We start from the raw sequence: 144179 nt of genomic DNA on the forward strand, positions 1-144179 counted from the left end.
ATCCATTGTAATGCTGTTAAATAAAATGGGAACAGAAAAAGGATGCAAAATCTGACTGACATGGTTGTCAGTTTATGGTTGCCATGGCAACCAGCAACATCAAATGTAGCTAAATAATATATCAAAATGTTTGCAATAAGATTTTAGGAAAAGTCACCAATTTTTTTTTTTTTTTTTGAAATCGGATAAAGGGTGAAGGAGTGGCAAATGAAAATCTGGTAGAGGGCACAATGTGCCCCCCCCCCCTTGGGCTTTATAGGGTTAAAGGGATTGTACAGTTTTGGTTGAGACCTAATTTCAGGTTTCTAACATTTTTTTTGGTGAGATAATGAGAAACCTCTTATGAAACATGAAAGAGCATGTAATTCCATGAGGAATTCAACGTTTATTTGATGAAAATTGGTTTTGAAATGGCTGAGATATCCAAAAAAAAAAAAAAAAGAGCCATTCCAATAAAGTGTGGGACCCACACTTTATTACGATCGATTTGTTTTACTTTGTTTTTGGATGTTTCAGTCATTCCAACCCCGATTTTCATCAATAGAAACTTTGAATTCCTCTTAAAATGGTATGCTCTGTACTATTTCATAAGTGTTTTCTTGGTATCTCACAAAAAGTTAAAAGCCCAATTCTCATCTCCACCAATACTGTACTATCCCTTTAAAGACAACCATGACAAATTGCACTTTTTTCCAAGTTTGCGTGTTATTGTGAAGGAACAATACATGTCTCACTGCATGGATGAGATGTGACAGTGAAAGTGCTCATATTATCAGGCCAGCCTCCACGACTGGAGATTCGTGTTTAGGGTTTCTTCTAACCTTTTATGGTTCATAACCTTCAACACGGCCACATTGTCGATAACTTGGTCCTTCTCATAAAGACTAAACCATTATCCATTTTTCTCTCTTCATATTCAAGACATGGTTTGCCACTGGGGGCTATGTGTTGAATATGAACAAAGAAAAGTGGACTGTGTGGGTTGGCCTTTGTGGGGGCGACCAAATTATTGGACAGATGGCCATGTTACAGGTTATGGACCATAAAATGTTAGAAAAAAACCCGAAACACAAACCGTGAACACAAACCTGCATTCGTACATGCTGGCCTACTTGACCACTTTCATTGACACATCTCATCCATGCAGTGAGACATGCACTGTTCCTTCACAATAACAATCAAACTTGGAAAAAAAAGTGCAATTTGCAAAGTTCATGTGCTCAGTCATGCATGACATTTGACGACATAATTAGGTATCAATAGAAAGAGGAAGAGTTCCACTTTCCATACAACCAACATGGAGTTCCCCAAAGCTGACATTTATGAAATAGTAGCCATCCAAAGTTGGATTACCTTCTTTTTTGTTGATACGCACTGCATATATACATGTATATACATATATACATTATATATATATATATATATATATATATATATATATATATATATATAATTCATGAATATTATTTGGTGCCGTGAGTCTGTTCTTTTGTCATGTGAGAGTAATGCGGTGCTTTCCTGGAAACAGAGAGGCTATTAAACTAATAGCTCACAACGACAAGGCCATGCTGTGGGGCGTGTAAATCATGAAAGCAGTCAGCCCCCTTTTCATGAGCAGATGAGCGCTAGTTTCCTCGACATCCGATCAGGACACACGTGTGGATAGCAAACCTGTGTGAGACAGTGAAGTTCTCGCAGCTGTCAGTAGTTCTCTATAGACATATACGTGTTAAACGTGGAAGAAAGACACACGGGAATGCTTCAATGTCTTTCGTAATCTATACTTCAGAAAACCAACGCGTTTCACGCCAGTCCTACAATCTGCAAGGGGTGGGGGGGGGGGGGGAGTCTGGTTAAATTCTGTGAAGAAGTCCTTGTGAAGCCAGGGAGACTATGGTTTAACCCCTCAAAAGTTGTACGTGATTTCTGAATCTTCGCCAGTTTCCTCGACATCCGAAGGGATGCAACCACTCTCAATGTTAAGAAAGCATGTCCAGCCCCCAAATGTGGTGTAATTTGTAGAGGAAATTACCCCCCTAAACTTCAACTATATTAGTCTTATGAAAGTACAATGCTTCAACCTTGATGTAACTTTCTTAACGTTTCATTTTGGTATCTTTGGAGGCTACGGGGTAAGACCAATTTATTTACAAATGTGCCTGTGGGTAATTTACTTGACAATCGTTCTTGGTGCGTACTCGGGCGCCAGGGTGAAGCGAAAAGCGAAGGGTGAATTTGAATTAAGCTGTTCTTAAAGTAGTTAAGTGTAGTTATTTCTTCAGGAAGTGGGCTGATGTATTTTACACCAAATAGCATTTTATAAAGCGGAAAAGCACAAACAATGCACGTTTGGGAGGCATGTACATAAAAGTATGAACAGACGGGCGCTCATAAATGACTAAAAGGTCTGTGTGACATACTGTGTAAATGTGATGTGCATGTTATTGTTTCGTTAAATCAATCGTAGTCATTTCGATTTCAATGTGAAAATGTCAACAGAGTTTCATCACGATGAGTCTTTAACAACTGACATAAATTGTGGACGGTTTGAATGATTTCGTTGTAAGTGTTCGGCATTATTATATCTTTGGCTGAAAAAAAAATGATGTGGATTCTTTGTCTTTATCCTAGATTTCAAAAAAAAAAATGAATCTACGTAACTTAATCAAATACAATGTAGCTGCGAGGACTGAAAGCCAATCAAGCTTTGCTTTAGCCCTTCTCTTTGTTCAATGTATCGCTTCAGCTTATCTCGATTTATCATTGTACACAAAAGAGTCATGCCCCCTGCGATCACATGATAACTTGTATTTTGCTTCGTAATCATGGGGCCTAAATGTAATGATTTAGCAACCAAAAAATCAAATCAAATCGAAATTCGTTACGTGCCTCAAAATGAGGAATTCAATGCTAAATTAGGTATTGTTCCTCAATTTCGTACTTCACTGTGTTACCTTAAATTGTTTTTTGATAGATCGAGCGTGTGATGCCTTCTTGTTAGATTGCAAAATGTGATTGCAAAAATGTCGCAAAAAGCCTTATTCGAATAATTTGCAATATGAATCGTACTGTAGGCAACGAGCACTTAAGTGTCATATTTATCATGATGGTTAACACAAATCAATATCAACTGAATGAAAATCCAGTGGATGAAACTCACAGATTTTTGTTTGTTTGTTCGTTTGTTTGTTTCACGTGTAATGAAAGCCGTAAATAGAACATCAAACAAACAAAAGGATGCTGTAGGTGGCCACTATATTATAGTAACCACGAAAGAGACAGCGTCTTTGATGTTGAAGGTTAATCGTTTTGATGTGACGTGTGCTCATTTTATATCTGGAAGCATTCAGCATTAGTAAATCAGTAAACGCCAGCTTGTCAGTTATGTTCATCGACCTGCCATAATATATCTGAATCTTCTACTTGCGTTGTAGTTGCTGGGATTTTTTTAATGTGTATGCAGATCATAAACATTCTTATTTCGCTGCTTCCACTCATACACAGTTTATACACTGTATAGATGCCCCAGATCTAACTAAATAATACGCCTAATGTGTATGCAAATTGGACAGTATCAACAACAGTTCGTGTAACACGGAACTGAAGTGACGTGTTACGTAAGCATGAAGCCTTCGCTTGACATGTCACAATAATAATTCGGCAGTATACTGACTCAATCTTGTCACAGCAGAATAATACAAAGACGCGCTTCACTATTCACAGGTGCAAGAGAAATGGTGAAAACGCTAGGTTCTTAGATAGTTTGGTTCTAAAATGTGTCCTTATTAGTGTGTGCCAACGCTCACTTTAAAAAAACAACAACAAAAGACTAAAAAAGAGATACAATTCTATTCGACCTTTTTTTATGACAACAACATTACTTTTTGTTGTTATTTTGCTTTTTATCCATCGACATGCCTCTGCGTGCTTACACAGAGAAGTAAGTGCTACCCCTTCGATGTTTTATCAGTATTTAGCAGTGTAAATACAAATAAACTTTTGAGCCGTATTCAGAATGTCAAACGATACTCACTGATTTCATGATCATTATTTTTTATCTCCATGTGTGTTGGTCGCGTTTAAAGGTTTCATTCTTGGTACAAAATATAATGGTCTTTATCTAGACGCTATCACACTGTCGTAACAAATCATTGTATATTTGGCAAAAACAACAAAAACAGGAACACTTCTTATAATAATGATGATTATCACCCATACCAGCATCATCACATCCATAGCAAATAGTAGTGAAGATCACTATACAAAAACAAAAAAAAAGAAAAATAGAAGGGAAAAGGGAAAAGACAAGGACTCTTAAAACTGTTAACGAAGTGATGATGTTTTATATGAAAGGACAGTGAATACACAGGGGAAAAGTCACCTATTAAGAGATTTTGAGATTTTGAGATTTTGAGATTTTGAGATTTTCGTTTGAGATGGAGCTTCAGGTTTCCAACATTTTGATGATGATTTTTTTTTTTTTTTTTTAGATAATGAGAAACCGCGTATGAAATTATGAAATATGAAAGAGCAAATTATTCTAACAGAAATTCAAAGCTGATTTGACGAAATTTGGTTTGGAATGACTGAGATTCCCATAACAATGCAATCCTATAGTAAAAGGCGAAACCCATCTTTTATCAGGATCGCTTTGTTTTACTTTGTTTAGGGATATCTCGGCCATTTCGAAACCGATTTTCATCACGTAAACTTTGAATTCCTCGTAGAATTGTATGCTATTGAACATTTCATAAAGTGGTTTCCAAATATCTTACAAAGAGATAAAAGCTGAATCGTCATCTCAACCAATACTATACCATCCCTTTAACCCTATAAAGCCCAAGGGGGGGGGGCACATTGTGCTCCCTAACAGATTTTCATTTGCAACTCCTTCGCCGTTAATATATTCCTACAGAAACAACATAATCACACTCAAGAAATTTTTTTATCCATATCATACCAGATCTCACTGAGCTGCGGTGCAAAACAACATGAAAGTAAAGGGCTTATTTGCGCAATTTTCTTTTTTTTTTCAGCTGACCCTAAAGCATGTCTGAGAAATAATCGGTGATTATTCAATGTATGACTATTGCTAAGGGGAAAAGAATAACCAGCTCCACTTGAGGCGGGTTTCGGATGAAAGCGGAGTCCAAATACGTCTTAATCTGATGCTGATTGGTGATTTTTTTTTTCTTTTAGTACATCACAGTTCAATCAACACGACAGTGTGTGATTCAAAACATTCGCCATGTTTCTGTTGTTGTTGTTTGTATGTGTGTGTGTGTGTGTGTGTGTGTGTGCGCGGGGGGGGGGGAGGGGGTACTTATGTTGCGTATGATTGGGTGAAGGATTAATGCCTCCCCCGTCCCCTTTCCCTCTCCCCGGGAAGAACCACAGAGCAGAACCCTCAGAAAGTTACGTGTTTTCTGGTGATTTTTCCCCGATTCCACCCCCACCCCCATGACATTCTATCATCCTGTGTTTTTTAAGAGCCAAAAGTACAGGTACATAATAACATGCAATCTACAACAAAACTTAAGCCGGTTGACTTTCGGGCAAGCCCTGTCTGTTATTACCTCTGCACGGGTCCTGAGCTGTCGTTGCCCAGGGCAACGCGATGCAGACGGAGTGAAGTTGATGAGCAGCGGCGGACTGAACGCCACTGAGGGCGGTGCAGGTTCGTCACAGCGTGAGGCTCCGGGTGATGCAGACGTCATCCGCTGGCGTGAGTCGGCCTGGCAATCCTCGTGGTCATTAACCAACGGAGCGTGTGTCTATCCTGAACTTCTGGATCCCGTATGTGCCGGGCCGTGACTGATTGGAATCCAACCTGAACGGCTGCAAAAATTATTGATATCAATAACGGTTCTTTCTTTTAGCAATAATACTTTCACTCATCTTTATACACACACCCGTTTCCCAATTTTGTCACATTACACCCTATCATTTATCCTGTTTATCAATGGCTGACTTACAAAATTTGTACAGATTAACTTCACAGTTTAAACAAGAACAGAGGACATTAAAACCGCTGGCTTCACTGTATCCACACTTTCCTCATTTATTACTCTGAAGGTCACGCAGTCACGGCAAAATGGCATCTATTACTTTTGCATTTCCCCTGCCACATTTACTGGTATGCCCACCTCCCACTCAAATCTCACACCTAAGACAAAATGAGCCTCTCACACTCTCTTCCTCACATCACATGAATTCCCTGCTGGAAAGAACACAGTGTTCCATAGTGTGAGAAGCACAGTGTAAATACAGTGTGAACACATTGTGAACGCAGCGTATACACTGTAAAATTCGAGTATTTTAACAGTGTGAACATGATATAAGTCATCGGTTCACAGTGCGAAACAAGGAATTACTATGTGAACACTCTGTTAAAACCGCACCAGATTGTGAAACCATCCTCATACTGTTAAATTCGAGCGTTTTCACGTAGTCGACTATGTGAAGACACTGTGAACACACTGTGGGACACTGTGTTCTTTCCAGTAGGGAATTAGCTTCTTTTTCTTTTAAATATCCTTTAGTAGCAATACACGGGAAGAAAGGCGCGAACGAAATGAGAATAGTAAGACTTGTTTTGCTTTTGCAGTCAAAACGTACACAAATTGAAAGGTTCGGAATGCAGTGCACTCCGAACTCCGTGTGGCAGACGTTCCCTAGTTCATTCTAGGGGCGGATCCAGGAATTCTGTAAAGGGAGCGCAAACAATATAAGCCCTGGTGCTACTTCCGGGTTTCATTTCATTTTTACTTTTTATTTATTTTGTTTTAACAACAAATAAAGAGGGGCCGTGCGCTCGGTGCGCCCCCTCTGGATCCGCCACTGCATCTGCTCCCTATTGCATTTTGAGTGTAAATAGAAACAGACAGCAATTTACGAAACCACTGCAAAAAAGCAACATTTTATCCTGACACTGACTGATTCTGCGCTCGATTGGTCACAACATTCTTTGTACTTCAACTCAAGTTTCGCTGTTATGTCGCCACGTCCGTTTCCCTGCGCTGTGTGCTTGTAGCATAAGAACAGATTTGGTACTTCATGTTGTTATCAAGATAAAATTGGTTACAGCTTTTGAGGGGTTTTCCACGGTGTAAATGGGATTAGACACTCTGTAAATGCATGGACACGTTTTGCCTCACTGTAACAGATGCAGCAAGCGTGTATGTTCTTGACTGAATACCAAATTCACATTGCCTCCAGAGCTGAGTACAAAGCCTTTCTTTGTCTCTTTTCCCTACTTTTAATATTTTTTCTCTGTGGATCAGTGATTCAGCCAGAAAGTTCGCGTCATGCATAGTGGCTGCACGCGAATATGAAGTACTGATATAGAAATTATTTTTATCCTGCAACTCTCCCGGAAAGGACCATATTGTGATTTTTTTTTGACGGGCGTCACAAAAGGCTTCCGAGGTGGTATGCGCGCACGTTTGTCTGTGATTCAAAAGGGAATAATGCAGGTATAATAATGAAAAAATCGCTGGCGTGTAACAGCTCTGAAGTACAGTGAAATCTGTGTTACACTGCAATACTGTACCCCTTGCGTTGCGTCGTGTTGTCGTGGCGACGCACTTATAGTGCACTGCTATTGACGGCGGCGGCATAAACACGTTAGTACGATTGGCGATGGTTCATAGTTCTACCCGTAGAAATGTCAATATCTATCTCTGCCATTCTAACCAACTTTACACGCATTATTCGAACTTACAAACATTCTGTTTGCTGAATATTGTCTCGGAATGCACAGTTCTTGTCTGTCTGTCTGTCTGTCTGTCTGTCTCTTTGTGTCTCTTCCTGGGACATACTACTGCTACAGTACAGGTTATATCCACACGAAAACTTTCGACTTGCAGACAGGCCGTCGCTCTAGTTCTTGGATGAAACTGAAAATGATGATAACAAAGCAGCTATAGTGATGGCAATAAACACATAGAAGTGACACTGGTTTTGGCTAGTAAGTAGGCCTATATTATCACCTGTGGTGTTACTTTTATGAGATAATACGTCAGATCACCCAATCAGTTTCATATAGCTATTGTTGGTAAATTTCATTGCTATCATATTAAAGATCTTATTTACAGTGTCGAGAGGTACACTTATACTTTTCAGTCTTTTTACGGTCACAAATGCATTCGCCCCGTGTTGTTGTTTTTTTTTCTCCTATTTTTTAATAAGCTGAGTTTTTATTCATGGATATTTTCCACTTTTACATGTCATTAAAAAAAAAAAGGAAGGAGATAGAAATGAATAACATCTGAACACCACACTGGCAATTAGCTATTCGACGAGAGCAAACCATTGATAATCAAATATCTGCGCAACCTGCAAATGAGAATTAAAATTATCAATCCAGTTATCCCTATACTTTTAGTCCATTTAATTGCGTGCCGCTGTGTCGGTATCCCTAATGTACTTGCTTTTTTATACTACGTCCATGATGTTCACCTATTCGCAATGTTATAAGCACATTCCTGTGAGCAATATTACCGTACCAATCTGTCTTCTTAACTCTGTCATAACCGTCGGCATCACCACTATGTGCAAATTTCAAGATCGTGGCCCTGAAGGGATTAATCAAGACCAATGCGATTCCCGTCGCCTTCGGCCGCGGAACATTTTTTTTTTCCTTTTTCACACCGAGCCCGACAAAATGAACAGGCGGTGACCCTGAGCTATCCTATGTAATATTTATAGATCTCTAGGCGGATGGGGTGTGTGTATGTGTGTGTGTGTGTGGGGGGGGGGGGAATAAAGGATGGTGGGGGAGGGAGGCTATCGAATACTTTGCCTTTCATAATCATCTTCCGCAAATTAATTTTCTCCATTATTGTGCTGCTACCTTTGTTAAAGGGAAGTCCGAGCATTTCGAGTCAGACAATGTCAGAGATTGAATGGAAATATTCCTAGTATATGTATAGCCGCAATCATGGTTACCAGCCTTGCCAGATCTGAACAAATAAAGAAGGGGGAAAATAGCTCAGCATTCACCCCCTCCCTCTCTCTCTCTCTCTCTCTCTCTCTCTCTGTCCATCTATCTTTACATAATTATTATGAAGGGTTTGCTTCCAAAAGGTGCTAAATCCAATGAAAGATGATGGATTTACCGCCTTTTGGAAGCAAGCTCTTCATATATTTCTATATTCTAGGCCAACATGCATGATCTTATGTGAATTAAACATATCGCTAGATAAAATAGAGAGTGATGCATTCATGTATATATATTATATCATATTATATCATATTATATTATATTATATTATATTATACTATATTATATTATATTATATCATATCATATTATTTATATTATATCATATTATATCATATTATATTATATTATATTATATTATATCATATTATATTAAATTATATTATATTATATTATATTATATTATATTATATTATATTATACTATATTATATCATATTATATCATATCATATTATTTATATTATATCATATTATATCATATTATATTATATTATATCATATCATATTATATTATATCATATTATATTACATTATATTATATTCCATTATATTATATTACATTTATATAAACGTTTTTGAGCGCATGTCTGCACTTGTGTCTGGTATCTCTTTACCTTTTTGCGCGTGCTTGCAAAGGGTTGCATGTGGTAGAGTGGACTATATCCCTGGCCAATGAATACACTAATAATGATTAATGTTTATAATGATGATGAAGATGATATTAATAATTATAACAGTAATAGTAATTATAGTAATAATGATGATAATGATAATGATAATAATAATAATAATAATAATAATAATAATAATAATAATAATAATAATAATAATAATAATAACTATTTCTATTATCTTGCTTCATCTTAGCATTATCATTATTATTATCATTATTATTATTATTATTATTATTATTATTATCATGATTATCATTATTATCAATTATAATGATAATTTCTGCATTAACAGTATGAAAACCATGATAAAGGCAGCAATTAACATCATGACTGCCGGCGTCTTTCTGTCTACGGTTTCTTTGCTTTGAAAGGTAGTACATGGAATTTCTCACAAGGCACAGTGAACACAAACATCACCGGTTACAATCAGTACTGTAGGGCTCACACCTGTAAATAAAATGGGATATCCCAGACCCCTTCACAAATTCGTACCAAAGACACCAAAATAAATGAAGAAAAATATTAATTAAAAATCAATAATGCAGTTTCTGGCAAAAAACTGAATAGCTGCAGATATTGAGTATGAATTCCTCTACAAACTGCATTTTGGTTGGAAGATGAAAGCTTTTCTCATGGGATTTGAAGGGACTATATTTCATTGGGTGCATGTACAGAAAATAGGTGATATTTGGAGTGAAAAGAACTCGTAGTCTGGCTTTGCGGACCCTAGGACAGAGTTTGAGCTGAAGAACCCGCCTTGAAAATTTGATGGATGAAAGGGTATATCTCACTTATCCAGGTTAGTGAAGATGAAACACCTCATTTCTCCCAGCTATTTTACATAATATTTTGAATTTTGAATTTTGACACACGTCTCTATTATATGGGGAATTATTTACCCGTGTGAGCCCTATAGTTGTGCTGGGGTTCTGTTTTGTTTTTTTTTGTTTTTTTTTTGTTTTTTAATGCCAAAGGTGACGCCTCGGCCTAGTGATGGCGCTGTTTTAATAATGCTTTCTTGTGCAGACGGACTTTGTCAATTGAGTTTTGTTGTTGGAATGGCGGAACTGAAAGAAACATTTGCAAGATCGAAAAATGCAAGGTTATGTAGTTGGCGACGAGAGTTTCAATGCAGATTAATGCTCCAGTCACATAGACATCCCGGATGCGTATTTTTTATTTACACGCAAGCCTGTGGCTTTTCGCAATTTAATTCAATGAAACCGCTTGTGATGCGTCTATGCTTACTCCGCTCGGGTTGCGAAGAGTTCTGTGGGTTACTAAGTTGTACTTACCACAGAACTCTTAAGAGTTCTGTGGTGTACTTACTTGTACAGTGCCTCCGCTCGCGCCGATTCGATTCGTACACGTGCATCAGTGAGTGTTTGTACGCGCTGTGAAGTTTTGCTTGCCGTGGTAGCGGTAGACCTGCATCCAACAAGTCCATGTACGTACACTGTACTATGTAAACGAGTGAGAGTGCGAAAAACAACACAATACAAAACAAAAAATTTGAAAGTTATGGAATAGGCTGGTACATGTGCATGTACATGTATCAGAGAGTTGTGAAATAACATGATCGCATAATCTAATGACACCTGAATGGAATGAAATATTGGAAAATCATGCTTGCCATTTTTCTCATTTTAAAATTAATACATTGTATCAAAAGTAATGTATTTGTCTTTCAGACCCCCCTCACTCTCTTATTTCCAAAACGTCTCTCATCTCCCGTCTCTCCATACATCATAGTATTTGTTCCAAATACAAGCTCTCTCTATCTCTCTTGATTCCCTCTCATATCACACGATTTCTGTTTCTAAGACCCCCTCTATATATATACATTGTATGTACATGTATTAATGTTATTTCTCAGACCCCAACCCCCCTCTGTTATATCTGTTGCTATAATAAAGGCCCTACATCTATCTTCATACTGATGGTATATTATTTTGTTTCTCAAACCTGCCCCGCTCTTTTCTCCATACTAGTTTCAAAGACTCACTGCATATTCATTTTTCCGACCTCTCTCGACCCCTTCCTTTTTCAAATGCATAACTCGTGTATTCCTTGCTCGATCACTGCTTAAATTAGCCTATATACACTGTATATCATACAATTTATTTGTTTCTCATACTCTCTCTGTCCCTCCCCCTTCCCTCTTTCTGATTCTTAAACTTTACAATGTTTGTTTACAAGACCACTTTCTACTCTCTATATACATTGATCAGTTTGTCTATAAGAAACATGTACAGCCACAAGTCATGTACGTATGAAGGAAAATTACACCACTATTGCATGAAGTCATTATGCACTTTATTCACTTCTTTATATTCAAGCACTTTTTTTTTTTCATGAAGGTACAGATGTAATCTGATCCTCCAATATCCAAGAAGTACTGCAATACAAACTAGAAGTATCACCTAATGTGATTAATGATATACCCCCAACTAGACACTGAGGCAGTTAGTTCAACTAGCAATGATTACTTTGTATGCTTTTCCTGGAAAAAAAAATATAACATGACAATGTATTGTTCAACATTGAATAAAATTAACAGTACAGTAATGTGTTATTTTGCTCACTCACAATAATGTGCCATATCTCAAGTCAAGTGCTCAAAACCTGAGTGAGTAAAGTAAATAAATCAGCAATTTCTATGATTTTCATGAAAATAATGTTACCATGGCAACACAATGTTTGACTGATTGACAAATTGCCCTACATCGACGTAAATAATTGATCAGTGTTTAAGTAGTAGCCATGATAAAAAATCATGGGCGTACATACTCGAGCAGGATTTGAACCTACGACCTCCTGATCACCGGACAGGCGTCATCTCCACTATTATTTACGTCGATGTAGGGCAATTTGTCAATCAGTTGCAATAAAAACATCTCGACGGAAGAAAATCATGAATTTGAACAATGTTTGACATTAAGAAAAAATGAAGTTTGCAAAACTATAGCTGTCACATGTGCCAAATTTCAAGTCAGATGCTCAAAAGCTGAGGGAGTTAGGTGAATTCACAATATCAGTGTATGATTTTCTTTCAAAATATGCTGTCACCATGTTAGAGCTCACTAATGTCAACAATAATCGACCACTAATGTCATAACAACCACTAATGTGGTTGTCGCATCTTCACGCTATATGCTTATTTGACGACAGTCTTCTGAATTTACACTCCCAATACATGTGCCATAATTCAGTCAGATCATTTGATTTTCTTTATTCCGAGTGGTTCCCAATCGATGTGTTCTCTTAGTCTTTTCTTTAATTTGTACACGTATATCTCAGTTTTATATTCGGATGTACACACTGCATGTTCCATTGTCTTGTAAACAAAAAGAAATGACTGCATTTCATTTTTATAATATCATGATCGATGCAGAAAATTCTTCATAAATTCATTTGAATTTGGATCGTGCAATATCATAACAACCTCTGATGTCATAACACGTCGACGACAAAATGTCGTAATGACCACTAATGTCATAACATGTCGACGACAAAATGTCAAAATCGGATTATTATGTCATAACACGTCGACGACAATGTCAAATTCCCATTTTTGCTGCAAATGTCATAACACGTCGACCACAAATGTCAAAATGTTCAAATTTACTGCAAATGTCATAACGCGTCACAGGGGAGGATCAAGGAATTCCGTAAAGGGGAGGCGCCTTTACAAAAGTAACCCCTCCTTCATTTTCTTTCTCTTTCTTTTTTTTCTTTTAAACAAAAGAAATAAAACGAAAAAATAAGGGGGATGGGGTTGCGCCAGCCTTTTATTTTGAAAGGTGTCTCCCCTTTACGGAATTCCTGGATCCGCCCCTGAAATGCAAGCAATGAGTTTTGACATTTGTGGATGATGCAATCGCGAATCGAGAGGGAGCGCATCCCCCTCTGGTGCCCCTTTCTATTCTTGTTAAAACAACAGAAGTAAAAAAAAAAAAAAAAAAAAATGGGGGCGGGGGGGGGGGGTGCGCCAGCTTGTACTTTTGTAGAGGCGCGGCGCGGCGCCCCCCTCCGTCTCTTATATTTTTGTTATAACAAAAAGAAATAAAATGAAATAAAATGAAGCTGGTTGCGCCAGCTTTTGATTTTGTATAAGGCGCCTCCCCTTTATGGAATTCGTGGATCTTCCCCTGTGACACGTTATGACATTTGCAGTAAATTTGGAAATTTTGATATTTCTGGTCGAGGTGTTATGACATTTGTGGTTAATCCGATTTTGACATTTGTGGTTGACGCAATCGCAGATTGAGAGGGGGCGCTTCCCTCTCTTGTGCCCCCTCTCTATATTTTGTTAAAACAACAGAAATAAAAAGAAGAAAGAGGGGGGGGGGGGGTCACGCCAGTCTTTGATTCCTGGATCCTCCCCTATGACGCGTTATGACATTTGCAGTAAATTTGAAAAATTTGACATTTGTGGTCGACGCGTTATGACATTTTGTGATTAATTCGATTTTAAATTTTGTCGTCGACGTGTTATGACCTTTGTGGTTAATCCGATTTTGATAGTTGTCGTCGACGTGTTATGACATTAGTGTTATGGCCATTATGACATTTGTCGTCGACGTATTATGATGATATTATAGTGGTTGTTATGACATTACACGATCCATGCATCGATCATGATATTACAAAAATGAAATACAGTCATTTCTTTTTGTTTACAAGAGAATGAAACATGCAGTGTGTACATCCGAATCTAGTCTTGAATTTACTAAATGTGGCGTCCCTCAGGGTAGTATATTAGGACCTTTACTTTTCATCATTTATACATAAATGATTTTTGTAGATCATCCGACATAGTTTCTTTTATACTTTTTGCCGATGATTCAAATATTTTCTTCACCCACCAAAATCCAATCACTCTACTGTTAATTCCGAATAAAAAAAAAAGTGACTCAATGGATAAGAGCCAACAAATTATCACTGAATCTTCAGCAAACTAACTATGTGTTATTCAGTAAGTCTATAGAAGTTTTACCCACAGATATCATCTTTGATGACGTTCACTTAGAGCGTGTATCTCATACAAAGTTTCTCGGTATTACAGTGGACGATAAACTTTCGTGGAAGCCTCATATTATTAATATTAGTAAAATAGTTTCGCGTAATATTGGTATTATTAATAGACTTAAATCTCATATCCCATTGTCTTCTTTGCTGACCTTGTATTTTTCATTAATATTACCTTATTTAAATTATGGAATCTTAGCATGGGGTATAGTGCCCATCAAACTTTGTTAGATAGATTATTGTTATTACAAAAAAAAAAAGGCACTTCGTATTATTTGTGGCGTTTCTCCACGTTCCCATGCAGATCCATTTTGTTAGATATAAGATTTAAAAAATCAAAGATTTGTTTTTCTTACAGCTGGGTCAGTTTATGTTTAATTATAACACAAATGCACTTCCCAGCATTTTTGATTCAATGTTTCCCTGAAATCAATATTTTCATAATTATCCCACCAGGCGATCAAATGAGTTTCATTTACCCCTTCTGAGAACATTATTGGCTCAAAATACATTTATATACACTGGCCCTAGATTTTGGAATTCTTTAAGTTGTGATATGAAAAATTCTTTATCTTTTAATTCGTTTAAGCGGAAGTTAAAATATTTTTTGTTGAACTCATATTATGATATATACGATTCATTACTTAGCTGGTCTTTACAGCCTAAGGGTTCATCGTCAATCATTGATTTTATCATTGTGTATTTTTTACATTATCTTATTTGTATACACTTTGCTCGGCTGACTGAGCTGAAAAACCTCAATTCCCTCTTACGATCCCGATGTTCAGCGTGTTGGCCTTTCCTTTCATTTCCTTTTTCTTTCTCTCCTTCCTTTCCATTATTCTTTTGTGTTTTATTACTGTCATGGTATACCCTACTGTAAGTCATGTAATGTCGTTGTGTTTCTACTGTCTTGTTCTGTCCTGTCTTGTTCTCTCCTGTCTTTGTGAAATAATAATAATAATAATGTATTCACAAGAATCCTTTGAGTGGTTCACAATTTACAAGCATGCTTTTCAGTGAACCTCTCAGTTCTTTCTTTTTTCCCATCCAAACATAACTTTGTATTCTGCCGGTATGCATGTATAATTTCGTATTTGTTAACCATTATCTACCATGTAAAGTCGAATACATGCCTATGTTATATCTTCTGATTCATTTCGTGTTATATTTGACGAAAAAGAAAGAAGGAGTGAAATAAATGAATGAAATGAAAATGAAATGAAATGAATATAAAATTGAGATAAACGTGTATCGACAGATTAAAGAAAAGAGTATAATGAGAGAACGCGTCGATAGGGAACCACTCGGAAAAAAGAAAATCACTGACTGAATTAACGGAGTGTATATAAATGCAGAAGACTGTCGTCAAGTAAGATAGCTTGAAGATACGGCAGTCACATTAGTGGTTGTTATGACTCTACTGGTCGATTATTGTTGACATTAGTGGGCTCTACACATGGTGACAGCATGTTTTGGACGAAAATCTTCTGCAATGATATTGTGAATTCACCAAACTCCCTCGGATTTTGAGCATTTGACTTGAAATTTGGCACAGTGACAGCTATATGAGAGTTGTGCAAACTTCATTTTTTCTTAATGTCAAACATTGTGTTGACATGGTAACAGTAATCTTAATGAAAATCATAAAAATTGCTGATTTACTGACTTTACTCACTCAAGTTTTGAGCACTTGACTTGAGATATGGAACATGTAACTATCAGTGAGCAAGATAACACATTATTGTTAATTTTATTCAATGTTGAACAATACATTGTCATAGTATTTTTTTTTTTTTTAAGAAAAGCATATATACAAAGTGATCATTGCCTGTTGAGCTAACTGCCTCAGTGTTTAGTTTTGGGGATATTAATCACATTGAGTGATAGTTCTAGTTGGTATCACAATACTTCTTGGATATTGGAGGATCCGATTACATACCTTCATGAAAAAAAGTGCTTGAAAAGAAGTGAATAAAGTGCATAATGACTTCATGCAACAGTGATGTAATTTTCCTTCATACATGTGACTGTACATGTTTCTAGACAAACTGATCAATGTAGAGAGTAATAAGTGGTCTTGTAAACAAACATTGTAAAGTTTAAGAATCAGAAAGAGAGAAGGGGGAGGGACAGAGAGAGTATGAGAAACAAATAAATTGTATGATATACAGTGTATATAGGCTAATTTAAGCAGTGATCGAGCAAGGAATACACGAGTCATGTATTTGAAAAAGGAGGGGGTCCGAGAGAGGTCGGAAAATGAATATGCAGAGTGAGTCTTTGAAACTAGTATGAAGAAAAGAGGGACAGGTTTGAGAAGCAAAATAATTACCATCAGTATGAAGATAGATTTGGGGGCCTTTAGCAACAGATATAACAGGGGGTTGGGGTCTGAGAAATAAAGTTAATACATGTACATACAATGTACATGGGGTCTTAGAAACAGAAATCATGTGATATGAGAGGGAGTCAAGAGAGAAAGAGAGAGCTTGTATTTGGAACAAATACTTATGATGTATGGAGAGATGGGAGAAGAGAGACGTTTTGGAAATAAGAGAGTGAGGGGGGTCTGAAAGACAAATACATTACTTTTGATACAATGTATTAATTTTAAAATGAGAAAAGAGGCAAACATTTTCCAATGTATATATGATGTTTGTTCCATTCAGGTGTCATTAGATTTAAGCGATCATGTTATTTCACAACTCTCTGATACATGTACATGCATATGTACCAGCTATAGCCTATTCCATAACTTTCAACTACTCTCCCTTCAAGCTTTCCATCCATGCTCTTCTTCTTCTCCACTCCTTTTCCCTTCAATCTTTCCTGTCAATATCTAAATTATCAATCAACGGAGATGGAAAAAGTGTTACATTATATACTTACATTCTGTTAGATTACTCGTCATGTGTAGGCCTATTGTGTCGTTATGCGTTTCAATATTGGGGGGGGGGGGGGGCAGGATTGGCTTCACCTTCAGTCCCCCCCCCCCCAACATATCAGTAAGCGCAAACGTGTAGGCCTACAATTTACAAAGGCGAAAAATGACCATCTAAATGTAATTCTTTGGGAGTATGCTCAGCGCCCCTACCATCCCTTTAAAAATCACTCCAACCTGTATATATATATATATGAATATAAATATATATATATATATATATATATATATATATATATATATATATATATATATACATATATATATATATATATATATATATATATATATATATATATATATATATATATATATATATATATAATATTCGGTCAGTGTAGCCCATTATATACACCCCCATCATACACCAATAATTGGTCTTCCATGGAATGTACCCTCAATATATTGATCACTTTTGTGCAGGTTTGATGAGATATCACAGAATATTCATTGCTCTCTCTCCCCCTCTCCTCCTGGTCAGATTTTTTTTGTTTTGTATTGTTTTCTTTTTCGCACTCTCACTCGTTTACATACGTACATGTACTACTTGGATGCAGGTCTACCATCACGGCGAGCAAAACTTTCACAGCGCGTACACACACTCACTGATGAACGTGTGGAGGGTTCACTGCTCACAGAATTAACTCTTCGCAACCAACAACCCTAGTGGAGTAAGCATAGACGCATTACGAGCGGTTTCATTGAATTAGATTGCGAAAAGCCACAGGCTTGCGTGTAAATAAAAAATACGCATCCCGGATCACCCCGGAGACGCGTGTTGACGCCGGGAGGCCAACACGGCAACTTTTGGAGGTCAAAAACATCCGGCGTCATCCGGGGATTGCCGTGTTGGCAGAGGAATCCGGGGTGGTCCGTGTGGCTGCCGTGTTGACCCGTGTAGATGCCGTGTTTGTCCGTGTAGACGCCGCGCTCTTCCGGCCTTATCCGTGTAACTGCCGTGTTGATCCCGTGTGTACAGTCATGCCAAAATCCCGGATCTCCCCATATCCCCGGACGTCCCCGGATCACCGTGTAGATCCTTGAGCATCCGTGTTTATAATAACGTGATTGGGGCATTAGGGGCTGCATTAACAAAACAAGAGCTTTTCAAATCTGGATTTGAGTGAGATAATTTTCTTCTTTTTTTGTAGACAAGAAGTAGAAACATATCAACATTAAATTATTTTTTAGATTGTGTAAAAGTACACAGCTATTACTGCTACTGCTGTTGCTGCTATAACTAATTATGCTACTTCTACTACTACAATAAAAGCAATACTGCTGCAGTGTACTGCACGGTATTGTCGTCCTTTTTAATTTTATGGAGTTGTATTATATAGCTAGCTGTCTTTAAAGATCCCCACTCGGGTGCCAGGCTTCTCCAATCCTCTTGGGCGTCCTTTCCGTCCAAATAACACTTTAATCAAAACCACCCACGACATCAACGATCCTTATACCGGGTCAATTATGAAATTGCGGGTGTAGCATAGACATCTTGTTCAAACGTCATCCCTTGACTAGGAAATAAACAAGCAGACAAGGAAATAAACATGACATTTTTACGTCGATATGATTTGACAATTTGTTAATCAGTAGCAATAAAAACAACTCGAAGGAAGAATTTCATGAATTCGAATAAACATGACCTTTCTCACTGCTGGGGGAAACTTCACGTGCGATCGCCACAATATATGACTGACAGTCAGTACCTATTGCACAGGCCACACCACAACCTTTTCATTTCCTGACCTGTGTTTCAAACATTACAATGCATTTGTGATGTTAAAGTTTTCGCTTTGATTTCTTTGTTTCCCCGAATAGACAATAACTTAGCATCGATACCATCTCGTTCGATTTTGTTGTCTTATGTCTAAAGCGTCTTTTCCCCCTCTCTCCTCCATAATCTTTCTCCCTCTCCCATAGATTATTCTTATAGGCATGGACTTGCCAGTGAAATTTCTAACCAGCAAATCTTGTCATGACGCATGCGTAGATCTCAATGGTAGACATTTCGATAGTGCTATAACGCCCTCTAGTGCCTCCAAACATAAATTATTATAGCGAAATTTGAGCACTGCGTCTCGTGCGATAAAACTCGCCTTCAAAATTCTTTCGTGAGAAATGTCGATTTTACGCACAAACTTTGTCGTTAGACATCTGGGTCCCATTTCATAAAAAAAAAAGATGACATGATAGCAACTCTTGCTGGAATGACAATTGTCATAATACCGGCAATAATCTAGCTTCCTGGTTGGCTGTTGCTATTGGAAGTTGCCATTCCAGCAAGAGTTGCCATCCTGATATCTATTATGAAATGGCACCCTGGTTTTACATTTGAATTTTAACACTGACACATTGATGATTTGAAATTATCGGCAATGATATCGTGTTCTTATTTAACATGGGCTAGATAGTTTTAGTTTGAGAAACGAGCTATATTTTGCCGTGATTTCAAAAGGGTTTTTGCTCACAAGGATTCGTCATCTTCTTTCTTCTTCTAATTCTTCTCTTCCTTCCTAGTGTTCCTTTTTGCTTATCCAACTTCTTTATTTCTTCTTTCTTATACTTTTTCATTTCACATTCTTCATTTCTGTTTTCCTTCTTGTTCTACTCTTTTTTGTCTAATTCTTCTCTTTTCCCTTCTTTTTTCTTCCCTTCTTCTCCTCCGTCATCTTCCACTTCTGCATCTTTCTTATTCTCCTCCTCTTTCACCTTCTTCTTGGTTTGCATATTGCTTTGCTATTTTGCACACTCTCCGAAAAATGAAAAACAACACCTTCATGAAAAAGGTTTGAAAATGGCACCCCGGCTTTTGCGATCAAACTTCGATATTTAGTTTTGACTTCATCGTGTCGTTGCCATTTAAGAAGATGCTGAAAGTGTACAAATTCTTCCCCATCCCCCACCTCCCCTTCCTCAAACTCAAACATTGATGGGGTGAGTTTTGCAGCCAACCAAAGATGAAATGAAAAAAAAAAAACCAAAACATAATTCAATGTAGGTGTTGCTGAAAGAAGCGACAGGGCCATATCACTCTGAGTGTAGATGATGAACAATGGACTGAACGTGATATCAGCTTAACAGTTTCGGAACATTATTCTTCCATTATGTTCTTAGATGATATCTTCCATCGTTTTCTGTTTTGTAATCGCCAAATATGTTCCAAAACTGTTATGTCGAAACAACATCCAATTCAGTATGTTCATACCATTTCCTATAGCTTATTATTTAATGCCCTAGCTTATTATTTAATGTTATGTTCAATATTTTCACTACCCTTGCATACACCTAATCTTGTGGTTATTTTTTCATTACATTATATTTGCGTGTAGAAAATAATTCGAAAGCTGAAGAAGGCAAAGTGTCGAAAACTTCATCTAATCGAGCTGGTATCTTACAATGGGTTGATAAGTAGACATATTGACGTAAACATACTTATATACATATCCCCTGCTGTTCATAAATACAAAAAGCATTTCCCTCTTCTTTTTTTTTCTAGTCAAACCTGCCTACAATCACTACCACAGAGGGCACGATAAGTCAACATCAGTCAAAAGACATGTTTGATCTTAAACTTTTTCAAAAGATTTGCTCTTTTAAAACTTTTTTCCTTTAACCTTTTAACAATTTTCGCTTTTCCCTCTATTTACGGGCTTTACATCTCTGCGACTGACCTGCTCATCGTTCCTACGAAAGTAACTGCCGTAGACTCGGCGCCGGATGGTTTTGGTAGTGGAAATGAAAAATGAGAGCTAGAGTCGAGAGAACGCGCTACCTGCCTTACGTTACCATGGGGAGATGACCTGGCAATGGAATATCGGTACTGGGCGATCGCGTCGTAAGTCCGCAGTGGAGAATATGTTGCATCCGTTGCGCTGCGTTGTGCGTCTCGCGACTTTCCGCAATATTACTATGCTCAGAAGGCAAGTACAGTATTACGGAAAAAGCCAAACCAGCATGCTGATATAAACATGGAAAGAGGAAACTTACCTGCAAAACTTTCTCCCAAAGCGACTTACAGTACTGCTTTAACAGTATTGAGCGTGTGTGCATCGAGGAGGATGCCTCATTAAAATAAAAGCTTCAATTTCAGTGGGAAAACAGAAATGTGGTGCCGAATGCCTCGTCTTTGGACTTTCGTTCTGTTCGCAGGGTGCACTTTCGCTCTGCTATTGGTCGTGTGGTACAATGAAGATTGGGATTACGGTCATGCCTCGCTGAATCACTTAGAAGTTTTGAATATTCAGCAAAAAGTTTTGAAGCATCGTCTGCAGGCAAACGATAAAACGCGTCAAAATGGAGGTAAGAGTCGTCTGCTTAACATTTCACTTGTGGTTGACGTGATGTGGGATGCTATAAATCTTCGTTAAGTACGCCGAAAATATAGTTTTTACAAGTAAATACGTCTTGCTTCATTGTGTGCTAGCTCGAACCTTTCCGTGCGCGGCCACGTACTATACTCCCCATCACGCTGCCTTTCCCTCTCCGGCTGACGTTGTCGTGCCCACCCAGCTCAGCCTTCCTCTTCGACCCCAACATACCGCGGGTGTGGGGTCTTCGGCCAGCACTTGCTTATTTTTCTTCTAATTCCCCGAAAAAAAAAATGGTCGTGGACAGAAATGTTAGTTTTGTTCTCTAGAATTCTAGTGTGTTATGATTGATTGACATCTAGCTGGAAGACTGTGTATTTGAGAAAAGATTTCTTTACTTAATTAAATTGAAAAAAAAAAAGAGCAGAATATTAACCGATCTATGGCGTGTGTGTGTGTGTATTTATATATAATATATATACATGTATATATATATGTATATGTATATATCTACATGTATATATATATATATATATGTATATATATATATATACCATCTGTGTCTTATACTCATTGACTTGATGTGGACGCTGGAGAAAAATATGATGGTATTTAGCGCTATCAGAGTGAGGAATGAGAAATGATGTTACATTGCATGGATTGAATTTATATGCATAACAATAATTTGGTAGAAGAATATGTGTGACAATAAATTGAACATTTCGATAGAGTATATCAAAATCATGTTGTTGAAACTCAGTAGGTCTAGATTGTCTAGATGAATTTCAATTGGAAAGAAAAGATAAGGCAGAAATGCAGATTCTTTTTAATCGATGAAACTAATGCAATGCATTGTGTGTGTGTTTTTGTTGTTTTTTTTTCCATTTTGTGAACCTTCTATTTTTTTTCTATTCTCTTATGTCTTGTAAAGTGGATTTAAGGAGTTACTGATACAAACAATGTAGATTTATGCGTTAATATGAATGAATCATGCATTTTTTTTTTTTATTTATGGATTTGTGAAGGTAAGATATGAAAGATTTTGAGTTCAGCAGAGGGATCTCTGTTTGGTGTCTCATGGATGAGACCTACCAATTCCACAGATTCCATGATATAAAGTTTATGAAAATCACCTAAGAAATTCAGTCCTATCCAGATATGGGCGTGGAGGATAAAAAGACACAATTCTGTCTATCAAATCATATTGACACACACACACTTATTTAGAAGCAAAGAACGACAACAACTACTCAAGCTAGCTGACTCGTACCACTTTGTGCATTGTGAAAAAAAGTCACATTCATGTAGACAAACAAGTCATTGTCATATATTGAGCCATTCTGTGTTTGTAGTTATTGTTATTATCAGATCATTGGTATTGTTATGAAATTGCTGCATGGTTGCTTAGTTATTGTCCACTACGAATTTTGTGGCTTCATGATGTAGTTGTATTTTTTGTGTGACTTGTCTGCTGAAAAGTCATTGAGACACTACCTACATTTACATGAATATAAATGCTTCTTTACTGCTTCCATTCCAAAGATTGTGAAGGTACTTATCCCAGCTGCAAATGTTCTGTTTCCCAAACTGTACTTGTCTCGAATTTTGTCGTCCCTGGTACAGGTCTTGTGTTTGAAGCGAACAAGAGTGTGTCTAAACAAGAGAGGAAGGAGGATTCCTACTCTGCATCCTCCAGTAACTTCTCCGACGACGACCTGATCGAGCAGGCCAGCGATCTAACGGGCGACAATGCTGGGGAAGTCCGGGTTTCCTCCTCCGTGGGCAAGGAGCCTGATGGTTCCGACGACGATGGCGATGACAATGACGAGGGTGGCAACAATGGCGCTGATGTCGAGTGGAGAAAAGCGGAGAGGGGCAGACCCCGGGAAACGGGTCGTAGAGATAGGCTCCCCATGGAAGATAGGACTCAAAAGGAGAACATCGCCCTCGATGACACATACTGGGATAGTGATGAAGTAGATGTGGAAAGGACATCAAGAGGTAAAAAGTCTCAATTTCTGCAAAACTGGGATGAATATGACCCAAATGGATGGCAGAAGCTGCATATGCTGGGAAGTGTGAGAGAAGCTGAGGTACGTCTGCACTCACTGTTTCTTATATAAAAGAACATCAAATTTCAGGTAAAAATTAGTATCTAGGTTGACCTTTGACACACACAATTTGTTGTATATTACAGGCACATTGTTGTACAACTTTTTTTTTTCATAATCCATTTGATGACATTTCAGAAAAAAAAAATTGGTATTTTTTTTTTTTTACATATATGTTTTCATGGGTATGCTAAAAAAAGACCCCACAAACAACTGATGCATCCCCCACCCAGTCATCCAAAACAAAGAAATTTCATTCCTTCGTTTGCTTTCATAATATAATCAAATGAGCAAACTCTTATAGTATAAAGATTTGTACATTGGCAATGTTTTAGTCTTGAGGCAAGGAAGGGTGGGGAATAGTAAATGTTGCTTTCAACTTGCTGAAATCTAGGGGGTATTTCTATTTAACCTTCAAGTTGCCAAATTTTTCACACTACCTTTTAATGGTCGTGTTGGTGTAGCTTTACACAACCTGGTGGTGCCTTGATTTAAAACAACAATATGCTGCTGGTTCAGCAATGGTGATAATGCCAGATTAGCCTAGGTGCTAAAAATTTTGAATTTGTTTGAGGTTTGGCAATTAAAGCACAGCAGTAATATACATGTATGTATATATATATATATATATATATATATATATATATATATATATATATATATGTATGTATATATATATATATATATATATATATATATATATATACATTATGTATATATATTATATTAATATAAAGTACTTTGATTATTTTTTCTTTGTTTATTTTTCATTCTATACTAGTATTTTGCTTTGCTTTTGAACCGCAAATTAAGACAATTAAATTATGAATGTGATGTACTTTCGTGGGCAAGATTACATGTAATTATCTGTCGAGCTTATTTTATTCAATAATGTATAACTATGTACCGGTATAACAAAACACAAAGGGAATACATGTGAGAATGAATCCTGTACAGTGATAGCTTTCAGTTATAGAGCTTATTTTTAGTCTACAGCTAAGCCAATGATGCATCAGTAAATAGATAAAGTTGAAAATGCATTAAATGCTCAGTATAGTATAATATGAAATTTCATCTTTATTTGTTTATTCATTTATTCATTTGTTCATTCTTTATCACTTTGAATCTTACGACATTCCATGGTGTTATTCACCCGATATTTTTGTGTCACTTTCATTGCTGGTAATAAAGACATAAAGTTCATGGCGTGAGCTTTTGAAGGAGATACCATAATGTACAATCAAGGAAGCAGGTGTTTGAACCTCTGTAAAACTTGAGGGGAATTGAAGGTGCATAGTCCCAGTAGTTGCTGTTGATGATACTGCCGATTACCGTTAGCATTGATACGAAGATTACCGAAGTTGAGCTGTCATCAAGAGTAAAGTGCGTAGGTGTTGCTAAGTAACGTTGCCTTCGTTGTCTTCTCTGCGCATCGCGCAATCTGTAGTAATGCCAGGGTGCGTGCATACAAAAGTGTATGTACTTCTTGATTATGACATCACAAAAGAAGTTTGCTGAAGCTGTCATCCCCCTCAGCCGAATCATGAGCCGAACTGTGATCGGACCACTGACTACAGTGAATCGGACTTCTTCGGACTCGGGGAAGTGGGCCACAGCGTAAGCGCTAAAGAGGAGTCGATAGCGTAGGTCTCTATAGGAAACTTGCGCTGTGCGCCCGCGTACGCATTTGACTAAACCACCGGGACCATGCACCTTTAAAACCAAACATATTTGTGGATTGAAAGAATGCAAGACTTTTAGTTGAGCACATCAGTGAAGTTTGAGGAAAATAAGGCAATCCATTCGAAGTTTTGAGTTTTTGAAGTTTCTGTGCCGGCCGTGCCGCCAGTGCTGGATGAGTTTATTACAGTTTGTGATGTCCCTGCAGCACAATGATATAAAGAAAGCACAAATAGTATACTTTCCCTTGAAGTGTTGTTACTAAAACATATGCTAAGGCAGGGTACTTCATAACTTTATTTTACCACTTGCCCAGTCGGGCAAGAAGATTTTCAAATTTGCTGCAAAAAACTTCCCCAAACAGTCATTTTACTTGCCTGAAAAAAAAAATCCAAAATATAGAGAAAAAATAAAGAAAATTGTGTGTTAGTCAAGGGCTTAATAAAACATACCAGGTACTTTTTGGAATGAACAACACACCTTGATTTGCAATGGACTAGCAAACTCTGTCTGATTAAGTGTTGCCATTGTATTGCATTGGGGCTTCTTCACATATCATAAGTGTTGGAAGATTGCTGAAATGAATCATAAAATATGTTGCATCACTAAACATCCATCATCTTTGGGCTTCTGTGTGGTTGACTTTGTGGGATTGTCAGGGGAATAATTTAAAAATGGTGGCTTCAAAACTTTTTGCTTGCCCAATTCAGGCAAGCATTTGTTCTCATTGTTCAAAAATACATGCCCGAATTTGATTTTTCCCTTGCCCTGAGCAATTGGGCAAGTGCTTATGTAGCACCCTGCTTGGGGGTATATTGTATCATTATTCCCCAGCTACTTTCTGAAAGCTCTAGGTAAGTCAAGAGCTGTCTCATGTTGCTAGAAAAGTGAAGATATGATGATTTTCTGTTTCCATATTTTTTTTATCGTCCATGCGTGATGTCACAAAAGGTTATAATCTTCTCTTCTCATCCAGCCATGGCAGTGCACACCAAAACTTGATAAAATTCACAACTTTTCAATCTTGAGATTGTCTGATTGTCCTCAAACTTTCCTTTACGCTGAATTCACTCAATTGGGCGGTGAGTTGGCTCAGTCGGTAACGCGTCTGCCTCACGATCACGCGGCCCGGGTTCGAACCCGAGTCTGGACTGAGCAATGTTGTGTGTTTAAGCATACCGTCCCCTCTAGCAAGAGGCAAAACACTCTGTCCCTCGGATAGGACATAAAATGGAGGTCCCGTGTGTGAGAGAGTAACAACTCATGCACGTAAAAGATCCCGCTTCATTCATTCATCGCAAAGAGCAGGGCGTTTAACCCGGTTAAGTGGTCCCACCTCACATCCAACTGGACCCCATGGAAGACCAGCTTAATGCAGCTGAATATGGGCTATCCAGCCAACTTCTCAGATGGAAAATGAACAAACAAACAAACAAACAATTAATGTACACACTGTCCAAAGTCCCTGGTACAGAAAGGGTTAAATTGGGATGACAGTTATTGAGATGCAGCATGCTGGCAAAATTTTAAATTGATATGAAAATTCAGGTGTATGGTCATTTCACATTTTTGAGGTGTTATTCATGTTGGGGTATCTGCCTTTTAAACCATCACATCTTGAAACTGTGTCAGGTCTTGAAACCATAATATCACGTTGTGAAACCAACTGAAACTCCATTGAAATCTTCTTACTTAGTTTAAGGTGTTTCACAAGGCCATTGCTACAAATGATTTCTTATCCAAAATTTGGAGGTCTGATACTTCCTTATGCAGTGTATGCAATAGGGAAGAGGATTCTATTCAGCACTTTTTAGTTTTCTGTTCCCATCTGCTCCCATCTGGTCCAGATTAGAGAGATATTTAAGCTCCAATCTAAAAGAGACATTAATGTTATCAGATTTTGAAAGACTATTTGGAGTCAACCATTCTCAACCTCACTCCTCTTATATCAATTTCTTGTTGCTCTGCACAAAATTTTTCATAAAAATCGCTGTAAATTCCAAAAGGTTAAACCCTCTTTCCTTTCACTAGTAGAGCAGATAAGCCGAAAAATTGTGCAAAATTTGACTAAAGCATAAAACTTTCACCAGTGTTAGTACATCTTATAAGATTCATTTTAAGATCAGGAGGTAAGTCTGAATTGGCCTCTGATGTCCTCCAAAGTTCAATGACCTCAAAATTTGATGAAAATAGATATTTTGCGCCATTGATGAATGTTAAAATGGTAATGATGTACTAAAAACTAATTTTTAGTTACATTGGAATTGTCTTCATGTTCCATAGAACCATGCCAGGTTTCTCCCTTTAACCTCTGATGACCTCAAGAGGTCAATGACCTCAAAATATCAGAATATTGATATTTTGTCATTCATTACTTATAAACACGGCAATGATGTACTAAATCCATGTTTGTTTGTTTTGGTTGTTTGTTTGTTTGTTTGTTTGTTTGTTTGTTTTGGGGTTTTTTTTTACAGTGGAAGTGCCTCAATGTTCCACCGATCCTTGACAGGTTTCAAGGATGGGTGGAACATTGAGGCAATTCCACTGTAAAAAAAAAGAGATCAACAGAGGTCAATGACCTCAAAATATCAGAATATTGATATTTGACGTATATTCAATGGTTACCTGTATACCTGGTGTGCAATCACGCTTTATGCTATTAGCATTTATGCTTTGACATCTAAGGACAATGTGAGGTCAGAATTTTAGAATATCAAAATTTGTGTAGGATTACAATTATTGATGTTTGGCTTCATTGGTTTAATCCTAAAAGTTTAATCATTTACAAATCACGTCATGACGTTATAATCAAAGCATGTATGCATATTCCACAGAGCATTGGTTCATAGTAAAAGGTCTCAGGAATGTGAGCGGTCAATTACTTCAGAAATGAAGCTTACGTGTCTTCAGTGATGGCAGTGACCTCAAATATCGTATGTCCCCCCCCCCCCCCCCCCCCGAAAAAAATTACAACGGGACCCTCCGCAATGATATCTTTAAAAATATTGAATCAATCTAAATACAAACTAGACCCGGAATTTGTCAAGACTGACAAATTAGGTGATCCGATTTTTTTTTTAATCAATGATTCGAGTCCTGATCACAATAGGCATGACCATAAGGTTTCATCCTTGTTTAGAGACATTGGCCGTGTGATATTTGGATTCTCATTTAGAAAAGGGAGTGAGACCTGCCATCTTTGGTACCGAATTCCGTATACACTAACGGAAATACAGAATGAAGTATATTTGACCTTTGACCTCACTTTGCACACCCAAAATGGCGTCTAAGCAAAAAGTGATTATTTTTTGAAATGATTCTTGTAACATGGTCTTTGCGTGTGCAAAATATGGGAAAGATAGGACATGTATTCACCAAGATACTGGATGAAACATTTATGACCTTTGACCCTAATTTACATACCCAAGATGGTGTCCGATCAAGTAGTTGTTATTTTATGAAATAATGTACGTGACATGTATTAAACATGTGCAAAATATGGGATTGATAGCCATTGTTGTTGTTCATCTATTGCACAGAAAGTAGAAAGAAAGAAAAATAAAGAAAAATTGTTATTTTATAGAAATTTGAAGGAGAAGCATAAAAAAATCAGAAAAAGATAAAGTAAGGGAAGGGAGATTAAGATTAACTAAAGAAAAAGAAGAAAAAAGTGTTTAAAAAAATTTTAAAAAATATTGGCAGGGGTGAGCCTCGAACCAGGGACCTTAGGATTACGAGTCGGATGCGCTACGCAATGACCTATTTCATTCTCCATAGGCCCTGTGTATTAAGCAAAATGACGCTGCATCGAAGCCTCGTGCCATTTTCAACCAAGTTTTTCGACGTGATGCCGACATCGTATGAAAAAATGGAGGGCACATTTACGATAGCCCAAAGTCTCAGCTACAACATACTAAAATCTGGGAGAAATTCACCGAAGCATAAGTGAGCTAGTGCTCGAAAAAGAGAGTCATGTCAATTTTCACTGCCAGAAAAACTGCTCTCCCATAGAGATAACACGTAAACTGGTCAAATTTGACAATATTACTTTCAATCCATTTTTACGAGGTGATGCCGTCATCCAATCAAAATGTTGTAATTATATTAATGAAAGATCATATAATAAGCTACAACATACTGAAATCTGGGTGTAAATTGGCAAAGGATAAGTGAGATACGCTTGATTGAACTTGAAATTTGATGACGTCATTTTGAAAATTTACTTTTTTTACTTTATTAAGATATTTGATATCTTTTAGTCATTTTTCCAGCATAGCCAGCCCATGAAATGACATGTACAACTCATCAGCTTTCAGAATATGTAAAGAAAATGGGGGGTCACCGTCCATCCTGACGAGTAAAATCGGATTTAAAATTGGCGTTTTTTTGGCATCGTTGCACTGTATATCGCCATTGACGCGCGCGCGGAATTTCAACTTTGACGGGCCCGTATGACGTCATATTGAGTCAGATTGACTTGAAACTTGGTAGAAATATTTCTTGACAATTCAGGCATCCGATAAATGTAAAAAAACGGGAAATTTCCATTGCATATGAGCTGTGTGTGCGAATATGTGCGCGCGCGTACGCGTCCGTCCAATTTTTTCAATTTTTCAAAAAATGCTCCAAATGGTCTGAAACGTGTGCAAAAAAAATTTGAGCTCGATTTGAGCATACAAATATTTCAACGCGCGCGTACGCGCACGTTTTAAGAGAAAATATGAATTTTGAGAACATGAGTAGAATGCGCATAACTTGAATTATATGTGACGTAAATTTCATTGCAAAATTCCATTCCATTAATGAGATATGAATGAAAATGTGTTTTCATATAATGACGTCATAGTGACGTCACGGTCGACTGATCACTATGATTTTACTTGCGCTGTCGTCTTTAGGACATGATACATACATGGTATAATTTTGATATTGATAGGAAAAGGACTTTCTGAGCTAATCGATGCACAACTTTTGGGGAGAAATAAGAAAAAGAAGAAGAAGAAGAAAGAATCCGTACAGAAACAGAAGGTGATCCGAGAGGATACTCGGATCACCTAATTCAGGGTATGAAACTATAACTCATTGCCCACATCTTACAGGAAACCCCATTCGATTTCCTTCAGTGGTCAAAGAGAAATGAGGCATTTTTTGTAGAGGATGTCAGGAATCTCTTCCCTCCAAGTTCTGTCTATTGTATTCACACACAAGATCATCGAAGTGCTGAACTTGGAAGAATCAAACTCATGACACTCTTTAAACAATCCACATTTCTCTGTGACCGCTTAACCAAATCGAATGGGGTTTACTTCAAAATAGAGCTAAAATTTTATATTTCAAGACCCTGGAGTAGCATTTAGACAAGTTAATCATATTGGGTGTTATCAATTCGAAAATCTGATTGTAATTTGTACATACTGTATAATATTTATGTTTGGGTTAGTTATGCAGCCTAGCTTGCATGAAATTATGTGCAACGATATCAAATTTGCACTGGACAAAATTTGTACGCTTAAACATGGAAAGTGGGGAGAGGAGTACCATATTTTGGGTTGATGCTTAATAGTATGTGAACAGGTATATGGCAAAGTCCCTTGAACTGGATGAAAGGGTGAAAGATGCTAACCAGAAAACAACAGGCCCACCTCATCAGGTGTACGTCACAAGTCAAACAACTCAAGAGTAGTACTGCCCATGAGTTACGCATCTCACGAGTCGTACATCCTGTGACCTAAACACTAGATGAACACGGTCCATGAGCTCGACATCAAATATAATAGGCCCACAAGCTGTGCGGTCCGCGAGCTCGACACTCGAGGAAAACTTGGCACGCGTTACGAGATTGATATCAGAGAGCTTAATCTATTCAGTGTATAGGTCTTGTGGACCCCCCCCCCCCCCATGTGTCAGACTCTTATGGGCCTGGTTTGCCTAAACTTAGTGTCAAGCTCATGGGCAATGCTACCTATAGTTTCGAGCTCGTTGGCTGTAGGCCTATGGTTCCGATGAATGACTCATGGTCCTGGAGCATACAGTGACGTCATGGAACATCTGAACACCATATCAAGTATACGTGTGTAATGATTATGTGTAATGATATGGGAAAATGCATAGAGAAATCAATATATATATATGTACATGTTTATGTATTTAACGTGGAATCAGTTCCCGTCTGTTGTCTTCATCAATCTTGCAATGTTGTTGTTCATTATATTCCCTCTCCATCACAAGTATAATATGGAACGTGTTGATTATTTCACGTGAAGTTGGTTTGATGTCAGAAAATGCAAGGCTGTATTGCAGATGGCCTATTGCAGGTGGCCTTCAATTTGTTTTTCACATTATATTGACATGTTTAACAGACTGTAACTCACCAAGATGCCCCTTGAAATGTTTTGAAAAACTTCTGCTTGATTTCACACGAGCAGATGATAATGTCTTTCTGCTATCATCGTGTGTGAAACAAAGTATTGTTTCTCTTGAAAAGATAGCGTGCCAATTAATCTGCAATTACTGTTGGTGCTCTATTTAAGACACTCCAACCCACCTCCAGCCTAGACATCCGTAGGCGTTGTGGTGGAGAGCGGGATCTCAACATCTCTCATGAAGCGAGACTTTTCTTTTCTTTTCTTTTCTTTTCTTTTCTTTTCTTTTCTTTTCTTTTCTTTTCTTTTCTTTTCTTTTCTTTTCCCCACTAACAATGTGAAACAAAGTATTGTTTCTCTTCAAAAGATAACGTGCCAATTAATCTGTACTAAGGTTGGTGCTCTAAACAAGACATTCCAACCCACCTCCAGCTTAGATATCCATAGGTATTGTGATGTAGACATGGTAGAGCGAGACTTTTCTTTTCTTTTCTTCTCTTTTCCCCACTAACAACTAAGTTTAGCAGGATTCGCACGTACTGTTTACACTTCCCATCACATGCTTTGAACATCGGGATTTTCATGTACACATTTTCCCTGGAATTTTGCCAAGAACTTTTCAACACAATACATGTTCAAAAGAAACCATTTGGTTCATACATAATTTGATTAGAGGGGCCTACTTATCACTGTCCACGTACTCGAACAGTTTTCGCTAAAGATGCAAGTATGTTTACAAGACTGCAAACAGTAGAATGAATTGCCCCTTAACAAATCATACTACATCTCTTGAAATGTCTTCAAATGTAAATTAAAGTCATTCCTCTTGAACGATTTCTCTTATATGTATGTATATATATATATACATTGTATATGAAGACAACTTCATTAGTGTGTAAGTTCCCAAAAGCTCCTTACGACTTTCTCCAAGCCGGCGACCATATTATTGTACTTGACTTAGATACATAGATATTGGATTTGTCATCACATTTACAGCTTGCCACTCTAAACAAGAGATTTCTCGGCTCAAACATGTTTTTTTTTTTGAGTGATTTGCTAACAAACTTCCTTTCCCTAAAGCATTTCGTTGGCTCAATCTTATACTGGAGTGTGGTGTTCACTAGAAATGAATTCCTTATTGGTGGGGCCAAGACTCCCCTCCCCTTAGCCCCATCGTCGGTACGGGACCAAGCAAAAATTTGCAAGGGAAGTGTAAAAATCCCTTTAGAGGGATGAATTCTGGCAGGAGGGTGACCTTCCAGCTCAAAAGATCATTTATGTTTGGGGATCAGAGGGTAAAAACACGCCATCATGTCATTCCCCGTAATGTGGTGCGGGACTTTGGGGATGAAGTGCCATTTGAACTGACCACTAGCGGGGAAAGTAGCCAATGTCTAACTTATAAATTCCTATGACCATAGACTTTTTGTGGGAGAGGAGGTTTCGACAAAAAATAGCTGGAAGGAAGATAACGATTTCATAAACTCCAAGAAGGGGAAAATACTGAGCATATTGACGTCACTGGGTGACTAGGAAAACGAATGCAGTGTTCTGTTTTCTTTTACTCTCTATTCTATTCTATTCTATTCTATTTTATTCTTTTCTATTCTATTCTATTCTATTCTATTCTATTCTATTCTATTCTATTCTATTCTATTCTATTCTATTCTATTCTATTCTATAAAATCTATTCTTTAATTTCTGTGCTAGTAGCCATCTGGGCTACAATTGTAAAACAGATATGTTTGTTTTGTATATCCTCTAAAGATCACCAGAGGTCAATGGTAGAGCCCTGTCTGTGCTCTTTGGAATATGAAGATAATTTCATTGTAAAACAGATATGCTTGTTTTGTACATGTTAACCATGTTTATCATTAACTAATGACACCACAGATCAATATTATGATATTTTGAGGTCATAAAAACCTCTAAAGGTCACCAGAGGTCAGAGGTAGAAACCTGTCTTTGCTCTTTGGACTATGAAGACAATTTCATTGTAAAACAGATATGCTTGTTTTGCACATCTTAACCATGTTTATCATTAACTAATAACATCACAGATCAATGTTATGGTATTTTGAGGTCATTGACCTCTAAAGGTCATCAGAGGTCAAAGGTAGACACCTGCCAATGCCCTGTGGAAACGGAAGATTTGTAGTACAAATGCATATTAGTGCAGTACCCGCTGCAAAGCAGTACCTGCTGCATGCTATAAGGATTAGAACCAACACTTGCTTTCGGGCGAAAGCTCGGTGGTCTAGTGGAGATGACGCCTGTCCGGTGATCAGGAGGTCGTAGGTTCAAATCCTGCTCGAGTATGTACGCCCATGATTTTTTATCATGGCTACTACTAAAACACTGATCAATTCAGTGCTTATTTACGTCGATGTAGGGCAATTTGTCAATCAGTTGCAAAAAAAACAGAGTATTACATTGCCTTAAAAATTGTAATCTTGGCATCTACTTTAGTAAGTTCATGTTTAATGTGTAAAGCCTTGTTTGATTTTATCAAATTATAATGCATGTACTGTTTTGTTCTTGATTGTATGTCATGTTTTTTCTTCAATAAAAACATAAAAAACTGATGTGAATAGATGTTGCAATCAAAAGGCAGATGGATGGCCTTGTAGAGGGAGAAAACTATGCAGACAGCAAGGATTTGAAAGTCACTCTGAAATCAACAGACTATGTTTTGACATATTCCCATCTTTTGGTATGAATCATCATTGAAAATGCTATCAGGCTGTCTCTGTTGGGGGCTATCTAATGACTTGCCAGCAAAGCAAAGTTCTATCATTCTTATTTCGTTACATCTTTTGGTTGTCTGTTTGTCCCGCCATCCATCTGTCTGTCCATATCACATATTTTATTCATAAATTAAAGAGACTGTACAGTTCTGGTTGAGGTGAGGATTTAGCTTTTAACGTTTTGTGAGATATTCAGAAGTCACTCTATGAGATGTCAAAGAGCATGCAATTCTAAGGGGAATCAAAAGTTTATGTGCTGAAAATCGGTTTTGAAATGGCTGAGATATCCAAAAACAAGGTGAAACAAAGAGATCGTAATAAAAGGCTTATCACTTTTTTGGATATCTCAGCCATTTGAAAACCAATTTTCATCAAATAAACTTTGAATCCCTCTTAAAATTACATGTTCTTTCATATTTCATAAGAGGTTACTCATTATCTCACTTAGGAATGTTATAAACCTGAATCCTCACCTCAACCAGTACTGTACAGTCCCTTTAAAGGGGGAAAACTGCTTAAAGGGATGGTGTACCGTTTCGATGGAGATGGGGCTTCAAGTTTGCAATGATTTTTGATGATGAGTTCTTGAGACATGAAAAACCTCTGATGAAATATGGAAGAGCATACAATTCTATGAGGAACTCAAAGTTTATTTGATGAAAAAAAAAATTAATTCCTCTTAGAATTGTACGCTCTTAAACATTTCATAAAATGGTTACTAAGTATCTCACAAAAAGTTAAAAGCTGAATCCTCACCTTGGCCAATTAAATACCATGTACTATACCATCTCTTTAGTGGATTGTGTTGGTACTTGGCCTCAGAGGTAAATTACATGAATTATTATTATTTTTTTTTTTTTTGTTTGAAAAGATTTTATTTTCTGCATTTCATATTTTCTTTCAGAATAACAAAAATAACAAAGGCAGGTTCAATTACACAAATACAATTCTGAAAATTATTGACATATTACATAGTATGTCATATTTTGTATGTAAAGACAAATGAAACGTTAAATAACATACAAAATGTTTATATGGCCAATAATGACTTAATTCACAGTACAATATATAATATATACATATGATGCAGAGGGCCGCCGTTATAAGCCGTGCTTGAGCAGACGGACAGCCAGAGTTAAATTACCATTTTTTATTGTAGTACTTGAACACTAATACAGATGGGCCATGTTAAAGTGCGTGTAAATCCAGTTTTATACAATTACTTGGTAAACAGGAGTGGTGCCTGTGAGTGCGTGTGCAGGTGAGTGCGTGTGCAGGTACATGAATTATTGATTGTTTGCTGGTCACATTTTGGCTAGGATCCTGATTACTGCCATATATGTGTAATATTCAGCAGAAAGTGGCATTTTCCAGTGGAAATTTTCATCTAGGAATGTCCAGTAGGAATTTGCTTAGGTCAGAAGGATCTAGGAATTACATATTCAGGTAATTCCATGGAAACAAAGTGGTAAAAGGTCAAGGTAACAGTTTACTCTTCACTTTAAAAAAATATAAATTATATTTTCTGGCTGTAACTTCAAATAGGAATGTCAAAAGGTATTAAGTTACAAAGTCATTTTAAATGCATAAAATGACAGCAATAAAGGATCAGTGGCCTGAACGTTTAGTGAAATTTAGTTCAGATGTATTAAAGGACAAGTTCACTTTTATTAACATAAGGATTGAGAGAATGTAGCAATATTAGTAGAACACATCATTGAAAGTTTGAGGAAAATCAGACAATCCATTCAAAAGTTATGAATTTTTGAAGTTTTTGTGCAGTTACCACTGGATGAGAAGACTACTGCAGTGTATAATGTCACATGCGTACAACAATATAAGGAAAATATAAAGAGAATTTCACAAAATTTCATCTTTTGAAAAAAGTACACATTCCCTTGACTCATTACTGACATATGTTATGGGTAATATTATTCCCACTGCCTTTAGAAAGAGGCAAGTCAAGTGCTCTTTTATTATGCGAAAAAAGTGAATATATGTTGAATTTTCTTTACATTTTCTTTATACTGTTGTACTCATATGACATCACAAGCCTTAGTAGTCTCCTCATCCAGCGGTTCCAAGACAAAAATTTTAAAAATTCATAACTTTTGCATCGATTGTCCAATTTTCCTCAAACTTTCACTGATGTGTTCTACTAATATTGCTGCATTCTCTCAATCCTTATGTTTATGAAGGTGAACTTGTCCTTTAAATTTCTAGTCATGGAATGACTTTCAGGGGCGGCACAGCGGTGGGGGCCGTGGGGGCTCAGGCCCCCACACTTTATTCAGTTCAGTTCAGTTCAGTTTTTATTTCTGCATTTCAAAATCAATACAAATCCACAAATCAACAAAATACTTACATAGTCATTTACACAGCTAATATTCGTAACGTTTGGATCTTACATACATTTTTTTTTTTTTTTTTTCAAGAACGAATATCATGTATGAAAGGAAGCAATTGGAAATGATAAAAATGAAATGCAGGGGACCATCATCATAAGCTAAGCTTGACGAGGAAGATGGCCCCAGGTAAAGAGATACATAAAGAAAATCTTGCCACTCACTGAGTGGGGGGTAATTGTGCAAAGGGCACAACGAAGAGATACATAAAGAAAATCTTGCCACTCACTGAGTGGGAAGTAAATTGTGCGAAGGGCGTGCGGTGCAGTGCGGTGTGCATTGTGTTGGGATGAATCTTGGTTTGTACGTTGAGTGTTATTTTGTGTATCAGTGTGATGAGGTGAATATTACTTCAGTTATGGCCGTGAACTCATTGTTTAGGGTGTTTGTTGACCAGGTGGTATGAATATTTTTATGTGTCAGAAGTATACTGGATTATGAGGGTGTTTTTTAGTTCTCGTTTAAAAATGTTCAACGACGTACGTTGTTTTAAATTAGGGGGTAAAGAATTCCAAATATCTGGTCCATTGTGCTTTAAAGATTTTTGAGCTAAAATGATTCTGGGGTTTTCGAGATGGTAATCGGACGACTGACGTGTTGGATATGAATGAACGGTGAAATTTGGAGTGAAGAAGCCATCAAAAATTTTTGGAAGACAATTAAATGTATATTTATACATAAAAACAGCAGTTTGAAAGGTGTGAAGATCCTCAATTTTCAATGTTTTTAGTTGATGAAATAGGGGATTGGATGGGGATAAGTAACGGGAATTGGTAATCAAACGTACAGCACGTTTTTGGAGAGTAAGAATTGGATTAATTTTAGTTGAGCCACAGTTTCCCCAAACGATATTGCAGTATGTGATATGTGGTAAGATCAATGCATTGTATAGAATAGTCAGGGAATTTTGAGAAATGAAGTTTTTCAGTCGATATAAAATTCCTACAGTTCTTGAGACAGACGTGTGGATATTATGAATGTGATCGTTCCAAGTTAAACTCGAGTCAATTGTGATTCCTAAAAATTTAGTAGATCTTACTTCAGTTAAAGATAATCCATCAATATTGATATTATAACTGCTGTTAATGTTCTGTGAAGCAGTAGGTTTGAAACGTATAAAATTTGTTTTAGAGACATTAAGGGATAATTTATTACATATAAACCATCGGGAGACTTTGTCTATTTCCGTGTTCAGAGTATTAAACAGTGTTTCGAGGTTCTCATGGGAGTAAAAAATATTAGTATCATCCGCAAAAAGTATAAATTTAAGAGTTTTTGATGTATTTATTATATCATTAATATATACAAGGAACAGTAGGGGGCCAAGAATTGATCCCTGGGGAACACCACATACAATATTAGAATTCGGAGATTTAGATGACTTAAATAGTACATATTGCTTTCTGTTGGATAAATAATCAATAATCCAAGAAAGTGCTAAACCACGAATACCATATCTTTTTAATTTGTAAATTAATATATCATGATCTATGGTATCAAAAGCCTTTGATAAATCCATGAAAATTCCTATAAAATGTTTTTTATTTGCAAAAGATTCAGTAATCTTATCTAACAATTGAATTATAGCTAAATCGGTGGAATGGCCCTTTCTAAATCCAAACTGATTAGGTATAAGTAGGTCATTTACATGAAGAAAAATGTACAGGCGTTTATGAATAATTTTTTCCAGAATTTTAGAAATACTAGGTAATAACGATATTGGTCTATAATTTGTTAAAAGAGAAGGGTCGTCTTTTCTTTTGAAAATTGGAACTACTTTCGCAATCTTTAATGAGTTCGGGCATATTCCAGAAGACAGTGAAAGATTGAAAATGTAAGATAAAGGTGTGGTTATTTGTTTGATGATTTTCTTCAGTATATAAACACTTATTTCATCATGGCCACTAGATCTACTTGGCTTTAATCTGTTAACAATCTCCAGTATTTCTTCCTCATCTGTTGGGGTAAAGAAAAGGGATTTGTCGCAGTTTGGTGGAAGAAATTCAGTAAAGTTTGAATGAACATGTTTGTTTTTTATTTTTGAAGCTAATTGGGGGCCAATATTTACGAAGTATGAGTTAAAAGCATCAGATATTTCATCAGGGTTTATGAGTTCTTTGTTGTCATTATAAAAAACGGACGATGTTTCCTTATTATTTTTACCTGTTATTTCATATATAGTTTCCCATAAACCATTTACGTTATCCTTTTGATTATCAAACTTATCGGAATAATACATTTTACGAGAAATACGAATCAAATTACTGAGTATATTTCTATACTTTTTGTAATCTGTAAAATGTTTTGTATTGTGGGTAATAATCGCCAGTTTATACAATTTATTACGGGTTTTTATTGAATTGATGATTCCCTTTGTAATCCAGGGATGTTTGTTCTTTCTGCGTGTTTTTTTCTTAACTAAAGGAATGTTTTTTCGATAATAATATAAAAGTTTATCTAAGAAAATATCATAAGCTTTATCGGCGTTATTTTGAAGATACACTTCTTGCCATTCTTCCTTCACTAAATCAAGATTAAGTAATTCAATATTCTCGTCTGATTCTTTTCTGTACATTATCGGCCTGGGTTTTGAAATACTTTTGACGTTTTCAGAATAACGAAGAATAATAAATATCGGTAAATGATCAGATATATCATAATATAAGATACCATTAATGAATTTATTTACAGAAAAGTTATTAGAAAAAATATTATCCAACAAGGTTTTAGATGTTTGGGATATTCTTGTTGGGTTATCAATATGGGAATGGAAAGCATATGAAAAAAGAATAGTTTTTAATTTTACCGCTAAAGTATCTATTTTCGTCATGTCAATATTATAGTCGCCCATAATATAAATTTCCTTATTTTCTTGTGTAATCGTGTTGAGGCATTCATCAAAATTTTCTAAAAACATTTCAGTTTTATGATTTGGTGGCCTGTATATAACACCAATTATCTTATTTTTCATTTTATCATTAATGATTTCCACAAACAGGCTTTCACAACCTTCAATATCAATATCAGTTCTTATTTTTACTCGCAATTCGTTATATATATATAGGGCTACCCCTCCCCCTCTACCTCTCTTACGATCAGAGCGAAATATTTTATATCTATCAAGGCTAAACAAATTTGGAGACATGTGCCCTAGCCAAGTTTCAGTTATACCGATTGCGGAAAAGGGAAAATTTTGTAAAGAAAGAAGGAGTAATTCAAATGAATCAAAATTTTTGTTTAAGCTTCTAGCATTCCAGTGGAATAAGCTAAAATCTTTAATGGGGTTATAATTAGTGTCATCATTCCTATTTGTGGAATTGCTACAGGAATTATTAACATGACTTGCAGTGGAATCAAGTGAAGATTGGAACATATTATTGAAATCCGAAATAGTGTAGTATTTACTGTGATTACTTATGATACCCTGGTCAGGATGATCGTTGTTATGAGTCATGAGGATTTGAGTGCAAAGTTGAGAATGGTTGTTCTGGGGCCATGTATTTTGTGTAGTACGTTGCAATGTCTGTGCGTGAATGTAAATGTGAGTGTGTGCATGTGTGGGGGTGTGCAGTGCATGTGCGTTGATAATAACAATAATGATACTGATACATTTTTACGTTATACAATAGAACAAATATTACATCATATAGTCTCGCTAAATTTATGTCTACAAAAGTAAATGGAATCCTCCTACACTTAACGTTGGTGAGGTAAATTCGTATGCGTAATATGAAATAACAATGGTTATAAAAGAAGACAAGGCGCTTCTATGGTAATAACAGAAATATAATTACTCCAATAATAGCATACGAACGAGGTGTTCTAACAGTTAAGGTAAAAAAAAAAAATTAGATTGGTTGTTTAACAGAGTCATGCTGACAAGCCCCTTCGAACGTCTATGCATTTACGTAGAGATAGTTTGTGAAGGTGAGACATGAAAGAGGAATGTACATCTGGAGAAAAATTCTTGTGTCAAACTACAATGAAAGGGTTCACAAGTTTACAAGAGTGCAAACGGAACATTCTTGAGTGATTTATAACTGTGCACGGACACAGTCTTGACAAAAATAAAGAATTTTTATGTTATACAATAGAACAAATGTTACATCATGTAGTCTCGCTAAATTTATGTCTACAAAAGTAAATGGAATCCTCCTACACTTAACGTTGGTGAGGTAAATTCGTATGCGTAATATGAAATAACAGTGATTATAAAAGAAGACAAGGCGCTTATATGGTAATAACAAAAATAGAATTACTCCAATAATAGTATACGAACGAGGTGTTCTAACAGTTAAGGTAAAAAAATTAGATTGGTTGTTTAACAGAGTCATGCTGACAAGCCCCTTCGAACGTCTATGCATTTACGTAGAGATAGTTTGTGAAGGTGAGACATGAAGGAGGAATGTACATCTGGAGGAAAATTCTTGTGTCAAACTACAATGAAAGGGTTCACAAGTTTACAAGAGTGCAAACGGGACATTCTTGAGTGATTTATAACTGTGTACGGACACTGTCTTGACAAAAATATAAAAAAAAATTCATTCTGTATACATTATCTACTGGTAGTTTAGGAAAATCCAGACCAATTGAATTTGTCCCGATCGTCAAAAACATCAGCCGTTTGTTTATCTTATACAAAATTTTTAGAATCTGATTTAAATGTAAGCTGGTATGTTGTTTAATTCGTCAGAAGCGGAAATAAATGATACTCTGCTGATCAATAGTGCTCTACGGGGAAGAAGTTCAGTTTAAACAAAAAAAAAAAAAAAAAAAAAAAAAAAAAAAAAAAAAAAAAAAAAACCAAGATGTGGCCAACTGATGTCATTGTCAATATCAAGGTTGAAAGGTAAGTACAGTTTAGGTATAATCAGATATGCACGTAAATAGAAAGTCTTTCCGGTAATGCAGCGGCGCCGGCAGGGCCCGGCATTCGGACGAAAGGGTCATAACAAGATTAAAAAAAAGAATATCTCAGTTGCTATTACTGAGTCATGCTGCTTAACCCCTGCCAACGACTGTGCACTAACGGAGAGAAACTTTGTGCAAAGTTCATGCATTCTAAGTAGTAATATGACAATAATAAAATTATATTTCATTAAATCCAAATGGAATGATGTGGTGGGTGTAAATCCACGAAGACCTCTTTAAGAAAGAGAAAAGAAATGTGTTAATTTTGGTTTTGCCCCTTTGACTTTGATTTGTTTTACGGGGGGGGGGGGAAACAAAGCAACGATAAAAGAAAGCTCTTCCACATAATAAAGACATTCGTCGTGGATTTGTGCTCAAACATGCGACAAATGATATAAAACGTTGTTCGTTGTACATGATTTTCTGCGTATTTCGTTGGTATACTGTACTCCCTTTGGCTATGTCATTTTAATGGCATTCCAAGATATAAGTGCATAATGTATCTATATAAATGTACACAATAAGATTTGTATTATATTGGTACATTGTTGGAGAACACAGTAAGATTTGTTTATGTTTATATATTGCAGATGTATCAGCATGATTACAACGTCATACTGTGTTGGGGAGGTCAATAAATTAATGTATACGGCAATTTTGAGTGAATACCTCGTTTTTTAACAATATTGAGTACAGACATAATCATACAGTAATCTACAAGAGTAACAGGGAGTTCTGCCACAATAAAAAAAAAAAAGAAGCAGTATGCACGTTTTGACAAAATGGGTCCTATTGGGCAGGACAATAGCATCCTTTACAATAATATCATTGTCTATTAAGGTAAAGTTTATCACGTCAATTGACCAGATCATGCAGTACGATCTAATTTAAGGTCATTACAGCATTGATTTGTTTTACGGGGGGGGGGGGGGGGGGGGAAACAAAGCAACGATAAAAGAAAGCTCTTCCACATAATAAAGACATTCGTCGTGGATTTGTGCTCAAACATGCGACAAATGATATAAAACGTTGTTCGTTGTACATGATTTTCTGCGTATTTCGTTGGTATACTGTACTCCCTTTGGCTATGTCATTTTAATAGCATTCCAAGATATAAGTGCATAATGTATATAAATATACACAATAAGATTTGTATTATATTGGTACATTGCTGGAGAACACAGTAAGATTTGTTTATGTTTATATATTGCAGATGTATCAGCATGATTACTACGTCATACTGTGTTGGGGAGGTCAATAAATTAATGTATACGGCAATTTTGAGTGTATACCTCGCTTTTTAACAATATTGAGTACAGGCATAATCATACAGTAATCTACAAGAGTAACAGGGAGTTCTGCCACAATAAAAAAGAAGAAGAAAAAAAAAAAGCAGTATGCACGTTTTGACAAAATGGGTCCTATTGGGCAGGACAATAGCATCCTTTACAATAATATCATTGTCTATTAAGGTAAAGTTTATCACATCAATTGACCAGATCATGCAGTACGATCTAATTTAAGGTCATTACAGCATTTTGGTAACTATACACAATGATCTATACATATGTTGAGCTTTTTTATCGTAGTGAAATTGTACGGTGTGTTAGTTGTCTTATATAAATGCATATTTAAATAATAATTACGATTGTTTTCAGTCTTCGGTCTTATATCACGAAATTACATCGTAGTATAGGCATCTATAAATGTCACAAGTAAATGTATCAATTGCAGTATGTGCACCATACAAAGGAATACATAAGGTGTCATCACTTTGGGCCCCCACACTTTTTTTAACCCGGAAGTACGTAAGAGGCACTGCAATGGGAGGGGAGAGAATGAGCTGAGGACCCTTTTTTTTTTTTACTTCTCAGCTGTAGAAACCCGGAAGTGGACGGGGAGAGATGAGCTGAGGACCTTTTTTTTTTTTTTTTTTTTTTTTTTTGTTAGCTCATGAAACCCGGCAGTGGGCCCCCACACTTTTGAAAACAGTGCGCCGGCCCTGACTTTCACAGTATAATCCTTTGATGATATACTGTGACCGAGTACACTATCAAAGGATTATACTGCAGACCATTCCAAATGCAAACAAAATGCACTTCCTGTAAATCATGATATCAGTCCATGGCACCTTGCAGAATGTCGGAAACACTCTGAGATTACAATGACACAGTTGTCACTGCATATCTTATCTTGCCTGCGAGACACACACCAGTGCAAATGCTGATGCAGCTATGTACAGGACAGACATTTCCATTTTAAAACTACGGAGGTATCTTTCTACCTCCAGGTTTCAACCCGTACTGTACTTGTGGTGCTGATTAGCACCCATCATTGAAGTGCTTTGGTAGCCAATATTGGCACAAGATGTCTGGAAATTGATTGTCAAAGAATACCTAGCACGTAATCCCCTAATCACTGACATGATGTCACCTCGGCCTTCCTGTGGAGTGGTGCCCATTTTCACTGAAGGCCTGTTCACACAGCTCCCATTTGTCATCATTATTTTGGGGTGTGATTTGAATCGCTATGCAAAAGAAAAAAAAAAAGGATTTGTTTTTTTTAATGTGTGTGGACATAGTAATCACAACACTAATAGTGAAATTCAAATACCAATCTGCACACCACTAGAAGTGTGATTTAGCTGAAACAGTATGCTTTTTTCTGAATAGTTGTGATTATTTATAGTGCGAAGTGTGTGTGTGAACATTGTGTCAATTTTTTTTTTTTACATCCCATAATCCACAGAAATATAAAGGAAAATATTTACCATGTCTGTATAGTATTGCTGGTGAAGAAAGCATTGAGTTGCTGTAGTTATTTTACTTCACTTTAGCCTGTTCCTTAGTTCTTAGCTATTGAGTGCTGTACATAGTCAATGAAAGACACCATTATTTTTCATTTAGATACAATTTCTGCTATTATTCTTCTCTGCCTTATATGAATGTCACACCGTATCAGCTGATCATGAAAAAAAAAGACAATAAAAATCCCATTGCATTGTAAGTGCTCAATAATCTTTCACTAAATCAAATATTTTACAAACAAAATATAGAAACTGTTGAGGCAGGTGCATGCCTTTCTCCTTCGAATAGTTTCTGCAATAAGTTATCAGAATTGATACTGTATACACAATTATGTTGTACATAGTATTCAATGCATAATGCACACAGAAGAACTATGTCTCATATGTTACTTATCCTGTATATACATAAATTATCATACATGGTTTTGTAAAGCAATTAAATTTCCAACTTCTTGTAGTTATATATTGTAGTTATGTATCAATAGTTGTGGCCTTGATGACATTTTCTCTCATATACTGTATGTCAATATGATTTCATTTTTAATTTCAGCTCAAAATTGCAATTACGACAATGAAATTATAGAGAGTGTTATTGGACCTTGACAGTTGTAAGTACTCATCCTAATTGCTTTTATTCATCACCATTTCCCTCAAAAGCCTACACTTCCAATCGAAGTACTCTGGGGTAGAACAAGATATTGTCTGGTAGGATGCACATGATCAAGCACCAACACAGAACTGTTGTAATACCAGGGTATTAAAGGGAATCTGTAGTTCTCTCATATGACTGCAGAAACTGTCGATATTTGCTCTAAAATAGAAACCTATCTATATTAAAAGAAATGTGTGAAGTAACACTGTGATAACATGATTTTAGTTGGGTAACAATGAGATTGTGAAACATTACCCAAAGAGGTAGCCAGAAGTATTGTAATCTTGGAGCATATCATACCCAAACATGGTTGCTACGTGATGTTTTATGATTGATTATAGTACATTGATTGTATTATATAGGGCCATAACCAGGGGCAGATCTAGGAATTCTGTAAAGGGAAGGTGCCTTTACAAATTTAAAAGGGGGGGGGGTGCATGCACCCCCATTTTTTCTTTTTATTTCTTTTGTTGTAACAAAATATAAAGTAAAGGGGATGCACCCGGTGCACCCCCTCTGGATCTACCACTGATACCAGTTAATCCCATTAATTGAGAGTGAATTGCTTACAGCTGAATTGTTAGCTGCATGAACTTCAATGCTAATGCAAGGGCATAATTTGATCACCTCACAGTAGTAATGTTCTACCAATCCACTTCTGAATGGAGAGGGCACTTCAGGAATGAAAGTTGTAGCAAATGATTTAAAAATTATTTTACACCTTGATCTAAAAATACTCCTAAACAACTCATCATCTTGACAAATCACATCAGCCAGACAAGTTTCCTTTTAGAGCCTTTCAATATATTGCAAGCAAATTAGATAAATTTTGAGCCCTTTTGATATGTTTATGTCATAATTATGAACTGTGCAACAAGTCACAGATTTTCTCCTCTTATTTAGAATCCAATTAGTTGTAACTCTTTAATGAGCATGAGACTTTCAGTTTGTCTACTCAAATCACTATACTGGGGATATTCTTAACATTTTGCAGTCCCCCAGCAAAAATGCTGTTCTAACAAAGCAGGCAATATGTTTTTCTGTATTCTAATTGTCCATCAAAACAATATTAATTCAATGCAGGATGATCTTTTTTTTTTATTTAAGGGAAGTTTTTCCAGAGATGAACATAGTTCTTTGATGTTTTTTTGACATTTTATGAGCAGGACTTTACTGTAAAACATATTTTCACGGCATGGAATTTTCGCGAGCTGGCTCTAACTTTCAATGTCTATAGTGTAGACAAGAACTTTCATGTGCATTTTAATTTTGCGAATCTTGGCTCTCGCAGAATTCACAAAATTAAAATGCAAGGAAACGTGAACATTCCTCATTTTACAGTATATCTCTGACTTGTTTTTTGACATTTTGACAGGCACAAGAGGGAGAGGCAGTGGTCTACAACCGAGTTGGGAAGTGCGGCAGTCGTTCAGTCATCACAGTCATGCGGGAACTTGCCTTGAAGAATAAGTTCCACTTTGTGTCATCGCTGGTGTACAACAAGACCAGAATTTCCCCAGTGCATGAGGTATGTTGAGTTGGACTTTTTCCAAAGTGTCGTCTGACGAGAATGGCAATGATCTAGAGATTAAAGAGAGTGAGGCTTAAAGGGACTGTACAGTACTGGTTAAGATGACGATTCAGCTTGTAACGTTTTGCGAGATATTGAGAAAACACTGTATGAAATGTTAGGGAGCATACAATTCTAAGGGGAATCAAAAGTTTATTTGATAAAATTGGTTTTGAAATGACTGAGATATCTAAAAACAAGGTAAAACAAAGATCCTAAAAAGTTGTGGCCTGTCAATTTTATTAGGATCGCTTTTTTGGATATCTCAGCCATTTCAAGACCAATTTTCATTAAATGAATGTTGACTCCTTCTTGAAATTACATGCTCTTTCATAATTCATAAGAGGTTTCTCATAATGTCACGAAAAAAAAAATGTTATAAACCTGAATCCTCACCTCAACCAGTACTGTACAGTCTCTTTAAAATTTCTCTCTCTTTAAAATCACCTTGTACAGTATCCCAAACCTCTCACCACTGCTTTTTTTAAACCCAAAGCAGCTTTAGACATGGTGGTATTGGTTAGAAAGCATACAATTAAATTAGAAAGCAAAGAGCAAGGCACATTTGTTTCTTTGTTTTTAAAGGGACTGTACAGTACTGGTTGAGGTAAGGGATTCATGTTTTGAACATTTCTAAGTGAGATAATGAGAAACCTCTTATGAAATATGAAAGAGCATGTAATTTTAAGAAGGATTCAATGTTTATTTGATGAAAATTGGTCTTGAAATGGCTGAGATATCCAAAAAAGTGATAATAATAAAAGGCGACAGGCCACAACTTTATTAGGATCTCTTTGTTTCACCTTGTTTTTGGACATCTCAGCCATTTCAAAACCGATTTTCATCAAATAAACTTTTGATACCCTTTAGAATTGCATGCTCTTTGACATCTAATAGAGTGGTTTCTGAATATCTCAGCCATTTCAAGACCAATTTTCATTAAATGAATGTTGACTCCTTCTTGAAATTACATGCTCTTTCATAATTCATAAGAGGTTTCTCATAATGTCACGAAAAAAAAATGTTATAAACCTGAATCCTCACCTCAACCAGTACTGTACAGTCTCTTTAAAATTTCTCTCTCTTTAAAATCACCTTGTACAGTATCCCAAACCTCTCACCACTGCTTTTTTTAAACCCAAAGCAGCTTTAGACATGGTGGTATTGGTTAGAAAGCATACAATTAAATTAGAAAGCAAAGAGCAAGGCACATTTGTTTCTTTGTTTTTAAAGGGACTGTACAGTACTGGTTGAGGTAAGGGATTCATGTTTTGAACATTTCTAAGTGAGATAATGAGAAACCTCTTATGAAATATGAAAGAGCATGTAATTTTAAGAAGGATTCAATGTTTATTTGATGAAAATTGGTTTTGAAATGGCTGAGATATCCAAAAAAGTGATAATAATAAAAGGCGACAGGCCACAACTTTATTAGGATCTCTTTGTTTCACCTTGTTTTTGGACATCTCAGCCATTTCAAAACCGATTTTCATCAAATAAACTTTTGATACCCTTTAGAATTGCATGCTCTTTGACATCTAATAGAGTGGTTTCTGAATATCTCAGCCATTTCAAGACCAATTTTCATTAAATGAATGTTGACTCCTTCTTGAAATTACATGCTCTTTCATAATTCATAAGAGGTTTCTCATAATGTCACGAAAAAAAAAATGTTATAAACCTGAATCCTCACCTCAACCAGTACTGTACAGTCTCTTTAAAATTTCTCTCTCTTTAAAATCACCTTGTACAGTATCCCAAACCTCTCACCACTGCTTTTTTTAAACCCAAAGCAGCTTTAGACATGGTGGTATTGGTTAGAAAGCATACAATTAAATTAGAAAGCAAAGAGCAAGGCACATTTGTTTCTTTGTTTTTAAAGGGACTGTACAGTACTGGTTGAGGTAAGGGATTCATGTTTTGAACATTTCTAAGTGAGATAATGAGAAACCTCTTATGAAATATGAAAGAGCATGTAATTTTAAGAAGGATTCAATGTTTATTTGATGAAAATTGGTTTTGAAATGGCTGAGATATCCAAAAAAGTGATAATAATAAAAGGCGACAGGCCACAACTTTATTAGGATCTCTTTGTTTCACCTTGTTTTTGGACATCTCAGCCATTTCAAAACCGATTTTCATCAAATAAACTTTTGATACCCTTTAGAATTGCATGCTCTTTGACATCTAATAGAGTGGTTTCTGAATATCTCGCATAACGTTAAAAGCTAAATCCTCACCTCGACCAGAACTGTACACACCCTTTAAGCATAACATGTCATATCTCTTCCTTGCTCACTTGCGAAATGATTGACTCATGAGATCTAGCACTGGTATTATGTAAAGGAGAGATTATCCACATACTGCCAGGGGAGGTATTCTTCAACATAGGTACTGCGGTGTGCTGCAAGGCCAGGTGACATGATCTAGTATTGCTACCAAATGTTGTACAAGACAACAATTGTTTGTGCAAGGAGAGAATATATGCTACAAAAAGGTGTATATTCTTACCAAAAGAGCGTATCACAAGGGTTGATACAAGAAATATGTATACATAATGTATAATTGTATGTATGTATGTGTGTATGTATGTATGTATAAATGATACTGATATATGATTATATGTGTGTACACATATTTTAGTAGCTTTTTTCTTTCTTTCTGTTAACATGGCAATATGGTGTGGTACTCATAAATAAAAAAATCTATTGCAAGAATGGACTAATACACTGCAAGTTTGATAGCACAAGGCCCAGGGTAGGTAGTGTGTTCATACAGGATGATCTGGTAGAAGAGTTGATACAATACATAATTTGGTCAGTAATAAGGGAAGGGTACTATAGGTAGATTGATTGAAGGGTACTATAGGTAGATTGATTCAAAAGAGATGGAAAAAGACAGCTAGGAGAGGTAGTCTGATGCGAGAAAGATACTGTAAAATGAGGAATTTTCATGTGCGTGCACATTTCAAGAAGATCCAAGACTCACAAAAACTGAAATACGCACAAAAGTTCAACAAAGCTCTGTGTTACAGGTACATGTATTATACTCGTAATTTTGTAATGGTCAGCAATTTTTCAAAGTTTCGTATATTGTAAGTGTTTTTGGTTTTTACAGCAGTTTAATGTTGCTGGATATGGCTTGTTGAATGTTACAAGGGTAGAGTGCAGGAGTGGATAGTTTAATACCATGAATGATAGGAAATCATTGTACATTGTATTTCTATCAGAACAAACTTGTTATAACAAAATTCTTGCGACAACAAAGTAAAAATTCAGGTCCTAAAATTATCATCTGGGTAGAGTGTTTAATGCAAGTGTGGATAGTTTAATACCATGAGCGATGGGAAATCATTGTACAGTGTACTTCAAATTTGTTATAACAAAATTCTTGTGCCAACAAAGAAAAAAATTCAGGTCCTAAAATTATCATATATATGTCTTCATACACTTTACTGTATTGCTGTAACGAAATTACGATATAACAAAAGAAAACTATACCAATCCAGAGGACTTCGTTATAATGGGAATGCACTTTGTATGTAGAAATATAGCATGGTAGAAACTGAGGTAATTCATAGAGTGATAGTCTGGTATATAGTGGTTGATAGTTTTGTAGAAGGGGATATAATGTGTTTTAAACTGCACATACCATGATGCAGTTTATAGGGAAAGAAATAGTTTCATCATATCACAGAGAAACATATTATTTACTAAGAAAGACACATTCAGTGATACCTTTATTATAGTTTATCACAGTAGTTACTTTTATATGTCTCAATCTATATTCAAAGGGGATGCTGGTGAACGTTGTTGGCCGATTAGAACGACCTTTCATCTTCCAAAGACATCTTCACTTTGTAGACTTTAGAAGGTAAGTTTTAAATGTGAAAGGGGTCTGATGCAGATTGGGTCAGGTCTTGATCTGTTCAAACCATTGATGGAAAACTCTTGTATTATTTTAAAGTTGACAGGCATGAACTAAGGCAAACAAGAGCAGTAGTAGTTTAATCGAAATTGGACAAAGAGAACAAAGTTTAATATAGATTTTCAAAGTTTCCAGAAACTTACTTTGTAATACGTATATGTTGAGTTTGATGTAGATTTTCAAAGTTTCCAGAAACTGATTTAATGTATATATATGTTCCCCATCTATCTCTGTCATAATTTCACCTGTTTAAATATTTATGAGTATGTTTTGTACACTTGAACAATAAAGTTCTATCCAATCTTTCACTTCACGTATGATGCATGACCTTTGATGCTTCTGGGGGTGTTTGAAATTTAACTTTAGAAGACATGAATATTATTTCCACTGGTAGGCCCTAATCCTCATACCAGCAGTGATCAAATTATTTCATGTTTCCAATGAGTTACAAAATGACAGAATAACTTCAGACCTTGAGAAGGTCTTAGTAACTTGTGACATCAGAGCTATCTATGTATGCCTGAAATGTTGCTATCTGTATTGCTTGGACACATTACTAGTACTGCTTCATGTTTTCTTGTTTGTAATAATAGTGCTTAGGTATCACATATACCACTTTGTATGCTTTTAGTGTTGATTGGCACAGAAAACCTCATAGTGTTGTATACACCCTAGCAAAGAACAGGTCAATTTGTATGATTTCAGATCTTTTACCATAAACTTAAATTTGTTTTTGTTTTTTGTTTTATTTTTCAAATAGAAATGAACAAAATTTTGCGGTGTCTCTGTAATGGCACTCATTTTTTTTCTTATTGCTCCGAGACAGATACCAAATGCAGCAACCAAAGTATATCAACATTATAAGGGATCCCCTGTCCCGCATGGTATCACAGTACTATTTCAGACGATTTGGTGATGGTAAAAGTGAGAGGAAATACTCGGGAACAGACAAATACCAGGTGAGCTATTCAAACAAGCCTTTAATAGAAATGTAATTTTCTCCATCATAATTATTTTCAGCAGTGAAAAGTTTCACTTTCAGATGACAAATATACTTCTTCTCTTCTCGTTTTATTTTTTTGATACTTGCAAATTTGTCATTTATGATGTGCATCCCTATAAGTATGTTCATTTGCTTTTTCATACAACATATGTGTGAACTTTTATTTCAGAGCTGTGGCTGTATTCCATAATTATGACATGCATAGAGCTACTTCTAGCTCACACTAATACTCAAATTTTAGTTCATCTGTAGCTTACCCCCTTGTGGGCCAATAAGATCAGGGCCTTTCGAATCGCAGTTCTAGACTATGTGAATTTGATTTTGTTTTGGTTTGGCAACTGGCTGTGATCATGTCAAACAAATTAAAGCTAGCATAGATTGGCAGTGTATGTGAATAAGCTTCTGTCATTACAAGCTCCAGAGCTATCTAGAATCTAGTCCAGCAAGCTTGTCAACAGACACTTATCTTGGAAATTATTTTTTCCCCGGCCATTGCCTGTAGGATTCCAAAATGTCCAAATATGGATTGTTAGGGCTGTCTGATAATTAAAGGGCATTGTGCTATGACTGAAAGTGACCAACCTATCTGGTGGTTTCTTTCCCTTCTACCGCACCATGCCTTCCCCTCTAACAGTGATTATGTTGTTGGTGCAAGTTTGCATGTGAGCCCAGCTTCCTCCGCCCACATGACATTGCGCTGCAAAAACAGACCATGTACATATAGCTTTCAACATTGAACTCCAAGCATGTGGCACAGACTTCCTAGACTCTGCGTGACCTCAAGACGGCATTATCCCACTTCCCACGGTTTCACAGCTAGACCCTCTCCCACATATACTGCAGAGGAGTAGGCACAGGGAGCTCCACACTCTCACCTATAAGTGCATTTTCATGCCCACACAAAAACATGCAGCAGGGACTATCAAATGTCAAGCGGAACCCCAGAAGTGACTTTACATCCGAACAACATGATTACCAGGCATTCTGCAGACTCCATGTGACTTAGAGGGAAAAAATAAAAGGATTTAGGAGTTTGAAAAAAAAAGAGGCATATTTGACAGTTCCTTACTGTAACAGGATGGGGGCAGAGAGGTGTGGTGTAGGCCTACTTCCAATGAAAGCAATTTTGTAATTTGAATCTTCATGATTATAGAGACTCATAGATTCAGTAGAATACATATTTGTTCAGTAGACAAATACTGGTAGGTATGTAAAGGCAAGTTGTGTCTACATTCTTTAAAGGTACAGTTTACCTTTGGGAGCAGCGATTTAAAAAATCTGCAAGATATCGCATTTCATGCATATATGTAAGTCAGTTGCATCACGAAACATCCTACCATATATCAATTTTGCAATAAAGCCTTAAATACAAGAGGATATCACTATTTTTCTCATTAAACCCTAACTGTAGACGGTTTAGTCTAGAAACAATTTTATCATACTTGTTGTTGACATTTTGTACATTTCATTGATTATACAGATTCAAAGTTTTATGTTCCTGATTTGCATTTTAGAAGTATTTTGAAGCCCTAAAACTTGGTTTTTGTTTCATCTGCAAATGGTAGTTAATGCCTTTAAAACAAGACAAAGTAGGCTACGACTTCATGTGTAATAATATTGTACCAGTATGTTCCTCAACCGTCTATAACAGAGGGTGTATTAAAGTCTTTGTTGTTTATGAAAGGACATGGAGCCAAAAAGCCAAGGACCCTGTAAGTGGTCAAAATCACAGACCACTAGACCAACAGACTTCCGCCGTGGAAGTGTTTGTCTCTGCAAGTAACTAGATACCTACAGCTGTAACGCCTTTGACCCAATTTCAGGAAGTTGTTGTAAATGAAATCCTTGGTTTAAATTGCATCCAGGATTGCGACAAGCGTGAAACAGGCATACAGTGCAGGTACACACGTCAGCCTGCATTCATGATTGGATGTCTGTATAGCAACATGCAATGTGACATGTAGGGGCCTATTGTTATGCAGGCAAAAAAAAAATAATAATAACAATAAATTGTGTACCAGGTAATCCATGAACTATGTTAACTACTTGATGTGTGAATCCCAGCAATTATGGGTGATTTGAAGAGCATTGCAAACAATCATTATGAATGGAATTATAATCCCCCTACTTAGACCTGAATCAAACCTCATAATAGTGGATAGCCATATTTATTGTAAAATTTGGGGGTACCATTGGTGCCTGTTCACACTTGATCAAACCTCATAAGCAGATAACCATCATAAATGGAACTACCATGGCCTATCCAAACCTGAAGCATAGGCCTACATCAGTATCAGACAGCCATTATAAATGGGACTACTATTGCCCATTCACACCTGAATCACACCTCATTAGCAGATAGCCATTATGAATGGGACTACCATGGCCCATTCACACCTGAATCACACCTCAATACAGACAGCTATTATGAATGGGACTACCAAGGCCCATTCACACCTGACTTAGTAATAGATGTACATGGTCTGTTTTTTTTTTTTATTATGACTTGGATTACCATGGCCCATTCACACCTGAATCACACCTCAGTAGCAGATAGCAATTATTAATTGGACTGCCATTGCCCATTCACACCTGAATCACACCTCGGTAGCAGACAGCCATTGAATGGGACTACCATGGCCCATTCACACCTGAATCACACCTCATTAGCAGACAGCCATTATAAATTGGACTACTATGGCCCGTTCACACCTGAATTACACCTTAGTAACAGACAGCCATTGTGAATAGGACTGCCATGGCCTGGGCATTCACACCTGAATCACACCTCAGTATCAGACAGCCATTATGAATGGGACTACCATGGCCCATTCACACCAAGATCACACCTCAGTAGCAGACAGCCAGTATGAATTGGACTACCATGGCTCATTCAGAAATGAATCACACCTCAGCAGATAGCCATTATTAATGGGACTATATACCATGTCCCATTCACACGTGAATGATACCTCAGTAGCAGAAAACCATTAACCATTATGAATGGGACTACCATGGCCCATTCACACCTGATCACACCTCAGTTGCAGACAACCATTATAAATTGGATTGCCATGGCTCATTCACACCTGAAACAAGTCTAATTATTGGGTGTCATGCTCCTGTTTTTGCTTTTGCTGACTCAGTCTCCACAGATAAGGTGTGATTAACTCACTAATGGACCTCCTCCTCTTAGCATCCCATTTGGGGAGTATGTCAGTTTCCTGTTAGACAATGCGAGATTTGTTGCAACAATACTCTTTCAGCCATTTCCACTCAAAGATATGTTGTAGCTTAGAGAAATGCTAATCAGACTCTGTCAAAGACCCTCTATTTATAGTAATCACAAGAGAAGTGAGCAGAGAGTTTTCACACAAGACAGAGTTAAGCTGCCAGCAAGAGGCATACCCCTTCAAGAGCTCCATTAACAACCCTATCTGAATTCCGTAACTCTCTTTGAATTATCTTTCAATTAGCTTGTGATTTTAGCCCTAGCAGCAGCTTATCAAACATCTGTAATCTGTTGAATGTGGAATAATCTCCATGCAATATTTGTGGGGGCAAATTTTAAACTTACTGATAGATTGGTGTAATTACACCAATTAATACATCCAGAGTTTGTAAACCAGACTGCAATGTCTGCATAGAATACCTCATGTAACAATTGACAAAAATATACATTTTTCCATATTCATTCTTCTTTTTATTTGTTTGTCTGTATATGTCATATATGTCTTTGTATTTATTTTTGTTACTATTAAAGAAGTAAGCAGATTTAAATGTCTGGATGTTGGTTATTCTGAAGCAAAAGCCTGTTAATCAAGTATTCATTTTGATGACATTACGTTACTATGTTGCACTAATCATAATATGTGAAGGTGTAACTTCGGTTGCAGTTTTATATATTTGACAAGATGAAGTGTGTAGAAACCTCTTATCTTTATTGTATTTACCTGTATTTTCAAAAAAGCCTAGTGTCCAATATATAATGAAATATATATTCAACAACTGCCATCGTAATATCTTATGTTATTTGAGTTTTTGTTTACTGTCTGAAAATTATATGAAAATCGATCAGCAGAGAAGCGTGCTCATCTTGCCTTGTCAAGTTTAATTTACCATTTGCTGACGAAACAAAAACTCAGCATTAGTGCTTTAAAATAGTTCTGAAATGTGAGTTAGGGATAAAAACAACCACTGTAAAAATTTGAATAAGTAAAATCCATGGTAAGTAATGTTAGATATACAATATGTGAACAGTAGTTATAATAAGAATGTTTCAAGACTAAACCGTCTACAGTTACGGTTACTGAGAAAAATACGGATATCTCCTTATATTTCAGACATTATCGCGAAAATTTTATACGATAGATGTTTTGTGGTACAACAGACCTAAAAAATGTTAAATCACTGTTCCCAAAGGTAAACAGGGACTTTAATATGGGGTGGAAGGTGTCAGGTGTTTATGTAGGCCGTTAGAATTCCTTGGCCTCTGGTCTGCCCAAGTCAGAAAGGAAGCATAGGGTTCATTGCTCTGAATACCAATGTGAAGTTAGTAATTCAATACGCCTGTTTAATTGCCATGTAATTTTTGAAGCACAACTCAGCAAAACAATGCGAAGCATAGTGATCTCACCCATACATGACCAATAGCACACCATAGCAAAGTGTGGCAACGGGTGAAGTCATTAAAGTTGTGAACATGAAACCCTCGCATTGACTGGTATACATGAGCATGCATGATGGCTTTTGATTTAGCATCGGTTAACTCCGATATGCCTACTGGAGACATATTCATATTACCACCACCTGTCTTGCGTCAGCACCAGTGCTGCTATGTGACACAGCCTAGTATCAATTTGCTTACAGGATTGTAGGGTGACAAACTACACAGCTGTAGTTTGTTACAGAGGTAGGCATTCACATTGTCACCTGTCTCAGTTCAGCTAAGTTACGACAACGACACAGCACTGTGGGCGATGTGAATCCAGCACTTGAGATACACCATATGAAGAGTTTGTTTGCAAAAACCGATAAGTCCATTTTTGAAGATTTTGAAGTACGGTCTCTGTCATAAAGTACAAAATAATACCTTTTAAATGATATATTGGTCACTACATATAAAGGTACATTTTTGAAGTTATGGTCAAAAGAAGCAAAAATTTTCTTATTATTCTCTTTATTTTTCTTGACCTTTAATCGCAAATATCTCCATTTGACAAATATGGACTTATCGGTTTTTGCAAACAAACTCTTCATATAATGGTCATGATAAGAATAGAATAATACATAATATAATGAAATAATTGATAGGTCAAACAGGGCCCGACACTAATATTTTACTCTTTGGTCCGTTCTTAGAATCTGACATTTTGGTGGCTTGAGAAAGAAATGAAGTGGTCCTTAATGACAGGAAATTTATAAAATGTAATTTGAATTTAGGTGCGCAATTAGGCCACAAAAGGATAAGCTGTTTGGAAATTTGGTGGTCTGACTTGAAATTTTAATGGCCCTGGGCCACCAAGCCCCCGATTTTGTCAAACCCTGTCTAGGTAAATTCATCGAGTGACTGAAGGGACTGTATTGTACTTTTTTGTACTCACCTTTTTTTTTCCAGACATTTGATGAGTGTGTACTGAAAGGGAGAACTGAGTGCCTCGGAAAGAAATCTTTCTACATCATTCCGTTTTTCTGCGGTCAGGACCCGCGATGCAAGTGAGTAGTCTACGGCTCTCCATGAGCTACCTATCTCTCCTGTTCAGCAGGGGGTTCCCTGAAGTATCATAAAATGATCATATTTCATCTAGATACATATATATCTCTTCGTCATTTCCAGAACAGAGAGAATGGCAAATCAGTATAAGTTTTACAACAATTGAAGTAATAATTCTACATTTGTTATCATTATTTCATATGTATATTATATGATTTTAACATTATTATTATTATTATTATCATTATTATTGTTATTATTATTACCTCCGCCAAGGGAGGAGGTTATGTTTTCGTTACAGTTGGTTTGTTTGTTTGTTTGTTTGTTAGTTTGTCCGTGTGCAAAATAACTCAAAAAGTTGTGCACGAATTTGGATGAAACTTGCAGGAAAGGTTGAGAATGACACAAGCATAGGCGCCGGAAGTGGGGGGGCAGGGGGGGCGGCCGCCCCCCCAATCCAAAAAGTGGGGGGGCAAAACGCATTTTTGCCCCCCCAAAAAGCCCCCTCCCAAAAAAAAAAATGAATAAATAAACAAATGAATAAAAATAGATAAAATAAGAAAGATATGTATATAAATGAATAAACGCGAAAAAAACATAGCTACAAACGGCAATTTTTGGACTGTAAAATGTCAAAATTTCCAAGCTCGCTCGCTCCGCTCGCTCGCATTCAATCGCTATGCCATTCTCCTGATGTTGCTGCCAGTAATTGCCAGCAGTTGCGCCTGGGCCGCCCCCCCCCCCCCCTTAATTTCCAAAGCGAAAAAACAAATATAGCTACAAACGGCAGTTTAGGGACTGTAAAATGTCAAAATTAATCGTCAAATTTATTCGTTATGCCATTTTCCTAACGTTGCAGCCAGTAAATGCCAGCAGTTGAGGCCGGTGCGCCTCCCCCTTAATTTCCAAAGCGAAAAACATAGCTACAACGGCAGTTTTTGGACTGTAGAATGTCAAAATTTTCAAGCTCGCTCGCTTCGCTTGCTCGCATTGAATCATTATGCCATTCTCATAATGTTGCTGCCAGTAATTGCCGGCAGTTGCGCCCGATGCGCCCCATTAATTTCCAAAGCGAAAGATATAGCTACAAACGCCAGTTTTGGGACTGTAGAATGTCAAAATTTTCAAGCTCGCTCGCATTGAATGGTTATGCCATTCTCATAATGTTGCTGCCAGTAATTGCCAGCAGTTGCGCCCGATGCGCCCCCATTAATTTCTAAAGCGAAAGTTATAGCTACAAACGCCAATTTTGGGACTGTAGAATGTCAAAATTTTCAAGCTCGCTCGCTTCGCTCGCTCGTATTGAATGGTTATGCCATTCTCCTAATGTTGCCGCCAGTAATTGCCAACAGTTGCGCCCGATACCCCCCCCTTAATTTCCAAAGCGAAAGATATAGCTACAAACGGCAGTTTTTGGACTGTAAAATGTCAAAATTTTCAAGCTCTCTCGCTCCGCTCGCTCGCATTTTATTGTTATGCAATTCTCCTGATGTTGCTGACAGTATATAAGTTGTGGTTTCACACCGTCATTCCATAATCCATGTAAGGAAAACTTACAATGTTCCTCAATGACTGCGTTGTTGAATGTATCACATTCTGTAATGTATTGTAGTCCCATTATTGCGCACGCACACACGCACAAGCATACACACCGTCAAAATTACTTTTCCACAAGGTGCCCACCCCCAATGTTTCGACCCATCGTACGCCACTTTATATGCATACACACACACACACACACACACACACACACACACACACACATATATATATATATATATATATATATATATATATATATATATATATATATATATATATATATAGATGTGTGTGTGTGTGTGTGTATGTGTATATTGTGTAACATATGTATGGTCTATAGTGAGCCCCCTCCAATATTTGCCCCCCCAATCCAAAACTGCTTCCGGCGCGCCTGGACACAAGTAACAAACAATTAAATTTTGGTAGTGATCCAAGAATTTTGGGGGAATTTATGAAGGATTTTTGATATTTTGACAGGTAGGGTCAATGAACTTGGGAGTTCAAGCTGCGCATTTTTGAGGTTTTCAAACGCGCACTAAACAAAGTGCGTGCTCCACTTTGGTTTTCTGCTAGGGCAAGGCGCGCTGCGCAGCTGAGGGTTTATGACGTAACAAAGGCTTCTATATTGGGAAATCGGGTGATTTTTCAACGTGTATACTTATGGGTGTGGAAATCGCTGATCTCTATGGAAGAGCTCAAAGAGCTTTTCCCCAGGGGTGGAGAGGAGAAAGATCTCCTCGGTGGAAAGTAGCTGCTTGGCGGAGGTCTGCGCTCTCAGAGTGCTTTTCTAGGTATTATTATTATCATCATCATCATCTTCTTCTTCATCTTCATCATCATGATCATAATAGCATAAATTGTATTATGTTGAATCCTCTTTGTAAAGTGCTCAAAGCCCATACATTCTGTCTTGACCCTAGTCTCTGGAGACATTACCAGTATTTCCCGCCAACACTTAAGTGCTCACTCTCTACTCCCTGGGGACCACTCCAGCCAGTCACCCTTTCACAGATTGTCTAGATTACCATACTCACATGCTGAGAGAAATTTTACAGATGGTAGTTGTATGAGGCTACACTAAAAGGGTGAAATAGTTGTAGCTGGTAATTTAGTTGAACTTCTTTATGCTTGTTAAGAACAAAGGGGGCACAGAGAGTTGCTGCTTGGATGGCCTGCTCCTACTAAAGAATCTGCTTCTGAAAGTTAAAGGGATGGTACAGTATTGGTGGAGATTGAGAACTGGGCTTTTAACTTTTTGTGAGATACCAAGAAAACATTTATGATATAGTACAGAACATACCATTTTGAAAGGAATTCAAAGTTTATTCAATGAAAATCGGGTTTGGAATGACTGAAACATCTAAAAACAAAGTAAAACAAAGAGATTGTAATAAAGTGTGGGTCCCACACTTTATTGGAATCACTCCGTTTTGGATATCTCAGCCATTTCAAAAACCAATTTCCATCAAATAAACGTTGAATTCCTCTTATTACATGCTCTTTCATATTTCATAAGAGGTTTCTCATTATCTCACAAAAAAAAAAAATGTTAGAAACCTGAAATTAGGTCTCAACAAAAAACTGTACGATCCCTTTGAGAGAATGATTAGTTATGCTGGAGTCACACACGGTCGGGTCACAAAACGAATTTGATCCAATTGAAAATGAGCCGGATTAGTCCCAGAATGGAGGGTAATTTATGCTACAGCCACACATGACCGAATTTTGAACCGGGTCCATAAGGAATTAAAACCGTATCAACCCGGTTCGAGCCATGGAGACCCATATTGACCCGTATCGAACCGTATAAAAATCTGCTTTAATGAATCTTTTTCGACCCCTATCAACCCGTGTCAACCCGCTTCGACCCATACTGAACCCGGATGTAAACCTTGTCACCATCCGTTGCATGAAGGCAATGCGGTATACGGCAAGGGTCCATACAGCGGTATACGGCAAGGGTCCATACGGTTTTATGCTGCGGGCTGCAGCGGGTTGATGCGAGTCAATGCGGTTCAAACCAGGTAAATTTGGATATCAATACAGAATTGAAATCCGTGAGAAAATTTTTAACATGACCAAAAAATTTTCACTGCGGTATCATAGCCCCCAGAATCCATTAGGAACTGACACGGGTTACAATGTGGGTCAATGCGGGTCTCTACGGCTCGTACCGGGTCGATAAGGTTTTAATTGTCCCCACCGAACGAGTTCGAGCAGGGGACTATAAAACGGGCTCCATACGTGTGTGTGTCCGTGCGTCCGTGCGTCCGTCCGTCCGTCCGTCCGTCCGTCCGTGCGTCTGTGTGTGCGTCCGTGTGTGATCAAAATGTTCAATTTGCTACTTCTCTATCATTTATGAGCCAATTTTGATTCTGTTTGCTTTATATGATAGCACTACATGGGAGCTTTAAAACTTGTACACAGAATTTCAGTTGTGACCTTTGACCTTGACCTTTGACCTATATTGTACATTTTGCTACAAAATGCTACTCCTTCGCCATTTCTAACCCGATTTTGATTCCGTTTGCTTTATATGATGGCACTAGTTGAGAGCTTCAAAACTTCTACACAGAATTTTGACCTTTGTCTTCTTTGACCTTTGACCTTGATTTTTGACCTATATTGTACATTGGCTACAAAATGCTACTCCTTCGCCATTTCTAACCCAATTTCGATTCCATTTGCTTTATGTGATAGCACTAGGTGAGGGCTTCAAAACTTCTACACAGAATTTTGACCTTTGTCTTCTTGACCTTTGACCTTGATTTTTGACCTATATTGTACATTGGCTACAAAATGCTACTCCTTCGCCATTTCTAACCCAATTTCGATTCCGTTTGCTTTATGTGATAGCACTAGGTGAGGGCTTCAAAACTTCTACACAGAATTTTGACCTTTGTCTTCTTTGACCTTTGACCTTGATTTTTGACCTATATTGTACATTGGCTACAAAATGCTACTCCTTCGCCATTTCTAACCCAATTTCGATTCCATTTGCTTTATGTGATGGCACTAGGTGAGGGCTTTAAAACTTCTACACAGAATTTCGACCTTTGACCTTGATTTTTTACCTATATTGCACATTTTGTTACAAAATGCTACTTCCGGCGGGGACATATATTACGCACCGCGTAATTTCTACTTTTCCTTGTTCCTTATGAACCCGGTACGAAATCTGGCCATGTGTGCCGTGACTCTAGCATTACACCCAAGTGTTTGAGTACTGGCTTACCAAGGAAATATGTTGCATCCACATTGCATAGTGAGAAGATTACAGGCATAAGCCTACACATACGGCCGGTATATCTCTGTACCGTACCTATAAACAAAGCAGTACCGGTAACAGGCATTCTGTTAGGAGTTACGCGTTGTTGTTTTGCATAGCATAATTCACATGCAATAATTGTGTTTGCTGGTTTACTAACCTTCAGTTTTCATGGAATGTACCAGTAAAAGGAATGTAAAGGGAAAGATCTAGAGTTCCAAAGTAACATAATGTAACAAACAACGGAATGAGGAATGAGAACCAACTTGAAGGTAACCATCTTTACAACAGAAAGAGGATAGACTAGAAACAAAGGATTAAGTAATGAATATGTATCATGGTAAACCTATGAAGGAAGGCCACAGATGAAAAGGCATTTAGACCTTCTGAAGGAATAATACATAGAGTGACAGAATAGAACCTTGAACTTGATGAGATAATCCCTGAAGCAGCTCTTTCCGAACTGAACTGGGATTTAGTTTGGAACAATGATACACAATGATACACATTGTTACCAAATAGAATGAAAGATTGGGAATGAAACAGAGATAGAGGAAGGTCATTCTTAGAGATTGTGATCCCTAATAAAGTGTGAAATTGTGGTAAAAACATTTGCCTCTGTGGATTTAAAAAAAAAGATATGTTTTTATTGACTAGTAAACAAACAGTATAACAATACAGGTGGATATACAAAAGAAAATATATAAACATGTACAGCAGTGCTGTATAGCGTCTGGTCAAACTAAGTCTGAAACACAGACTTTTTAAAATGTAAGCCTATCTTACCATTTGTAGAAGCAATGAAATGTTCTGATTTGTACTTCGAGCAAAAAAAGATATCAAGTGTTAAAAAAAAAGGGGTTTTATATTTTGACATTTAAATCCATAGATGTAGAACCTGGTACACAGTAGATAAGAATTAATACAGAATAAAGTTTTGCATTGAACAGTACAGCCGAACGGCCTTTCCAACACTAAAGATTACAGTTCTTTTTAATTTTGATGAACCACTGTGCACATAGCTAAAAGGTGGTGAAATAGACTCTGATTCCTTGTTACAAAAGTCTCATAATGGACAGTCCCTTTTCAGGAAAATCAGTAATTTTGTTGCAATGGCTGTATGGAAGACTTTGAAATAGAACGATCTCAGCTGAGTTTCACAGGTACTTCTAAAATTATTTTTATGAATCACTGACCACTGACATTCTTGACCTGTTATCTCTACATTGAGTAAATTCTTCCACTTTTCCATTTTCTTATCTGGTATGACTACATCCTTCGGTAATAAGGGCTTATGTGACCGTGCATCACAAAACGAACAAAAAGTCACACACACTGATTTTGTGTGAGGACTGAAAATAGGTGAAATGGGTCAACCTAGCCGATCTCGACTTTTTCATATTTCTTGAAAGAGCAAGTCTTCTTCTACATTACCCTAAAAATTTGGGATCATAAAACGGGCAGGAAAGTGTGTTTTTAACAGTTTATCTCGAACAGTTTTTTTGTACAATAGTGTGATTAGGTGTGTTTATAGAGTCCGCTTTTCATTTCTTAAAAAACCTTGTACACGCTCTTCACTTTCAACTCTAATAACTTTTGAAAAGGTGATGATACTGCTTTGAAAGTTGGCATTAATTATAGACAGAATGTATTGCCAAAGCATGCTCAATTTCACTTTAATCTGATAATCCTTTCGTTGTTGTTACTCCGGTGGTTTACATCCTGTTCTTGTCCCATTCATCGCACAGTCAGCACAGCTTGGTCAAAATTTAGCGCTTGAATAGACATTGTACTTTAGAGCCTCTTTTCTCGCTTCACACTTTTCCCGAGTGTGTGCTTTCTTTTCAATATTTAGATAGGTTAGAAGAGTCCATTGGATTTGAGTTATACATCATTTTAAAATTTAAAGTCTGCTCTTTCAGAATATGCTCTTAACTAAAATTTCATGTCTGGTGACTTTGTGGTTGTTTTGTGATGCAGGGTCACATATGCATATCTTGGTACTTTTGTTGTACTTACAAGGTTTCTCATACAAGTATCATGTATCTTTAATACCTGGAAGGTCTAATCAAGACAAGGATATAGCTTTCAATATTATAAAAGAAATTTATTTGCATCTTTCATAAATTGGTATATCTTACTCATCATTACCAAATGGAATGAAGGATAGGGAATGAAACAGAGATAGAGGAAGGTCATTCTTAGAGATTGCAATCCCTAATAAAGTGCAACATTCCCTGTAAAAATATTTGCCTCTGTTGATTACTTGCATGCGATCGACCACAATGGCAATTACACCCTTTTTATGCAAATATTTTTGTACCAGATGCCGACTGCTGTTGGTCACGTCGTGTTTCTTTTTTCTGTCCCCAAACATCTGTTTGTGCAAATTTACAGAGTACAGTAGAAAAGCATATTGTGTATTCCATTGAAAGTGGGTTTGTTGCTGACTCATCCAACCAAACTTGCCTGCTTCCAGTTCTGAAGTTCATGTTTAACACCATACAAGAAAAGCACTCACTGGCCCGAATTCACGAAGGTGGTACAAATGAAACCATGGTTTAAACCACTGACAAAAACCATGGAGCGCCAAGTGTCATACGGAATATATTTTGTTACAAAATTGGTCATTTCGTCGACAAAATGACAGTTTTGTTCACAAAATTATCATTTCGTTACAAAATAATCATTTCATCGACGAAATGACTGATTTCGTAACGAAAAAATTCCATGCGACACTTGGCACTCCATGGTTTTTGTCCATGGTTTAAACCATGGTTTCATTTGTACCACCTTCGTGAATTGGGGCCTTAGAGCACAGACCTCTGCCAAGCAGTGAATTTCCACCACTTGATCTTGTTCTTCCAGAAATCTTCTAGAAATCAGTGATTTCCACTCATACATGCATGCTGAAAATTGCCCAATTTCCCATTAAAGAAGCCTTCTGTTTAATACATCATCACCTTCCAGCTACACAGCATCTCGACCGAGCAGAGACCGCACTGTTGTGCGCATATATGCAAACCTCACATACGCGCAGCTTGAACTTCCAAGTTCATTGACCCTATCTGCCAAAAGATAAAAAATCCTTCAAAAGTCCATAAAAAAATTCCCAGGTCACTACCAATATTTAATCATCTGTTCCTGGTGTCAGTATCAACTTAAGCTGCAAGTTTCGTATAAATCCATTCACAACTTTTCCAGTTATTTTGCACAAAGACAAACAAAACAAACAAACAAACAAACAAACAAACCAACACCAATGAAAACATAACCTCCTGCTTTAGTGGAGGTAATTATGCACCATTCTTGGTTTATGGGGAAGGCACCCCTCAGTTTATCCTTGATGCCATTTCCTGACTTTAATTTGCTGCATACCACATTTTAGTGGGGATGGCAGGTAGATTCAGTTGATTTAAAGGATTTATTTCTGTTTACTCTGCCTTATGTTATAAATGCATGTTGATTATGGTTTCTTTCAAAACTTCAGAATCAATACACTGTACAATTTAAAGGCAGAATTTCACTGGGTGTGTTTTGTCTTCTTATTAAACTGTCTGGTTAGGTGCCCGAGGACCGTCTGTACACACTGAGAAAAATAGGTTCTACTTAACACCTTTACGATACTGTCACACAGGGAGCACCTTTATGGGTGCATTTTTGCACCTTACTCTTTGTACCTCTCTGGTGTGAAAGGTGCAAAGTTGCACCCATAAAGGTACTCCCAGATAGATGAATATATATTTCACCTTGATTTTTGTGGCAGAGACCCTACTGAGTGGTCGTATGAAAAGGCAGTCAGGAACTTTAACGAGCGCTATGTTGCTGTTGGGCTTTTGGAAGAGCTGGACAACACATTTCGTGTCTTTGAGAAGGTGCTGCCTCAGCTTTTCGCAGGGGCAGAAGACATTTACACCAAAACAGGTGAGCATAATGCACATTGAGTATTTAGATACACCTTAGGGAGAAGGTAGAAATTTACACCAAAACAGGTGAGTAATGCATATTGAGTGTTTAGATACACCTTAGGAAAAAGATAGACATTTACTCGAAAAACAGGTGAGTAATGCACATTGAGTGTTTAGATACACCTTAGGAAAAAGGTACAGACATTTACGCCAAAACAGGTGAGTAATGCATATTGAGTGTTTAGATACACCTTGGGGAAAAAAGGTAGACATTTTTTACACCAAAACAGGTGAGTAATGCATATTGAGTGTTTAGATACACCTTAGGAAAATGGTAGGGCCTACAGACATTTACACTAAAAACAGGTGAGTAATGCACATTGAGTGTTTAGATACACCCTAGGGAAATGGTAGACATCTGCACCAAAACAGGTGAGTAATGCACTTTGCGTGTTTAGATACACCTTCAGAAAAAGGTGGACATTTACACCAAAATAGGTGAGTGATGAATATTAAGTGTTTAGATACACCCTAGGGAAAACACTATACGTAAACTGTTAGACACTGTGTTTTGTGCAAAAATATGAATCGCAAGAAAGATGTGAAAGAAATCCCAGTCTTCTACTAAATGAAGAGAGATTAACAAAATGTGTCTGCATTACTTTGCGTGTTTTAATTCACTCCTGTGTCACCCTTTTCTATGATTTCATCTCCATATTATACAATTTACTTGTTTTAAAGGTCCTGTTTACCTTTGGGAGCAGTGATTCAAAAAAATCTTCAAGGATTAAAAAAAAAAAAATTCACTTTTGATGCACGTGTGTAGGCCCATTGTATCACAAAACATCCTTCCTTATGAAACTTTTGCAATAAAGCCTGAAATACAAGGAAATATCACTATTTTCTCTTTAAATCATAACTGTAGACAGTTAAGTTTGGAAACATTTTTATTATAACACATTGTTCACATTTTGTATATCGACTATACTGGTTGAGATTTTTACATTGGTTGTTTCTATCCCTAACTCACAGTTTAGAACTATTTTGAAGCACTGATGCTGGGTTTTTGTTTCATCTGCAGATGGTTAATTATGCCTTTAACCAATAGGAAATGATCTGATGATTAAGGAGTGGAAAAATGTAATAAAGCAGCAAACAGAAAGCCACGGGAAACATGACATTGTGGCAGCTATTTAGGGTCACATTGAGGAATGCTGTGCAAGACATGAATGTATGTTTTGGAAGCTGTGCATGCCCAATGACATTTCTAAAGCAACCGGAAGTTTCATGTGACCACAACTGTGACTAGGTGTTTTGCATATTTATGTCGATGTAGAGCAATATGGGCCAGAGTTCATGAAGTGGAATTCATGGTTTGAATAAAGTTTCTGGACCGAGATGTTTATGAAATAGGTGTACTTTACATAAGATATGTGCATATGATGTGTTATAATTGGATGTCTGTTTGAGTATAACATTATGATGTTATACAGGCACTTTTACACAGTCAAGGCTCGCATATAAATCTGTGGACTAGGCAGACAAAACTATCATTGTTAAAGGGCCACAGATATTTGGAATGTAGTTTTCCTGTACTGTAATGATGAAAAGATTAACGATAAATTATTGAATGGTATTTAGTGAAAGGTATTTATTGAATAATATCTCTTGCAGCCCGCAGGCTGAATTGCGGATATCTTACAAGGATCATCATGAATACATTCAAATATCCAAACATACATTAAAAGATATTAACTATTGCACAATAGAGTTAACCTTTACCCATTGATAGAACAAAAAATAAATAATACAATTACAATTATCAACACCTCTGTTCTTATTTTCATAAATAATCTCTATTGTTTATACAAATAACCTTACTAAAAATCTACTTTCTTTTCATCTACTCATCTTCTTTTTCTTCATCTTCTCTTTTCCCCTCCTTATAAACTTCTTCACTTTCCGTCCTTCAACCTCTTCTTATTCCCTGAAATTATCATTATCATAGTCACGCATATTTTTCATCATAACAACTAAACTACCATTTACTCTCTATTACAAACATCAATCAATATTACATTCATCAAAAATATACTATTGCAATGTATTATACAAAACACTGAATTCATATCAATAAAATTGTTCAAAATACACAACTTCACATTTCACATGACACAGAACAGAGGAACATGATATGGCAATTAAACTGATCTAAAAAGTCTGCTTAAAGGGTGTGTACAGTTCTGGTCAAGGTGAGGATTTAGCTTTTAACGTTTTGCGAGATATTCAGAAACCACTCTATGAGAGGTCAAAGAGCATGCACTTCTAAGGGATATCAAAAGTTTATTCGATGAAAATCGGTTATGAAATGGCTGAGATATCCAAAAACAAGGTGAAAGAAAGAGATCCTAATAAAGTTGTGGCATGTCGCCTTTTATTATTAGCACTTTTTTGGATATCTCAGCTATCTGAAAACCAATTTTCATCAAATAAACGTTGAATCCTTCTTAAAATTACATGCTCTTTCATATTTCATAAGATGCTTTTCATTATCTCACTTAGGAATGTTCAAAACATGAATCCCCACCTCAACCAGTACTGTACAGTCCCTTTAAGACTAAACAATTCTGGCAGGTGAGAAAAATTTGAGAAAAAAAAATACTGTCAATCATAACTCGGCACTCAAAACTTGTCTGCAATTGTATTTATCTTTCTACTAGTCTCCGGAGAGCTGAGAGGTAACATCACAAGAATGTTCACCAAGCACAAAGTCAAACCGTCCCCTCGAGTAACAGCCATAATGCAGCGGAATATGAGGCTCGAGTACAAATTCTACAACATGGTACGATGGAGATTCCAGAAACAGAAACGCATGTTGGGCATCCAGTAGGGGATTGGAACCCTGAACCTGCTAGTTTGTGGTCTTCCTTTGTCTGTGCCTTAATCCATTTGTCAAAATTGTTTTAGCCAAAGTGTTATTTAGTTTCCATGCATTTAGTTAGAAAAAAAAAAGATTTTTCCTTAGATTTTATCTTATTGTCCTGTGACTGTGGGAAAAAAAAATCAGGCGTGTCTGGAAGAAGTCATGTTTAAATTCAAATTTTTGAATGAAACAGATGTCAGATTTTGTTAGAATTTTATGTTTAGTCCCTAAATACCACTCAGATCAATTCCTATGTAACAAGGCTGTGGTCTATTTCAGGGACATGTCATCACTCATCGAACCCTTAACCAGTGCTGTATATAAAGGGAGTCTGGCCAACTCGTAAATTGGACGCCATGTCGTTGCCCAGCGTATTACGCGCTAGGGTTAGCGTGTACGCTCGGACGTAATAATGAAAGCCTACCAAATAAGGAGTAGTAAACAATGGGCACTGCGTATGAGCGCACTTTGGTAACGACATGGGCTCCGCAAAGATCACGGGACCACTTTTGACCAATCACAGGCTTCAAAACTCATAAGCCGAAAACCGAGTTGGCCAGACTCTCTTTATATATGGCACTGCCCTTAACTTGTTGAGGACATGCTGATTTGGCTACAACTTGATTTCTCATAGACACCTGCCCGATCATACACATTGTACTTATGACTCGTCCTCAACGGGTTAAAGGGCAGTGCTTTGTACTGGACCAGTTAAATGTTTTCCTGAGAAGAAGGAGTAAATATGTTGCTTGAAGGTTTGAAGGAGTAAATGTTTAGAAGTACAACAGTTGAAACTTGATCAAGATCACATGAAATCTGGGGAAGGTATGAAATTGTAAAGTTTTGTTAATTAAAGTTTGCAAAATTGCTCTGGAACAGAACTTTGATGAATGTTCAAATGGCGAGAGTGAGCTAATGATGTCATCACTGCCCAATATTCCATTGATCATGTACAAAATAAACTGACAAAAATTAAATTTTCTGCTGTAAAAGTGTAAAACATAATGCTGTTCCTATCTGATTGTCTTAAAAATAATGATTTAACAGATAAATTAGGATTTACAATTGGGGCATAATTGCATTTGAACCTAAAAAAAAAATTTGAACCTAAATTTTTGTGAGAGATTTGTGTTCAAACTGAATGGCAGAGCAAATAAACTGAAATATCTGGAGTGAAAAGTCTCTTTACTGAAATGATGGAGTAAAAATATATTTATGCATAGATATAGATATGTGACTATACCCCAGCAAACACAAAGGGTATAAGGGGGTATATAGGAAACAGCGTGTGGTCAGTCTGGCGGTCTGTTGCAAACTTTGCGTCGCGAACTCCTTCTACAGTTATGAAGCAATTTAGATGAAACTTAGGGTACATGATGACATAGAGGTGTAGATGTGCAAGACATGTGTATTGTGTGTTCTTCGGAGAAAGCATTGCTATGGTAACCACAGTTTTTCCCAAACCTTGTGGAGCGAACTAGGTGTACTTCCACAGTATTTAAGCAATTCATTTTATTTTATTTTTGGTATATGTATAATGATCTGTATAGGTGTAGTTGTGCAAGACTGTCTTTGTGTTTGTATGTAACAAGGCATTGCCATGGTAACTGCATAATATTCTCGAAAATGTTGTGGAGTGAGTCAATTATTTCCACAATTCTGAAGCAATCAAAATGAAAATTAATGGATACTGTAAAACATGATATATTCGCGGCATGAATTTTTCGCGAATTGGAGCCGATGGCCCTTTTTGCGGCATGAAATATTTGCAAACTGCCACTGGCATTCAATGCATATAGTGTAGAAACGAACTTTCGTGTGCATTTTAATTTCACGTTTCTCCGCGCTCGCGAAATTCGTGAAATTAAAATGCTCGCGAACATTCCTCGTTTTACAGTATTATGGCATTGAAGTATAGATGTGGAAGACCTGACTTTTGTGTTTGCCAGACAAAACATTGTCATGGTAACCACAATTTTACCAAAGCCTTGTGTAGCAAACTACTTCCTCAGTATCTATGCAATTTGTTTCAAATTTTGTGTAATGATCTAAGGTGTAGTTATGCAAAACACTCTTAGTGTTTGTACCCGATAAAGTGTTGCCTTAGGTAACTACATATTTTTAATCTTGTGGAATGAACTACTTCAATAATTATTAAGCAATTGAAATAGAATTTGGTGGACATTATGATATTGAGGTACTGTAAAACATGATATATTCGCGGCATGAAATTTTCGCGAATTGGAGCTGACAGCCTTTTTCGCGGCATGAAATTTTCGCGAATTGCCACTGGCGTTCAATGCATGTAGTGTAGACAAAAACTTTCGCTTGCATTTTAATTTCGCGAATTTCGGCGCTCGCGAAATTCGCGAAATTAAAATGCACGCGAAAATTTCTCGTTTTACAGTATAGATGTGGAAGACCTGACTTTTGTGTTTACCAGACAAAGCATTGCCATGGTAACCACAATTTCACCAAAATCTTATGAATCTTATTTAATACTTCCACAGTATTCAACAAAAAAAGGTCAAATTTAGTATGTATACTGTATAGGTGTAGATATGCAAGACACCATTGTGTTAGTATCAGAAAAAGGCATTGCCATGGTAACCACACATTTTTGTATCAAACTGAAGCATAAAAGCTATTGAGGTCAAATTTGGTGGGTATGAAGATCTATAGCTGTGTCTTTGTGTTTGGACGCGACCAAACTCTAGTTCAATTCTTTTTCATACGAGTGTGAGCTGCTGGAGCGGGGTATTAATCACCTTCAGTGATAGTTTTTGTCTTACTAATCAAGGGTTGTCACCCTTTTTACAGTGCTTTTTTGACTGAACAGAATAAAATAAACTTCAGTAGATGTGGACAGATATAAGGAAGTTATGTTAAGGTTCACTTAATTTTACAAAATGGTGATCTTGTTTGCAGCTGCAGAAAGAGCAAAATTAGATAATGCAGTGATGTCATTATGCTTCACAACTCTCCCACTGGTTTGTGGACCAAAATATCATGACCCCCCTCCACCAGAAATAGATGTCAGGCCACCACTTTTTAATGAATATGTTTTGGTAGCCCGATCAGGCTACCAAAAGTTTGTGAATGTGACACATGGTTTTTGTGTATTTTTCTCAACCAGAAATGGGGAGAATAATAACTTGTGGCTCAGTGCTCGATAACTGCACACCTTTGTGCTTGTTGCTGGTACAAAGGTTGCCAGATTGCCATTTTATATACGTCTTCATAGCCAAACATGGCATGTTTATGACCAAATTCGGCAAAAGTATGTTCTAATGATCAAATCTTACTGCCAAAGTTTATCTATTCAGTAATAGAATTAGGTATGTGTCTATGTCAGATTTAATCATATAATATAGAGTATGATGTGTTGTTGTTGAAAATTATGTTTATGACTTAATTCAATAATGAATTTGTTAGACATGTAGTGAAATTAGTCACAGGATATTTGTTTTAAATGAAGCCTTTCTTTTTACCTGCCAATGTTTGCCTAATTATGACTGTCCACAATTATTTTAATATTTTATCAACTCATTTTGTCGTGAATGATTTTCTTTCTTACTTCTTACTTACATTACATAGTACTAGAAGCTCGACTTTATCATTCATGCCACTTTTCAAATATACCATGGTTTACTGAATTACTCTAAAGTTTTTTAGAAATTGCTATTTTTTATGCAGTTGTTTTTGGAGGGCGGGGGAGGATAACTGAATTTCATTGTTGGGCAACCAAAGAATGGATATTGATGAATTTCAGAGGCCCAAATGGGCCTAAAATAAAGGTTAGTGTCAAGCCTCGTACAGTGGATTCCCATTATAATGGAATTCTTGGAATCAGCAGTTTTCTCTCATTGTCATTAAATATATGATTATAATTGAATATATATATATATATATATATAGCGAAAACTTTGAGCAAAGAATCCCTCACATTTATTCCAAAGTTGATTTACATCATTTGGGTTTATGTCAGGTTAATGTGTGTGTGTGTGGCACACATACACACACTATAGCTTCTGACCACACGAGCAAAGAGAGTTAAGGATTTGGGACGAACACCGATCTAGGGCTTTCAATAGCTCAGTCGGTAGAGCACCGGTCTAGTAATCCGGAGGTCTCGGGTTCGAATCCCGATAAAAACCCATTTTCTTTGCTCAAAGTTTTCGCTATTTATTATTACAATTGTTTCTGGGGTCAGTTTTTCCTTCCTTGTTTCAAAAAAAAAAAAAAAATATATATATATATATATATGTATATATATATATATATATATATATATATATATATATATATATATATATATATATATATATATATATATATATATATAAAATACATTGGAATCAGGTTTAATGTTGTGGAATACCTGATATTATGAGTTGAATTGTACCGGCTTCATTCCTTTTGTAGTCTTTTGTCTTCAGTGGTCCCAGACAGCTTGTAAAAATTAAAGTTCCCCATATATATTGATGTACACTCATCAAAAAAAAAAAAAGAAAGAAAGAAAGTAAACACTTTTTCAATTTAGCATTTCTCTTCAAATATTTGGCTAAAAATTAATGTAGTATATACCATATAAAAGGTAATTTAATTGGCTCTCAACCTGGTAAGTCAATAAAAATGGAAACTTTATGCATGAGTGAAGACATTTATTTCCTCTTCCAAGGCACAAAAGTAAAATTTTGAAAAATGAACAAGTTGTCATCTATGCATAAGTGATCTTCCATACGAATTTGGCTTGAGTTACAAGCCAGTTCACAATTCCACTTTGCACATGAGCAGAAAAAAAAAAGGTCATTCATGTCAACAGCCATTTTGGTTAGTTAATACACCAGGATAAGCATCTGTGATGAAATGACTATTCATGTACTTAATTTTTGTAAGTGCTGCTTGCCAGCACACCCGCCTGAAAGCAAAAGTGGAATTTGGCAATATCAATAGAAAGAGATTGTTAATACATTCAATGCCAATTCATGAAATGGATGCTTTCCCAAGTTGTAATTGATGGATCCTTCTGGTCCATGCAAGTTCATTCTTTCTTTGAACAGGATTGATGAATCCCATAAACTTTTACGTAAAGCTTAGGCATTATGTTGCTCTGAAAACGAGTGAAGTGCTTCTGACCAATTGAGAAAAAAGAAAGGTCAATGTGCCTATGACCTAACTCCAAACTGGCTTATTCCCATAGGCTGATATGAATGATATCGTATACACAATGCTGCCCTCGTTTGTACAATCCTGTCCTTGCAACTCCCACATTGTTACCATGTTTGCATAAACAGACTCTATGCAAGCCTCTGAGATGTGATGCTGTTTGCCGTCTTATTCGTCATTCCTTGGTCCTTTCCCTGTCTGCCTTTGTTGTTTGGGTTTTTTTTTTACTTTTTCATCAAAATTGTACTTTTATACTGATATCACCCGGTTGACAGTAATTCAGTGTAAATAAATAACTTTGTATAAAAAACTGGAAAGTTCAATATGCTCAGTGTTTCTTTGGCTACTGCATGGAGCTTGAAGAGGAGCTGCACTGTACAGGGGAGTCCCATATAGTGAAGTCAGATAGGCCTACAACAAGAAGCACAAGTGTTCAACTCTTCATGTGCCACGGTGTCAGGTTGAAACCCCTGTGTGCCACATTATTCTGAGACTACAATGTAGGCATGCTTTTGGAAAACACTGTTTTTCAAATTCATGTAACTTAATGATTTTGTTACACTGAACATGCAATGAGCAAAGTTGTAGAAAATGATGCCAAGCTTTGCTATGATGTAAATTTTATGATAAATCTATGATTACTTTCCTTTTAAAATGAAAAGTAGCTACTATATTGTTCAAGCAGGACTTTTGCACACAAAATAGTGACAGAAACATAGAATTCACTTGCAAATCCAATAGGACACACCACTTGATATCAAGTCACCACATGATAATGCAAGCTACTTATGACAGGAATAGAATCGCGAGTGAAGCATTCAATTTCATAGGACTGTGGCATTTGCCGATGTATTGATCGGTTTGGGCGAGTTTTTGCATTTGAGCAAAATATGTGAACTTGGCACGCCATCGACCAAGTCGGGCATGCGAATGTGGCACTTAAAGAGTTCATGAGGTATATCACCAAGTCCCAATTAGCCTTACCATGTCGGCATATGGAAATTTGAATTTACTCTTACTATGAGATAAATTTGCCTCCACCTCATCCCCCCCCCCCCCAAACAAACAAACAAACAAACAAACAAACAAAACAACAACATACAAACAAACAGGAAACCAGAAGAGAATTTGTGCAGATTTTATATGGAAAATTTGTGGTCCCTAAGCAGAAAGGGTAAGAAGATCATGTGACAATGTCTGTCAAATCATGTCATGTTAGAAACCAACAGAGAGAAAGAAAAAAAAATCATACAGCATTTTTACCATTGCACGCTCAGCAGGAGATATCAGAGCATGTTTATGTACGGATCTCTCTCTCTCACACTGTACATATACATGTATATGCAATGCTGCCCTACTTTGGCAAAAGGAAGCAAGTGACAAAAGTGACATTTCTCGTAAAAGAGCAAAATGTGTCTGTCAATGGACTATCATGATGTCTTATCAGAGCTGCCAACTAGTACTGATTTTCAGTAATTTCTACTGAAATTGGACAAGAATACTGAAGGTTACAAGCAAATTACTGATTTTAGAAATCATTGTCTGTGATAAATTCTATAACACTGTTAAGGATTACTGATTTTCACTCAAAAAAGGTGCAAATTACTGATTTTCAGCCATCATAGTACTGAAAGGCTTTTACAAAAGTTGGCAGCTCTGTCTTATCTAGCATATCTCTCAGTAGAATTAGTGTTTCTGAATGAAATTTGGCCTGGAAGAAGAGCTCATTATGTGAATTATGAAAACATCAATAACTCAAATTTGGATGGTATGTCACTTGCTTCCTTTTGCCAAAGTAGGGCAGAATGTATATATATATACGTATATATATATATATATATATATATATATATATATATATATATATATATATATACAACGTATATACAAGTATATGTATTGCAAAATCTGATGCACTGTACAAAGTCTTCTGATGGAAAGGAAACCTCATTATTCAAGTATGATTATTAGCCCGTTTTTATTTCAACAAACCATTAGAGAGAGAGCAACAACACAGCCTCAGACTTGAACCATTCAGAGATATATTCTGGTACTGCCACACCAAAGTAAGCATGTAGTGGAATGATTCTTTGAAATACACCGTATTGTGGAATTCTATAGATTGCAAAATCTGATGCACTGTACAAAGTTTCCTGATGGAAAGGAAACTCGGTGAAAGATGAGGCGCTCTATTCAACTCCGCTTCCCCTCGTTGAATAGAGCGCCTCTATCTTTCACCTCGTGTCAAATCTTGTACCATCGCACTCGTGACCACTTACTATTTGTATACTTGAGTACTAGAATTATTCGGCATATCGGGAAGAAGAAACTGCGTGCTGAGCAAGCACTTAGGTTAACAGGAAGTACATCAACTTCAAGTGCGCAGAGGAACCACATGCCATTTGAAAGGCAAACATTCCCCATGATGACAGTCCCAAGCTGGTATGTAATCCAATTAAAGTAATTAAGAGTGAGGTAGAGCAAGAAATTGACAGTCACTGGGCACTTAAAGGGATCGTATAGTTTTGGTTGAGACCTAATTTCAGGTTTCTAACATTTTTTGGTGAGATAATGAGAAACCTCTTATGAAATATGAAAGAGCATGTAATTCTATGAGGAATTAAACATTTATTTGATGAAAATTGGTTTTGAAATGGCCGATATCCAAAAAAGAGCGATTCTTATAAAGTGTGGGTCCCACACTTTATTACGATTGCTTTGTTTTACTTTGTTTTTGGATGTTTCAGTCATTCCAAACCCGATTTTCATCAAATAAACTTTGAATTCCTCTTAAAACGGTATGTTCTGTATTACATCATATGTGTTTTCTTGGTATCTCGCAAAAAAAGTTAAAAGCCCAATTCTCATCTCCACCAATACTGTACCTTTAAGGACAAGTTCATCAAAATATATACGTGGTTTGAGTGAATGCAGCAATATCACTAGAACACATCAGTGAAGTTTGAGAAAAAACGGACAATCTGATCAAAGGTTATAAATTTTTAATTTCCAGTGACGCCATAGCTGGATGAAAAGACTACTACAGTTTGTGACATCACTGCAGGACAATGATATAAAGATCTAAAGAAAATTTCGAAAAATTTCATTATGAAAAACATGCATTCCTTTGACTTGTTACTGACATATGTTAAGGGCAATATTATTCCCCCTGCTTTCTGAAAGAGGCAAGGCAAGTGCTCTTTTATTTTGCTAGCAATATGAAAATATGTTGAAATTCTGTTATCCTTCATGAAAAATGGAAAAGTTTCAGCTCTCAAAACATTCTTACACTCTGAAACTTTATTACCTTTTTCTTGTAATCCTTCTCATCCTTCTAAGCCCTCTATACCTCCTCGTTCTCTCTCTCTCACTTTCTCTCTTATTCCCTTTCTTGTCTCCACAGGGTACATCTTCATGCTACCTTCCTCCTCTGGCATAAGTAGAATGTTTGGTCCTCTTCGCTAGGACTTGGTCCGTCTTTCTTGCTACCAGCCCCAAGCAGGTCTTCACTCAATGATATGATCACCAATTCGTCATGGGGTATCTACGTCACCCTGCTTCTATCGCTATCTCGCTCTCTTGTAATACCATCACCTTGTAATACCATCATCTTGTAATACCATCAACTTGGTTCATCTATATCACCTTCTTCTGTCTCTTTCTCTTACCCGGTGTCTATCCCTATCATCGTCTCTGCGTCTCTCACGTTCTTTGTCCCGACGTCTGTCGTCTCTGTCCGGGGATCTCTCCCTGTATCTACCTCTCTCTCCCTCCCTGTCTCTATCTCTATCTCTTTCTCTATCTCTTTCTCTATCTCTATCTCTATCTCTCCCTCTATCCCTATCTCTATCTCTTTCTCTATCCCTATCTCTATCTCTTTCTCTATCTCTGTTTCTATCTCTATCTCTTCTCTCTTCATCTCTCCTCGTTCTCCCTTCCTCTTTGCGCGTCTCCCTCCCTCTATCATCCCTTCTCCGCTCCTCCGCTCGCTGTCCATCTCGCCGTTCATCCCTCCGCTGCTCCTTGTACATTCTGTCTTTCCTGGCATGCCTTTCCTCATCCTCAGATGAAGATGAGTTTGAGCTGTCCCCACTCTTCTCCTTCTTTTTCTTCTTCTGTTTCCTGGCGCGTCTGTTGCCATCATCTGAGGACTCGTCAGTCGAGCTGTCTCTCCTCTTCTTTTTAGTCTTGGTCTGAGAAAGCAATATAGTGCACTCCCGTTAGAACAAACAAGGTCAAAACATAAATCTTGTTACAATGAAGTAAAAATGCAGGTTCCAATCATCATCTATGTACCTTTATACTTTTTTGTTCACCTAAAACAAAATTTCAATATATAGAAAGAAAACTGCCAGTCTCAATGAATTTGTTCTTACAGAAGTCTCCTACTGTATACAAGAGACACAGTGAAGATGCATATTGATGATTGTTGAAATAAAATAATTTATTCAAGTGACCTGTTTCATACCATGTTCCATTGTATTGCTGGCATTATACAACAGTGATTGACAAGTCAGATCTCTTTTGAGAACATTTGATTCCAAGTTTTCTTTCACTTTCAAGTTCACTTTCTTTTTGTTCACAGAACAACTTACAACCCATCCTCTGTCAAATCAGAATCTTTCACAGTAGTGTTCAAACAAATTCTGAATTCTTTTGCAAAAAATAAAAAACACCTTAAAAAAAGGTATTTTCATCACAGTGTATGGATAAATTCTCTCTTATTTCACCAAAATGTGTTCACAAAAAAAGAATTCCTCACAATTGAATCAAATACTTCTAATAGAGGAAGCAGAAAAAAAAAATCCCTTATAAAACCAATATTTCACATCTATTATCACTCATCCCCCAAATCCCCCAAAAGTACAAGTGTTGCAAGAAATCTTCTGTATTCTCTTATAAGATAATCACATCACCTATATTAGAGTGCAGTTTTCCCTGCCACAGTCTGCTGAAACTGAAAGTATGTACAATTCAATAACCATTTTGTGACAAAACTTACAAAGAACTATAGATCAGGAAATCCTGGCTTTTGTATGGTAAAAGCTAATTCAATCCTCACTGTACATAAATTCTGTAACCAATCATATTACTTTCTTATTAACAATAATTTTAGACAGGATCTGATGTGCTTGATTTCTACCACAAAAGGATAGTTTATAATGCAACTTGAGATGGACAGTGAATCTGAAGGATTTATTAGTCAAGCTAGATCAAGCAAGGTCATTTCAGAGTAACCAAACTGAACACAGATCACTACCTTCTAAATGAGTGTTATCTCAACACCATTGCATGATGTACGCCTGCACCAAAATATGTATCCCAGAATAATCACTGATGAAGCTGTCAAAGGTCAAAAATCTTTTTGAGCCAAACCTTGTCGGACTTTCTCCTTGGTCGTTCATCATCGCTGTCATCTGTATCTTCCGAGTTCGGCTCCCGTCTTCCGCCCTTCCCTCGACGGGATGACGTCTTTGCTCTTGCTGCATCGAAATCTCCGCCGTCATCGAGCACCAAATCATACTTCTTGCTGTTGGTTGCAGTGACGGGATGGTCAAGGAAACTGTTTAGGACACAGAGCTGAACCACTTGAAAGCAGCATTTAGTTGTTGATGATGACATGATAATGATGATGATGATAATGATGACGATGATGACATGATAATGATGATGATGACGATGATGACGATGATGATGATGATGATGATGATGATGATGATGATGATGATGATGATGATGAAGTATGTACTATTAACATCCATAAATTGACAATTTTTGGTATTTGCAAATGAAGATACTTTCTTCATCTAATTGGCTACATGGCTGAAAACATGAATATCTGTCCATAAATGACTTTCTTCTTTCCTACATCTAAAAGAAAACAGATTTTTTTTTCTTTATTTATGAAATGCCAAATGTTTCATTACAATCAACAAGTACGAAAGTTATAGAATATTATTATTCATTACTTTTACATGTTAGACAAGCACATATTCAAATTAGATGACTCTCCTGTTAGGCTACATACTGTGAAGTTAAAGGGGATGGCTAGTAACTGATCAGTGGGAATCAGTGGGAATGCTGGGGGATGATTGTTCCAATCCTTGAGGGATTCATTTAAGAGTACATTATATATCTATTGTTGTGTGAAAATTATTTGCTTCAGAATGGTCTCATATTTAAGTAATGTGCAGTTTAATGCCCCGTCACTGTACAGGCATGCTAACCTGGAAACATTAAACTGCACATTACTTGAATATGAGACCATTCTGAAGCAAACTATTTTCACAAAACAATAGATATATAATGTACTCTTAAATGAATCCCACAAGGATTGGAATAATCATCCCCCAGCATTCCCACTGATTCCTACTGATCAGTTACTAGCCATCCCCTTTAAATTATCAAATCAATATTTAATGAGTGAGAAACCTAAACAAATTTAAAACTCTGCCATTAGCAAATCTTTACAACATTCTCATCAACTCATCAAATTGTGACAGATTATCACTGCTTGAAAACACATTTAAAACATTAAGATTCCACACTAACCTCCTACCGCACCATTTATACATCAAAAATAGGGAGATTCCAAGCAGCCGTCAAGCAGATACTTGTGTGCCAAACAATAATTCACAAAACAGAGACTGAGGCAATCAGATCCATGTGGCAAGATGCAATTAACCCCGTGTGTGTTATGAGTGCCCATTGGTACAGAAAACACCACAGCATTGTACACACTGTCCAAAGTCCCTGGCACAGAAAGGGTTAAATGGTTCAGTGTACATGGGGCCTCCTGCATTGTCAGGAAGACATAACAGGTCTACCACCATTCTGACTGGTTCATCACACTGTACGGATTAACTTCTATACACTGCGATGAGTTTTATTTTCCAAATCAATGAATCCTGCATTGAGTTGAGTTTACTGTAAATACTGATTGACACATTGCCTTTCATTGATGCAAACAAACACCAATAAATCAATGTTTGAGTAACAGCCACAAGAAAAAGAATCCCACCCGAATATGCAAACCCAAGTTTTTGTTTTATCACAGCGATGACTCAAACACTGAATAATCGGTATTGATCTATTTTGATGAAGGGCAATTTGTCAAATCAGTTGCTAGTTTTTCTCTGTGTCTTTAAAACACCTCTATACCAAGCCACACATTGAGAGTAATATAGTTAGTACCAAGAGTGAGAATGATAATTATAAGTGATATGTTCCACAGCGTCTAAAGGCTGGCATTGTTGGTAAAAAGGATACGAGTCCTTGCTTCTCCTGTCTTTGATGGCATATTGAGGGCGCTGTTCAGCATTCTGCTGTATGAGTGTACCTAGAGAAGACAAGAAATAATGAAAATCAAGATTATTCCTCAATAGATTCAAAACCAATTACTGCTGTATATTTGTGGTAAATGAAAGACTTCTTATTCAAGTCACCTGGCATTCTGGGCTGCTGTCATTACAAAGTCTACAAAAAAGTAGATCTAACACACAAAACATATCAGTGTTACCCAATACTGTTAAACTTATGCTGATATAACGACAGAAAAATCATCTAAACAGATATCTTTTTATCTTTTTGAAAGAGCCTTATACCAATTCTGTTATTTGAAGATATACCTGTACTGTTTAGCCGTTAATAGTAATGGAGCCATTCTCAAGACAGCAAAGTGAATTCGGATATAAACTTGAAAAAGGATAGATCTATGTAAACAAGGCATAAGTTTGTGGTTTGTAAACCAAAATGAGAACATCAGAACAGAAGTTAGACTGGAAACGATATGACATCAGACATCCTTGTGTGCTAATCTACAAGTGTGAAATGAAATTGGCTAAATGTAAAATGTTGTTTTTTGATTGTTTGCTTTGCTTGCCAAATACGTCAACTCTTCTACGAAACATAACACAAGATCCATACCTCTTGAGTTCATTTTCAGCTTGGCCACAGACTGGCTGAAATCGACATGGATGCGGCGGTCATCGATGAGGACGTTGTCCATCTTGAAGTAGGCCTCCTCACAGTCCTCCTCCTTCAAAATGAGATGGACAGAAAGAAAGAAACAAGTTCAGGACCAAATTTAAGACTCAGACCAGTAGGAAATATGGGTTAGTGTGCAGCAGTGCTTTATCGTCAATATCATTATCAGTATCATCATTATTATTACTACTTTCTCATGATTATCATCACTATGTCTATTATTCCCAACATCTTTACTTGGCAAAGCCCAAGAAAAAAATGATATTACCTAATCTATTACATAATGTATTATATACGATACATGATGCAAAGACTCTCGGGCATGGGTGCATCAAGAGCAGGTGACAGGGTAAGGGAAAGACTTATTAACAAACCGGTAGTGTTGGGACAGCCTACTTAAAGACCCAGAAGCTTGGGGATACCATGCTAGCCCGACTTCCATGTATTTGGGAATTCCCCTAACAAATTTTGTACAGCTTTGTCAATGATCTCTATGTAAGTACACACACAGCTATGTAAGTACACACACAGCAGAAGCACATGTATCTCGACTAAAGTCAAATGTTTGACACGGATCCAGGAATTCTGTAAGGGGAGGCGCCTTTACAGAATTAATGGGGGGTGCACACGCATATTTTCTTTTTATTTCTTCTGTTTTGACAAAAAATAAAGGGGGCGTGCACCCGGCACCCCCTGGATCCGCCACTGCCGATGAGCATGCACAAATTAAGATTGATTAACCCTGGGCCTCCCTCCTTCACACCCATATTAGTCCATGGGCCAGGCCAGATATTGGTACCATCTGAGGTGGCAAAACCTTTTTGGTGTCATTTTGTTTGTCGGGCATAGATATGCTTATCAAGCTATGATAGCATTTCCAAATGAGTAGCTTAGTCATAGTAAATGAATTTTAAACCAATTTGGTCTCGTTGTTATATCCCTGTACTTCTGAATCGAGACCAACCGCTATACAAAGAAGAGCACTGTTTTCTGTATGTTCACAGGTGTTCTGTTGTAAACGCGGTGCGCGTAGTCTTTATTCAAGGCAGCGAAGGGAACATCCAAGGGTTGTGATGTCCACAGCGCTTAGTCTAATATTCAAGACGGCGAAGGGAATATCCAAAGCTTATAATACAGTGTATATCCCTTTATCTAAAAACAACAACAACAAAAAAGCAATTTCTCATGAATTTTAGCGTATTTTTCAATTATTTATCATTTCCCGGTGAAAACGCTACGTTGAAAACGCTAATACCACGCCAATGTCGCTTTATTTCCATCCAACAATGAAAGATTATGCAAAAACAATGTAACGGTACACTACAATACATTATAATTAATAATGTTGTAAATGAACAGAGTGATTTTTGTTTAAAACTGATGTATTTGTTGAGAGGGTGGTATAAAAACAGTATAGATAATCCCTTTTATTAGGAACTTTAGATATGATAACGGTACATTGTTCTAGATAAAGACTAAGCGCACCGCGTGACAGCTGTGGACATCATAACCCTTTGGATATTCCCTTCGCTGCCTTGAATAAAGACTAAGCGCACCGCGTTTACAACAGAACACCTGTGGACATGCAGAAGGCAGTGCTCGTATTTGTATAGCGGTTAGTTTCGATTCAGAAGTATAGGGATATAAAAACGAGACCAAATTGGTTAAAAATTCATTTATTATGACTAAGCTACTCATTTGGAAATGCTATCATAGCTTGATAAGCGTATCTATGTCCGACAAACAAAATGACACCAAAAAGATTTTGCCATCTCGGGTGGTACCAACAACCCATTTTTCGGCTCTTGGCCCATGGACTATATCCCTTGACTCACCCTCTCAAACTCCACAAAGGCATAGCATAGAGAATCCCCAGTGACCTGATCCTTGATGACATCACAACTGCAGCAAAAAATAGAGGGCAAGAAGTTGGAGTTAATCAAGCATCACATTGTATTCAGTCATATCATTTTGTTGCTGCTTCTTCTCACTCGTACAGAAAGAATGAAAAGGAATACATGAAGAGTTTGTTTGCAAAAACCGATAAGTCCATATTTGTCAAATGGAGATATTTGCGATTAAAGGTCAAGAAAAATAAAGGGAATAATAAGAAAATTTTTGCTTCTTTTGACCATAACTTCAAAAATATACCTTTATATGTAGTGACCAATATATCATTTAAAAGGTATTATTTTGTACTTTATGACAGAGACCGTACTTCAAAACCTTCAAAAATGGACTTATCGTTTTTTTCAAACAAACTCTTCACATCCTCCCAAGCAGATTATAGCCTGTTTACTGTAAGATCAGAAACATTAATGGCATGATACTTTGTAAATTGGAGCCGACGGCTTTTAACATGGCATGAAACTTTTTGTGAATAGCCACTGCAATTCAATTCATTGTGCTGACGAAAACCTTTGACATGTACTTTACTTTCGCAAACCTTTGCTCCTCATGAAATTCCTGAAAGTTTCATGCATGCAAACATTTTTTTTTTTGTCTTACAGTAACTAGAATATGTTAAAGCAGCTTTGTCAACTGAATCTAATGTGTTTTTTCCCCTCCAACCTCACCATGTTGATGTATACCATGCCAAACATACAGTAGGATTATCTGTCTACTGGAATATTGCCATAAAGGAGAGTGGGTTAATACAATATAAGAGATATACAGGTCTCCTGATCACCAGAGCAGCGCACCGTGCCTTCATGGAAATCCACCTTCATGGTGCTCCACCTGAGGCAACTATTATTTAAAAAAAAAAAATTAAAAAAAAAAAAAATCTTAAGATTCCAGGATTACATTCAGGGATCACGTCCCCTAATAGATACCTGTAATACCCTCCGAAGTCTGGGATATTTGGGCCCAACCCAGCACCCCCAGCAGCATCACCACCATTTGTACAAACTATAATCCCCTCCCTCATAGATGATTCCTGCCCAGTTTGGAGCAAGTTCGGCCACCAGTTTTCAAGAAGATGAAAATGTCAAAAATGTGAAAATTTTATGATGTGGGCATTCTTGCTGTAATACACAGATTTGATGAGAAAACCTCTGGCATCATTTGACAACATTTGCAAACACCAAAAAATCTTAACATAGGTTAAGTCAGTACATACATCACACTGCACTTATTCTTTCCATCAGGATTCCACCTCAGATTCCTAGCTCACCTTGAGATTTTCCCAAATCGGGAGAAAATGATCTCCAGATCCTCCGAGGTGGTGATGGGGTTCAACTTGCAGACAAAGAGAACATTCTCTGGAGGTTTGACATCGGCATCCGGAAGATCTCCTATCTGATGATGCAAGAATGAGAGGTAAATCGTGTAAATGGTGCAGGTATAGCTGCTGAATTGAGAACAAACACAATAAGACTAATAATGATAGATAATTGAGGGACGCTGTTCACTACAAGTATCACAATGCCATCAAAAAAAAAAGCATTTGAGAAAGCAAAGTGCATATGAAAAATTTTTGTCTACTCAAGGCATTGAGTGCCAGTACAATGCTGTATACCATACAAGTAAGTTGACTTGTCTTGCAGACCGTGCAACCTCTAGACCTAGTGTGTGCTTAAATATGATGCCCTTCCTAATTTAAAGCAGGGTACCCTCTGTCCACGATATTTCCTTTTACAGAATAATAAAAGCCTCCAAAACACTGAGTAAACACAAGAGACCCGCGGGTCTAAAGCTCACCTGAGTATCGCAAGTTCACCTTTCACGCAGTCACTAATCTAAATTATTCACAGCTCTACTAAAATTTGACCAGGCATTCTCAAGTAGAAGATGAAAATGTACAATAAGGGCCCACATTTTTTAAGACTCCTTAATTTGGGGGATTATGGTCGCCAGTATGTGGAAGTTTTATGCCACACAAAAGGCTGACGGCTCCAATTCGCAAAAGTTTCATGCTGCGAATGCTTCTGGTCTTAAAGGCACATGGTCCCGGTGGTTTAGTCAAATGCGTACACGGGCGCACGTCGCGCAAGTTTCCTATAGAGATATATGCTATCGACTCCTTTTTGGTGCTTAAGCTGTGACCCATTCCCCCCCCCCCCCCCCCCCCGAGTCCGAAGAAGTCCGATCCACTGTAGTCAGTGGTCTAATTACAGCTCGGCTCATGATTTGGCTGAGGGGGATGACAGTTTTGCAAACTTATTTTGTGATGTCATAATAAGAAGCACATAAGCACGCTTCTTGGCATCACTACAGACTGCGTGACGTGCAGAGAAGACAACTAAGGCAATGTTACCTAGCAACACCTACGCGCTTTACTCTTGATGACAGCTCAACTTCGGCAATCTTTGTATCAATGCTAACAGTGATCGGCAGTATCATCAGCAGTGCCCTCTACACTCCCGGGACTATGTGCCTTTATAGTAATCATATCGACAACGGTGTTTGCATCTGTACCATCTCAAGAATCTGTGCGTTGGCCTTGGCTTCTTTCTTCTTCTCCATCTCTTCCAACTCTTCCTGCGTCTTTTCCTCATCCTCCTGCAAATCCTCGTCGGCTCCAATCCTCCCACTCTGGAGGAAAAGACAGTAGAAAAACAAAACAACCAAACAATCTCCATGGAAACAGGTCCAAACATTTATTGGCTGTCAGTCCTTTTCAACTTTGGTTTAGGTTTAGGTGTGGTAATAACAACACAAGTTGAGTGAATCTGGCTAGAGTTTTGAATAATTTGCAAATTCATATCAAATTCTTTGTCACATGAAAGAGCTTAATGAAAGCAAGATACTATACTTACTGAAAACTGTGTAAGATATATCATACAAACACAGATATGGGTAAGTAGGGAAAATGTTTTATTCACAGAATAATTTTATATGCTTAAAAAAACTTTCTAGCATACAACACATCATAACTTCTTCTTTTTTTGTGTGTGTGTGATATTGATAATGGAGTGAAAATTTGCGTCGCATTTAATTCTTACACAAAAACATTTGGTTCACCTGCACATCTTGGGTATCTCCTTAAAAAACAATAACAACAACAACAAACAAAACAAAGAGATGAAATTTAGCATGCCACCACACATAGAAGTCTGACAAGACAGGCTATCATCTACAAACTAGATTGATTGATCAATCTCAGCACTGGGAGGAAAGAGCGTCAGCCATACCTCAAGCTGCTGCTTCGTTGGCTCTGGTGATCTGTCAGGTATCTCGAGGCCTTCGGGGTCATCAAACGGGTCGTCCAGTATAATGGTGTGGTTGATTCTATAAACAAAATTTCATTTCACTCCATCTCATTTATTCTCATTTTCAACAATGAGCATTAGTATACAAAACATAGCACGAAAAAAGCAACATATATGTTCTACACACATTTGCACATAATACAGACATAATGAATTGAGAAGGTACATGTCATATATTTTCATTTCTAACAAAGAGAATCAGTATACAAAACATAGCACAAAAAAAGCAATATATATGTTCTACACACATTTGCACTTAATATAGACATAATGAATTGAGAAGGCTATTGACGCATGATCTTTTTAAAAATGTTGAAAATGTTGAAAATGGAGGGAAAGTTAAAATACAGAGCTTGTATTATGCATTCCCCTCAAAACCATCATTAATGAGGTACAAAAACTTAACCATATACAGACAGAGAAACGTATATGTTAAGTGACAACAACACATCAAACATTGAAGACAAAACTAAAACCCTACAAAGCCCTTTACAATAAAACAAGATGTATTTTTATGCACCAGTACAAACACTTCCAAGAGGAACATCTTGGTATGTATACATGTATGCCCTCCTCAGCTGATCAACCTCAGCAGCATTCAGCATTACAGAGGAATACCAGACCAGTTTAAAGTTAATCCATTGAAAAGAAAAAGTAAAATCTTATAAGCACAACAGTGAAAATTTTATAAGACTCAGATAAGTATTAGGGAAGTTATGAAATTGTTAAGTTTCTTATTTTTGACATACAGTTCTTGTACGGTTAGATATGAATATGCAAATGAGTGGGCTGATGATGTCATCACCTCACAATTTCTTGTTGATTGTGTACAAACAACTTACAATCTATTTTTCTGCTGTATCAAGTATAAAATATTACATTATTCTGGCTAAATTGGTTCAATATAATGATCGATCACATATATTCGGATTTTAGACTGGGGCATGAATGAGTTCAAACAATTTTTTTTTAAAATTTGAAATTCAAAGATTTTTTGTGTTCAAAGTATGTGGTAAGTTGTGAGGCAACGATATCGTCAATTCACTCATTTGCATTCATTTTGTAAGTTCAAGAAGTATTTTGGGAAAATTAGCTAAACTTTACAATAGCTAAACTTTCTAAACTTTTATCAGATTTTGATCAAATTTTCACAGTAGTGTTTAAAAGAATTTACTTGTTCACAGCAGCCTAACTTCTAACTGGCCTGGAATTCCCCTTCTCTCTGTAGTATCAATAGCTACTATACTCACCTGATGTCCTGGTAAGGCCGATTCTGCTTATCGCAGAAGGTCTCGTTGATCTTGTCCAGGACATCAAAGCCTTCGGTCAGCTCTCCAAACACGGTATGCTGGCCATCCAGGTAATCCAAGTCTTCCCGGAGGGTGAAGAAAAACTGCCCAAAAGGGATAGATACAGCCAAGGAGAGTAACATTGAGATGTAGCAACATGTTCTGCATGTGCCAATTTCATCTATTTTCTTCAAAGGGGCATTCCAGACAATTTTCATAATTTCACATCCTGTAGTACATAAATCAACAGCTCCAAGTACAGATTTGTGGAATTTGCGGTCCTTGAGCAGAAAAATCAATACTCTGAAAAACCCAAATTACACTGAACAAAGATATGACATAGGAGCCTCGCATATTTCAGAAATGTAGCAACGTAATTCCATTACAATACCACGTGTTTAACAAGTTCACCTGTGTAGAAATCATGCATGCCTTCTTCTTTTCTTCTTTTGATCCCCTACTTCTGCATTCTCGTTGTGAGGCTGCCATGTCATCATCCTTGTTCATTGTGATTTGTTATAAATGTTGAAAACACTCCTATTCATCATCCCAGTAACTACAAATTCCGAAACTCTGTACCCAGTGTAACCAATTTATATTTGTTCCTATGTAAAAGTCTGACAATCATCTGGAGGTCTCCTTTAACTCACTGTACACTCCAAGTGCGGATCAGCACAGAAAACCCCATAGCGTCTTACACACTGTCCAAAGTCCCTGGCACGGAAAGGGATACTGTAATATTTGAGCCAGCCAATATGATTTGATACTCCATGATCATATATCAATCTGTACAAAACAAATACATCTCATTTTTTATTATACTGGTCACTCTGCTTTGCAAGCTCCCCAAAAATTTTCACAATTCTTTTTTTTTTTTTTTTTTTGGGGGGGGGGGGGAGGGGACCATTTTGATGTATGTTTTGGCATAAGAAATGACATGCTTTGAACTTTTTCTCAAATCACCTACACTTTCCTATACTTTCATTGTACAGTTTAAGTAGTTCTACTTAAGAAACCCCACTTTCAACTTCTTTTCTTTCTTTCTTTCTTTCTTTCTTTTTTTAAACAATAAGTCAGGTGTTGTCTGTGTGTGTTGGTTTCTTTTTTATTATAATGAAAAACATGGCCAAGTATCTGAGAACGCACAATTACATTTCAAAGAAATTATACTTTAGTATTAAAAATGCCTATGAATGAGAGGCATTACAAGATCTCCTAGGCATGCGCCAGAATTTACCTGCGAGCCATGCATGTTGTCTCCGTTGTTGACCATTGAGAGGGCGCCCTTCTTAGTGTGCTTGATGCGTGGACTTGTCTCCATCTCAAAGTATCTGGCTTGATCGCCCTTTAACATACTGGCAGAGAATAGAAAGAAAACAGTAAGTTAAAGGGTACAGCACAAATTACAAATTTTTGCAGGAGAAAGTTGTACCATAGCAGCTACTTTCACGGAGGCACAATGTCCCTCATTTGACTGTTTCCTAAAAGAAAATAAACGAATAAAAACTTTAATTGTATGCAGACTTTAAGATCATATCTCGGAAAAGAATAAAAAACAAAAATAAATGCAACTTTGTCAAGATTTACAGCAGGATTCTTCTTGTTGACATCAGCAAGAACCATGAATGAGATATGAGAGTATTTCTGGAGCAGTTGTCCATGCTACATCAAACAAGCAAATTCTGCTGGAAAATTTAATCACAGAGTAGGTTCTAAGAATCATGTGTTCTATCGTCCCACATATTCAAAATGCAGAAGTATTCTTCCTATGGATTTTCTTCTATTCCTCTCACTTCGAGTGACTACAGCTATTGGATCAGGATTATCAGCCACACAAGAAGGTGACAGATTACTCACCCAAATACTGATTTTCCTCCTTTTCCTGTGCCTGTTGGATCACCGGTTTGTGCCATGAAATTTCTCTGCATAGAAAGAAGAAAAGTAAAAATAAATATGTCAATTGATAACCTAAAGCAACATATCCATCAACATTTCAATGATATGGTTGATAGTAACTTCTTTATCCCTCAGTGCTTGGAGTTATCACCTTATCATTCAGCTTTGGGGGGAAAAAAACACATAAAATGAAACAAGAATTACAGTGTAATTCCAATCTCCAAATCAAAATTTAATGACAAAATATAAATGTACAATATCTGAAGTAACACTGAGGTACAATAGATGTTGTATCAACAAAATATCTGCTTTGAGACCATGAAATGATACAAAAGTCACATGAATTTAACAAGTGATACTGACAAGCCATTCACACTAGTGCTTGTCTTAAGCATTAAAAATCTCCTGTAACTAAAAACATTAAATTAGTTGATCATCTTCACAAATATTATGTAAACAAATGTTGCATAGTCATCAATTCAGAACATGTCTCATATGACAATATTTCACAAAATGATTAGATACCGGTAGTCCACCCTCAACCTAATATTACCTGGGATCTATTCTAGACTTTATATTCTGTAGAAAACAGAGATGTTTTAAAGGTGCATGGTCCCGGTGTTTTAGTCAAATGCGTACGCGGGCGCAAGGCGCAAGTTTCCTTTAGAGACCTACACTATTGACTTCTCTTTGGCGCTTACGCTTTGGCCCACTTTCCCCCCGAGTCCGAAGAAGTCCGATTCACTGTAGCCACTGGTCCGATCACAGTTCGGCTCATGATTCGGCTGAGGGGGATGACAGCTTTAGCAAACTTCTTTTGTGATGTCATAATAACAAGCACATAATATGCACGCACCCTGGCATTACTACAGACTGCGCGATGCGCAAAGAAGACAACAAAGGCAACGTTACTTAGCAACACCTACGCACTTCACTCTCGATGACAGCTCAACTTCGGTAATCTTCGTTATCAATGCTAACGGTGGTCGGCAGTATCATCAACAGCGCCATCTACACTACCGGACTATGCCCCTTTAAACAAAAAGAAAAGATGGGATTCTTATACAAACCTGGACGGAATGAAAAAGGCAGAAGTTGAAGTATTTGACTTTGCACAGCTTCAAGAAGTTGAGACAACCTGAGATTGAGATTTGGAAGAAGCACGAAAGAGGCATCTGTTTTGCAATTTTCATAACATTCATACAAAGTGTAGGGCAGGAGCAAAACTTGGCGGGATGGAAGAGAATATTATTGGACGCACTGCACTAGATCCTACCTGTAATTACCAACATTGATTAATGAGATTGAAAGGGCTGGTACAGTGGTAGATACCACAACCATACCATAGCATATTATTGGTCTACGCGAGTGACGATTCAGTTTTTAACTTTCCGATGCGAGATACTTAAAAATGAAGCTTAAATAGACAATTGATAATCATTTTCATAATGCAGCTGTCATTTGTATGACGCACCTCTTGACCCCCGGGATAGGTGCGTCAAAGTACCAATGTGCGTCATACCTTTTAGGTACCATGACGTACCCTCCGTCACAAAAAGTGACCCACCTCTATGAGACATTGACGCATTAACCAGTCAAAATGGTGACGCACCTCTTCGTGAAAATGACTGACCCTTGACACACATGTTATTCGCAGTACGTGCCAGACTGGAATGCTGCAGAGCTCTGTGTGCGCTCACGCAATTCGCTGCCTGCGAACTGTGTACACCGAACGGAACTTCGCCCGCGTGAATCCCTGTCGCCTACGGACCCTGGATGTTTACTTCGATCGCCGTGGTACTGTATCCCCATGTTGTGGGCGGCTGGGGAGCGTTAGTATAGTAGCTTAGCTGCACACTGTAGCCAGCTGCCACTACACTCCAGTACCCTGTTTCGATTCGAATCGGGGTAGAAGCGTTCCGTTGTGCAATGTCTGCTTCTTTTTCTCTTCTTCTTCATCCGCTTGTCCCTTGCCTCCCAAGTATGAAATGATTTGTAGAGTGTTGTGTGTGTTTTTTGTAACGTTATTGCATCATTTTTCTGCAAGGAAGAGGTGAGTTTCTGTTCGTGTATTGATGTGCACTGCAGTATGTGCAGGTGAAAAGCGTTCGAACTGTCTTTCCCGAGTATCGTGGAAGCTCGATGTATTTCTCGGCCTATCAAAGGAGATCTCATACAACAGAATACTTATAACAAACTATTTTCCGGTCAAATTGAATTGATTTCCTTTGTTTTGTATCGTTTATTGACTTGATCCTAAGGATCTTGTGGCAATACCGAGTTTCCAATGTGTATTTATTTTCACCATATTTTCGCGTAGCTTTCGGTGCTGTAAACTGTTGCTAGGGCCTAAGCCTACTACTAAACTTACCGTTCTCCACTGTCGTTTCTCACACATCGTTTGGTACGATTTCTTCCATTTTATATCACTTTATCCGTTCCCTTTATACTTTGAAGTATTTGACGTAATTCTTTCAAGTGTCTCGCACTGCTATTTTCGTAACGGCGATTTCTCCGCTTTGCTGCAATACTTTTTCGAATCGAAGCGACGAAGTTTGATACCAGCCGCTGTAGTGTGCCGTGTGTTGTCTTTTCTAAATATTTGTGTTGTTGGGAGGTGTTGATACTTTGTATTTGTTATTTATTTTTCTTAATGTTGATAGGAAAAGGCTAAAATGGTCTGAGTGATGTCTGATGGTGATGATGATAACTATGCTGGTGTAAAAAGACGGCTTACTGTGAATGCTGAGCGTACGTGCCGTTCGTTCCATGTTACTTTCCCTCTTATTCTTCTTTCCCCCTTACTCTTCTTTTCCTTTCCAAGAATGATAAAAAAAAAAGAAATTACATACACCTCACAACAAAATAGAACCACGTGCTACCAACCTTCGTAAAGTTAAATCTAAATGTTCAATATCAGCAAAGAATAAGGGGAAAGCACGAATGACAATAAATTAGAGCGAAGAGATTGTTTTACATGCAGTCTCTTCGGCTCGAAGAAACTTGACACCCCACCCCTCTCCCCTTGTGGAAATTTCCACAAAAGCATGTGCCACACCCAGGTGCATGCCAGACGGAAGAATGCGCGCACTGGAATAAACAGCGTGTAAATATCATGGAAATATCGATCGAAGAACCAGCTCATTCGTTGAATTAAAGGAATCATTGCAAAGATATCGTGATTCTATAGCCTTTCTTTTGGCGCATAGTAGGAAACATCAAACAGTCGAATATAATGTACTTGATCGAATATCTTATGTTCCCTGAACAATAAAAAAAAGATCGATTAATCAGTCAATTAAAAATGCAACTGAGCCAGAAATACTTAAAAGGTCTCGTATGCCCAGAGAAATTCACTACGAGTAGGTTCAATGAGATGCAGTCATCACCTGGTTAGACAACAAAATCATGACAATTAATTTCAGTTCACGCTCATGAACTGCTTATTACTTATCAAAGTTTCGGCTATCAACATTCGTTCGTAGGTGTTTTTTTTTTTTTTTGTATGTTTTTCCTCGTGAAAGACGTAATGATTTCTTCGTATCGAACGTAGACTGCATGTTTACCGTTTATCCAAACAGTAGGCGCCTAGGCGTACTTTCTGAATATATTCAGAAATTTCTATCAACATTTTAAATATATTACAAGACTCCCAAATACCAGTTGAAAAAAATTAAGAAATCGAATTTTTTAGATATGAACAACAACAACAACAACAACAAAAATGCGTAGGAAAAAACCACTTCAACCTCGAATGACTTCGAATTTCTCTAAACCGTTCCCTAGTTCATGGACATCCCATAGAACGCGTGTTTTGATATACACGTTGCTATGGCAAACTATCTAAGAGTTTCGCGAAACTACGGCCTGGCCACAGTAATTTTTTCCGTAACCTCCCGCCTCCCCTTCCCCGATTCGAAAACAGCTTGATTGAAGCCCCTGCCTATTTAAACACGAACCTTATCAAACCCAAGTTAGGTACATGGTTTATATGGCTAGTGTTTAAATAGAATTTACTATTTTAAGTTAATGCAGGTTTTAATAGACTCTCAGTAATGTTAGTTCCATAATCGTTTGTATGTGTTTTGGGGCCTGGCCTCTGCCATGCCTCGCCTTCTGTATACGTATGTACGCGTGTACTGTATGTATACATGTACCACATGGTCGACATCACGCACGTGGTTTTCGTGCTGCAGGTTCCACGGTCGACGGTCGATGCTATACTACAGTGAATGCGATTGAAGGATAGCGAGCTTCGCGATGCCGCGGGCTGTATGTGATGATTTTAATCACAAATCGTGTTTGGTAGTGTGGTTTTGGAGCAAATTTGTACTCAAACTTTCTGAAAAGACCTTTAGTCTGACATCAGATAGAAAAAGAAGACATACGAGAATGAAGTGAGTATCAGTATGTTATAATAAAACTGATTGAAAATTGTGTCATTTTCGCGTTTCCAGGAGCCGGTGAATTCGGCCGACTCGCGATCGCGAGTTTGTTTTATTCTGTTACGGAGGGATACCATGCCCCATGCAAGAAGCCTCGCAAAATTACATGACGGTCCCATTAACGAACCTTTTGACACACTCTGGTTAAATGACCGACTATGACGCACATAATGGGTCAGTATTGTGACGGACATTTTGCTCCCGTGACGGCACCACGCGTCATCAAATTGGTGGTACTTGACGCGACCATGACGCACATTTCCCGGGGGTCAAGAGGTGCGTCATACAAATGACAGCTGCATAACAATCATTCAAAGTGTAGGGCAGGACCCAGGAGCAAAACTTGGTGGGATGGATCATGGAAGAGAATATTATTGGACGCACTGCACTAGATCCTACCTGTAATTACCAACATTAATGAGACTGAAAGGGCTGGTACTAGTGCTAGTAGATACCATACTCACATCGATAGCATAGCAATTTGGTCGACACGCGTGTGCAGTGGTGAGGATTCAGCTTTAAACTTTCTGAAGCTTAAATCATTAATTCATTAATTCATTTTAATTTTTAAGATTATTAATACTTAAAAATTTAAAAATGTGATAAACTAATCCGAACAGATGGATTTTTCGATTTTTCTGTCTAATTCAGCTCAGACTCCATCAGAGCTGTCTACGGCACAGAGCTGGAAAGCTACCACCTAATGCAATGACCAATGTTGAAGCACGTTCATCACTTGCCGATATACGATTTGTACAGTCCCGCTCTAAGATAATTGTGTTATCATCTTGTAATTTCGGCGCGTGTCCACATTTTCAAAAGCACTATCTCCTATAAATGAGGTGTCATACTCACATCTCGGCCTCTCCTCAGGATACAGATCAACGACAAGATCTCCTGCCGTTGTTTCCAGAAGTACTGCCATAAGGGGAAAAGTTTACCACTTCAGTGGTAGCGTCTGTTTCACAACGGTGCCACTCACGGTAACAAACGCTCGCGCTTCGCTGTTTACTAGTACGTTGTACACAAGTACCCTTGGTGTTGGTGCTGGTGTGCTGTACACCGTCATCCGGTGTAACAGCTACTGTACCAGTCAGTGGTACCAGTCCAAAGAGATTTTAGGAGAAAAATCTCTTTGTACCAGTCACAGAACTCTTACACAAGAGTTCTGTGGTACCCATAGAGCTGCATTTACGTATAATACAGCTCTATGGTGGTACCAGTGGACCTGCGGTAGAGTGTAGTAGTACACTGTACACTGTACACTGGGATAATGGTGTCTTGGATAGCCAAGACGTAGTTGTTGTTGTTGTCTTGAAACGCAGACCAAGATGTTTTTGTTGTTGTTTTGATTTTTAAGGCGCGTGTGAATATTTACAACGAGAGTAAACACGGAGCTCAGTCTGATTCCCAGACGGTTTGATTGTACTTGTGAAAAGTAGGCATATACAAAATGTTAGTCTTGTGCCATTGTGTATCGTTGACTAGCATGAGAAGGGGGAAAAAAAAGATGCGAAAGGTTATTTCTTCTTCTGGCGACATGATTCAAAAGGAATGATTCAAGGAAAGCAATAGCATATAAATTGAAACAATTTATATCAGTAGCCCCTTACACGTGATGCTGTCTTCATTAATTATATAGACTTCTAGGTCACAAAGCGTGTCTTGGCAGTATAGGCCCTTAGTACAATTCCTTTGTGTGCCCTGCTTGATCTGGTAAGTATAGGTCTAGGCCTATACAGCATAACACTAACGTAAGTACCACGAACATCATCAGGGACTCCAACTTCATAGACTTAGGCCTACATTTTCATGGAAATGATTCTTGTTAACAAACTATGTATTAACAAACAGTTGCATAGCACACAGCAAGGAAAGAAGAGAGTATACTTATTGATAATTGTTATGCTCTTATTCAATTAGAAAGCGAAGAAGAAATTAGGAACCACTAAAACAGTGTGTCCAACTATAAACATGTATTTCATCTTCAGAGGATCAAAGCTGATATATACAATATTCATTCTCGTAAGGACTCTCAAACTGAAAATGAAAGTTCAGCATCAGGGAGAATAAAAAACGGAATACTAGTAAGATTTCTTTACTAGCAGAACATTACTGCTCACCATTATAGTTTTTGTATGCATGGGCAGTATGTTTGCTCCATAGTGCTGAAACTAATTGTTATTCTTATAATCCATGGTGTAAAGACACGTTCAAAAGTTTCACATTCCGATGAACATGAATAGTGATGAATAACATGTCGGAAATCATTTGAATGTTTTGTAATGCTGATATTGAGCTAAAACGTTTGCATTTAGATTTGAAAATACTGAAAATGGTCTGATGTTACAAATAAATTTGGTCTGACGTGGAAGCATATAGAATAGGCTATTATAACTGATATAATATGATTTTTGACGAATTGTGAAATTGTGAAAAGAAGATATGCATGCGTTAATATCAATTGCAAGACTAAGCTAGTACTTAGAAAGATCTCAAACATTTTAGTAGAGAGAAGACAAGAGTAATAATACCCACCAACAGGCTCGTAACGGGGGGGGGGGGGGGGATTCAGGGGGTTCAAAAGAACGAACGACCCAGACCCCTCCGCAAGCGAGTATGCAGGGTCGTCTTGAAAAACAAAAAGAACCAACAACGACAACGACGACAGAAAAATTAGAGTGAAAAATTTTCTTCCCAAATCTCCAAATGCAACAGATGAGTGTTTCTTATTTGTTTTCAAATGTTAACAAAACCAAAATCCATATTTTCATAAGGTTGACCCGCATTCCCTCTTCGTCGTGTGGTATATCGAAGGGGATATCCCCACTGATCGCTAATTAAAGTATTAACAGTAACCTTATATAGTTGGCATACATATTGTGTTCTTAGTACACCCTGTGATTATCCCTTACGGCTGCCAGCACGTCTGAGGTCATGAAATAGTATTACATAATACAAAATGGCTTTCAATCAATCTAAGAGTACGTTACATTCATATTGGGTAATTACAATTTTCTTATGTGCAGGAGAATCGACAGAAGCGCAGATGCTTGTGGGGTATATTGGTGTATATTTTAGGAATCTACAGTATCAGTAACATAGGCTGTAGTTTAGCAGATAATGACATATAGCAGAGTATAGTAGAGAACAATGAACCAACACTTGCTGTCGGGCGAAAGCTCGGTGGTCTAGTGGAGATGACGCCGGTCCGGTGATCAGGAGGTTGTAGGTTCGAATCCTGCTCGAGTATGTACGCCCATGATTTTTTTTTTCGTAATCATGGCTACTACTAAGACACTGATCAATTCAGTGCTTTTACGTCGATGTAGGGCAATTTGTCAATCAGTTGCAATGTAGCATAGTGTTATGTATACAGTGTTTACGTGCAGACGGTATATCATAACATAACACGCATGTTAACAGGCCTATATATATGCTGTATTTATACAGTGTGATTTTACTTTGAAGTAGGGCCTATACACATAGTTTACAGCTGGATGTAAACAGATCGACAGACATAGGCCTATAGTGCTGAGAGTAATCACCCTCCAAGAAGTTATGTAATAACTTCATTACCTCAGCACCTACTGCGATGTATAGGCCTAGTTACCGTAAGTTTTCAATTGTTTTCTCGGTACAAATTTACACGCATTATTTCTGTCACTGAAGAAAGTGAGATTTGCGTTTATATATCATTTTAATTGTGGAAAACAGAAATGAATTTGAACTTGAACTTGAACTAAATACGTTTCGTAAAGCTGTTGTTCAATTATCGTTTAGTTGATTTCAGAGTCATAGGTTTTGCTTGTTTGTTTTTATTTTGTGCAGTCTTAACGGATGACTCATCGCATTCTATACAATCACAAGGTATTTCAAAGAGAAAATCAAGATCTCCGATAGAACGAAATAGCCCAATTACTGAAAAAAAAAGGCAAACTCTGTAGCGAAAGTGGTTGAAGCAACAGGCGGGTTTTCAATCCCTGATGAGTTTACCCGCCAAGCGGGTTTGTAAAATGCTCCTGAAAATTGCAACGGGCAAGAGGGCAATAAACAAGAAAGGATTTGAAAGTGCGCCCTCAGGCGAAGAAGCGACTGATGGGAGAAACATGGAGGTCATGGAAATGTCAGACACCGTGTCTCTTTGTCGGCGACTGTCTTTGTATACTAAACCAGTATAATGCCATTGTGTTGAACCTGTTTCTGATCCAAATTATGATAAGTAAGTACGCAAGAACTACAATATGACAGATGAAGTAATAAAACAAGCTAACCAAAAGCGTCAATATTCTCCTCTTGGTATTTTTGCTTCCGTAACTTACAACCCATGAAAATAGTTATGACCTTTCTCCATCTGTTTCGTTTATTTGAAGATTTAAACAGTTGGTCCCTTATTTACTCCTTGACTTTTGCTGTAAAAGAAGGAGGACTATTAATTTCATCAGAGTGCTGCACAAAAACTCGCCCCTTTTTGGATGAATGAGCGTATTTTCGTCTGGCTCCTTATGTAACCATTAACTTTCATAAAAGAAATCGCAGAAATCTTCTAAAGCTTTAACAATGTTTATCATCTTAGTTAACCCAATCGTTTATTCACAGTATATTTGAATGTTATAGTAAGCTAACTTCACACACACACACACACACACACACACATATAGGTATTATATGTGTGTATATGATGATTACATAATATATTTTTGTAAAAGATAAAAGTATACGTTGATTCATTTTGAAGAAACACATTTTCTGAACAAGTCTTTCGTCAACATTAGTGGCGCCCCTTGTGGATGTAAACTTCTCACGCAACTGAACTAATTGTTACTCCTTCCCTTTCGTGACAAGAGGAGACGAAGCAGAATGATTCATCAAAGCTTTGCAGCGACTGCCGCATAATATAGGACAGACAGAGACAAACAACAGATTGAAAATCTCCTTATTCACCTAGTTTATGCAACATTTTGACGTTAATTCCATGAGACACGGAATGGGGATGAACTGAGGAAAACAGACTGTTTAGAGAGACGGATGATGCAGACCTGTTACAGTTGACCTTGTATATACTACATCTAACATTATGTATATGTATAATATATGTATATATATATATATATATTTATGATAAGATATGTTTGTATATACACACGGATATACATACATATATATATATATATATATATATATATATATTTATGATAAGATATGTTTGTATATACACACGGATATACATACATATATATATATATATATATATATATATATATATATATGATATATATGATATGATATGCATGTCAGAAAACATCACTTTACAAGGATGTCGTCACAAAACCAACAAGCGATTTAGAAGCTATAGGTCCTATAATGGTAAACTCATATGACTGATACAACTTCGTTTGACTTTTGAATGTTATACATACTAGTACATTAGTTATAGTCGCATAAAATGGAAGGTAAGTGACATTTTGAGCACGTACAAACTGGCAAACACGCACACACTCATACACACATACACACACACACACACACACATTCGGAGCTTTCAACTATGTGGCACATGTTTTACAGAACCAATAATATTGTGACCAGCATATAATTATATGGGCGTATAATTTCAATTATTGACAACTTTCAATGAACAGCTTTATTGAAAAATCAAATTTGTCCTCTCAAGTTTAGAACATCAATTTCAATTTCAATTTCACTACATTTCTGATTTTTTGTATAACTCAATGTTTACAATCGAAAATACGACGAAAGCAATGATATTTTAGTAAAATAAGATTTTCTCTTAATCAGAAGAATATCGCTTTATCTAAAAGAGATGAAAATCCTATCAATGATATAAAACGCACAGTGTATAGCCATGAAAGGACATATAAATGAACAAATGCTTCATCGAATCAGTAGACTTGCTGAAAAATACTTCAGTCATTCCCTGCATGTCTAATTTAACGAACCCTTTCGCTGATGTATACAATTTACATTTCAAGGTGTTTTGCGGTTTCTTCATCTAATTTGCGTGATATCCACACGAAATAGATTTTCCCGACCGATTTTATCGTCGTGTTTCTGTGATCTTCAATTTACATTTTCTCACGATTTTTTTTTTTTAGATCTTCATTTTACATCTTTATTTTCAGTATTTGTGGTGATATTTATTTTCATCATCATTGTGCATTATATGATCCACATCGTTCCACAATTTGATATTCAGCCGTTCGGTTGGCGCCATGGGCATTATCATGATAAAATAATGTGATGATTTTGATGAAAAGAAGGATGCTATATTGAAAATCAAATAAAACGTTAAGCAGTAGAAAGATACAGATGAAGAAAAAAAAAGCATGATCACGATGGTGAGGAAATTAGACTAATATTCATATATGAAGTTTAAATAGACTACTATAGTAATTAAACGCTCTTGTTTTTGTTTAAAGAAACTATTTGTATTCAATGCGTATACGAAATTGAAAACTCAGATATTGATCGCTCAAAACGAGATTTAAACGTGCTTTGAAGCGCTTACCCGCCCGTCGCACTAATTTGAATACACGGATTTGGAAATCCATGCCCAAACACGAAATAGAATGCCTATATACATAAGAATTTTAACTTTACAACCATTCGGATTGGTGATATTTTACAAAAGTCACTCCACCGCTTCTACATAAAACATAAAACGAAAATGACTGATGATTAATTTTACGAAATGTACTGTAGAGAAACACCATTCTCAACATTTGAATTCAATCTAATTCAATAGTTTATTTATTTCCATCATCAAAAAGAAAAGAAAAGAAAAAGTTGACATAATCCAAAGTGATAAATTTTTTTTTCATTTCTCTTACACTCGTCTGATAAAGGATTTTTTAAATACAATATAAAGTATATACACGAATGATGTCGTAAAAAGAAACAATGCACTTTGCCATGGCAACAAAAATAGTAAATAATCACAATGATGGAAAACAGTGTTCCACTAAAAAAGCCAAGCTTGTAAGACGTGGAACACTGGAACAAAACAACAACAGCACCAATTTGTTATACCAATAAAACATATTCATTTTGAAATTCTTCTATATACTATTGTACATTACTCATTGATATATGATGCTGATACTATGAACAATACTTACTAGGATTTTAGAATGCAAACGTATAAACTATGTAACATATCACATTTTGTGGCACAGACACTATGGGGCCAGGTATGCCAGGAAAATTGAACGGAAAGGAAGATATGCAATCGGCCACAAAAAACATAACAAAGACAACAACAACAATAACACAAAACACAGAAATAACAGAACTTGAGGAAATGCACTCAGACAGATACTGGACAACGAAGAACGAGGAAAAAGGAGCAGGGAAGAATAGAGAAGGAAAAGGAGAGGGAAAAGGAGAGGGATGGAAAAGGTTTGTGGACACACTACAAAATCTCAAGGAAAAGTGAAACATGACGGGCTTTTTCATTGAACAGAATTAACTGGTATATTTAGAAAACATTTGAAATAGAGGAGCAAGTTGGCCTATATAATTTCTGTTTATGCAGCATTATTTCATTCACGGAGTGTTGTAAATGTATAACTGAAATTCTTGAGGACTCTATGAACTATACAATCGCTTGTATCATTTCAAAAAGTGTTATCGTACAAACGTATTTTGCTCTATCAAATCCTCCGCCTCACGACCCTTTTCAAATGTAATGTCCGCCACATCCAAGTGGTTAACTGATTTCTTCTCTCTTTGCAATAAAGTTGCATACATATATGAATGCATTCTTCGTGAAAGCATGAGAATGTTAAGCAGAGGGGTGAAGGTCGAGGTTTGAATTTTCTTCAGTTTGTCTCCCTCTACAAGTGATATTTGTAAGATCGCAACTGCTGATCTGTAATTCAAAAACATGTCAGAAAAAAGGAACCACGGGACTCGAACCTGATGTGTATACTGCTTTTCGGACAGCGACACTACCACCAGGCTATCCCTGTGGTTGCCGGCAGTAACACGATGAACTTGGAACATGCTTGTTGAATTTCAGATAAGCAGTTACAATCTCACAAATTTGAATGACTTGAACGACCTTTGTCAATACGTATTGATTATTTAAGACATTTTAGTCTACGCATAAAATTATCCCATAATAGGCCTATAGAAGATCCAGCAGGGCCCTGTTTCATAAAGCTGTTCGTAAAGTTACGAACAACTTACGAGCGACTGGTGATCAGTTCTGATGTGATATACTTATCAGAATTTCAATAATTCAGCACAAGAACTGATCACCAGTCGCTCGTAAGTTGTTCGTAACTTTACGAACAGCTTTATGAAACACCCCAGGGCTCTGCTCTGCGACATGCTGCGAGTTATGATGAAAAAGGAGCAGACTTATACGAGCTCGAAACAGAAGAGAAGTGCGCGCGTAAATCCGACCAGACCCATAGCTCGCGCAGCGGCTGAACTTGGGCTGGTTCCATTTTCGCCCGAAGGGTGTGTTCTTCAAGGACAGGGTTAATAAGTGCGCTTTTCTTTTCCAAAATTCGATTAGACTGGTGTCCTTGGGGACGCGGCCAAGCGGCAGACAAGAAGAACAAGTGTCGGGGAGCATATGCTCGCAATGGAGCAAATGTCAAACCAATGGAGATGGGGGGGGGGGGGGGGGAGGGGTTTTCGTTGCTTGATGTAAGATGAGGATGCTGTGGTGGGGCGGAACGCATTAATATTGCAAAACAGAAAGCATACAGCTCGTATAGGCCGGAAATTATAGACAATTTAGAGGAGAAACGAGATCTATAGCAGTGTATGAAGGGAAAGGGGATACGCAGACTGCAAGACAGAAAGAAAGCACCAACGTAAAGGCTTATAGGTCCTAAATAAGCGTATCTATGTACTATATTCAAGTGGACTGGGAATTCAGTAATGTATCATAATATTCATATAATATTATTTCTTTAGCATTCATTCTCATTCCAACTTTCGTAGATCGACCGCTTTGTTTTATATGTTTGAAGTATTCTATGAATAATGTCTCCTAGCTGGATTTATGTATAGGCCCTATATTCCATTTTGTCATACTATGCCTCCTATAGCTGGATATCATGCATTATTTAATTTTGTTATAATTATTTTATGTATTTTTTCATTGAGAAGTATGAAAATAAAATTGAAATTGAAATATGAAGGGGAAAATGTTATAAAGAAATGTGATATTGAGCATAATGACTGATCCCGCATAATATGTATGGTTAATACAGAGATAGAGAATAGCATCAAATCTAAGTAAGTTGTCAAATAGACACAGGACAACATTATCATTACCATAGGGCCTACCTGGATTGATTACTGAGGTAGACTATACAATACTTGCATATTATGACGTTTTTCCTCCATTAATGGAGTCCTAACTGCAGATTGATCTTACGTAACGTATAGTGGCCAAACATTTTATAACTTGGTATATAATCGATAATATTTACTGTTACTTCATATTCACGTTGTAGTGCACTATACATAATTATGACGTCATAATTATGGTATAGTTATCGATAGCGTGTGTTACTCAAGTATTATCGGCATGTGCTGGCTTCACAAGACCGTTGTGTATTATCACGTCTATTATATCATATTATACTGCGGACGGTGATTATTACACACTTCGCTGTGTTAACAAACCACAAAACTGTTATAGAGCAGCATTTACATAAATGAATACGATTTACAATCTTTCTTTTTAAAAATGTATTTTAAGAGAATATAAAACAAAAATATGCCATGCACTATTTCGAGTCTCTCGATGACAGAAATGCCACTTCTTTCTTGGTACATGTATTACGATAATTCTTTTCTATACACTTGCACGCACATTACAGAGAGAGAGAGAGAGAGAGAAAGAGAAACTTGCTTTAGACAATCCCCTAACACATGCACACAAGCTATTTAATCAAAACATTCATATACACATATGCCTCTGTTGTACAGTACGATTCATAATCACAATCTATCATTCATTATCATGATTTTTTTTTTTCTGGAATATAACAGGTATTATAATAGAAAGAGAGGGGGATAAAGTGAAGTAAAGAAAGAAAATGTATATACAGAAGGAAAAGCAATACAATACATTGAATACAGAGCAGAGTCGAAAAGATTAAGAAAATTATACTCGTCCTTGCCATTCTCTCTCGGTTCCTTCACCCCTCTATCCCTTTCATCTGATTAGAAACCATTTCCATGTTTCTTCCCCCGAGTTTTTGACCAGCGTCACCTATTCATTGGAGTGACAAACAGATGAGACGTACCCAACGGGGGCAAGTCGATACACTGCCGGCATCCAGCACGAATATGAAGGCGCTCTGATGAATTTAATTGTCGTCGTTTTGACCGCAAAACGTGTTGATTTGCAACTCTGTGGTCGAATTACCCATTCAGGAGCGCACGCTTCGATTGTTGAGATGTCGGCTAAGACACCACTAAACGCGTCGCTCGTCGAAGATTATGATAATGGAAGATTGCTACACTGCCTCGGCGGAACTATCGCGACAAGTGACGTCACGACTGAGAAAAAAAGGCTGCCTAAACCATCTCAGGGGTGCAAATTAAAGAGCTAACAGAGAAGGAGTGTGTATTAATAAGCCTCGTCCTTGCCATTCTCTCAAAACTCCCCCCCCCCATCACTCTCCTCTGATTAGAAACCATTTCCCTATCCATTTCTTTCTCCGAGCACCTCCCTGCTCCGAGTTTTTAACCAGCATTTTATTCAGCTTATATTGCGTTCTGCCATGGATACTATACACAATATGAGGGACTACGGTACTCCATGCAGATACCACGTGTTAAAACTAAAGCCTGTGATCGTAGTTTCTCATTTTATGGGCCAAAGGCATGGAATATATACCTTGCCAAATGAACTTCGCTTATCACCCTCTGTTTTGATTTTAAAAAAAAATAGAATTTGAAAAAGTTCTTATTTTCCCTTAGACTTTGAATTTGAATGTAAAGCGCATCGATTGATAGTTGATTGGAAATGCCATATAGAAAAGACAATATTATTATCATCATTATCATTATTATTATTATTATCATCATCATCATTATCATTACTTTTACTACACTACTACTACTACTTCGTCTATATGTGCGTTTGCTTTCACTTTATGTTTATTTCCTTCACTCTAAAAAAAAATCCGGGTCAGAACTGACCCGGAACCGGTGCCGTTGGGGTTACCCTCTGTTCCGGGTCAAAAATGACTTGGAATTTGGTCATGAAGACCCGGAATGGGATCACCCTGACCAAATCCATGACTCTGAATGGGGTCATAATAATCTTACCCCAGGCATTCCTTGTCATTTCTGACCCGGAACGGGATGTGACCCCAACGGACCCTTTCCTGGTCAGTTCTGACCCGGATGTTTTAAGCAAAGAGTATAGAACATTTGGTTTTAAGAGTGTCCGTCTTATCGACGCATCACCCGCACCATTTATTCGTCCAATGTCCTTCCCTCCTTGTAACATAACTTTGTGCGCCGTTCTCCTAGAGGACATTACTTAGACATTTTTCATATGTTGCAATGTAATAATCAGAATAGTTATATTATTATCATAATAACAATAGTAGCGATATACAAAATCATTAGTATGGATATGTTATTATTGCTATCATTATCCGTAATTACTGTCATTATCATAAATGTATTCATAATTGTTGTGATTATCATCACCGTTATCAATAACTGATAATGGTGTTGTAATAAGAATTAACTGTTCTACATGCATGCATAGAAGTAATGATAGCCGCATAGGCTATACAGCAGGTGACCCAAAGAACTACACTTTTAATGCCATCACTCAGCATAAACACAATAAACCGCTCCATATTCACCTCTCTGCCCCGATAATCTCGCTGTACATAGTGATGATGAATGTCAGTGGAAAGAATGACGTGAGTAAATGGTGAAATATGGGATGACCACTGAATTATGGATCACAATCACGAATATACATGAAGAGTGTCTGTACTAAAAAGAACGTTACGTTGAAATTTATGACTTGATGTAGGTGATGTCTTGTTTTATTTATCTGATTTTCTTTTGTTTTGCTTTCAAGACCGTAGTAGTTATGCAGGACGAGTGTAGGCCTAGTACGATAGTTCACTATCGTTCGAAGATGTGAATCCTCTCCGGAGCTCCGTAGTAAAAATGAATGCTGCCATCTTGTGACGAGGGCCTTGCAAGTTGGCTGCTTGCCCAGCCTTACATCATGCAGTAAGATGTCAACAGAAAATTCCCCGATCAGCAGCAAGATTATTTTTCCTCGCAAGGCAAATGTTCCGCCGTGTACCAACGCTGTTACACGTTCGGAGTTGAAGTGGTGATGTAGTAGTGTAGAGAGAAGTGGCGCTTATGTACCAAACCTCACTGGATCATCTTCCCGGCACCTCCGCGTGTTCGACTTGCCTTGCTCCGCCCGCGGCGCGGCCTTCGTGCTTTCTCAGTCAGGATATAGAACTCCTACTGCGATTCGCGAAAGAGTGGAAACCAGTGGTGGTTACAAACCACGAGAGTTTTCACGGATTTGCGTGGTATTAGGAATACACCATCGACAAATGATTGATATTTTGCTACAAGTTAACTTCAGCGTTCCAGCCGAGCAGTTGTGGATGAACTGTAGTCGTGGTTGGATCATATGCCGTGATTGAAAGCTGAAGTCCTGCGCGAAACTAGTGTAGCTCAACGTACGGGAGGACAAAAGTGTGTGAAGTTGAGTTAATTCAACGGAATCCTAAATCGCTACAAGCTTGCGTTAGATATGGATTAACTATCATCGGATCAACTTTTTTTGTAACGTGTTTCGTCAACTCCTCATCGATACGATGGATTCTCTAGGATCTAAACTTTATGCTGGCAAGAGGCGACGTCGTCCTGCTAAACGGTAAGTATGATTTTGGGTTGTGTCCACGATGTCTTTCATATGCAGTGGCAGCAGACGGAAGCTGAAAGCGTAGTAGACGACGGAGCAGAGCGGATCGTTGTCCTTTGGAGTACGGGCAATCGCCCGGGGCGGGAGTTGTGATTTGGCGACAATTCCACCACAAAGCTCCACCCGACCTCGTTCTGCAATATTCTGGTGGAATGAAAAGATGTCTACGCCACATGCGTTACTCACCAGTTCCATAACTGCCCAAAGATACATTTTTGTATGATCACAGGTTATTTTTACCTGTGACACACCAGTAATTATTTTAGACATCAAATTGTTGACATGAAAAACATGCTTCATTTCCTGCATGTATTGTAACAGGCAGGTTGTACACAACTTTCCTGATTATATCATCATAGATTCAAATCTGAAAATAACTCAAACAAGTCACATCACACACAATGGAGCATTATGCCACATTAAAAACAGTGTGCTGAACTGACCTTTGTTCATTATTATTGACACAATTTGTCTCTTATTTTCTTGCTGCCCATCGTACCCCGATGGGTTCTGCATCCTATATTATATAATTTCTATTTCCAGTGTTTTTTCTTTTGGATTTCCATCATGTCATGTTGTGCAATCAAGATACATTGGTGTAGATGATAGCTGCACTGGCATATGGATGGTTTCTGTGATTTCTTTGAGTACTTAGGTAACATTTTCTTTCTTCTTTTCTTTTTTTTCCCCCCACTAAAAGTAAAGGCAGTTGGTGAGTAAAATGTGATCATTTCAAGAATGATTATGTGGGCTTAATTTGCGTCATTTGGCAAATAACTGACCGCCACTTCTCATGAAGATGGTTGCCTCAGTTTTAGCCTTTGAATTTCAAAAGAGAACAAGAAGTTAACACATGCTGATATCCTTTTTTATCAACTTTTAGAGGCAAAAGTATTCTACCCATCTCACAAGATAATATATGTTGCTATTTTACCACATAGTTAGAGTTTTGTTTAGAGACAGTATATACTTTCTTGATTATTTTTTGAAAACTGAAATGAAGTCAGCTAGTCATCAAATTATGACAATTAGCCAAGATGTTTTTTATATACACAACTTTGATTGTTTGTGTGTGTGTGTGTGTCTGTGTGTGTGTGTTTCCTGAATGCTTTCTGAAGTAACAATGCCCTTTTTTAGGAAATTAATTCAGGTGCTGGTTGAAATGTGTAATTTGATACCAACACAGCAACATAGAAGTTTTGAATGGTTGTATCATTAATTTTTCTAATCTCTTTTAAAAAAACTGGAAAATAGTTGTTGCTTTGGAGATGGCAACAATCAGTTTTCATGTTGGTAAATTATATAATGATTAAATCTACAAAAATCCAATTTTATAGATATATGATTTTCATCCCATTCATGCACATGCCTTGCAGGACACATTATCGCAAGTTCGCCCCCCCCCCCCCAAAAAAAAAAAAAAAAAAAAAAAAATCAAGTTGGACTGACTTTTTCAAACATGGTGCATAGGCTGTCACAACATTTAACAAATTTTTTTTTTTTTTTTGTGAACACACACAAGAGTAGATATTTTTGCATCGAAGAATACAAATGATTTTCAAAACCCATTAGGTTCAGATCTATTTGCACAGGCCTTTTGTACAGTCAGGGTACAGTAAAAGATACTTCTCCCATAGCCAAAGCCCTTGCCACAGTATTGTTTTAACAGGTAAATAATTCTGTTCTTTTTAACTGCCTGACCGGGACTTGCAGGGGACATTCCATGAAGCGCTTTGTCCGACAAATTTGCTCTCAGCCAATCAGATATATCAGGATCTTATGAGAGTTCATCAGAAAAAATATTTGACAAAACTCTTCATGAAATGCCCCTCCCTTACCCCCCCCCCCAATCAGATATATCAGGATCTTATGAGAGTTCATCAGAAAAAATATTTGACAAAACTCTTCATGAAATGCCCCTCCCTTACCCCCCCCCCCCTTGCCCTTGGCAAGCCAGCAAGTAGGCATGTAGTGCCATGTGCACTGTATTTTGTTGATATCAAATGTTTTCTGTTTTTTTGTCAGGTAGAAATCCATGCCAGTAGTATTACTTTTAGATTTCTGCTAAGGAGGAAAAACCTATTCTAGGTGATATTTCCTGTTATGTACAAGTACTGGTTTCGGTTAATAGGAGACGACGATTTATCGTGTAAAACATTAGTGTGCAGGATGTTGAAGTTGCCCTCCAACTTTACATTACAATTTGATACTTGCCGGCATCAACCTTGCTTCAGTGCTTGAGAAATGATTCATGTGGTTTGTCTCTTTCATTTAAAGAGCACTTAAAATGTGAAGGCATACCAGGATCAGTATCATACCACATGCTCGATGGTGTGCCCTGGATTACGTACAAAGTGTAACGTTCGTGTACATTTGCAATGATTTAAAATGCTAGAATACATTTATGTTAAGAGAATGAACTTATTCAGTGCCCTTTAAGTAAGAAAAAAAATGAAGAAAAGTCACTAAACATTGAGCATTGACTTTGATTAACTTGAATTTTGTGAATTTAGTTTTATGGTGGTCATTAAATGTGTGGTGCAAACCTTGAGACTTCTAAGTTTTTATGTCGACAGTATACTTGAAATGTTTGAAATGAAATGTTAAAGTCTGCTTTATGAAACTAGATCACTTATAAATGCTGGAGGCACCCCCCCCCCCCCTCGAACAGAAAGATGCATGATATTTTGTAGCAGGCTACATCATGCTGAATTTCATCAAAACATGCAGCGATTTTATTTTACAACCATCCAAACATTGAGGCATTTCCATGATCAGTGATCTATCAAATGCTGCAGGCCTGAAGTATGAACAGGCTACAATACCACAGTACTATACATGAATACATAACAGTGCTTTATAGCCAAGTCTCTTTCATTTATAAATCAGTAAGGAGAACAGAAGCTGATTAGAAGTGCCTTTGTATTTCAGAATTGAATGATGGATTAAAGCTGAAGGCCTACCAAACCAATTATGCAATTTGTACATGTTACAATGTATTTGTGCCTCCATTACTTCAGTTTTAAAGTTAAGTCTTTACTGCTCTACCACTGTTTGTTTTCCATTTTTAGAACTTTGAAACACTTCACTGACTTTGAACAGTTCGTTTGATACAATTCAAAGTGCATGGAATGTGATCATAAATGTTGTATGTATGAGGAAACAAGATTCTGTATTTCAATGTCACACACACTATGTACACACACACCCACACCTACATGCAGTACAATATTCACTCAGAAATGACCCATCAAATGCTCGCATACATACTCGCTTGTTTCAAGATGATCCCTGCTTTTCATCAGCTTGCTTCGGGCAGTAATTAGCCTTGACAAATTCCATAAAACAACAAAGGCTATTATTGTTCTAGAGTTCACTGGCTTTAGAAAATGCCTCTGGAATGCAAACAACAAAGGTAAGTGAGAGAAAGAGATAGAGAGAGAATATGGAGAGGGATATATTACGTGCAATATGTGTGTGTGTCCTATGATATGAGAGAGAAACAGACAAATGCATAGATAGATAATAGAGGAAGGGAATATAAAAAGGGAGAGAAAAAAGAGGGAATGGAACTGTTTTGCTACTACCTCACTGCCTTGTAATTTCTTAACTGCTGCTTAGACCCGACATAATGACCGCACTGATGAATTTAAATTGTAGCTGTAAGCCACACAACAACGAAATCCCCCCCCCCAAAAAAAAAGTTTGTCAACAGATTTCACCAATGAAAAGTAAACATTGATAGAGATAGTTAAAAAAAGAGAGAGCAGAGAGAGAGAGAGAGAGAAAGAGATTGAAAAGAAAGAGAGCGTGAGAGAAAGAGAAGAGAATTTGAACGATTTGTGTATTTTTGCATTCTTCTTTCCATAGATATGACTATAGCAGTCATTTATATTGTATTACCCCTTTATCCAGAGCCAGCAAACGGGTCAACTTTTTAAATTATATTGGACAATATGGTATTTAAGGTTTGATCTCAATAGGGCACCCCTTTAAAAAGTACACTGTAAGCATTTGAACCACATTGTTGAAACCAATCGCTGTGTAGCATGTTTGCTACAAATCAAGAACTGCACTTTCTACAGCAATATGGCAGGCATTCAGCACTGTAAAAATGAGGGATTATATCATGTTACAAATCATAAAATTGTAGATGAGAAACTGGACATATGATGAGAGGATTCTGTGTTCATTGTCACTAAATTATATGTCCTAGGACAATGACCCACAATGCCCATCCTATCCCAGGTGTTAAAATAGGTACCAGTTAATGATGGTTGCAGTGGTAAGGCTATCAGAAATATTTGTTTCTGTAGAGCAAATTCTGTGCAAATTCTCATAATACAGCAGTAGGCATTATTATCACTGTTCTATATCTTTATATAGTAGTAGTAGTACTAGTTGTGTAAGCATAAACTGTTTTTACTATGTGTTAGCCTTGCTGTGAAAGCTCTAGATTTCAAAGGAAATTAAAAATAATTTCTGCATATTTTATTTACAATTTTTCCTGGAACTACATAGTTTTCTAACTCTACATATTGTTATCATTTCCACCTGCACCTATAACAATATCATATTGCTATCGATTATTTTCTTGCCTAATGTCCCTTTTTTATGTTGTTGTCTATGTAAAATAATATGAATTTATGAAATACAATGAAATGTATGGATAGATGCCATGGTTATTTCAAAGCTGTCTTCAGTATGCCAAAAGTTATAGATATTGGACTGTGTTTACAAAGTCTCACAAAATTTGATTTAATAGCACAAGATGTATTACAATTATGGATCTATCTCTGTAATATGACCTGATCCAAGTGCTCAAGGGTCAAAGGTCAAAGATCTACCACACTTCTGGATTCAGCTATCTAAAATACCAGTATTAGAACTCCCAGTCAAAACTGTCACTAGCACTTACAATTGTATTACATAAAAGTGATTATACATTGTAGTGATTTGCATTTGTTTCCCCCTGCAATGTCTAATGGTATGCTTAGTGCCAGCTGCTATAATGTTTTGTTCTACAACAAACTGGGGCCTGTTTCATAAAACTTGTCATCAGTGACAAGTTGTCATAGATGTGACAAGCTACTGAAATCCTTGCATCTGATTGGCTGAGAGCAAATTTTTCATAGAAATGTGGCAGTTGTCACTGATAACAAGTTTTCTGAAACGGGCCCCTGGTTTATACATTTTGCAAAGCAAAAAAAAAAAAAAAAAAAAAAAAGAAAGAAAAAAGTATGAATTGAGGAAAAGTAGAAATTCACCATACTGTACATTTACGACCACAGTCAAAGGTTTTATAGATTAAGCATGTTAATCTTGGTTAAAAAATGTAATGAGATTCCTAGGATGCTGGTACTGTGCTCTAATGTTGTTTCGAGAGGGAGGGAACACTACACACTGTCTGTTTCATTGACTTCTCAGTGAATATAGAGCAGTTTATGCATATTGTGAAAATGCATTTGTAACAGATCTGAAATCTTTACCATGACTTGGAAATCGTAGTGGACTTGTGCAGGTATTTTTTGAGCAGTTTACATTGCGTTCTGTAGGTACAACACTATAATAATGAACAGTCTGTCGTGTAGCACATTTCCAATCAAACTGATCAATTCACTTTATGTGGTCAAAATACATTGTAAGTCTCATTGTCAACAAGAATAATGATAGGAACTTTCAAAAATACTTTTCTAAGATTGAGACTAGGGTGATGATCGAAATTCCTTAGGCAAGGAATTCATTCCATGCTGATTATGGTCTACAAAATGAGAAACTACAATTTGTACACTCACCAGCCTTTCGGTAGTTTTTGTGGTATCTGGAGCAACATACTGTAGTATCCATGGAAGAGTGCAGTTCAAAAGTTAAGCAGTGACAAGAATGTAACAAGAGTGTAGTGTTCCTGATAAATATTTTGGAGAAGAATGTAACAAGATTGGAGTGTTCCTGATAAATATTTTGGAGAAGAATTGCTGTTTTTCCCGTTATTTTATATTCTTTTTTTATGCCTCCGCCACGAAGTGGTGCCGGAGGCATTATGTTTTCGGGTTGTCCGTCCGTCCGTCCGTCCTTCCGTCCGTCCGTAATGAATTTTGTGGACAAGGTAACTATCGAAATCTGTTGAGGTATCCTAATGAAACTTGGCATGTATGTGTATTAGGGGGTGAAGTTGTGCCTATCCACTTTTGGGTGCACATGCTCAAGGTCAAAGGTCAAAAGGTCAAGGTCAAATACATAAAATTTCACTATTTCCACCATATCTATTGAATGCCTGAAGATATTTTCTTGAAACTTAGTGTATACATGTTTTACCCAATTAAGATTCTCTGGTGAAAGTTTGGGTCATGAGGTCAAAGGTCAAAGGTCAAAAGGTCAGGGTCAAATACATAAAATTGCACTATTTCCACCATATCTGTTGAATGCCTGAAGAGATTTTCTTGAAACTTAGTGTATACATGTATTACCCAATTAAGATTCTCTGGTGAAAGTTTGGGTCATGAGGTCAAAGGTCAAAGGTCAAAAGGTCAAGTAAAAATATTAAAACTTTTTTTTTTTTCTCCGTACCTTGGAAAATTGTTCAAGGTATCTTCATGGAACATAGTATATACATGTACTGACTGGAAGTGATTATCTAGAGAATGTAGGGTTCATGGGGTCAAAGGTCAGGGGTCAAAGGTCAAGTGCAAGACTTCAAAATTTTACTATTACCCTCATATTTAAGCAATGCCAGCAGGGTTATTTTTTGACACTTGTTGTATGCGTGTGTAACCTAATAGAAATTCTCTGGAAAGTTTTTTTTTCTCTTTTTGCCTCAAAGGTCAAAAGGTCAAAGATCAAGTGAAAGTGCTGAACTAACTTTTTCCTCCATATCTCGGAAGTGGCTCAAGTTACCTTGAAACTTAGTACATATTATGCCTGTTCTACCTGAAAGTAATTATCTTATGAATTTTAGGGTCAAGGGCCAAATGAAAATGGTAACAATTTACTATTCCATTCAGAAATTGCACTTTTTCTCCACACCTGTACCTTGAAAATTACTCAATGCCTAAATGTATGAATGGGTCAAAGTCAAGTTAAAGTCCTTAAATCACTAGATACATGCTCTCCTATTCATCCAATTAAACCTACGTCAAGGAAGGTGAACATTCAACACATTTGTGACAAACTTGTCATTCCAATATTTTGCCAATTTTGTGAAAATGTAATCACACAGTGTCCACATGTACTATCTAGACCTATTGGGAAAATCATGCATTATGGCGGAGGCATACCAGTCGCCAAAGCGACATTTCTAGTTAATTACTGCAGGTGTCATGGTAAATACTGCTTTTCCCAAATTGTCATCACTACATACAATGTATGTCTAAAACATGAAGGGTAATAATTAATTCCACTACACTGTCTCGATTCAAAATTTTGTGTAAAAGACACCTTTTCGACAGATTGAAATTAGGTACATGAATGTAGAAAATGAGATGAGGTAGCCATGTGTGAAGTGTGCATGCATGTGTGTATGCATGTGTGTATGTGTGAGTGTGTGAGTGTGTGTGTGTGTGTTGTGTTGTGTATGGGGGAGGTGGTATACGTGTACTTGTCTGCATTTATTATGTTGTATAATTTGTACATATTATGTTATATTCCATGTAAATATGTTACACCTTGCCATATACTGTAGTGTATTGTGTAAAGGGGCCCCAACCACAAGCTGTGCTTCACTGGGGTCCCAAACCTATCATTCTGAATTTTTGCAGTAATGTCTTGTATTTTTGTAATGTTTGATTTGGTTTGAATAAACTGAACTGAACTGAACTGAACTGGGTAAAAATGCTGTCCTTTTGGCTCCTGATGATAATACTTTATAAAGTTTGTTAAAAGAGAATGTGCCTTTACATATTTTGAGTGCTCTGCAGACCATTTTCTTTTCAATGGAGAATTCTGTTTTGACATGAAAGTGATTTGAATAATCAAGACATCATGGCAAAAATGGTAAAAATAATCTCAGAAAGGCACACTTTTGGTAGTTATAATAAAGTCTCTTCCTCTGAAAAAAAAAAAAGAGATTTTGTCCAGATGTCGTGACAGGGACCTATAGCTTGTATGCATGCCTTTCTCCTCCCAAAATGTTACCACTTTCCATCCAAATTTGAGACTAAACAGAAAAACTACAGTGATGTATCAAATACCCGATTCTAGAGTCTGTGCAAGACAGATGCCTCCACACAACAACAGAACTTCAGTGACACCTCCATACATTCAGCTACAGTCTCTATGTCAATCTAGTCTTTAGCTGTTAGAAGTGATTCAAAGAAGCATAAATAAAAGACAAAAACTTACATGTATGAATAATTTTTTTGTTTAGTTCTGATTTGGAGAGCCTCTTTTGGAGTGTCAGACTTTCACAAAACTGAAAACTGATATCATTACCCTCTAGATATATCACAATATGCTACTGTGTATGTGAGTATTTAAAATTTCCTCACATACTACTGTTTTTATCTGTATGATTGGATAATCACTGATGTCTCATGCAAGTGTGTATCATAAAGAAAAGCGATGGTAAGTATTGGAAGATGAGGTGTAGTTTGCACTGTACTGTTCATGTCTGTGTCAAAATGTGTTGTACACGTGTGTTGTTGTCAGCAGAGATAAAGTGTATTCATAACACTTGCTATGAAAAGAAGTATGGTGGAATATCTCTCCCCCCCCCCTTTGCTTAGTCACTTCCAGTGTTCTTTTGATTGGTCGCGAAGTCGGGGCCAAAGTACAAAGTGCAGATCCTTTTGTGTTTGTGTGTATGTGTGTGTGTGTGTTTACTACATACAGCCATGAGTGATCAATGGCTTTCAATTTTGACATCATACAGCAGGCCCAGTTTTTTTTTTTTAGTGTATGAAAAGAAATACAGACAATAAAAGATTTCTCTTATGAGAGATATACTGGACAGACAGCCTTTGATATATAACCGTCTCTCAGTTGAGTGACTGTAGCAATATTCATCCTGACCGGGAACCTGTGTGCAAAAGTGGACTCTTGAACCATACGATTGTACATTGTATACAGTATGTACGTGTAATTGAGTGCTACATATCGGAAGACCATTTCTGATGCTTTTTATATCTTTATTCTTTCTCGTCAAAGGGAAAGGTTTAAAAACATATACAGAAAATAATAGAATTTGGATAGAGCGCACAACTGTACTTATCTTCAGTGAGATGGTGCACTGCTGTCTCAATTTATATCACTTCCAAAAAATGAAATTTATTTTTATAAAGAAGGTGAATTTTTTGCATAGAATTAGAACACTGTGATATAATTTTGGTATTTAAGAAAAATATACAGTACGTGCAAGTTCATCCCCCTATCTCAGCTATTTTCTCAGTTTTCTTGGTGTTTTTGATGAGATGGAAGCATACATTGTACAACAACAGCAACAACAACAACAACAACAACAATAACAACAACATATATTTGAGATGACATATTTAGAAACAACAATCCCCCCCCCCCCCCCTATTGGGAGCTGCCTCCATTTCAAACAAACAATCATCATCAAACAAGCAAACAGTATTCTCATTGTTCACATCTTTGCGCTTTGTGTGTAACCTCCTGCAATATTTTTACAGTGATTTTGGGTCAAAGGGTTCCCAGAGGCCATGAATGTTTGAATTGATATAAAAAAAAACAAACATACAAATGAATATCAACTGTATATCATTGTGCGTACTTCTCCTTAAAGGGATGGTACAGTATTGGTGGAGATGAGAATTGAGCTTATAACTTTTTGTGAGATACCAAGAAAACACCAAATAGTACAGAGCATACCATTTTAAGAGGAATTCAAAGTTTATTTGATGAAAATCGGGTTTGGAATGACTGAAACATCCAAAAACAAAGTAAAACAAAGCGATCGCAATAAAAGGTGGGTCCCACACTTTATTAGAATCACTCTGTTTTGGATATCTCGGCCATTTCAAAGCCAATTTTCATCAAATAAACGTTGAATTCCTCATGGAATTACATGCTCTGTCATATTTCATAAGAGGTTTCTCATTATCTCACCAAAAAATGTTGAAACCTGAAATTAGGTCTCAACCAAAACTGTACGATCCCTTTAAAGAGGAAACTCTGCAGCTTGCTTCTTTCCACCTCCCTGTTGAAACCAACATGGACAGAGAAAAATATTGTAAGAAAGAGAGACAACAAAATCAAAAGAGCATCTCGGGATAGTAACATTTAAAATAGGTAAATTGACTATTAAAATGCAGACTGTAATATATGTGAATGAAATTGTTACCTTTCACATATCAGTCAGGAAATAATTATTTTCTTTTGGTATCGCATCGCAATTCGCTATGCAATTTTGATATGACTGCTAGTCATAATTTTGTGTATGTAGCAGGTTTTTTTAATACGTAGTCCTGTTCAAAACTATGTTAACCCGTTGAGGAGGGGTCCCAAGTACACTGGGGCAAGTGTCTATGGGAAATGTGTGTTCTAGCAAAATCAGTCTGTCCTTAATGGGCTAAAAGTATTTTACCACTGATCAAAACTGCTAATCAAGTTTGAGAAGTAAAATTATTCTGTGTCAGTGCTGAAATACAGTATTCCACATATTTTGCAAGTTGAACTTGAAACACTTCACTCAAAAATATAATCTTTTATCTCTACATGAATGTGGCATGTACATACATGTACATTTCTCCATTTATTGCCCAACTTCATTATCTCACATGTAACCGCTTTAGGAAATTCTTGAAGAATTAGACTCGCTATAAAGTATATGGTGTGTACATTGGTTGGAGCATTGATATTGTTGAAGGCATTTTTATTCCTTGTTCCCATGTGCTTCCAGGAATACCGTTCCGATCAATGGGACGGTAAAGACGAATCCGAGCAAGCGGCACCGCGATCGTCTCAACGCAGAGCTGGACCGACTGGCAGCCCTGCTCCCGTTCGATGCCGACACCATCTCGAAGCTGGACAAACTCTCCATCTTACGCCTCAGTGTCAGCTACCTGCGGAACAAGAGCTTCTTTCAAGGTTCGTCCAAGCGAAGGAGTCCCTTATAAAATACTCCCTCTGACACCATAATGATAGTGTCATAATTTTCAAGGGGGGGGGGGGGGGGGAGAAACTGTATGCATATATTTTACTGTGTCCCAGGAGCTCCATATATTTGATTTTACAAATTACAAATGTTGAAACTGTACACATATATTTGGTTGTGTTCTAAGACTTCTCAATATTTGATTTTACAAATTACAAATGCGTGATCAAAGAAGAGTGCTTTTAGTTTGCATTTAAATGCACAAATGTTGCATTTGAATGTGTGATGATGAATGTCTGATCGGTGAAACTGAGGAAATTCCTCATTTTTTTACTCTTCTCGTGTGAATATATCTGTTTTAATGTTAGTGATGTGACCAAATGATGATGGATTATCTAGACCAATTTAGTTTGGGTACTGTATTTTTTTAATGGTAATTTCTAACTGGGGGCTTCATGTATGCCTGACAAAGGATTATGCACTGACATAGCAATGCACCTGGCTCATTTCATAACCCATTGAATGTGCTTTTATTCTTCTTTGGAAGCCCCACAGTTATGGCTGCCATAAGTTACAGTGCTCTGAAGTCCGATTCATCTACAGTGTGTGTAGATCTCTTTTGTCAGCTTAAGAATGTATTTGGCAATGGGATTTTTTTTTTGTTGAAGCAGCTTAATCATGTGGGTTTTCATTTGGTTATTGCTTTCTCCTCATAGTAATTTTTATCATTGTGCTATGGTAAATTGGATGCCATTTGTAGGATGATCCGCATGAATTCAGTCTTGTCTATACCCAGACATTTCATGTAAATGCTGTTTTTCCAATTTTTCAGAGCCGCTAAAACATTTTTCTTCATGAACGGTTCTGCCACAAACCCCCTATAAATGCTATAATGCATTCTGCTCTAAATTATGCGTGCAAAGCATGTGTGTATTAAATAGACCTTTTGATTGGAAGAGGGGAGTGACAAATATCCGAGTAGAAATTTGACTTGCAGGATAAGATTTTTTTCCACCCAATCCTTTTAAAAGATTATACATACTCTCATTGCCCAGAAAAGAAGATGATAAAGAAGAAGAGGGGGGAAAAATAGCCTGTGGGGGTTCAAACTCAGGTCAGAACATAAATTATATGTGTCAACAGTTCTGGCTAAAAAAGTAAACCAACTGCTGTTTACACTCTCCACCTACCACGGAGATATTTCTACGCCAGTACATGGCACATGAGTGATAGTCTCATTCCAGACTCAAATTAGAATATCTACAAGTACAGAGCTCTATATAGTTTTATTCAGATATTTTGAAAGCAGAATGACCGATGTCTGCTTGTTCAGAAATTATAGGATTATACAATGTTTTATTTTGCTTTGTTTTGTTTTGGGGATGTGGAAATATGCCTTTATATAAGGATCCTCGGTTAGGAATAGACAGGCAGTATGAATGGCTTGAAGAAGAGTACTAGTTCTGCCTACATTATAGATTGGGCTTGCTGTGATGAACCCAGTCACATCCCAGAAAAAAAAAAGGTTGATCTTTATAGTGCAATGCTTAGGAAGAATATGAGGATGAGACTGTCCCCCCCCCCCATTCCCTATCCCCCATCCCCCCCCCCCCCAAAAAAAGAGAGAAAATCAACAACCTTGACTACTTGTATTCCATCATGCACTTATCGGATCAAAGAGGATGCAAAGGCCCAGGGTGCCATTTGTAACTGGATGCCTTGAGATCCAAAGTTGGAAGACATAAACTACATTCAGACACTGGTCCTGGACTTGGTCACCAAGGCAACTCCCTTTGGTGACCTCATTCAAATGGCAGTGAATGTTCTAGCTGTTCAAACTGTCCTATTACTATTCTGCTCCCAGAGGTAGTCAAATGAATAAAAGAGCTTCAATTCATAAGGGTAGTGGTAATAACTTGTGGGAGTACAGAATGGTAGTTATAATAATTAATAATAATAATAATGGAGTCTTGTAATGCGCCATGTCTGTCACACAGTGGCACTCCTGGCGCAGAAAGGTAAGACCTCCTCCCACATTGCTTCATTCAGGAAAAGAAAAATAATAATAGTAGTCATGATAGTAGGAGTAGGAGTAGTAGTAGTAGAAGTAGTTGTAGTAATAGTGGTAGTGGTAGTGTTGGCTGTGGTGGTATAATGGTCGCAGTAATGATAGTGGTAGTCGTAGTGGTGGTTTGGTAATGGTGGGAGTGGTAGTGGTAGTGGTATTGGTAGTGGTGGTGGTAGTGGTAGTGGTGTTGGTAGTAGTGGTAGTGGTATTGTTATGGGTGTTGGTAGTGGTAGTGGTAGTGGTAGTGGTAGTGGTAGTTGTGATAATGGTAGTGATGATGATGGTGGTAAATGTAGTGTTGGTGGTGGTGGTAATGGTAATGGCAGTGATATGGTAGTGGAAGTGGTAGTGGTAGTGGTAGTGGTATTGGTAATGGTAGTGGTAGTGGTAGTGGTAGTGGTAGTGGTAGTGGTAGTGGTAGTGGTGGTGGTGTAGTGGGAATTCGCAATAGGGCAATAGATTTTCCAAACCTTTTTTCTGCTGTCATTGAGGGGGAAAAAGACCAAGGATACCGGTATGTCTGAACTGATGCAGATTGGAAGTCACACAACACTGTTTGGATCAGTCAGGAAGGAAGATGTCAGCAGATTTAGCATTTAAGTAGTTTTCCAGAGCTTGGGCTGAAGGTAAAAATTATGAGAAAAGAGCAATAATGCAAATTCACACTTGAAATGCCCCGCAAACCATTTAGGGTCACAAGTCAACAGATTTGTTCAGAGGAATCGGAAGTAGGGTTGGTTTAGAAGGAACTGGGTGAAAAAAAAAAGATCAATGAAGGTTGATAAGAGTTAGAGGTGATAAGGTGTGTTGAGTGTTTTTAAAGCTTGTTGAAACACATATATATGGAGCAGATAAAATGAGAATGTGAGAACATATTGAGATGTGTGTGTCACTTAATCCAAAAGGTTGGGTGAGATTGATAAAAAGATTAAATTTAGAGAGATAGTATAGTGGTCTGCAATCCTGCCTCAAATAACCCATGTCTAATGGCAAGCCATGTACGGTGTAAGAGGATGAAAGTAGAGTTATAGAGGGAAATGGATTTCCTCGACACGTACTGGAGATGAAATGCAAATAGAGTGGTCGTGAGGGCAGCAGATAGGCCGACGTGCTTTCATTTGAGAACACAACGAGAGCCATAACGATTAGTGAAGAAGGAGGGGGAGGGGCAACCTGTGCAGACACATGACAGATGATAGCTCAAGAGACAGACAAACAGACAAACAGAACAGCAGACAGACAGATTGACGACAGTGGATATCGGATCAGAAGTGGTTGACAGACCCAGTGTCACGTATTTGTATACAGTACACATATCTTCCAGGCTATGAAAGCTTCAGAGATGGAAGATATTGGGCATGATGTAGTGGCATCCCACATAAAATTGTTGTCAGCAACATTCCCAGAAATCACACCTGTGTGAGAGATACCCATTCAGAAATGAAAATTTCCAAAATGTCATGATATCTGATATGGCATTATTTTTTTTTTTTTACAACTTGAGACATGACAACGTGTACAGCATTATTAAGTAGCAATACGTATGCACTTGGCATCAACGTTTATTTTTCCAAACACATCCTCCCATCCTAAGTGAGCCATTTTGGCTCCTTATAGCCAGGTGGCAAAGAGTAAAGCTAAAACTCTCTGAAAGTTGGAAAAGTTATCAAGACAGAGATCCCTTTGTGGAGAAAAAAAAATACAACCCTTACATTTTTCCAGCAATTTTGTTTCTCTTGCCTGTAGATTTAATAAAGCAAGTTGAAACAGTGGGAAGGTAGTAAGCCAAGTACATGTATGCATCCTGGATGGAGGTGTTTTAATGTAGGACCTGCTGCATATAATGGCAGGTTTAAATTTGTAGCATAATATCTTTTTTTTTATAGTTTAGTTTACGGTTTAGGTCAGGTTGGATGACCCTGGTCCAAATACTACTCAGCATTACATCCTCTTGATCAATGATATTTTCGCTGTGACTTGGGGTCATGTTGACCGAAAACCAACAGTGGGCAAAGATCAAATTGACCTGGGTGCTTAGGGCTATCTTTGTTGCCTTGAAATTGCCCTGTAGTCTAGTGTATACTAGATAGTTTTCCAGTAAATGGTACAGAAGGAATACTGACAGTGTCATACAGTAGATTTCCCTTTGTGGCATGTGTCATGGCCTTAAATTTGCCCCGCAGTACTGGGTTTAGAAGACACTTCACCGTGTTTTGTTAAGTTTTATTAGACTGTGCCAAAGATTTTAGGACAGTCTGACCATGGACCCTGTGGTAGGGTCCATGGTCTGACAAATAAGTACCGAGTTTGCAGTATATACACTGTAGCCACCTTTGAAAATCTTGAAATCTTCAAAATCAATTTGGCATGTGATATTTGCAGTAATATACGTAGTGATGACAATGTACATATAATCACATTATTATGTAAACATGCAGGTACACATGGCTTTTGTCGTTCATGGCCGTCATATAGCGAGTTTTTCTATTTGCATTAATAGATTTGGCTGGGCCTTTTCCGTTGGTCTCCTTTTGTAAATTTTACAGTCCTGTGACATTCATACATGTGTATTGATAATGTGGGGAAACAAACTCGAGATTTACGGGTCTCAGAAGTGGTAGTACAATGTGTATTACGAGTGCGCTGTGCTTTCTCCTCTCCCGTCACTAGGCAGAGACTCGAGTGTCAGATTAGAAAAACTGGGAATTGTTTCCTCATACGTCGTACAGTGCGAGTGCGACTCTCACTTCCCTACCGAACTGCCTTGTCAGTGATTGAGTGCCCATTTGGAACTTCTGTATCGTTGTTTCTTGGAAAACGTCCATCCGTCTGGAATCGGAGGAGCCGGGGGAGGATGACGACGAAAGTAGGATGCAGGCCGAAACTAATACCTCGCCAAGTAACGTGATATGTGCCGTCTGTCTTGCAGCTTGCAGACGGAGTGAATGGATAGGTAGCAAGAGAGATTGATGAACAGGTAGACAAGTATACAGATAGAGAACTGGTTTGGTCGAGAGCTGAAGGGACACACTGAAGTATGAAGATGCAATGAATTTATTGTTATAAGGTTTAGTAAAGAAAGCACTGACTGCAGATATGTATTAGTCATGGTGCAGGTGGACGAATGGTTGTATGATATACTGGTACAGCTAGTGTACCTACTAATGTGTCTATTTGTATACAAATCAAATCTGTGTTAAAAACTCACCTTTTTGATAATTGTTAATCATACATTTGAATAGAGAAATGTGTGATAGATTTTATTTTCATTAAGTTATGGTATTATGCGTTCTAAGAACTGACTATTATCATTATTATACACTTTGTATATATGCATGTTGTGTGTGTGTGTGTGTGAATATATATATATATATATATATATACGTATATATATATATATATATATATATATATATATATATAATAGGCCTATGTATGTAGCATGTTTGTGTATAAAGTGAGTGATAAAGAAAGTGTTATACTAATTACTATACAGCGTTTGTGTGGATAGAGAAGGAGAAGGAAAAAGGCTTAGGGAAGAGGAAAGATCTCAGGAGGAGGAAGAGGATGAGAGAGTCCCAGATTACTGGTAGAAAGGGCAGACATATGAAAAGCTGTGGTGCTGGTTTCTGTGCGATATTAAAATAGTAAGGCTCCCTCTCCATGCAGGCGGTGCTGTGCAGTCACAACACAGCACTAGACTGCCCCCAACTTGTACTTGACCTAATTTTGGCCCGCCGAAATCAGGTCAGACAAGGCCGCGACGCGGCTCATGCTCCAGTTTCCACGGATACACGCCGTAATGAGGGCAGCCCATGCTGGGGCAAGTGATGTGCGGACCAACGGGAGTTTATTTTTATATGTTGGTAGATATATGAAGAGAATAATAAAGGAGAAAGAAAAGGGGGAGGGGGAGAGAAGAGGCAGAGGCTGAGAGAAAGGGAAGGAAAAGAGAGGAACCGAGGGGATTGGAATTGATTTGAAACAAAGATGGCTGTCCACATTCCATTGCATTTCATGTTCTGATGTTTACTCTGTGTAGAAGGTACCAGCTTGGCTTATACTCTATTTCTTTTTTTTTTCTGTTTTTTATTTTCATTTTTTTTTTTTTATTTTGGGGGGTTGCTTTTTTAGCTTGATGAAAGAAGAGAGAAAGAAGTGAATTGAAAAAAAATAAAAGGAGTGTGTTTGATCAATTCAACTCAATTCAGCTCAATTCATTTACAGTGTATTGTCATTTTTTGATTGAAAATAGGTATTAATAAAACAAAATTCATCATGTATTTTGAAGTGTCTTGGGATTTGAAGGGAACGAGACTTTTATAAGTACATATAATCTTCAGGAGTTGGCGATGAACATTGTTTGGTAACTCACACAGAACATTACAGACTGAGCCGTACACTGGCCTTTCTTAATAGGCTATACCCACAGAGGACAAATTTACTCCCAGGCAAAGTGTACATAATAACAAGGACATAGTACTTGACTGGGCAATCATCATTACCATTAGCCCATTGAGGACGGGCAGATTTTGCTACAACACACATTTTTTTTTTTTTTTTTTTCGTAGACACTTGCCTGAGTGTACTCTGGACTCATCTTCAACGGGTTAATTCATTTTATATTTTGTAACAGTTATGTATGGAAAGATGTAGACATGTCTTTAAAGCAAATCAAATTGCAGTTTTATGATCTACATAAAGACCACAATAGACAGAGGTGGATGTTTATGTACATAGCTACTGTAAAACAAGGAATGTTCGCATGCATTTTAATTTCGTGAATTTCATGAGAGCCGAGATTTGCGAAATTAAAATGCACATGAAAGTTCTTGTCTACACTGTGCATTGAATGGTAGAGGCAACTCTCGAAAATTTCATGCCGCGAAAAGGCCGTCGGCTCCAATTCGCGAAAATATTGTGTTTTACAGTATGTCTTGGGGATTCTGCTAATAGTGAAATGATTTCCAAGGAACATAGAAAATGATTCTTTCTTTTTCTTTTTTCTTTTTGTCCGGGGAGAGGGGAGGGGATAACTTGCTCTAGATGTTAGTAATTTTCTTTTCCCTGAGTTGCCAATCCGGGCTAAACGGGAAGATTATGTTGCAGCTTTATACCCAGTACCTCCATGATATGAGAACTCTGAAGAGTTAATGTAACACCAGCTGTGGTGTAACCCAGTCATCAGCAATGCTTGAGAAAACACAGGTGACTTTGTGGATGCCAGGTTTCTGTTTGAACAAGTGCCTGTTTCTGGGAAGAAATATATATACATGCGCTTCATGAAATTGATTGTAATCAATTTCATGAAGCATGTTCTGCGGCCGCCAAAATCAATATGTGCGCACATTGATTTGTGTGATACCACTTGTTGTAAATGCTCCATTCCGCCAGCAATATACCTCCAAATCCACTCAAGCAGCCTCAATGATTCAACAGTCATGCCACTATTACCTGCTGAAATTGTCAGTTTGTTTGTTTGTTTTTGTATTTTTGCACATGAACAATAATAACAAATAAAAAAAATAGAGTTTTTCCTCTGTATGTTATCATCTCAGTAATCATTTAATTCGACATGCCTCATGACACCGAGACGAATGGACAAAGAGTATTTTCTGGTCTCACTGAAGAATGGTGCGGATTTCCGAGAAATCAGAGTCGATTTATATCAATTTGCGGGGAGGGCTCCCCCGGGGCTGGGTGCGTGCATTCATTAGGTTTTTCGGGGGATGAGATGAGTCGGGATGGAGGCGGCGTGACGACCGGCCGGGGCGAGACAGTCCTGAGCAAGAAGATGGGTTTTTGGGGGATGGGGATTAATGGATGATGGGTGAGCTCGGACTGCGGATGAAAGCGGTTATTGTTTTTTTCCTCCAGATCCCTGTGCCTTGTCTTGTCAGGTTTTCTGTGGATGAGCAGCGATTCCTTTCCCTCCTCCTTATAGTACTCGATTTTAGGATCATCATTCTCCCAACCCAGCCAATCTCCTGTCAGTAGAGGAAATCCATGGAAAGTATAAATGGCAATCAATCACGTTACATGCCCACTGGTCGCAATAGTCGTGATACATTTTTGAAGGAGGAAAGAATAGAGAGAGATGTATATGATATGTAATATATTAGAGAGAGGGGAAGATAAATTTGACAGGGATTTTATAGTTAGGGCTGGATTCTTATAAATCTACCAAATGATCACATTTCACTTTTGAATGTCTTTCCATCATAAACTTCACGTTCAAGTGCAGAAATGAAAACAAATGAAGAATATAGTTTACAAACTACAACACATGGGCAGGATGATGATGAAAGATTTATATTGCAGACCTGTTTGCACAGATTGCAGGAAAGCATTGTGGTCTGGAGATGTTTTACAATGGAGCATATTATAGCCTGAATCTGGATGCAAGATTGTCATCTGAACAGTTGCACCTCTGGCTTTTGATTGAGTAATGGCAGGTAGCTCAACCTTTTCTTCACTTTTGCCTTGGTAAATAAATGCATACATACATGTACATACTAATACTGTTCCAGGAAAGTGTGCCAAAGGGTGCATGTTTAATTGACAGTACTATATTATGTGGAGCAGGAGATCGTGACACAGTTGTTGTATAGGATTTTAGTTGCAGTTGGCTGTATAAATGAAGAAACTAATTCCATTACATTGTCTTAACACTGTTACACCAAAGACATTTAATATTTAAGGTATGTTCATACGAAGACTAATCATCAATGTGATAGCTAATCATCTGATAAGAGTATGTAGGCCTATTTGATATGATCGTGGTGATCATCCAGACAGGACATAATCTTCAAGATCTAACTTTTGAGCAAGAGTCCCACTCAATAGGCCCGTTCACACGCAAGGGAAAAAGTGAGATTTAAAATTGATTTTCTTCTCGCGATCAAAATTTCAAAATTTTTTCCTGTGTGGACCGAAAAATTTCACTAATATTCGCGATCCTAATCGCGATCCAACTCGCACTATTAGTGCGATTTTTCAGAATAATTGCAATTATTTTGCCAAGCGTCGTGTGTGTGAGCGCGATCGAGATTCGGAAATCGGTATTTTTAATCCCATCATTCTTAGCGCGTGAACGTCAACATTATGGGGACCGCGGGATCAGTCTTCGGTTATGCAAGTTTCGCGCATGCGCAATTTGGCCACTGATCGTTCTTTCCTTGCTGCGAAGTGCGATTTTTCCTTGTGTATGAACGGTCGAAAAAAAAAATTGAAATTTGGATCGCGATTGTAATTTCGATTTTTGTTGTGTGTGCATGGGCCTAATGATTAAACCTCGGAACTGGAAGAAATACATACACACAGCACTAGCAATCAAAACCTGATAATTTCTATGATACAGTAGTGTATGCAAACATGTGTAACTGTAATGTATTTTTATTGGAGGCTTTAACGGTAGGGAAAGAAATAATGCTAACTTTTAGAGTACATTGATTAACATCTCCACCGGACTCAAAACTACAAGTGTGGGCCCCCATGGCTCATGGATAGATGGTAAACCATAAGAAATCTTCTCGTGTTAATCTTTGGCAAATCACAAAGATTGCTGTTTAACTATTGAGTCTGTCTGTATGAGAATGAAGTAAAAACTAATCATTGAAGTTTCAAACTTCAAATTAATCTTTAAGATTAGCAGCATCATGTAAATGTAACTTCAGAAATTAGATGGACGTCAGAAATGCGATTACAAACAAGTATATTTCTGTGAGTTTAGAGTTAATATATTTTCATGTGTTCACACGCAGAAATTAATGCATTTGGTATCCTGTTGCAAAAGTTGATTTTATAGAAACATTTTCATTGTTGTGCATGAATGGGACTAACTTGAGGAAGAGTTGAAATTACACGTAGAAATTACGTGTGAAGGCGTTTTTATAGATTGTTGGCCCTGAACCTCCTTATTACCCATGACACCATAAAGCACCTAAGGACCTTCTGATCAGCGATCTGTGAAGATCAAGATCAAGAGATAAGGAATAATCTTACATGGTCTCTCTGCCATAACGCTTTTAAAATCACTCTATTTTCTTTTCTTATTTTGTCTGCTTTTATTGTTTTGCATTCACGGAAAATTATTCCTGTATCAAAGCAATTATTGCCGTTTACCGCCAAGCAAATATCTGCAAAGTATGTGGAGAATATAGACATTATAAATCCATGTTTATGCAGAGTTGGAATTATTTTTCTGTTCAAGTCTGGTGCTTTTCGGAAGTATTTTTGGCATGTAGAGGTCATTGTCAAAGCGACTGCTGAATGAATGTTAAGTACACCGCATTGAATCAATAGATTTTTGTTTGTGCTTTTATTTCCAGCCTTGCAAGCATAACAACAAACGAGCAAATCTAACAATCATACCCCCAATCAAAGCTCCATTCTCCATTTTCAAGTGCACATTCTGACCATCCTGTAACTATGTGAATTCATGTAATTGGGAGCTTGATAATGGCTACCTCTGTAGTCACTATGAGTCCCACATATCAATAATTGTGATGGTTGTTTGCTGAGTACATAGTTTGTAACCAGCATAAATTATATGTTTTATATATCATAGAGGCTTTTATCAGTCGTGTATATATATACAGTACCCATCAATATCGTCCATGCTTTTGAGTATGGAAGTTGACAAAGCCGTTGGAGAAAGATGAACCTATTTAACATGGCTGCTTAAGCGTCATTGCGGATGTTATCCTCGCTGTCAGAGCAGGGACGAGACACAGCCCGTTGAGGGTGTGCCATCCCAACCTCCAAGAAAATGCAGTCTGCTTTTATCATTTGTTCCTGTCTTTGTCTGACCCAACCAAGGAGGCAAAACGCTCTGTATACCAGACCCCATCCCCCAATGTGCTGATGGGGTAGCGATGGGAAACGCAGACATGCGGGTCAATACCATGCGTACAGTTTGTGTCCTCGTATGGTGATACCCAACACGGGCTAGTTTCCTAACACCAGGATGGGCCAGCAGATGCCCCCAAAACAGGATCATGCACCAGTCTCCTAAAGATAGGTTTATCCACCAGTCTCCTCTCAAACCAGGATTTCCCTTCTTCTGGTTTCATATCACACTTAAAGAGTTCAAAATTAGTGTCTTGCCCTTCTATGAATTCTACAGCCTTAAAGGGGAAGGCTAGTAACTGATCAGTGGGAATCAGTGGAAATGCTGGGAGATGATTGTTCCAATCCTTATGGGATTCATTCAAGAGGTCATTGTATATCTATTGTTGTGTGAAAATGCTTAATGCTCCGTCACTGACCAGGGACGCTAACCTGGAAGCATTAAACTGCACATTACTTGAATATGAGACCATTCTGAAGCAAATCATTTTCACACAACAAGTATACAATGAACTCTTGAATGAATCCCATAAGGATTGGAACAATCATCTCCCAGCATTTCCACTGATTCCCAGTGATCAGTTACTAGCCTTCCCCTTTAACCTGTTTGTTCCCGCTGCAATTTTATACTAAGAAGTATTATCATTCTTTTGTATCATGTCCTCTTCTAATGCATATATTCCAATCATTTAGAGCTTTTGAGCTGCTCATTTGATATTCTTTTATTGACTACTTTGTCTGCTCAATGATAATGATCTTCAATTTTCTTTATTTCATTCTAAAAGTATTGGTTTTAATGGCAAAAAAGGAAGAAAAATCAAAAAGAGATGCTCGTATGTGACAAAGATATGACATTACATTTGTTGTTAATGTACTGTATACGCCGAATACTTTGCGAGGTGTTTATTTTTGTGAATTGTGTGAGTCAGATGCTATTCGCGAAGTCAAAGACACGCGAAAATATTGACACTGATCCCGATATGAATGTGGTACATTTATGCGTGTACATATTCTCCGTTCCGTAGATGACTCCAGGATTGCGAATCTAACCACTCGCAAAATCACCGGGAAGTCCCAGTTCGCGAAAATTTAGACTCGCTTCAATATATGGCGTATACAGTATATCTCCTCCCTCAGAAGCTCATGAATCATAAGTTCCGTCAAAGCTGTCAGGTGCAGTACTTGGCACATCTCTGACATATTGTCATCTTGAATCATACTTGAACAGTGATGATCATGGAGTCACATGTTTGTTTGTTTTTTCCTGTTCTGTAGGCACTTTTTCAACAACAACAAAAAATGCAAGGTGATCCCAAATTTACTTACATTGTAGGTGGGAAAATCACATTGATGTGCATGCACATGGAATAGTCTGGTGTTATGTCATAAATGAGAGAAAGAACTAATCCGTGAATAGATAAACATGCACCAGCAACAGTGCTCTTTTATTCAAGATGAGTGTTAGTGGATACTTTGTATAGCAGACACTTGTAATCATGAAAAGAATTTATAGGATTGTTTTCAGTTTTAAATGATATCCCTTTTCCAAGGTTTTAAATGATATCCCTTTTCCAAGGTTTTAAATGATATCCCTTTTCCAAGGTTAGAAATTGCGCACATTCTTTGAATAGATATAGTATCAATTTGTTTTGAATTTTAGTGTTGATCCCTCCATGGTACATTGATGTCATATAATCATCCGATGGCTTTCCTGATGCAGCATTTGTTTTCTGTAAACCAGAAGTTGGGGGGGGGGGGAGGGGAGGGAGGGGGATGGGGATGAGGATGGGAGAGGGGGAGAAGAGAGAGAGATAAGTTGGAGAAAAAGATGAAAATGAAGTAAGAGATCCTTGGAGTAATTCCAAAGTGAATTTAATCTGAAACAGCAGACCCTTACTCTGATTTGCCTAAGGTTCAATACCCCGTCAGATTGTAAGTCATACGTCCGAAACGGAAGTCATTGTTTGAAAAGCGGCACCAGTATCATCAATGAATTTCTTTCTTTCTTTCTTTTTTCATGCTAGCATCATGATTCATTGAGATGACTGTCGCACAGACTTGAACTTGATGGATATCATCCGCATTATGACTTAGAGTCATTTGAGAGTGACTCTTCCCTTTGTGCAAGATATGTGCCAAATGATCACCATCCAACTCTTCAGTCTCTCTCCCAGTAGTCTTGGTCACAGGCCCTCTCACTGGAGTGTGTGCAAGAGGAGTGAGCAGAGGGTCGTTGCCTGAGACTAGTCAATCCACCATTGAGAATGAAGACCCGATGGAGAGGACCTTTCGAGATCCGTTCGAATCTCGTAACTGATGCCTGCGATTTTAATATCTGAATTTTGCTACCAGCTTTTGGAACCAAGAAGTACACCTAATCTGCATCCATATTAATAGCTGATGGCTGATGTCAAAGTGACATTTCAGTGAATTAGTATAGTTGAGGGGTATGTGTGTTAGGCTTTCTCCCAGTCAGGTAAAAAAATCACAATCTCGGATGTCAAAAGGCCTTCGCCCTTGAAAAAGAGCTCCATCACTCTCTGTGGGCCATGAAGTTGCTCTTGAAATATGAAATGAGATCTTGGTGGCTACAATCCATAGATGATTGACAATGGAGCCAGGACTACCATGCAAATTCAAGATTGTCGCGTTCTCTAAAGCCTGTACCCAACTTTTAACCCCTTGAGGACGAGTGGCGAGTATATACTCGGGCAAGTGTCTAGATGGGAAATGCGTGTTGTAGCAAAATCAGCCTGTCCTCAACGGGTTAATGTCTCATCTGCAGGGATACCTCTAAATTTCTCCACTGTGATGAATTTCCATTTTTGGTTCTTCATTTCAGTTTCATCCTCCATATCCCGTTCCTCCTTTCTCCTTTTTCCTCTATTCCTTCCTTCCATCCAGCTACATTGCTGTCATCACAGCTTCTCCGATCACACGTCGTCGCTGTAATCATCCTGGTGTGCAGTCTTGCCACCTCAGTGAATCTCCCATGTCAATTCTGCAATTATTAATGCATAGGATGCAGTAATATGTTAGAATAGATTCCCCCCCCCCCCTTGCTCAAGCCTGCACCTCCAACACATTGACAGAAATTAGATAATAGTGGCTGGAATGCAGAGAGAAAGATGGAGATAGAAAGAGAAATATTGAGGGAGGGAGAGGTACCAAGGGGCGGAGGGGTGGGAGGGAAATAGAAGAAGAATGCAAACATTGGTGGAAGTGCCCCATCCCCGTGTGACTCAAGGCGATGCTCTTGATGGGACCACGGAGGTCTCTTTTCTACCTCCATGATGGGACACAGCTCGCTCTGCGTGCCCCCAGTGAGTCAGGGCCGCCTCCCGTCTGTGAACAGCACTCTCCCCCGGAGGGACATTGTTTAATCAGCCACAGAGAGATAGCCTGTGCCAAGAGGTGGTCCATCCCTTTTCTCGATCCCTTCCCCTCCCCCTCCCTTCCCCCCTCTCCCCTGGGGGAAATTGAAACTTGTCCAATGTCAGGGCCAAGGTCAGTGTTAAAGCATCCTGATTAGGACCGATCCATTCTCTTGCAAAGGGGTGTTTAACCCCTCCCTGTCCCATTTGTCATGTTGTGTGAGAGAGAGGGGGGAGACAGGGAGGGTGAGAGGAAATAAAGACAGAAAATACACACACACACACACACACACACAAGTGGTATAATAATCAAGGCTGCAATGCCATCTCATTTCATAATTTGTACTTTGTGTTATTGATTGACAGTTTTGAATTCCCACTCAATACTTTCGGCACAAGAACAAAAGGAATGCTTGTAATTCTGGCGCTTGCACTTCTACTTCAAAGGCTAGTACTTATCACTATTTTGCCTTAGCATTGCCCTAGGAGTGGTATCAGGTTTCAATGTTATCAAAATTTATTGATTTTTTGCTAAGATTAAATGTTCTGCATGGGTGATGATCAAGATTTGGATGTCTTTTTGCCAAGTTTTTGGTACCAGTAATTTTTCCAAGAGATAGTGATCAGCCATTATTTTCTCCTTTCCCTTTTATAGGGTCATGAAAATTTGATATGAAGTCAAATTATACCTCAAAGCTCCTTAAAACTGTTCAGAACTGCTCGCTATATCAGGATACAAATTTACAGCATTTATACTGTTTTATCGAGGTGATGTAAGGGTCGTGTCATAGAAGTCTGTGTCAATTGAATCAGCTGTTCTGCGTGAAAAGCATTTCGACGTGCGGCAATATGTCTGTGTAAATACACATTGGGGATGGAGATTCTTCCAACTTCGTGGCTGGTATCTAGACTAACCAGCAGAGGGCTGTGCTGTGTGGATGTGGGTTAGCTTTGCTTAACTATAGCTTCATAGCCTGTCACATGTATTTAAATAGCGCTTGACACTGGCGTTGGCCCAGTGCTACTGAAAATTTATGTCTGGCCATCAAATTTTTTGGTGGTTCAATCAGGCAACTAAGATTCAAAATGGATTGGTTAGTTCCCTTTTATTTCAGCCAGTAGGCCTACATAATGTTATCTTTTCCAGGCTGCCAGAATGTCAGAATAAAAAGTTTTAATGGCGCGAACAGGTCATCAGAGGAAATAGTTAAGTGTCGAGCCCTGCTTATAAATTGCGTGAACAGGATGTCACACTTGAATGGAATAAGAAAATATGAGCAATGAGTGAAGTTCATTGAGCAAAACAAGAATAGTGATTATAGGATAAGCATCTGACAATTTATTAATTCTTTTATTGAGTTGTAGACTTACTGACGTGAGAATGAATTGATGAAAACAAGAAAGAAGAATAAGAAGAATGAAGAGATGAAGATAAAGAAATTTCAGGAGAAAGATGTATTCACCTTCTTCTGTCTCTTATATGCCCCGTATGTCAAAAGATTTGCCACTTTTCTACCCACTGCATTCATTTCTTTGTGTGTGTGTGTGTGTGTGTGTGTGTGTGTGTATGATTTCGAATGGCATTGCCAGTAAAAGTTGTTTTGTCAGGCAAGCCTAAGGCAAGCTTTGGTATTGATTTGGATAAGCATTTGTTGCTGTTGCTGTTAATGAAATGTTCCATATTTCAGACTGGAAATGGTGTAGATGTGTGTGTGTGTGTGTTCGGGGGGGGGGGGGGGAGGAAATACTTGACTAAAGAATAAGTTTACGAGCTTGTAATCAATTTTTTTTGTTGTCAGACTTAAGCAAGATATAAAAGACATGTTTACTGTCATATTTCTGACATCAGTTTCAAAAAAAAATGTTAAGAGTTTAGAGTTTTAATGAGCTGGTCTGCTCACTGACTTGAGGAGATTTCAAATGACAATCTTCTTTTTAACACATATATAACGTGTGATACTCATTAAAGAGTTACTACGTACGTACGTACATACACAATGTCACAGTGGAAGTAAAGCAAGAAAAACATTATTTCTTCGATACTGTTAAAGAGGCTTTGAAGCAGTTACACCTGCAATGAACATGCAGACTCATTCAGGCATATCAAGACTAGAAAAGATCTCTGAACCACAATTTGCCAAAAAGTGACTTTAGGAAACTTGTTAAATAAAGAATTTTGCTTTCAGGCTCAACAAAAACCTATTTGAAGGTGTTCCTAAGCACATGTACCAACAAGTTCTTTTGAAAACCCCCCTTTTTCACAACATGTATTGTCCTGTCATTTTTCCTTTTTTTATTCTTTTTTTTTTGCTGACTTTCTGTAGTAACTGCCAATTAAGGTTGGTATGTTGGAGACATATTGTGCCTTGTGAGGGTGACTGCACTTTCCAGTGTTCTTTGTGACCTAGTTTGTGTGTGTGTGTGTGTCTGTGTGTGTGTGTGTGCGTGCATTTCAATCATGCCTTGGAAAAATTCAGCTACAGTGCACTCCTGTCATAATATAAAGCACATGGCAATAACCAAATTCTCTTTACAGCGAAGTAAAGATTCTGGTGCCAAATTCACCATCTTCTACATCTTTCCATACATCACTGTTTGGTTAGAACAAAATTTTGAAATAACGAAAGAAAACTGCTGGTCCCAAGGACTTCAGTATTACGGGAGTGCACTTGATCACGGACAAATGTGCAAAAGGTGTGCATATGTGTGTGTGTGTGTGTGTGTGTGTGTGTGTGTTTGTGTGAGCATGGCATATGCTTGTGTTATCATGTTCAGCTGGGGCAGTCAGCTGTACGAAGGAGCCAAACATCTGTTCGCTATAATGAATCATGGCCCGTCTTCCATTTGATCCACTCTCGGAATCAATCATTCGCGGATCACATCACAAGTGAGAGTCGCGCACTGAAACAAGTCGAATGGTCTGAAATATTAATCTTGCCTTCATATGTATGACTTTCATGTGATATTTCATGTTGCAAGTATATGTATAATACAGTGTAACTATTTTTAGATCTACTCAGTAGGCCTGTATTATTTATGTTGACGATTGAAGAACGTAGAAATTACACCTGCCTTTCGCCCATTCATTTAACCCCTTTAGGACGGTTTGATTTTGCTGCAAAATGCATTTTCCATAAACGTTCCTTTCGCGAAAATTTAGACTCGCTAAATATATGGTATATACAGTAATGGATTTATTGAAGTCCACATTGTCTTCTGATTTGTTTTGATACTTAATTATTTGAATATAGAAATTTATGATAAGTAATAGTGATACAGTATCTGCTTCATGACAATATCTGTAGTCATATTTATGACATCTATGTAAATCATTTTTGGTTTCTTTCTCTGCTTGTTTAAAGCACTTTGCGAACTTTTCATCTAATGTGAATGCAATATGCAGTCATATTCTATCTTCTTCTGTTTCCTACATGACAAAAAGGATCATGCTACAGTGTTCGGCAGCATCCTCTCTCCTTTCATAACTTCTGCAAGCGAGAACCAGACTGGTGTTAATACAGTAGGACAGAGTATATGAAGAACACACCCCTCGTGGCTCTCGATTGACAAATTTATGATTCTCATTCATGTTATCTCAAGTTTCACGTGGGAACGACACAGCTGGGCCTGTCCTAGCCTTCTTGTGTGTACTTTTCATGCGTGTATGTAGTATAGTGTTTCAAACCCATCAGTACTTTGCAAACAGAATACTTACGACTTCTTTGGGCAGCAGCATGCGGATAGAAAAGGCAAAGTCATAGTACAGTGCATTCCCTTTGACCTACATTTAAAAGGAACCAAGGCAACAGTGGATAATGTTATGTTAGGGGTATATAAAGATGATGAGCAACACATATTGTAATTGTCATTATTCTTTTGTTTTTTCCAACAGTATAAAATCTTTAGTTATGATCAGATGGTGATCCTTAACCTCAAGGATAAGCCCTATGGCGTGCCAAGTGTCACACGGTTGATTTTGTAACAAAATTGACAGTGGGACACTTAGTGCCCCATAGAACTTATCCTCGAAGGTATATAGCGTAGCTTTGATGTTAACCCGTTGAGGATGAGTCCTGAGTATACTCGGGCAGGGGTCTATGGGAAATGCGTGTTATATATAGGCCTAGCAAAATCAGTCTGTCCTCAACAGCTTAAGGATCACAGTCTGAATGTAACTTTTGTGTAATATGTTAAGCATGATTAGGATAGAAGAGATTCCACACATTATCTTCTGTCACATTTTCTTTCTTCCTTTGGCACCGTAAACCTCTGCTTGGCAAGTATGCAATGCAGTGAGAGTACTTTAATATCATGTGTGATATGCCATATATTTTGCCAATCTAAATTTTTGCGAATCAGGAATTCCTGACGATTTCGCGAGTGGTTAAATTCGCGATCGTGGAGTCTTGTAACTGAACAGAGAAACGTTCATGCGTACATCACATGCACATTGGGATCAGAGTCAATATCTTTGTGTGTCTTTAATTTCGTGAATAGCACCGGACTCGCGAAATTCACGAAGATAAAATCCTCGCGAAATATTCGGCGTATACAGTACTTGCACTTATAGGACTAATGGGGAGGGATGCCAACTCTAGTGCCTTATTCTCTAAGCTGGACCAAGATACACATGTAGGAGGTGATTAAAGCTCTATATTTCAGCCATTGGTACAGCCTGTGCTAGTGAAAAGTGCCATCCATTCTTTGTTTTGTGATTTTATTCATCTTCTGAGAGGGGATGGTGGTTTAGACTGTTTTTCCAGTGCATCTTTTCTATATTTTGAAATATGACAACACTAAAGACAGTGAAAGAACTTTAAATATTAAAGTTTCCTGTATTCCTCCCACACATGCAAGTATTGCATTTGAAAGCCAGATGAGTTCACATGCTTTCTCCTACTGGGATAATGAATGGATGATAAATGCCAACATAAATGGATAATAAATGCCAAACGGGCAGTGGTGATGAATGATATCATTTTGTAAATTTGTCATCTATTTGGAATCATTGTCTGTGTAGGTTGGGCGATTTGAGGAAGGTGATGTGAGCAAACCTCAAAATCCTGTTGTCTTCCCGTTTGTGCCTCTATAATCAGTTGGTATTTTTGCACAGGAAGAAGATCAGAAAATATGAGTATGACGTCGATTGTCATAACCATATTAATGGGTACCACACTAAGTCTGCTGCTGTTGTGTATGTCTATGATATGTCATGTGATCGGATGCAAAAACAGCCATATATTTCACACCAAAGTCTTTTACTCTCTATTGAGTAATTGCTATCTTGAATCAACTTTCAAGAGCAGGTTATGCAGTGTCTTCATATTCAAAGGCTTTAGACCTGTTTGACGAGTCGTTCCTGATTTTGTGTGGTTGCAACACCTGGATGTACGATGTAGCTCAATGGCAAATGGGAGTTTGAGGAATCTGTTTTGTCACTTCTAATGAAGCTATTACGACCCTGTAATCAATGACCTCAGCTGATTGCGACATTGCTGGTGAAGATCGCTGGCCGAAGTTGACGCGTCATTAAGTCCTCCCCGCGCTGCTTGCGAGAGGGGTCTCCAAGAAAAATGCCCCAATCAGGCGAGAAGCGTCACGTCTGCAGCTGTGCACTTTTCGACCGCGAGTTTTGAGCAATAAAGGCAGCTTGCTGCATCGTTTCATTTGACCGCCCCGACGAGCTGGATCAAAAGTAGCAGGGTCCTGGTTTTGTCTCAAATGGCGTTTCATTATCACAGACCCTGTATAAATCTAAAGGCAAAAATAATCATGGAGCTTTGCTTAGATAGACTACCGTAAGGTTCCTAAGAAAGGTCATGGGGTAAATTTTTTGCTAACAATTTGTCTTCACAGTCATATTGGAACATATTTCGTATGACTCGAGTATCTCTGCTGAGGTGGCAATTCGACATATAGGGCCATAAATCCATGAACATTGCGAGAAATGTGTAATTTGATTTTCCATTGTGAAATGTATTTGCCAAACTTTGATGCAAATCCTTTGATTTATCCGTTTATGTCCACGAAAGTTTCATTCATAAGAGGGAATTAGAAATGTTTTGCAAAACAAAGACGCGTTTGTAGCTAATAATTCTGAGTTGTCCATATCTGTCCATGATGCAATGTCCGTGAAGTACATGTACATGCATGATGTTTCATTTACAACAGAATTGAAGTGTTCTGCCCTCAAAGATGGGTCTCATATGAGAGATCAAGTCGTGAAAGAAAGCGTGAAATGGGATTAAGTTAATACCTAGCGACGGCAATAGATAATTTCACGGTGAGGTGTCACTCCCAGGATAGTTTGATATTGAGAAGTGTACCAGACGTGCAGAGACTGTGACCATTAGCCCAAGCTGTTACATGACAAATCATTGAGTGTGCCATACAAGAACACCCTTAAATCATCTCAACAGAATCCATTTTTTTATTCCAATGTTCACTTTCAATTTGCTTCTACAACTTTTTCAGGAATATAGTATGCAAATTAAAAAAAATGATGGACCTCTTAGGTATTTTTCTTATTTTTTAATGTTTTGATTTTAGTATTCAATACACAAGATACCAGATTAATTGTTCAAATTTTAGTTACTGGTATGTAACTTACAGCTTCTTACATTGCTCAAAATAGGCAACAATTTTTCTAACAGTACAGTGAACATGCCATTATGACATGACATTGAAAAAACAAGAATACATAATTTCAGTTATACACTTGTAAGTGTGTCCATGTCATGTGGCAGCAGAACAAGCAGTGGTTTTTTTTTCCATGATCAGGCTACTCTCTTCAGCGGAAATACTGCTCTAACAATTATCACTACTTTGATAATGACTGTACTTATTTATCTTGAGGTTATAGGGAACCTGTCTAATTCCAGGCCACAGTGTGAAAATTCAGGACGTGCAGTGCACATTAACAATTGAAAGTACTGGTGAGGAAACTTGACTAGGCAAGGTGACAGTGGTTTTGTGGCCTTGGGCGATATTAATGACAGGAAGACGGTAAAATGAAGAAACTAGGATTCTTGCCCAGTTTTTATTGTGTAGACGTGTGCAACCTTGAGCAAAGAAGCAGTTCACTGTGTGTATCACTGAAGTCTTGGCTGCATTAAGCCTCACATCCAGACCGCATTGATTATTATTGTTTTTTTAATCATAAATCACACCATCAAAGTCACATTTATTGTCATGGTACTTTTAGTCTTGTTTCAGCCATTTTATGGCCAATCAATATGCTGGTTTGTGCATCATTTCCTTTTGAATCCTAATCAACCGTGCTGTGGTATGAAGTGCAGGACTGGTTGTGAACTAAGACTAGTGTTACATCATGGTTTTGCTGTTAAAGGTATCGTACAGTTATGGGTGAGACCTAATTTCACGTTTCTAACATTTTATTTTTTTTTTTTGGTGAGATAATGAGAAACCTCTTATGAAATATGAAAGAGCATGTAATTCTTTAAGGAATTCAATGTTTATTTGATGACAATTGGTTTTGAAATGGCTGAGATATCCAAAAAAGAGCGATTCTAATAAAGTGTGGGACCCACACTTTATTACGATCGATTTATTTTACTTTGTTTTTGGATGTTTCAGTCATTCCAAACCCGATTTTCATCAAATAAACTTTGTATTCCTCTTAAAATAGTATGCTCTGTTCTTTATCATAAGTATTTTCTTGGCATCTTGCAATAAGTTAAAAGCCCAATTATCATCTCCACCAATACTGTACCATCCCTTTAAGAGATACTGTAAAACATGATATATTCGCGGCATTAAATTTTTGCGAAATGCAGCCAACAGCCTTTTTTGCAGCATGAAATATTCGCGAATTGCCACTGGCATTCAATGCATATAATGTAGATAAAGAACTTTCGTGTGCATTTTAATTTCGCAAATATCTTCGCTCGCGATATTTGCGAAATTAAAATGCACACGAATATTCCTCGTGTTACAGTAACCAAGGGTGTAGCATCACTGTGAAGGGTGTTGGGAGAATATTGGTCTAAAGGCCTTAACTAGTGTCTGCCAATGCTGAACCTTTTCCATTCACACTCAAAGAAGTAATGCTAATCGTCAAAGATGGTGTAATTTGCATGATCATTTTTGTGCTTCCTTTTTATTAGATTAGTTTTTCATAGTAATGTTTATGAACAGCTGGCTTTTACCGTCATGGACAAGTCCAGCATCAGATTGAAGTCGCATGACCACTGTGAACACGGTATTTGTGAACTGCATGCAAGTATGAAGCATGCAAGACACACAGAATCCTGACAGGCGAGCTGTAATCTTGCTATAGACACTTCTAGCAGGGCCACTAGTGGAGTCATGTGACATACTTGTAAGTTTCTCTGTTCCGAGGGTACTTGTCTCCAGACACATCGGCAAACTTCAAACGAAGGCAGAAATGCACACTCGGATGTGCAAATTTTCTGGCTATCTTTGAGGTGGCTTTCGATGCATTTACCTAGCAGTGTTTATGGTTAAGTTTTTGATATTCGTAAAGTATGATTTTTTTTTTTTTTTTAAATGTCAGTTCCAGTTTCTCCAAAGTGGTTGAACTTGTACCTCATTTGACATATATCTTTGGTTGTAGACCAGTAGAATTGAATTGACCCAAATTGATATGAATTATACAAAAATTGGATACCTTAAAACACCATTCAGTTGTAGCATGCATTCTTTTTTAGTCATTTGAAAAGTGAGTAGTCAATATTTTAATGTGTGATGATCACACCAATATGTCCAATACCAGGTACTCAATTTTTTTTTTTAATTTGTTTGCATGGGACTTTGGAAAACTGCCAAAGGCAAAAAGAGAAAGTGCATCATGAGGGCTTGAAACAAGGCTACAAGCTAGTTTCCCAATGCTGACACAAGTCAGAGACCAGTCTGGCACTGTGGCTTCAGCGAACGAAGCATTATACAGACAAATACTAGCAGTCTTCATAAATGTTCTCCAATTTCCTCAGACAAGGACATTTTCTGTTGCATCTGTATAGAGCATTTCCTCTCAGAGTAAGAAGTGGCCTTCAGGATAGGAAAAAAAAAAAAGGCAACATTTGATTTTGTTCTTGCTTTCGGCTGCCAACAGCATTGTTCCAAAGTGCACTATTTTTCTTTTCCGAAATTCACGCCACAGAACTTCCTGTCAGGAGACACAAGTGACATTCACACAACGCTCCTAAACTTAAAGTTAGTTTTAAACTAAACTAAAATTTTAAACTTTGATGACAAAGCTTGTAGTTTAGTACCATGTAGATGCACTTGAAAGTTAGCTGTCCATGTGTTAAGCCCTATTTTAACAGAGCTTATCCTGACAATGTCTTGACAATGTTCAGAGAACAAAGCTCCTCGCATCGGGCAATATTTAGACCACAGGAGAGAGTGAGATGTACCATCTTAACAGACAGTTTGGCGAAAATTACTGCGACAATGTCTGAGCAATATTTTGCGGGGACTGTTTCAACAGGCAGGGTAAAAAAAGATTACCCAGACACTACCCGGATGTTGTTGTGATAACTCTAGTTTGCCGCCCATCAACTTTAATTCAATGTCGCAGTTTTTCTCATAGTTGTCATTTATCACTATGGTGTGATTGACCCTGTGTGACTAATACCACCGTATATGTAGGGCATTTAGAGTGCTCCAGGAGCGCTCATGAAGCGCTCCAAACTCCGTATGAACAGACAAAGTGAGTCTAAAGTGCTCTAAAGTTATGCCCATGTCAAAAGTAGATTTAGAAATGCTCCTGAAGAGCTTTACTCTGGTATTTGGTCACCAGTGTTTGGAAGTGGCGTGCTGTATAACTGACGAACGTATTTAGTGCTGTGCATATGTTAGCGGTTACCATGACAACTTTGTCTCTCTGGTCATGGCTGGTGGTTTACTCCTGTCCCTGCGTTCGCATTAAAAGTCCTGTGTCGCATTGACAATAAGAAGAGATATTACTGTACCTTATTACGACTGACCACCCGCACAAGTTTTGATTGCTTTGGAGCTGATGGGACAATCACGCTTTTAGATGTGCCCTGCCATTTGACACCAGGGTTTGCACATGCGTACATTTGATGAATATGGCTGGGTGCTATCAATTACGGCCCAAGGTCACCCTCCCCTTCAAATTTTGTGTCCCTGGACTCGACAAGCTTCACGGGGGACACCAGGAGAAGTCCTGTTGTGGAGGTGTCGTGGCTGAGTGGATAAGAACGCTTGTCTGTGAACAACATGAGCGTGGTATGGTTCGTCGGTTCGAGCCCATGCGAAGCCCAACACATTTGCTCTTCAGCAAGGCACTTTGTCCACATTGCTGCTCTCCGCCCAGGAGTATAAATGGGTACCTGGTAGGATGAGAAAGCTTTAATGTTGGTTGATC

The 144179-nt window shown here is 37.5% G+C and overlaps 3 protein-coding genes across 3 annotated transcripts in view; 2 read left to right on the plus strand and 1 right to left on the minus strand.

The window, feature by feature from the left end:
* Positions 1-5637: 5637 nt before the first annotated feature.
* On the plus strand, positions 5638-69795 carry LOC140242952 (uronyl 2-sulfotransferase-like). Its single transcript, XM_072322696.1, has 8 exons — positions 5638-5725; positions 23587-24056; positions 47013-47165; positions 51001-51080; positions 51961-52093; positions 57755-57852; positions 66427-66584; positions 69289-69795. The coding sequence occupies exons 1-8, from the start codon at positions 5638-5640 to the stop codon at positions 69456-69458; spliced, it is 1350 nt and encodes a 449-aa protein (XP_072178797.1). The 3' UTR covers positions 69459-69795.
* A 6826-nt stretch (positions 69796-76621) lies between these two features.
* Positions 76622-96482, minus strand: LOC140242687 (peptidyl-prolyl cis-trans isomerase-like 4). Its single transcript, XM_072322448.1, has 13 exons — positions 96345-96482; positions 92115-92182; positions 91006-91070; positions 90386-90503; positions 89110-89252; positions 87782-87878; positions 87066-87182; positions 85822-85946; positions 84482-84548; positions 82587-82698; positions 81930-81999; positions 80037-80190; positions 76622-78853 (listed from the first exon to the last, which is right to left on the minus strand). Exons 1-13 carry the CDS (start codon positions 96412-96414, stop codon positions 78302-78304), a joined length of 1758 nt encoding a protein of 585 aa, XP_072178549.1. The 5' UTR covers positions 96415-96482; the 3' UTR covers positions 76622-78301.
* An 11873-nt stretch (positions 96483-108355) lies between these two features.
* Positions 108356-144179, plus strand: part of LOC140242953 (aryl hydrocarbon receptor repressor-like) — a gene marked incomplete at its 3' end in the record, with an annotated part of 134897 nt that continues 99073 nt past the window's right edge. Inside the window, exons 1-2 of the mRNA XM_072322697.1 lie at positions 108356-108414; positions 119318-119505. Coding sequence (XP_072178798.1) covers positions 108356-108414; positions 119318-119505 — 247 coding nt within the window. The remainder of the gene's footprint in view (positions 108415-119317; positions 119506-144179) is intronic.

Source organism: Diadema setosum, chromosome 19, assembly GCF_964275005.1.
Source record: "Diadema setosum chromosome 19, eeDiaSeto1, whole genome shotgun sequence".
NCBI classification, from domain to species: domain Eukaryota; kingdom Metazoa; phylum Echinodermata; class Echinoidea; order Diadematoida; family Diadematidae; genus Diadema; species Diadema setosum.

Coding starts and splice junctions, on each gene's coding strand:
- LOC140242952 (XM_072322696.1), top strand. CDS start 5,638: ATGAGCAGCGGCGGACTGAACGCCACTGAGGGCGGTGCAGGTTCGTCA. Junction 5,726..23,586: donor TGCAGACGTCATCCGCTGGC/GTGAGTCGGCCT, acceptor TCCCTGGTACAG/GTCTTGTGTTTGAAGCGAAC. Junction 51,081..51,960: donor CACTTTGTAGACTTTAGAAG/GTAAGTTTTAAA, acceptor GCTCCGAGACAG/ATACCAAATGCAGCAACCAA.
- LOC140242687 (XM_072322448.1), bottom strand. CDS start 96,414: ATGGCAGTACTTCTGGAAACAACGGCAGGAGATCTTGTCGTTGATCTG. Junction 87,879..89,109: donor CGGCCTTACCAGGACATCAG/GTGAGTATAGTA, acceptor TTTTGTTTATAG/AATCAACCACACCATTATAC. Junction 80,191..81,929: donor GACAGGAGAAGCAAGGACTC/GTATCCTTTTTA, acceptor TGCAACCAACAG/CAAGAAGTATGATTTGGTGC.